This window comes from Pelobates fuscus, chromosome 13 (genome assembly GCF_036172605.1).
Source record: "Pelobates fuscus isolate aPelFus1 chromosome 13, aPelFus1.pri, whole genome shotgun sequence".
NCBI classification, from domain to species: Eukaryota; Metazoa; Chordata; class Amphibia; order Anura; family Pelobatidae; genus Pelobates; species Pelobates fuscus.
In genome coordinates this window covers 50673140-50817318 of record NC_086329.1, presented here as the reverse complement: position 1 = coordinate 50817318, position 144179 = coordinate 50673140, and the positions used below count along the sequence as shown (strand labels likewise).

The 144179-nt window shown below is 41.0% G+C and overlaps 2 protein-coding genes across 4 annotated transcripts; both read right to left on the bottom strand.

Annotated features, from left to right (window-relative positions):
* Positions 1–83495: 83495 nt before the first annotated feature.
* Positions 83496–99653, bottom strand: PAPOLA (poly(A) polymerase alpha). Of its 3 annotated transcripts, none has more exons than XM_063440003.1 (22): positions 99447–99653; positions 95307–95471; positions 94862–94928; positions 94515–94596; positions 93967–94076; positions 93478–93531; positions 92938–93049; positions 92481–92570; positions 92233–92371; positions 91824–91896; positions 91498–91618; positions 91017–91101; positions 90877–90930; positions 90570–90689; positions 89657–89766; positions 89411–89532; positions 89086–89225; positions 88593–88690; positions 88070–88287; positions 87761–87826; positions 87074–87133; positions 83496–85577 (listed from the first exon to the last, which is right to left on the bottom strand). In XM_063440003.1, the coding sequence occupies exons 1-22, from the start codon at positions 99452–99454 to the stop codon at positions 85482–85484; spliced, it is 2190 nt and encodes a 729-aa protein (XP_063296073.1). In that variant the 5' UTR covers positions 99455–99653; the 3' UTR covers positions 83496–85481. The 3 variants fall into 3 exon arrangements, with proteins under 3 accessions (XP_063296073.1, XP_063296071.1, XP_063296072.1); XM_063440001.1 differs by lacking the exon at positions 99447–99653 and adding an exon at positions 97194–97667; XM_063440002.1 differs by lacking the exon at positions 99447–99653 and adding an exon at positions 97194–97667 and having other exon boundaries at positions 88593–88687.
* A 9639-nt stretch (positions 99654–109292) lies between these two features.
* Positions 109293–143377, bottom strand: AK7 (adenylate kinase 7). Its single transcript, XM_063440191.1, has 18 exons — positions 143235–143377; positions 138528–138713; positions 137374–137482; positions 136763–136857; positions 132615–132725; positions 131121–131204; positions 130546–130634; positions 127649–127739; positions 127376–127453; positions 122373–122522; positions 121490–121618; positions 121195–121306; positions 119865–119993; positions 119700–119768; positions 117553–117750; positions 116293–116513; positions 112894–113052; positions 109293–109505 (listed from the first exon to the last, which is right to left on the bottom strand). The coding sequence occupies exons 1-18, from the start codon at positions 143319–143321 to the stop codon at positions 109467–109469; spliced, it is 2136 nt and encodes a 711-aa protein (XP_063296261.1). The 5' UTR covers positions 143322–143377; the 3' UTR covers positions 109293–109466.
* Positions 143378–144179: the final 802 nt, after the last annotated feature.

Genomic DNA, 144179 nt, shown 5'->3' with positions numbered 1-144179 from the left:
TTTCTACTAATTGCTTTATTATTCTATTAACATTATTATTAAAAAAAAAATGTGATAGCTCTGTTAAGTAAATCAGCATATCATGGAATTATAGCCTCATTTAGAAAATCTGCAAATTGTTCTCCATTAAGACAAGAAACGCTTCACTGTTCCTTTTGAGACAGAGTCTAACTTAAAGCTAAAATTGAATTAAAGATTTGTGGATTCTGGGACACGGTGTAAGCTGTTCTTTTAGCCCTGACCCACGCTTAAAAAGTGTGTGTTTGTTCGGGCCTCCTGTGTCCTCCTTTCTGATTACCAAACCTTGTTCTATGATATATTTTCTGGACGCAGTACTTGTCCTTGTCCTTCCCCGTTCAACTTTTACGTCTCTTTTCAAAGCTGCAAAGATAAGTTACACACAGATCCAAGACCAATTCCAAATTTGTTTTCAACACGTGTAATAAGTCTCCTTAAAACTCTTCTGGAAGCAATATAAAACACAGGTATTATGTATATTACCAATGTTCTCTCTCAGCACATTATTTATTAATAGTTGAATAATAAGACATATTTAAAACTTTAATTTGAAATTAGTACCTGCTGTTCCTAAGCTAGCTAAAGTTTATTTAGTGGTGGATCACTTCCAAAAACGGTCTTAGTGAATATCATGAATTAGAAATGTTTTAATTTTCAACCCCAACTCCCACCAATCTCTAAAGGTACGTCTAGAATTGATTTAAATGAATACAGCATACTCCAATAGGAATGTCCTAGATAGAGGAAAATGCAAACATATTGGCCTTCACCGCCATGTGCTATAGCAGAATTTTGTAGGAATTCTGTGCTTTCAACGCCGTTTTAAAAAGGTTTACAGAGTTTGTTCTTTGCCTTTGCTGTGCAGCGTAGTCACAGTGGTAGAAGAGGAGGTTCCAAGTACAGCAAAAATTGAAGGAGCTCTCACTTTCAGCTTCATCCACTAACATCTGAATTGCAGCAAATGGAAATCGAATTGCAACACCTAGTGCAAACTAACTGATTTGTAAAAATTCTCCAACTCCACCATAGACACTACAATTCATAGTTTACAGAATAACCCTTTTAGTCTGCTCCAGCAGTCCACATGCTTTGAAAGTGAATGTGGACTACGGGTATGACGTCACGTTGTGTGCTAGATTTGTGCACTCAGATTCAGTCGAATGGCATTTCAGACAATCGGCTTTTCGTCCAAATTCAGATTGGATCTGTATCGTTTGTATGTGTATGTATATGTGTGTGAGTATGTGTGTCTGTCTGTCTGTTTGTCTGTCTGTATTGTGATGTAATTCCAGTAAAATACAAGTTTAGCAGGCTAAGATTGCCACAAGGCATATGTATGTATATGTGTTTGTAGTATCAGTTAGTTAATAACACGTAGCTAAGATACTGTCATCACTGTACTGACCAGGTGCAGGAATGTAAGAACTGGAATTACGCGTCCCTCTCCTTTGTATCAGATGAGCCACGTGGTTAGACCGGATGGATGAGTTTAGACTCTATTCATTAAATAGGTTAAGGGTATGTGTGGGTGTAGTTAATTGTGGGAGGAGCTACAGTGCTATATAAGGAATGTACTCTATGTATTCAGTACTCAGACTTTGCTGTATTTTGGTGACGCTAGTCCCTCTGAGTCCCGATCGGTGATCCAATAAAGAATCTCTTCCTTCCTGAAGAAACCTGTGTCCATCTCTCTGTGCTTGGCTTCCGTCAGTTTCTCCGGTATCATTTGGTGCATTGGCCGGGAAGCTCATCGTTCAACGGTAGCTGAGAGGCAGAGGCGTGAGACGGTCTATCTTTGCCCACGTTCTCTACGGCTGCACCCCTGAACTTCTGCGTGGACCTCCCTTCGTCTCGGCGCCACTGGTCTGTTGTCCAGGAGATCATCGGCCTCTACGTAAGAAGTGCTGGGGTGTCCCCGTCGATGAGTGTGAACTCAGGTTCAGGAACGAGGAGGTAAGATAACTGCTGTTTTAGACGGCAGGACCCGCTAGGGGTATACCGATTGTGCGGTAGGCCCAAAGGGGTTTTTGAATCTGTATCTGCCCCCTCTGTCGGAGGGAAGGAGCGAAGGCGCACCGCTCGATCGAACGCTCTTTAGTCAGACCGTTTGATTTGGTTAGTCAGGCGGGGTCCTGGTGTAAGATAGCCCTAGCCGGACACCGGTGTCTTGTCTAGACTAGCGTTCTAGGGTGTATATTACGTTCGCTAGGTCGGAGGGACCGGGAGACTAAGCGGCGCCTGTGTAAATTCGGTTCGCTAGTTCTCATCCTATCTGGGCTAAGTGGGAAGGCGTGTAAATTTGGAACCCACTAGACTTTTGATAGTACGACTAAGAGGCGCCTGTGTAAATTCGGTTCTCTAGCTCGTTGTATAGTGCGACTAAGAGGCGTCTGTGTAAATTCGGTTCTCTAGCTCGCTATATATGTGGTGATTGGGCAGTGTGGCTAACCAAAACGGGTGTATATAGTTTTAGGTAGTCCATTCAAGGTACTGGCCAATAGTTTAGTTGGGAATTGTAAATGTGTTAACGATTGTTTAGTAAAGTGTATATCTTGTTAGATAGCGCGAGCTCAGCCGTCTAGCGAGAGTGTTAATAGTGTGTTGCTGTATTATAGTGCACGGTACCATAACCCTGTATATTTACTGACATTGTATAATAAGTACTAATCATTGTCGTCCATTGCATGTTTTAACACCATAACCACTAATAATTGTATTGTGACCTTAACTTGTGCTTTGACCTATGCTAACCGTACTGTAACCGCTATTTGTAAAAGACGATGTTACTGGGTGTGTTATAGACGGGTAATTCGTATATAGAGAATTATAGCGTGGGTGACTGTGTAGTTACGCCAAAGGGCATAATATTGATTATATAGTGACTGGTGTAGCAGCTGTGTGTGTACGGGAATTCCCTGAGTGTTTATTGTTATGGTGTACGTTTCACTTGATAACCGTACCACGTGGTGCTGTTGCCAGAGGAAACGGGTGTGACTGTTGAATAGTACGCGTGTATAGTAATCGTTGTCGACGACGTTCCACTGTTAAATATGGGTGCGTCGCAGTCAACGATTCCGGATCCCTTAGGATGTATGGTTAAGAATTTTAAAAAGGGATTCAAAGTTTGTGATTTTGGGGTTAAGATGTCCCCTGTACGTTTGGTCACTTTGTGCACTAGGGAGTGGCCTACTTTGGTTGCGGCATGGCCGCCACGTGGCAGTTTGGATCCAACTCTGGTACAGCGCTTACACGTGGCTGTATCAGGTAGGCCTGAACTTTACGGCCAGTTTCCTTATATTGATTGTTGGAGACAGGCCGTAAATGACTCGCCAAAATGGCTCCGGACATGCCACGAGGAACAGTGTCGCCTCATGGTAGCTAGGACTTGTTCGTCCACTAGGGCTGGTGTTAGGCCCATTTTGGACACGCCCCCTGAGTCCGAGATCCCTTTGCCGCCCCCTTACTTTCCGTTAAGAAGAAGTGACGCAAACGCAGGAAGTCCTGTAACCCTTCCCTCACTACCCCCATCCACTTCCGCTTCCTCCTCCAGTGCAGGATCCACCCCCCCTCGTACTAAATCCCCCCTTCCGGAACCAGATAGACCAACCTCCATTAAAAATGAATATCCTGATTTGGCGCCACTTCAGACTTCCGGTCAAGCTTCATCTAGCTCGGCCCGAAGTGTTCTATTCACTACCTTTTCCCAAAACCAACCTCCCACATCCCCATACCCTATCTCTCCCCGACCGGAACCCATGACTGACGCTTCCCTACGTAGCCCCATCCAAACCCGACAGTTGACTGGTGCCCAACAATTAAAGCACTATCAGATGCCTCTTCGCTTAAATCCCGGGTCAGCTTATATCGATGCCGCAGGTCAAATGGCACACGCTGACCCTGTCTTCGTATATGTCCCTTTCACCACTACCGACCTTTTAAACTGGAAGACCCATAATTCCTCGTATACTGAGAAACCACAAGCCATGACTGATCTGTTCACCTCAATAGTACAGACGCATAATCCGACATGGGCTGATTGCCAGCAGTTACTAATGACTTTATTTAACAATGAGGAAAGGACAAGAATAAATCAAGCAGCCATTAAAGCATTAGAAGATAGAGCCCGTGCTTTGAATCAAGCTAATCCAGCAGCATGGGCCGCAACACATTATCCCAACACTGATCCCGATTGGAACGTAAATGGTGCTGATATGGTTCAACTCAGAGCCTATAGAGACGCTATAATTGCTGGCATGAAAGCCGGAGGAAAGAAAGCCATTAACATGTCGAAGACAGTTGAGGTGATCCAGAAAAGCGATGAAGCGCCCAGTGTCTTTTATGACCGATTATTGGAGGCGTACCGCTTGTACACCCCCTTTAATCCGGAAGACGCAGACAATTCCCGAATGGTTAACTCCGCCTTTGTCAGCCAAGCTTACGGAGATATTAAGCGCAAGCTACAAAAGTTAGAAGGGTTTGCAGGTATGTCAATCTCCCAACTAATGGAGGTAGCTAATAAGGTCTATATGAATAGGGAAACAGAAAGCAAGAAAGAGGAGGAGCGCAAGATGCGTAAAAAGGCTGATATGCTAGCGGTAGCGATCGCAGGCGTAGATAAACGGGGCCCAGATAGAGGCAATAATAGATGGAGTAGGGAGCCTTTGAGTAGGGATCAGTGCGCGTATTGCAAGGAAGAAGGGCATTGGAGGAACGAATGTCCGCAAAGAGAGCAGTACGAGAGGGTCCTACCCAGGGCAGGCTACGGAAACTTTAGAGGCAGAGCGAGAGGTAGAGGAGGCCCCGGAGGGAGTAATGGTTATAGAGGGAGTAATGGGAACAGAGGAAGTGTTAGGGAAGACAGATATATTCCAGCAGCGCAAAGGTCCCGCGATAGAGAAGGTAGGGACTTCGTAGGATTGGCTGACACGGTCATGGAGGACTATTGATACCGACCGGGCTCCATCCCCCTTGGTCGAGCGGAGCCTATGGTCGATGTATCAATAGGGGGGAAAAGGAGTGCGTTCATGATCGACACTGGTGCTGAACATTCAGTGGTGACTAATCTAGTTGCTCCTCCATCTGGAAGGACTATTACTGTGATAGGAGCAACTGGAAGAAGTGCTGAAAAACCGGTTCTTAAAAGTCGACTCTGTACATTGGGAGGCCACGTAGTAAAACACCAATTCCTTTATATGCCTGAATGTCCAGTCCAATTGCTGGGACGTGATATGCTATCCAAATTACAAGCGCAGATTACGTTCCTACCAGATGGAACAACATCTTTAAAGTTTAATGGACCTTCAGGTATTATGACTTTATCCGTACCAAAGGAAGAAGAGTGGCGACTTTATACAGTGTTGACTAGCCAAAACCCTAGGAGTGATGAGACATTGTTTAACATACCAGGAGTTTGGGCAGAGAACAACCCACCAGGACTGGCCCGCAATATTCCACCAATAAAAATTGAACTTAAACATGGGGTTTATCCAGTGAGCCTAAGACAATATCACATTCCGCAGAAGGCTAAGAAGAACATCCAATCCTATCTGGATAAGTTCATACGGTATGGTATCCTAAAATTCTGTACTTCCCCCTGGAACACCCCATTGCTGCCTGTTCAAAAGCCCGGCACAGATGAGTATCGACCTGTGCAGGACTTAAGAGCAGTCAATGATGCGGTTGTTAGTATACATCCAGTTGTACCCAATCCATATAACCTGCTTGCTTTAATTCCGGGCGGGGCTACTTACTTCACAGTTTTAGACCTCAAAGATGCCTTCTTTTGCCTCCGAATTGCCGCAGAAAGTCAATGTATTTTTGCTTTCCAATGGGAGAACGCTGTAACGGGCTCAAAACGCCAAATGACTTGGACAAGACTGCCCCAAGGGTTTAAAAATTCACCTACCCTATTTGGTTCAGCCCTAAGTCAAGATCTATTGGATTTCGAGTCCATCCCAGGAGAGTGTGTATTGTTACAATATGTAGATGACTTGTTGATAGCAGCAGTTACAAAAGAAATCTGTCAGCAAGCAACGCACGATCTACTACACATTCTCTGGAAGGCAGGATACAAGGTGTCTAGAAAGAAGGCTCAGTTGTGTTTGCCAACTGTCAAGTATCTGGGGTTCCATATCTCTGAAGGTCAAAGAATTATGGGGCCAGAGAGAAAAGAGGCTGTCTGCCAAATACCAATACCCAAGAATAGAAGACAAGTGCGAGAATTCTTGGGGGCAGCAGGCTTCTGTAGGATATGGATTCCCAGCTATGCGATACTAGCAAAACCTCTGTACGCAGCTATCAAAGGTACAGAGCACGACCCCTTCTTATGGACCCAAGAACAGCAAACGGCATTTGAAGATGTGAAGAAGGCTTTGATGAGTGCCCCAGCATTAGGTCTACCTGATCACACACGACCATTCTACCTGTATGTACACGAGCAAAGAAGAATGGCTGTGGGAGTATTGACACAGTACTTGGGATCATGGCAAAGACCTGTTGCCTACATGTCTAAGCAACTGGATGCAGTGGCCAGCGGACTTCCACCTTGTCTAAGAGCTGTAGCTGCAGCCGCCCTGCTAGTAGCTGAAGCCGATAAACTCACTCTGGGTCAAGAACTTTATGTACGAGTCCCACATGCAGTACAGACGTTGTTGGATTACAAAGGAAATCATTGGTTTAGTAATAGCCGTATGACCAAGTATCAAGCAATGTTGTGTGAAAACCCAAGAGTGCATTTAGAGACTGTAAACACCTTAAATCCAGCTACCCTTTTGCCACAACCTACTGAAAGTCAACATGATTGTTTGGAAGTAATGGATGAAGTATTCTCAAGTAGACCAGATCTTCGTGATTTTCCCATCCAGAACCCCGATGTTCAATATTACACCGACGGCAGTAGTTATGTGAAAGAAGGGATCCGCTATGCAGGATATGCAGTGACAACAATAGACAAGGTGATAGAAGCTCGGCCACTGGCGAAAGGAACATCAGCACAAAAGGCAGAATTAATAGCACTAACACGAGCGTTACAATTGGCTGAAGGTTTAAGAGTAAATATCTATACGGACTCTAAGTATGCGTTTTTAACCACTCATGCCCACGGAGCTTTGTATAAAGAAAGAGGACTACTGAATTCAGAGGGCAAAGAAATCAAGTACGCAGCTGAAATCCTACAACTATTGGAAGCAGTGTGGGAGCCGAAAGAAGTCGGTATCATACATTGTCGAGCGCATCTGAGAGGAGATGGTGATGTAACCAAAGGAAATCGGATGGCAGATAGTGCAGCTAAGCGTGCTGCTGAATCAGGAAGACAGGAGTATGTAGGGCATATAGCTGCTCTTATACCAACTCCACTGTCCCAATGGACTCCAGTTTATACAGCTCAAGAAGAGGAGTGGTTAAAGACTGAACCGGGAAAGTATCTGGAGAACAAGTGGTATCAGCTAGAAGATGGAAGAATAGTTATACCAGCATCACTAGCAGTAGAAATTGTCCAAAACTATCATAACGGGACACATTCTGGGAGAGACAGTACTGAAGAATCTCTTAGAAAACATTTCTACATACCAAGATTGTCCAACTTGACTCAGGCCATTGTACGCAGATGTGTAACGTGTGCTAAGAATAATGCAAGACAAGGACCAGTAAAGCCACCAGGAGTTCAGTTTATGGGGGGACTCCCCATGTCCGATCTACAAATAGACTTTACAGTGATGCCTAAATCGGGTGGACATCGTTACCTGCTGGTAATTGTGTGCACCTATTCAGGCTGGGTAGAAGCATGTCCTACTCGTACAGAGAAAGCAGGAGAAGTTGTGAGATTCCTGCTACGAGAAATAATACCCCGATATGGACTACCCTGTTCTATAGGATCGGACAATGGTCCAGCTTTTGTTCACCAGTGCCTACAACAACTGACTCATATGCTTGGTATAAAGTGGAGGCTTCATACTGCATATAGACCCCAGAGTTCTGGTAAGGTAGAGAGAACGAATAGAACTATAAAGAACCAGTTGGCTAAAATGTGTCAGGAAACCCAACTTAAGTGGAACGTTCTCTTACCTATAGCCTTATTGCGAATCCGCAGTACCCCTACCAGAAGGATGGGCCTCTCTCCTTTTGAAATCATGTATGGGCGACCACCTCCCGTACTTGGTAACTTAAGGGGGGACTTGAGTCAGTTGGGAGAAGGAATTACCCGGCAGCAGGTTGTAGAGTTGGGTAAGACTATGGAGGAGGTACAGAAATGGGTACAAGATAGATTACCTGTGAATATTTATCCCCCTGTTCATAGTTATCATCCAGGAGATCAAGTGTGGATTAAAGAGTGGAATAATGTACCGTTAGGGCCCAAGTGGAGAGGTCCTTATGTTGTTCTTTTGTCTACCCCTACAGCAATAAAAGTAGCAGAAGTGACTCCGTGGATACATCACTCCAGGGTTAAACCAGCAGCAGTCGATTCTTGGCAAGTTACAGCAGATCCAGAGAATCCCTGCAAGATCCGGTTAAAACGCACTACTCAGTCGGAGTAACGAGGAATTATTGTGGATTACAAATTTTATTGTTACAGGTGTGAGTGAGAAGGCCATAATAAAGCCTGTCCGCTTACCATCACATAGTGTATAAGCCAGGAAAGTCTCGAAGGGACACCTGTGAAGATGAGCAGAACTCCATTCCCTGCAGCCCTCACATCCTGGAAGCTGAGGTTCCATCGCACGGACGAAGACTGAGGATGACGGCGAAAGATGTGCTTTTGATAGTGTTTATTTATATGTGTTTTTATATTCAGGAAGGTAGAGGTACCGACACTCCTAGCTGTGAGGTATGCATTAAGACTACGAGAACAGGTAACCATATTTCCCAAACCCTAATTTGGCATTCACAATACGAATGTAAAGGAGATGTATCGAGATGTAGATACTTAAATATAGATTATAGTGTGTGCCATTTAAGAGTAGGAGAACCTAAGTGCTTCAGTCCGGAGTATCAGCCTCGTACAATTTGGTTGACTCTCAGGAATGGAGATCCTCAGGGGACCCTAATTAATAAAACGGTGTTAGAATCCGTACATTCTTCGGGTGTTCTGCTATTTGATGCGTGTAAAGCGATATCGAGTGGTAGAAAGCCGTGGAATGTATGTGGGGATCTTAGATGGGAGAGGACGTATGGGTCTAACGATAAATATATTTGTCCCAGTAGCAAAAATAAATATGTGAGTCCTAGATGCCCAAATAAAGACTATAACTTTTGTCCATATTGGTCTTGTGTGGGGTGGGCAACTTGGGGACAGACAGTAGACAAAGACATGATAGTGACTAAGTTGCCGACTAGCCCTTATTGTAAGTCTATGGAATGCAACCCAGTCCATATACTCATTAATAACCCCGACAAGTTCTTAGATAAGTATGGAAATTTATTTGGGTTTCAAATATACGGGACGGGTTTAGATCCTGGGACATTATTGTTTATAGGAATAGAGACTGATACGGTATCCTCCCAGACTCATCAAGTATACCATTCCTTTTACGAAGAGATGAGTATAGATAATAAGATCCCCCATAATGCTAAAAACCTGTTCATCGATTTAGCTGAAAGTATTGCCGGTAGTCTTAATGTTACCAACTGCTATGTGTGTGGAGGTACTAACATGGGAGACCAATGGCCTTGGGAAGCAAAGGAGGTAATGTCCGGTTCTGAGGCAGTTGACCAATTAATATCTACACAAGCCGATTATCATATGAGTGTTAGAGGTAAATCTGAGTGGAGATTAAAGACCTCCATCATAGGTTATGTTTGCATAGCAAGGAAAGGAATAATGTATAATACTTCTGTAGGAGAATTAACTTGTCTAGGGCAAAAAGCTTATGATGATGATACAAAGAATACAACTTGGTGGTCGGCTTCAAATGTCTCAGAACCATCTAACCCGTTTGCTAGATATGCCAATTTAAAGGATGTGTGGTTTGATCTATCCATCACATCTACTTGGAGAGCCCCAGCAAATTTGTACTGGATCTGTGGTAAGAAAGCCTATTCGGAGCTGCCACAGGACTGGGAAGGGGCATGTGTGTTAGGTATGCTCAAACCATCCTTCTTCTTGTTACCGATTGAAACAGGTGAGACTTTAGGTGTTAAAGTGTATGATGTGAATCATAGGAAGAAAAGGGGACCCATAGAGATAGGCGCCTGGGAAGATGATGAATGGCCTCCCCAGCGTATTATAGATTACTATGGGCCAGCCACGTGGGCTGAGGATGGTACCTTTGGTTATAGAACCCCTATTTATATGCTCAACCGTATTATAAGGTTACAGGCGGTGGTTGAGATTATCACTAATGAAACATCACAAGCGCTCAATCTTCTAGCGAAGCATAACACCAGGATGAGGACAGCAGTCTACCAAAATAGATTAGCCTTGGATTACCTTTTGGCAGTAGAGGGAGGTGTATGTGGGAAGTTTAACCTAAGTAATTGCTGTCTTCAAATAGATGACGAAGGGCAAGCAATAGCTGAGCTTACTAGCCATATGGTTAAACTAGCGCATGTGCCTACTCAGGTATGGAAAGGGTACAATCCAAGTAGTTGGTTTGGTAGCTGGTATGAGTGGTTTGGAGGGCTTAAGGCAGTGGTAGGTGGAGTCCTACTGATTTTACTGTTGTGTCTACTCCTACCGTGTCTTATACCCTTAGTAGTTAGGTCTGTGCAAAGCCTAATAGGAAGTATAGCAGAGAGGAAGGCTGCTGCACAGATAATGGCGATATATAAGTATAAGGCTCTAGATCAGGGAGAACCAATGCAAGAAGATGAATGTTGAAGATTCACATCATAAGATAAGTCTGGTCTGGTTCATGGTAACCTGAGGTATATGCAAACCAAGGTTAAGTGATGCCTCAAGTAATTGTGAAATATCAGAGGCATCAAAGGGGGGAATGTGATGTAATTCCAGTAAAATACAAGTTTAGCAGGCTAAGATTGCCACAAGGCATATGTATGTATATGTGTTTGTAGTATCAGTTAGTTAATAACACGTAGCTAAGATACTGTCATCACTGTACTGACCAGGTGCAGGAATGTAAGAACTGGAATTACGCGTCCCTCTCCTTTGTATCAGATGAGCCACGTGGTTAGACCGGATGGATGAGTTTAGACTCTATTCATTAAATAGGTTAAGGGTATGTGTGGGTGTAGTTAATTGTGGGAGGAGCTACAGTGCTATATAAGGAATGTACTCTATGTATTCAGTACTCAGACTTTGCTGTATTTTGGTGACGCTAGTCCCTCTGAGTCCCGATCGGTGATCCAATAAAGAATCTCTTCCTTCCTGAAGAAACCTGTGTCCATCTCTCTGTGCTTGGCTTCCGTCAGTTTCTCCGGTATCAGTATGTGTGTTTGTATGCATGTTTCTCTGTATGTGTATATGTATGTGTGCCTGTATGAATGTTTCTCTGTATGTATGTGTGTGTGTCTGTCTGTGTGTATGTGTGTCTGTATGAATGTTTCTCTGTACGTGTGTATGTATGTATGTGTGTCTGTATGAATGTTTCTCTGTATGTGTGTCTGTATGTAAATGTATGTGTGTGTCTGTATGTATGTGTGTGTCTCTGTATATGTGCGTGTGTGTTTGTCTGCATGTGTATCTGTTTGTCTGCATGTGTGGGGGGGAACGTATGGGAGGGGGAGGGTAGACGTATGGAGGGGTGGCAGGGGGGAAGACATTTGGGGGGGGCACCAGGGCAATTTTTGCACCATGGCCCCATGGTTTCTAGTTACGCCTCTGATCTTGACATATTCACTATGATTGTAATAACCCCATTTAGAAATATATTTATAATTTATCAGATATGTAAATTATACAGTTAATTACTAATCTTGGAATAAAGCCAACTTGACAAACACCTCATTGGAGGTTGAAACGTTGCTGTGTTTCTCAAATAAATCTGCTTAATATACAAACCTTGAGTGCCTGGACCATCCTGTTTTTACAAAAAGCGACTTGTTTGCTGACACACAGTGATCAAGGATTAAGGATGTTATACTAATGCAGGGGTGCCCAAAAGGTAGAACCCCAGATATTTTAAAACTACTGCTTTCTGATACTTTGTCATTCCAAAGACATGCAAAGCCTCATGGGAGTTGTAGTCTTAAAACATCTAGGGACCTACCTTGGGCAAACCTGTGTCTAATGTAACAACAACCTCTACCAGCTCCCAACTATTCCCGACTCACCTAGAAGGATCGGATTTCCTCCTCCAGAAATCCAAAATGCTGTCTCCATTGCCAGCATATTAGCATCACTATGTCACTCTGTTTCTATACTTTATAGAGACACACTTACCACAGAAATAATCCCAACACCTACTGCACATGTGCTGTAGTTGCTGTGCCACAGAGCTCAAGAGCAAACTAGGTTCTGCTGCTTTATTGTGTCACTCAATTGTCAGCATAGAGGTTTATTGACAGGTGGGAAAAGTATCAATTTTTTTTTCTTAAAATCTATTCATTTGCTAAGTTTTCTGCTAGCACAATGTAAAGATGATTTTAATGCTTTCATTAGTGCAGTATCCATGACATCTTTCATTAATTTTCCAATAGGCAAATTAGAAAAAAAAAATCACATAAATTAGAGATTTTGCATTGCTGCAAATTGTATTTTTTTTTTCTTTGTAAGATAGGAATTCACAAAATATTGCAATTTGTTTGGCGTTTAATCTCCCTACTAATTATTCTCCCAACCTTATTTCTTATGCAAGGTGACAGAAAAAGACCCCTTACTTATAGAGATTGGACTAATTACGAGAAACCATCATTAGACAATGTCCATCAGCTTTCTATATTGCAGTATGAAAATGTATGCATATATTAAGAGGTCTTAAACAATAGCCCATCTGGTGGCCGTCACAAAGCAGATTTTTCAATAGGTGGAAAATAGGCACGTTAATAAAGTCACTATCATTTTTGTCTGCTCCTTTATGTTGCATAACTCTTCTAGTAATTTCTTGATCAAACTGGTATAAGATAGGGGCTCTAAAGATAAAACAACTGTGACCTTGGACCAAGTACAAAGAGGTCTGATCTGTCTGCATCCCCCACAACCTCTCTTTTTTCTCCTAGTCGTCTGGTTAGGTAGTCGGTCCTTGACCCACCTGTGTTAAGCAGTAATACCCTACCTAGAGAGTTTAAAGAACCAAACAATTCATATTAAATGAACCACATGGCTCCCCAATGGATCCCTATGTCTAATCTCATTCTTAGTTTGTAACATGACTGCTGTCTAGATGACTGTACCACCCACCCGGTGCCCCCCTTTCCCAATGACACACAGAGACCGTATAAAGTTGGGTAAGGGCATCGGCCACAGCTTTATTAATTTTCCATGCCAGCAACATAAATACTGTCGGCTGTTGGGGTGATTGCCCAACAGACAGGTCTATCCCCACAAACCATGAGTCCATGAGCAGCCTGCCTCCGCCATCAGCTCCCAACAGGCTGCGACTCCCCAAGCCTCCTCGGCAACTCCATCACTTCTGCCTGCGCTGGCCAGGACTCCCGCATGCTGTGACAAAACAAGAAAAGACAACCAACAACAAGCACCAGAAACAAAACCCACATTCCTTCAATAACCAAATGTCCTAAGGGCGGGAGGGCGGGAAAGTCAGGATCCCTGCACTTCCAAGAGCTGACTGGTAAGTCCCCTCCCCTCACTGTCCTTATAACTGTCTTCCATCTTAGCAACTATGTATCCATATATCCCCCTCCCATCTGCTCTTCCTTTAAGACTCCTTATCCTAGCCGCAGTCATGTCCCCCCTTCCTTGTCAGTCCAGGGAGGTGTCTTGACTGCTGTCTAGATGACTGTACCACCCACCCGGTGCCCCCCTTTCCCAATGACACACAGAGACCGTATAAAGTTGGGTAAGGGCATCGGCCACAGCTTTATTAATTTTCCATGCCAGCAACATAAATACTGTCGGCTGTTGGGGTGATTGCCCAACAGACAGGTCTATCCCCACAAACCATGAGTCCATGAGCAGCCTGCCTCCGCCATCAGCTCCCAACAGGCTGCGACTCCCCAAGCCTCCTCGGCAACTCCATCACTTCTGCCTGCGCTGGCCAGGACTCCCGCCACCGCGATGACGACTTCCCCTCACGCCTCCTGCCGTCATCGCGCCCCCCGCCGACAGCGCAGCCTCAATCCCACTCTGCAAACCCGTGTTCAGGATGTCCAAACCTATCTCGTTTAAGTGGACCCCATCCCTCCTCATTAAGTTCTGGTTCTCCCCTTCCAGCTCCACGTGTCGAACGACCACCCCACCTAGCCGCCGGACAAATTTCCCCACTGCAATGTTCAGCTTGCGCCGGCTCTTCTCCAAACCGCGCGAGTGTGGCAGCGCGCGCCAGCACGGCCTGGAAACCACCTCCGACCAAACCAAGGTCATGTCCGGAAACAGCGCCATGCACCTCGCCAAGTCGTGCCGAATCGCGTGGAGAAGGTCCACAGTCCTGGAAACCCCCAAGTCGTTCCCGCCCGCATGGACCACCACCACCACCGGCCCTGACACAAACTTACGGAGCTCCACGAACTCAGGATATACTTGCTGCCATCGGAGGCCCCTAATGCCCTTCCACCTGACTCGGGCCACGTCCACTGAGAACCCCAAATTTCGTCCATAGGCCCGGTCTTCAGCTCGCCTAGCTGCCCAGTACACGTAGGAATGCCCTAGTATCCACACGTACCGGGGCCGCCCACCTACAACGAGAAGAGGGTTACAGCATATGAGGTCGGACATAAGACTTAAAACGCCCCGACTCCCATCTTCCAATGCGTTTAATGCCCGCAGCCGAGTAACCCAAAACACTTGCCTGGGTAGCCGCCCCAATCCGAAAGGAATGGGCCGAAAACCCTTGACTTTCCATACCACCCGCGGCCAATGCTCTCTTCAGCATTGCCGAGAACTGATAGCGTGTTAGGGGAGACCCATCCGCGTGAGCCAACAAAGGGCCTCCCCGCTCCGGGCGCACCTCCAGAAAATCGTGAAAAGCCCCGACAGGACAGACGACATCCCTCGTGGCCCCTAAACGAACCCAGGCACCCCGGGCCGCCTGGTCCGTCTTAGAGCGCCGCACAAAAATGTCAACGGAGGAAGTAGACCACCGCACATCCGACAATGCCAAAGGCGAGGCCTTCCCCTTGCTCGGGGCTACCAACTCGCCGATGCGAAAGGCTCCAAAAAAGCAGACCGAGAAGGCTACGCGAAACAACTTCGATACATAATCCGAGCCACAGACCCGCGGCAAGACTAAAAGAATCCGCCGCAACATTTCCACCGAAATCGGACGACGACGATCCGGGCGACGCCGCAGTCGCCACCCCTTCACCACCCTCTGGATCCCAAATTCCTTAGTAACATCCCGCCAGCCCATAAATCGAAACAAGAAAGACAGGGCAGCCAGCGCCTTCTCCGCTACTGCGCAAGACCTACCTCTCCTGACCAAGTCATCCAGCAACACAAGAGTCGCCTCCGTACGTCCCATTTCCGTGGATACATCCCCGTCCCGTGCTGCCGACAGCCACTGTTTCCACACTGCCCGGTATGCCTTCCAGGAAGCCTCCGCCAAGGAGTCCGATACCAAGCCCATCAGGCCTCGAAATCGAGCTTCCATAAGGAGTCCGGACACTGCAGACCGGTCCGCCGCGCCTCCGGCGCTGCCTCGCGAAACCGTTCCCACTGCAAGCGAGACAATGCATCAGCCACCACATTTTGCACACCCGGGACATGTTGCGCCCGCACCCAAACATTAAACTGAAGACTAAGGAGCACGAGGTGACGGAGAAGAGCCAACACTGGAGGGGACGAGGAGGACGATCGGGCAATCACATGGACCACACTCATGTTGTCCGTGTGAAAGACCACCGTGTGATTTCTCAGCTCCTCACCCCACAGTTCCAGGGCGACCACTATCGGAAACAGTTCCAAAAAGGTCAAATTCCTTCGAAATGGGGAAGACTGCCATTCCTCCGGCCACTCTCCCGCGCACCACTGACCCCGAAAATACGCTCCAAAACCAACTGACCCCGAGGCATCGGTAAACAGATCCAAGGCAGCATTGGTGGTGGCCTCCCTCAACCAGCAAGAGTGCCCGTTGTAACGTCTGAGGAAGGAGCTCCACACTGCCAGATCCGCCCGAAGGCGCCTCGTGATCCGAATGTAATGGAAAGGTTCCTTCACCCCCACCGTGGACAAGGACAATCTACGACAAAATGCCCGACCCATCGGTAACACCCGACATGCAAAAACCAAGTGCCCCAACAGGCCCTGCATCTGACGCAACTGAACCTTCTTGGAACCTTTGACTAAGTCCACCAACCGCAGCAACCCCTCCAACTTCTCTTCCGGAAGCCGGAAAACCATTCTCTCGGTATCGATTTCGATACCCAAGAATGAAAGGACCAACACCGGGCCAACCGTTTTTTGTTCGGACACAGGAACCCCGAACTCAGCCGCCACCCGCCGGAATGCCTGAAGCAACGCTGTACAATCCTGGGAACCCGACGGACCAACAAACAAAAAATCATCCAGGTAATGTGTCAACGAACACAAACCCGCAACTCTGGACGTGACCCACTCCAAAAAAGAAGAAAACAGTTCGAAATGATAACAAGAGATAGCGCAGCCCATGGGCATACACATATCATAATAGAAGCAACCGTTAGCGAAACACCCCAACAAGTGAAAGCAATCCGGATGAACCGGCAACAAACGAAAGGCCGATTCAATGTCCGATTTTGCTAATAACGCCCCACGACCGGCCCGCCGCAGGAGGAGCAATGCCGAGTCGAAGGACGCATAACGTACCCTGCACGCATCCCTGTCAATGTCATCATTGACCGACGACCCCGAAGGGTACGAGAGATGGTGAATCAATCGAAAAACTCCCGGATCCTTTTTGGGTACCAGACCCAGCGGAGACACCCTCAGGTTGTGGAATGGGGGGGAATCAAAGGGGCCGGCCATGCGGCCCCGTTGAATCTCCGCCTCCAACTTTTCTTGTAACAAAACCTCTTTTCCCCGCGTGGACCGAAGATTGTCCGCGAACTGGCCCTCGTCCGACAGCACAAAGGGAATCCAGAAACCCGTTGTGAAACCGTCGAACAAGAGGCTAGCAACGTCCCTCTTAGGATACTGGACGAGCCATGGACGCATCTTTTCCACGCTCACTGGAGTCCTCTCTGCGAGGAACGTCGTCCTTACCAGAGCCCTTGGAGGCAGATGGTCTGCCCTTCTTGAAACAACGGAGAGCCGGGTGGGCTCCCCCACAGTGGGCACACTCGTGCCGGAATCTGCAGGAGCTAAACCACTTACAGTGGCTCTCGTTGAAGAGCCAACAGACTCCCTTCCTCTGACCTGCCGACGTACCCGTGGGGACGCCGGCCGCCCCCGAAAAGGGAGAGGGTCTACACGGGGTCATAAGTAGCAGCCACAGGCTGCCGTCCTGCACCCCAAAACCCATACCCGGACACGCCGCCATCTTCTGGCGGAATTGCTGGTCGTATTTGAACCAGCATTGCCCTCCATAAACCTTGTAGGCGCCCCAAATTAAGTCCAAATAACCAAATAAAGAGGGGGCCCTCTCAGGGAAACGGCGCACTAGTACGCTGGCAAAGATATTAAATCCTTGCAGCCAATTACCGAACGTACGCGGGATAGCCTTACCCTTTTCTCCCTCCAATTGTTCGCCACGTCGCGGTCTGTCCACGGACTCCTTGTCTGGCGGAACGAGAGAAAGGAGATCCACATACTCACCACGAATAATCTTCTCTTGCACCTCCGCTGGCACATGTAAACCTAGGGGAGCCAGTTCACACCCTGGGAGAAAGGAAACCACCCCAACCCCATGACCCCTCAAACTATCCGCCCTACCGGGACCCTGAGCCCCTAGACCAGTACCCCTGGCTTGCCCCTCCACTAACATCCTCAGCAGGCGCAACACCTCGCTATCCTGACCTGAACTCCCTGCAGCACCCCAGGCGCCTGCGCATGCTGACTCACCAAATGAGGGGAGGCGCAGGGGCCGTCCTCCTTCACCTTCTCGCTCCTCCTCAGACTCCTCCTCCTCACCGGACTCCCCCTGGAGCCTCCCAGCTCCCAGAGGGGCTGCAGCCGACACGGCCTCCCGACCGCCGGCATCCTGGCAGTACTGCAATCTTGGGGCTGCCGCCTGATCCGCGGCACCCCATGAACCGGCCGGTCCTGGGGACTCCCATCTCCTTGGGGCTGCTGTCCGGCTCACAGCACCCCTATTGCCGCCTTCTTCCGCCGGCGCTTGTGGTCTCCGGGCGCCCGGCGTCCTATTTCCGGCGCGGGCACCCACTTCCGGGTTTTGCCCGTCGCCGGCTGCTGTCGTCATATCCGGCGCGCCGGCCGTGCGCGACCGGCGTCGTGACGTCACTTCCGGCCGCGCCGGAAGAGAAGGTGGAGGGCTCCTGGATCTTCCCGCCGAATCGCCATCTTGGAAATGGCTGCCGGACGCAGCCGCAGCTCTCACCTGGGACCGGATCGCTCGGGGGGACGACACCAGGCTCGGCTCCACATTCCCAGCCACTCCAGCTCGCCGGCTTCTTCGGCCTTCACGACCTCCTCTCACCGGGCTGGGAGACAGTCGCGACGGCGGCCTTGAACGCCTGGCCCGCCGCCCACCTTCCACAGGTCGAGCCTCTTCACCGGGGACGCCATCCATGCCGGCCAACACCTCTGCTAACGAGCCTGCACCATGTGCAGCCCGATAAGCCTGCAACAGGGCCACCAACGATTCCTGGGAAACGTCCATCACTCTCAAAATTCAGGAACAGGTAAGTATAAAACTTTTTAATCTGAAAATCTGAAAGTCAGGATCCCTGCACTTCCAAGAGCTGACTGGTAAGTCCCCTCCCCTCACTGTCCTTATAACTGTCTTCCATCTTAGCAACTATGTATCCATATATCCCCCTCCCATCTGCTCTTCCTTTAAGACTCCTTATCCTAGCCGCAGTCATGTCCCCCCTTCCTTGTCAGTCCAGGGAGGTGTCTTGACCATGTGTTTAAGGCAGGATTAGCAGGCCTTTTCCCTCAATCTCTTGTTAGCGGCTACAGCTGTGTGGTGTGGGAAGTGACTTGACACATGTCGTATCCCTGTTTGCCACACAGCTCTCCCATTATTATTATTATTATTATTATTATTATTATTATTTACATAACGCCAGCAAATTCCATAGCGCTGTACAATGGGTGGACTAACAGACACGTAATTGTAACCAGACAAATGGACGCACAGGAACAGAGAGGTTGAGGAAGTGCTTACATACTAGAGGAAGTGGGATATAGTGACACAAAGGGTAAAAGTAGGGGTAATAAAATAGAAATGTATTCACTGAGAACTTTAGTTATTTTTGACAGTTGCAGGAGAGGAGTCATGGGGGGGTGGGGGAATAAAAATCTGCTAACAGTTTAAATTATTAAATTAAATTAAAACTGGGTGAAAGTCTAACAAAGAAGTGAAGGGAGTTCCACAGAAAAGGTGCAGCCCAGGAGAAGTCTTGGAGGCGAGAACTTCAGTGTTAAGACTGGGTAGAGGGAAAAGCTCTGTTAGTCGTGCATTAAATGCTTACCCACACTACACAACAATAGAGGCAGGACATGAGGATCACAATAGCCACAAAAATAATTATATTAGATCAAAATTCATTTTATACATATTTTATATATTTATAAACAGAAAAAAGTAGGAGGAAGGATAGGTTTGATGTGGAAAATTACTAAAAACAGAGGAATGCAGAGAAAACAGTTGTGGTGCATACTACACTTAAACTACATGCACACACACATGACACAATTAAACATCCCATACAAACACACTGCCACTATACATTAATACACCCCAACACGGACCAGACATTAGCCTGCAGAAAATAGGCTAACCCACCGTAGTTAGTAAGATATCACCTGTTCTGAGAGTTTTATGGGCTTAAATTATACCTGCATAGAGGTTAAAAAAAACTCAGAAATAAAACATACACTACACAAGGAACACACTCTTGGGGGAAGTAAGAACTACAACAGGGCAGGGAGTATTCAGAGCAAAGAGCTTATTTTAGGCTGGAAAGACAAAAAGCAGGTCATTCTCCCTTGCACGTCCAAAAGTGGAAGAGTAGATGATTTATTGGACCTATCGCCTGTAAACTGACGAATGGAACGTTGCATTTATAACATGCAATATGACATGGTTATGTCATCTAGTGGGCAAATGCTGATGGAATGACACACAATGTCAATCCGAATAGTAACATTGGTCAGTAAGGTAGGCATAACGTAATAGATGGCAAATTAACAGGGGAGGCAGTAAAACGAAGTTATGAGCAAAGGAAAGAGGCAGCAAAGAAAAGGTATTTGAGGGGGCTTGTGGGCTTTTTGCAAGAGCAGCACTTTATACTTGGATCCATGCAACACAAAGTCTTTGAATAGCCCTGAATCCACAGGACTTTTTACACATGTGACACATTGCAAGACCTCTTTCAGGGCCAGGCTACTTGTGTGATTAACAGAGGAGTTTTCTGCTATTTCCTTATCCTTTTATGCTATTTCCTTAGCCTTTTCTGCTATTTCCTTAGCTTTCGTGAAGGGTGAGACTCAGACTGCACGTGCTAGTAATACCATATGTTCAGTAGGTGCACTAGGGTTCCGGGACTACGCAGGTTAAAATCTCGAACTATGATTGTAATTAATTTACTACAAGGAAGCTTGATTAACTTCCTTTCTTTGGAAGATTAGTCTGGTTATTGATGCCCGTTAATATTCTTTAGAAGATATAGGGATCCATAGGGACAAAGAATTGTTTGAATGTGGAAACCTTAGCTGGAATGACTTTGTGAATGCAGAGGAGCTTGCCTTTATTCTATGTCTTCCTTTGGGAAGAGTGACAGTAGTGAGTCATTGATGGAGACAAGTGGAGGATATATTGGAGAAGTCCTTTACAGTATTTGTATGATTTTGCTGGAGCAATGCTATGAGATGGTGATTAAATACTTTATCACAATGGTCCCATTGTATAATATGGAAGCTGTCAGAATCAATTTATGCTGGAGAAACTGGTGGATAGTATTATTCAATATGTGGTGAGATTGCCTAAGGATATAAAATGTGTTGAAAAGATTGTCTATTTTCAAAACTGTACTAAATTAAGCTGTGGACTTGTCTCCTTGGACATTTCTGCCTTTAAAACTGTTGGATGCATTTTCATATCCATTAAAACAAGCTGATATCTAACTTATTGATTCATGGAATTCCAGTTACATTACCCTACTGACAATGGGTATAGAAGGGGCACTTCGCAGGGTTGGCTGATGTGAAATTTGCTTACATCCCTATGTTGGTTTTGGATGGTGACTAGAGGATTGATCAGTTCATTAGATTACATATATAAATTTGCTGGAGATGAGCATAATATTTTACATTTTAAAGTAGGACATACTTTGAATTTCATTTAGACACAGCTTTCTGATTCATTTCCATTTGAAGTCCTTCAAACTCGGAGCATAACCATCAGCAAGGAACCTTATGATTCTTACTAATACTGGTTGTTTAAAAACAAGGTGCCGAGCTTGTGGAAGAAAAATAGTAAAGAGGTACAGAAGACAGTAAGGCATGGTGTTGTATCTTTACTAGCACACAGGATGTGGAGCATAAAGTGTGAGAAAGATCTCCTCTGAATTGGCCACCTTCTTCTGACCAAGTCTATTGGTCCCTCATAGACCTAGTCCTAACCTAAACCAAGAAAAAAAAATGTTTTCAATTTGTATTTTATTGGATTTTGTGCACACAAAATACAGCTGTATCACCATATGAGAGTAAGTGTAGCGGTACTTACCCTTTCCAGGGTCCGGCCAGGGTCCTCTGTTCAAGCCAAGCGGTCCTGCTGCTGCACGAGCCGCGCGCAGCTCATCCGCTGTCTGTGACAGGAAGGCGGGCAGTGACCGCGAGAAGCAGTCACGTGTCCCGCCTGACTCTAAGAGCGCGCCGCGGGTATCGGGCGCGCTCTTAAAGGGACAGTGGGAGCTTAAATTGGCAAAGGCCTCCCATTGGTCCCTGTCATGCCACACTCCCCATACACTTACCTTTTGGGGGCGTGGATATGACAGGGGCCAATCAAAATAGATGTTTAGGTATATATACTCACCTTTTTCCCTTAGTTCCTTGCCCTATCATGGTTTCTGTTTCAGTTCCCTTTAGCGCTTGTTGTGTTCAGTTGTGTTCCTTCGTACTTGACCTTGGCTTTGTTTCTGACTACGTTATCTCTTTATCCTTATCTGTTCTGTTTGCCGGCTTGCTGTTTACTGTGTACCAGACCGCGGCTAGTCTTAGTTTACGCTGTCTCTTTGTGCCCTTGACCTCGGATCACTCCTGACTCTGTACTCCTCTCTTATACGTCGAGTCCGGCCATTCTAAGGTCCGGTAGACGTATCTCCCCTCTGTGTTGTCTTCTGTTGAGTTGAATCCTGCGTGTTGGGGTATATTTTCGTTACAGTAAGAGAATGATAAAAACACTAAATCAATGAAGTCATATATGAGGCAGAACATGCATTATGACAACTTTCAGCACAGTAAAGGCTATGCCTTATTGGAGAGACCTGTGGTGTCAGGCGACATAGGCTAGTGTAATCTGCTCCTGAGTATGATTATATCTCTCTACTAGGTATCTTTAAGTGGTAAGTAGAATGTAAATTGAAACTGAGGAACATAAACTAATCACAAACACAAGAAAAAGAAAAGAAGTAAAACACAAATTATGTCATCTAGGCAAGAGTTACTTTGTTCATCCCAGCTGGAGTGAGCTATGTGTCACTAAACAAGCTTCATGTTTTCCTGTGGTATTACTGATAGAAATGGGGTAGTCAGCACTATTACCCTATTTCCTCAAGGTGTAGTCAGAGTCAGCGCTTTGCTCCTTCCTTGGTCTTATTTTGGGTCTGTGTCTAGCAAATGTAGGCGCTGGAGAAAGTTCACCTGGTCCACAGTGGATGGTAAGGTAAGTGCCTCACTTCCCTGCTGAACCACTAGTGATCCATCCACCCCCCACCTATACCTAATTTCTGCCTCTCACAGCCGTTTTGTGACTTGTGCTAGTTTCCCTTTTTGCTGTTAGCACAGCGAACAGGATGTCCCCATATATTGATATGGTACATCCCTCAAAGTGGACATTACCAAGCTCTCTAGAGCGGGACATTATGGCGGACCTAGCCGTAATTTCTTTTGTCACTGCTATGATGTCTCTCGGTGCTTCAGCTGGTGCAGATGCGGCGGATCCGTAATGCAGAGGTTACGATCTCAGGGTCTGCACCTCTCTTGGCTCCCATGTGGGTCATTAGTCGCTGGAGGAAGGGCAGTATTGCAACTTCCGCGATTCGTTCCGGCACCCCTCTGAGGCTGATGTTCTTCCATCATTGCCGTGATTCCAGCACCGTCATCATCCTGGTAAGTTTCTGGACCTGTTGGGCGAGGTCCTGCATCTGGTCTTGAATGGTCTGCAGCCTTTGTTCCCTGGCCTCGTTTCTGGACTCCACTTCTGTAAGTCTTTGGCACAGGGTCCCCAGCTCTGTCTGCATTTCTAGCAGGTCTGCTTTCCACACCTGTCTTTACAGCAGGAGGGTTTTTATGTCTCGTCTTGTCGCTGGCGCCGTGTCTTCATCTGAATCAGACTCACTGCAGGTGCCTCTTGCTGGGGCAATCTCTGGAGTTTGCTCTTCGTCTCTAGATGCTTCTGAGGCCTCGTCTTCACTCAGCTCCGCAGGCGCCATCTTAGGAGCAACCAGAGGCATAGGCCTGTCAAATCAAAGCCTGATGTCTTTCAAGGCACTTTTGAGGTCTTCGGGATGCGGATTTATTTTGTTCTTTCGCCCTATAGTGTCAGCTGGGTGGGGGTAGTGATGTGTGGTGCCTGTTAGAGCTGTTTTAGGTGTAATAGTCTGCTGTTATTTGTGGTCTTTGACAGAGCTCTGCTCAAGCATGTCTTTCTTGCTGCTCAGTCAGCCATGCCCCCAAACCAAGATATCCTTAATAAAATCTCACCCCTTATTTCCCCTCAGGCTTTGAAATACACTCTCAATTGACCACTCTTTTCACTGCCCATAGCGTTCATCTCTCTCCCAGTATCACATTCTCTTGTCCCCTCCAGAATGTCTCTTCCATACTGTAATTATTCTATTAACATGACCTACTCCCTACCACCATCCACAGCTCTGGTTGTCCTGTCATAGATCAGTACAATAAATCACAGAAAATATCCAGCTTCTATGCACCAATAAGAAGCCTGTGGTGTGGAAATGAAATGAAAAGCGAAGGGATAGCAATGACCAAGGAAGTCAAAGATTGGTGTGGGGGGAAATCTTGTATTTTCTTTATATAATCGGAAAGCAATAAACTAAATTTTGCTTAGGTTGAGAAGCCAGATATCTAAGGAAAAGGAATCTCTTGTCCCTGAAGACTTGATTAATCTACACTCGTTTGGAATCTCCTCAGGAAGGACATCTGTCCATGTGTGAATACGTAAGGAAGTGCCAAGATAATCACCCACAATCAAGATGGAAGACAGTTCTTTGAAATATATATCTACATAGAGCTGGTTGTCAAGTGCCTGCCAAGAGTGACACCTAAACTATTAACATCAAAATCGTCTTCATTAACAAATTCACACATGTGTATAGAGCTAAATCCTTGATTAACAGTGATTTCTTTAAAAACATTTGAAGTAAGCTATAACAGACCTATAACACATGCGTTGGTGGGTGTCATTGCGCTATACTATTACAGTATATGGTGGGTGCCATTACACTATCCCTGTCGTTCTCAACCTTTTTGACAGGGAATCCAATTCTGTATATAATTACATTTGGCTGTCAATCCATTCTTCGGTTGTAAAATAATATTATTAACAGTAAAATAAATTTTGCTGAACACCTTAACCCCTTAAGGACCAAACTTCTGGAATAAAAGGGAATCATGACATGTCACACATGTCATGTGTCCTTAAGGGGTTAAAGGGAAAACAATCAATTATCTGGAAATAACAGTGCTGAATAAAACATATGATGCCTGATTTTCTTTAAAATTTATATTAAAGATTTTACAATTGCCCTCACAATCTAACTCATTCCTGGCACAGCCAGGGCACAAATTGCATTGAAGGAGGCAAGTGCAAAGGGCTAGCTGACAGGACCAAGGGCAGAGCTTCTAACAATGATTGACAGGGAGCCAGGATAGAACTACATACAGCCATCTGCATTTTCATATTTAGTTTTCTTTTTCAGATCTCTAAAAAACATATTTGTTAAAAATTAGGATAGGGAATAAATAAATATAGTATGAAAAAACCACCGAAGGAACAATTCCCCTTTAATAAGACTTGTCCCAGTGTCAGAGGCTGTCTTCATTGGGCTGGAGTATGATGAATGTGATGCACCCTTTTCTAACCATCGGGAAACCCACTGAAATGGACCCAATCTTAGGATTCCAACTTGGTGGTAGGAACCACTGTTTTATATATTAGATGCCACGTTTATGTTCCATAGCATGCAGATCTGTGTCACAATTTACATTTATTATCTCCTAATAATTTTTCAGTGATGTGTAAAAGCTTCTCTATTTCTAATCCTTTCTTATCCTGACCCAACCATTACCAGAGCTCAAATCATGTCCTAAAAAATATTCCTCTCAACTACAAGTCTCTGATCTAGTCACCACTAAGCAGCAATGAGCCCTTTAATGTGACCGTAAAAAAAAAAGGTTTTGCGTGGTGATATCAGCAATCTTGCAAGTAATTATGCAAATGAGTAGATTACATATTCATAGGCATTAAAATTATTGTTAGCGATATAATTTTCCATGCAAATGAGCACTTTCAAGCTCATTATAAATTTACATATGTACAGAATTAATTTATCTCCTGGTGGGAGTGGTGTAAGCCTCATCTCAGACTACATCAGAATTTTCAAAAAAATTGGCTAATAATATTTTTATATAGATGGGTATATGTATATGTTCTGTGTATGTTTATGAATGTGAGTGTGTGTGTGTGTGGTTGTGTTTGTATATGTTATTGTTATTATTTTATTGTTGATAAAGTTTATACAGTAACTGCCTTCATTTTTAATATGTCATTTGACTACTATATAAGTCCATGTTTTACCATATAGGTGGCTTAATACAGAATTAAAGGAAACAATAGTTTTTTTGAGACTATAGATTCCCTTCTATTGATGTGATCACTGTCCTTTGCTATTTAATAGTTCTATCAAATAAAGATAACTTACCTCTTTTCCAGCACAGAGAATCCTCCGCTGTAGCTCCCAGCTCCAACATACCTGCTGACGTCACCCCTGGTCGCATCCAATCTAGTACTTATCATAGCGTACCTATCAGCATCATTTGATTTAAGAACCAATGATCATGGAGGAGGTAGCACCTCTAGTGGCTTTTAGGAAGACACCAGTAGAGGCATACTTAACCCATTAATCTAAACATTGCAGTTTTTACAAACTGTTTTACCTCTGCACCTGGACCACTTAATTGTGATGAGGTGTTCTAGGTGACATTAGTGGTCCTTTAATGGATTTCTACTTTATTTAAAGTTATTCTTAGGGTTGTGGTGCAACGGAGTTGAGTCAGGTGAAAAAAAGTTAACATAAATTATTATTAGTGGTCAACATTTCATTTACTACAACTAAAATCCAGCAAGCAATCAATGCAAGTGATTTGACCTGTTGAGGAAAAAACTAACACCCTTTAATATCCTTGTCAGACATTTGGAAGGTGCATCAAGTCAATGAAAATTCATTAGAAAGGGTAAGTCACCATGCTTCAAAAGGATTTTGATTACCTTAAACTTTTTTTTTAATTCAGATATTTGATCTGGAGTCATTTTCAAACAATCTGAATAAATAAGAACTATGTATAAATGGCTGTCATGACCTTCAGAATGTTATAGTGGGTGTCCTATTGAAAATAGATAAGAAAGGTAAATATAGTGCAACTCTACAGGAAGAAGACTGTAAAGTGTGTTAGATGAGGGAGGGACTGCAAAACCTTTAGCAAGTTCTTCATTTTCACATGATGCAGAAAGAATCGGTGCTGGAACGGTTTTACCTGCTATACATCATTAACAAGAACTTTTCAAAAATTAAAAAAAGGAAGCACAAATTAATAAAATAGCAATGCGCCTGACATGTGCTTAGAGTGACTTGGTCATTTGATATTATTGTTACATACGGTAAGTCAGTTTAAGATTATATTGCTAATAGATTGTTTACTAGTATAACAGATACAGAAACTTTATTAAGCTAAGAGAATATAATTCCACCAGCCAATAAGAATATAGAATTTTTTTTGTAGCTCTGATTAGCTCCCAGGATTCCACTCTGGGTGATAATGTTTGAATTGCTAATTGATGCAATATTTCCAGCATGTGCAGGGAAAAGTCCAAGTAAACCCAAGTTAGATATATTTCCAGGCCTCTGAAATTGGTTGGGACAGTCCTGTTAAGAGCATTTTAGCCACACACTGTCAGGATTACTGAATGTATCCAGCACATAGAATTGTGTAACACTGAGGACTGATAGGTAACGTATACCGGACCTTAGAATGGCCGGACTAACGTACCAAAGAATAGTCAGGAATAGCCAAGGTCAAGGGAAACCGAAAGAGACACAACGATAAGGAAAAGCCAGGAGTCAGGGATGCCAGAAAACAGGGAAGTCAAAAACAATGCCAAAGTCGAATTACCAGAATCAATAACGCACTCTCGGACAACCACAAGGGAAACCACGACAGGGCACTGAGCAGGATGAGAACTGGGCCTAAATACCCCTCCTCTAGATCTGATAGGCTGTAACCGGCCTTTGACCCCAAAGGCAGTTACCAGGTTCCCATTTGCATAATTGCTGCTCAGCATTAACCCTTCTGTGGATTTGGTTGCTGCTCGGCACAACTTTTCCTGTGTGGACAGTAAATGCCATTAACCACATTTTTATAAGCAGATGAATACGTGACACACACTCGCTGCATGGTCCATCCTTTAGTTCCCTGGCCAGCATGACTTGCGTGTAATAACTCCATACTAGCATGCCAATTCTTTGTATGGGCTCTCCCCCACCCACCCGTTTTCTTGGTAAGTTCTTCTCCTTTGGCCAGCATATACACTGATCAGTCACAACATTAAAACCACTAACAGGTGAAGTGAATAACATTAATTATATTGTTACAATAACAACTGTCAAGTGGTGGGATATGTTAGGCAGCAAGTGAACAGTCAGTTCTTGAATGTCATGTGTTGGAAGCGGGAAAACTGGTCAAGCGAAAAGATTTCAGTGACTTTGACATGGGCCAAATAGTGATGGCTAGATGACTGCGTCAGAGCATCTCGAATACGGCAAGTCTTGTTGTATTTTCTTGGTATGTAGTGGTTAATACATACTAAATTGAGGCAAGGAAGGACAACTGGTTAACCGGTGTCATGGTCATTGGCGCCCAAAGATCTTTGATACACCTGCAGAGGTGAAGACTAGCCCATCTGGTTCAATTACACAGAATAGCTACTGTAGCTGAACAACATAATGCTGGCTATAATAGAAAGGTTTAAGAACACACAGTGCATTACAGTTTGCTGTGTATTGGGCTGCATAGCCACAAACCTGTTATAGTGTCCATGCTAACCCCTGTCCACCTCCAAAAGTGCCTTTAATTGGGATGTGAGCATCAAAACTGAACCATGGAGCAATGGAAGAAGATTGCCTGGTCTGATAAATCTCATCTTCTTATAGATCAGGTGGATGGCGGGGTGCGTGTTCATCGTTTACCCGGGGAAGAGATAGCAGCAGTATGCTCTATGGGAAGAAGACAGACCAGCAGAAGCAGTGTTATGCTACGGGCAATGTTCTGCTGGGAAACATTGGGTCCTGGCATTAATGCAGGTGTCACTTTGGCACGTACCTCCTACCTAGAGATTGCTGCAGACCACATACATCCCTTCATGGAAATGGTGTTCCCTGAATGCAGTGTCCTCTTTCAGCAGGATAACGCACCCTGCCAAACTTTAAAAAAAAATGTTCAAGAATGGATTGAGGATCATAACAAACCGTTCAAGGTGTTCCCCAGATCTTAACCTGATTGAGCATCTATGGGATATGCTGGAACAACAAATCCAATCCATGGATGCTCCATATCGCAACTTGCACGACTTAAAGGGTCTGCTGCTCAAGTCTTGGTACCAGATTTCACATGACATGATCAGAGGTCTTGTAGGTCCAAGCCTCAGTGCATCACAGCTGTTTTGGCAGCATGAGAGGGATCTACACAACATTAGGCAAGTGATTTTAATGTTGCTGCTGGTCAAAACATATACATAATCTTTGTATTTTGCAGTACACTAATAGGCCAATTTTTGTGCCCTTTTGTTTTGTCCAAAATATTTTTTCTGAAACGATGAAATTAGCAAAATTCATCCTAAGTAAAATGCCACATGGATGAAACCTAAATCCCCTGAAACAAATGTTTTTGTTTCAGACAAATTGATTCAGATTACATTTTTCCACAATACACAAGTCTAATACTTATAAAGTGTTCCATATAGATAGCATGAAAACTAAGAACTCCCTTTTTTAATAGTTAATTGGCTAGTCGGTTAATAGGAGTGGGTATATATATATCGGCCATCTTAGATAGTGGCCATTTTAATTAGTCTACACTTACCTTTAGTTGTCCCTCCCTCCCTTTGTACTACTTGCAGTGTTTCTCGATTGGTCACAGCGGTGGGATTAGAGTTAATAATGTGCAGGGTTAGGTTGAGTGGGAAAATACTTACGCGGGTTACAGTTTTTTGGTAGGTAAGAGCTCGTTGGTGGCTTCGAACCTGAGGGTGTACGGGTGTCACAATATACCTATTCAGTTTGTTATATTGGTATTCGTGCCACTTGGCTGGTGTGTTATGTGTTATATATTTATTATTATTGTTAATAACTTTTGGTGGGTGAGGGGCATTTAAGTAATGTGTGTTAGGTGTTGGCAATGACCTTATGTGTTAATAAAGTTGTTGACAAATATTTTCCAACATTAAATTGTAGTCTGCGCTTTAATGGGGATTGGGTGTTAAGGTTAAGCGGAATATGCCGAAAACCGCGACAATGCGCATGTAATGTTTTTTATTATTATTCTTTATTCCGCAGTTAAACTAGAAGGTGATGAGGGCCTTGCTCAACTGAGCATAAGCAAAACTACTCCTGCCTGCAAAAAAAGGGACAGAGTAGAAGACCTGACAGAGAGACTAGTACTGATCTGTTATTTCTCTGGAGGGTCGGAGTTTGGGGAAGCCTGCTCTAGGACTTTGACAAGGAGCCAGTCGAAGGTTCTAGCAAAAACATTTTGTCCATTTTTGTTAGCCAGTCCATTCTTGCATGATCTCAATTACTGAAGCACCATTTGCTTATACAATGTTTTTTCATTTATGTTAATTTTTGGTTCTCCTAATTAAATCTCATATCAATCATTCTGAAGAACACAATGAGATTAAGCTACAATTATTTGTTTTCTTCCCACTTCATGTTTTCCATGTGCCTATGACCCTTTAAAGACGTCTGCATGCTTACATAAGTACATAAACTCTTGGCAAAGTTCTGTTTTTAATGCCTAAATGAACTCCCGAACACAGATGTCCCATTTGTGTTTCATTAGTATACAATTTTCTCTGAGGATTTAGTCCTATGCACTTTGCAATAATTACCTGGCTCAAAATCATTCCCTTACCAGCTGGTCGGGGACCTCTTCTGTCCTGACCAGGAACCTCTCGGCTGTCAGTCCTTTCCAGTCAACTGGACAGCTCAATCAGTAGGAAATATGAAATATGCTTGTTGTAGGAGCCTGCGGAAAAATTTCCATGATATCACTAAAGCGTGACTTAACCCCTTGGTGCCGCCGGCCTGTTTACCTCTGCTTCTAATATTGGAAAAAAACGTATGCGAAAACGGTTTAATCCTACAGGATTGATGGTGTTGACACAGTATCTTTCCAAAAAAACGATATTATGTTTATTCATGTGTAAATATAGAACAGCTTATTGACTAAACTGTGAATTGTTGTGAATTAAAAACTAGCTGCAAAATTCAGACTAAATGTTTTTCTACATCATATTTTGACCTGTGATGCAATTCAGTATTCAATTCTACCACAATTTGCTGTTAAGCTAAAAAAAATTAAAGGCAGACTTATTCACTAAAGCATGAATTTCCATAAATTGACAGTGAATTTTAATTTTATAAAAAAAAATTAAATCTTTTATATTTTAGGATAAATTAGTTGAACAGAAAAAATTCAGCAACTCAAATATGTTTCCAACGCTGATCTTTGACCTAAAGTTTGCAATTTTCCATCAATTAACCACAGTTGAATGGGAGACTATTTTAGGGCCCAAATTCCACTGTCCCCCTTTTCTTGGAGTTCCATGTTATTGATGTCTCAGAATGCATGAGTTTTAGTGTAATAACACTTGTAGGAACACTTTAAAGGAACACTAAATGATCATAAATACAGATGTGTATTCTTGACCCTATAGTGTTAAACTTAGTTTTTAAGTGGTTACCCCCCCCCCCCCCCCCTTTTATCCCACTTAAAAGGGTGTTTTACTCACCTTTATTCTAGCAGCATTTGTCCCTGCTTATGTCTCCTTGGCAGAGATCATCAGAATTGATTATCTTAGCCAATCAAAATGCTGAGAAAGGAAAGCATAGGAAAACATTCGATTGGCTATGATCTCAGCCAAGGAGGCAGGGCGGGGGGCAAATGCTGCTCGGCCAATCATCATCTCTTCATAAAGATGCATTGAACCAATGCATCTCTATGGCTAAAGTTTAGTGTCTCCATGCAGAGCATGAGGACACTGAGCGTCAGTGCTGCCTCTTGTGCAGCACAGACCCAGGATTCCCTTCTAGTGGCCATCTGAGTGACTGCCACTTGTCATGTCCCTAAGCAGAAATGAAAACACTGCCTTTTCTCTGAAAAGTCAGTGTTTACATGAAAATGCCTGCAGAGACATACTATACCTAACAGAACAACACAACTACATTAAGCTGTAGTTGTTCTGGTGACTATAGTGTCCGTTAAAGTTGCGTTTAGCACTCTTTGTAAAATGTGTTTAGCACTCTTTGTAAAAACATATAGTGAGCTTTCTCTAAATTATATATTCAGTAACAGAAATGCTTATCAGCTGGTTTATGACATGTCCTAAAATGTTGTGTTATAGCCCAGCCTCATGGCCACATTTCTCACATATACTAAAATTAAAGTGTCTGTCTTTGTCCTTTTGAAATGTTGGGAGGGCTGGTATACTTTGCAAATGGTGTAGGAAGACTTCAGTTATCACGATTAGTAGCAGCACATCTATAGGTGACCTTACCTTGCAGATTCCTAGTTTTAGAATACATGAAGGAACATTGCAGTTGCCAAACAGCTGTCAATCAATATAATAAGATAACTTACCTTGCCAGCAATGTATTTTCACAGATGTTCAACTTCTGTTGAAAAAAAATCAGTTTAAACTTCAACTCCTTCTTCAACCTCTTCCATAAGGATATAGACTGTAAGAGTCACACATTCTTAACAATTTGTACCGTGTTTCACCAACATGAGAAGGTTGAGAGCATTGTATGTGACATCACATGTCGACTTTTCACATTCATTTCAAAAAGAGGCTAGAGATTGGCTATAAGATCATTAAAAGCCAGCTTAATGGTGATAAAGTCGTATATTTCTATTTCACGACGATGGGTAATTCATGACAAATGTTGTCCAGTAGTATATAGCAACCATGTGCTGTAGAAGGGAAATCAATACATCAAGGCAGTTCCTTTGAGATCCCATCTTTATTAAGGAATTGATTTTCTGCCTGCAGCATGTGAATGCTACATAGCACAGCACGTTTTATGTATTACCTATCAGCATGAAATGATATGTATCTAGGTACAATTCTAAATATGGTTCTATAATTGTAGTTGAGGTAGCAATATGATTCTGGTGAATCCCCTAGGGGAAAAAACGTAGAAATCATGCCAGTTCACCAAAACATCAAAGTCTTCTGCATAGAAGCATCTGGTTCAGTTAGAAAAGATGGATATGCATTTAAAATATAGCTACCGAAACGGTACATTTTAAATGATGATTAACAGAACACATTCATGAGAACAAGCCAACATTATGCCACCATTAACACGGTTAATTTAGGGTTGGAGGGGAAGTTAGAAAAAGGTTGCTGTTATGGGGGAGATAATAGTGGCTTCATTGTTAGAGATTGCTAGCGTTAGGCTTAAATATTAGCCTTTAAGGGGTGGTTAGACTTCGATTTAGTTCTTGGGCATTTAAGGTGACTTTAAGTGACTGTAACTCTCATTAGTCTCAGACAAAGCCTGACCTGGTGGGAGTGATAAGAAAGACACCTCCCTGGACTGACAAGGAAGGGGGGACATGACTGCGGCTAGGCTAAGGAGTCTTGAAGGAGTAGGAGAAGGGAGGGGTATAGATGGATACATAGTTTCAAGATGGAAGGACAGTTATAAGGACAGTTAGGGGAGGGGACTTACCAGTCAGCTCTTGGAAGTGCAGGGATCCTGACTTTCATCTGTTCTTAGTTGCTGACCCCCTTTTAAAAAAAAAACAAAAAAAAAAAAACACTATTATTCTTCAGAATTTTCATCTTACCTGCTTTCTGATTTTCTGAGGGTGATGGAAGTTTCCCAGGAATCGTTGGTGGCCCTGTTGCAGGCTTACCGGGCTGCACATGGTGCAGGCTCGTTGGCAGCGGTGTTGGCCGGCATGGATACTGTCCCGGGTGAAGAGGCACGGCCAGTGGATGAAGGGCGGCGGGCCAGGCGTTCAAGGCCGCCATTGCGACTGTTTCCCAGCCCGGTGAGAGGAGGGCGTGAAGGTAGAAGACGCCGGCGATCTGAAGTGGCTGGGGATGTGGGGCCGAGCCTTGTGTCGTCCCCCAGAGCGGTCGGTCCCAGGTGCGTCTGGCAGCCATTTCCAAGATGGCGGAACGGCGGGAAGATCCAGGAGCCCTCCACCTTCTCTTCCGGCGCGGCCGGAAGTGACGTCACGACGCCGGTCGTGCACGCCCCGCGCGCCGGTGATGACATCAACAGCCAGCGACGGGCAAAACCCGGAAGTGGGTGCCCGCGCCGGAAATAGGATGCCGGGCGCCAGGAACTCAATAGCGCCGGCAGAAGACAGCGGCAATAGGGGTGCTGTGAGTCGGAAAGCAGCCCCAAGGAGGTGGGAGTCCCAGGACTGGCCAGTTCACGGGGTGCCGCGGATCAGGCGGCAGCCCCAAGGTTTCAGTGCTGCCAGGATGCCGGCGGTCGGGAGGCCATGTCGGCTGCAGCCCCCCTGGGAGCTGGGAGGCTCCAGGGGGATTCCGGAGAGGAGGAGGAGTCCGAGGAGGAGAGAGAAGGGGATGGAGGACGGCCCCTGTGCCTCCCCTCGTTTGGTGAGTTGGCATGCACTGGCGCCTGGGATTCTGCAGGGGGTTCAGGACAGGATAGTGAGGTGTTGCGCCTGCTGAGGCTTTTAGTGGAGGATCAAGCCTGGGGCAATGGTCTAGGGGTTCAGGGTCCAGGTAGTGCTGATAGTTTGCGGGGTCAAGGGATAGGGGTTGGTTCCTTTCTCCCAGGGTGTGAACTGGCCCTGCTAGGTTTACATGTGCCATCTGAGGTGCAGGAGAAGATTATTCGTGGTGAGTATGTGGATCTCCTTTCCCTCGTTCCACCGGACAAGGAGTCCGTGGACAGACCGCGACGTGGTGAACACTTGGATGGCGAGAAGGGTAAGGCTATCCCGCATACGTTCGGTAATTGGCTGCAAGGATTTAATATCTTTGCTAGCGTGCTAGTGCGTCGCTTCCCAGAGAGGGCCCCCTCGCTATTTGGCTATTTAGACTTAATTTGGGGCGCCTACAAGGTTTATGGGGGGCAATGCTGGTTCAAATACGACCAGCAATTCCGTCAGAAGATGGCGGCGTGTCCGGGTATGGGTTTTCGGGTGCAGGACGGCAGCCTGTGGCTGCTACTGATGACCCTGTGTCGACCCTCTCCCTTTCAGGGGGCTGCCGGCGTCCCTTCGGGTATGTCGGCAGGTCAGAGGAAGGGAGTCTGTTGGCTCTTCAACGAGAGCCACTGTAAGTGGTTTGGTTCCTGCAGATTCTGGCACGAGTGTGCCCACTGCGGGGGAGCCCACCCGGCTCTCCGTTGTTTCAAGAAGGGTAGACCGTCTGCCGCCAAGGGCTCTGGTAGGGACGACGTTCCTCGCGGCGAGGACTCCGGTGAGCGTGGAAAAGATGCGTCCGTGGCTAGGCAAGTATCCTAAGCGGGACGTTGCAAGCCTTTTGTTCGACGGTTTCACAACGGGTTTCTGGATTCCTTTTGTGCTGTCGGACGAGGGCCGGTTTGCTGGTAATCTTCGGTCCACGCGGGGAAAAGAGGGTTTATTACAAGAAAAGTTGGAGGCGGAGATTCACCGGGGCCGCATGGCCGGCCCCTTTGATTCCCCCCCATTCCACAACCTGAGGGTGTCTCCGTTGGGTCTGGTACCCAAAAAGGATCCGGGAGCATTTTGGTTAATTCACCACCTCTCGTACCCTTCGGGGGCGTCGGTCAACGATGACATCGACAGGGATGTGTGCAGGGTGCGTTATGCGTCCTTCGACTCGGCATTGCTCCTCCTTCGGCGGGCCGGTCGTGGGGCGTTATTAGCTAAATTGGACATTGAGTCAGCCTTTCGTTTGTTGCCGGTTCATCCGGATTGTTTTCACTTGTTCGGGTGTTTTGCGAACGGTTTCTTCTATTATGATATGTGCATGCCCATGGGCTGCGCTATCTCTTGTTCTTATTTCAAACAGTTTTCTTCCTTTTTGGAGTGGGTCACGTTCCTTGACCCATTACCTGGAAGGATTTTTTGTTTGTCGGTCCGTCGGGTTCCCAGGATTGTATTGCTTTGCTACAGGCCTTCCGGCGGGTGGCATCGGAGTTCGGAGTTCCTGTTTCCGAACAAAAAACGGTCGGCCCGGTGTTGGTCCTTTCGTTCCTGGGTATTGAAATTGATACAGAGAGCATGGTTTTCCGGCTCCCTGAGGAGAAGTTGGAGGGGTTGCTTTGGCTGGTGGACTTGGTCAAGGGTTCCAAGAAGGTGCAGTTGCGGCAAATGCAGGGCCTTTTGGGGCACTTGGTTTTTGCATGCCGGGTTTTACCGATGGGTCGGGCATTTTGTCGCAGATTGTCCTTGTCCACGGTGGGGGTGAGGGAACCCTTCCATTACATCCGGATCACGAGGCGCCTCCGGGCGGATCTGGCAGTGTGGAGCTCCTTTCTGCGACGTTACAATGGGCACTCTTGCTGGTTGAGGGAGGCCACCTCCAATGCTGCGTTGGATCTCTTTACCGATGCCTCGGGGTCCGTGGGTTTTGGAGCGTATTTTCGGGTCAGTGGTGCGCAGGGGAGTGGCCGGAGGAATGGCGGTCTTCCCCATTTCAACGGAATTTGACCTTTTTGGAACTGTTTCCGATAGTGGTCGCGCTGGAACTGTGGGGTGAGGATCTGCAAAATCACACGGTGGTCTTTCACACGGACAACATGAGTGTGGTTCATGTGATTGCCCGATCGTCCTCCTCGTCCCCACCAGTTTTGGCTCTTCTCTGTCGCCTCGTGCTCCTTAGTCTTCAGTTTAATGTTTGGGTGCGGGCGCAACATGTCCCGGGTGTGCAGAATGTGGTGGCTGATGCATTGTCTCGCTTGCAGTGGGAGCGGTTTCGCGAGGCAGCGCCGGAGGTGCGGCGGACCAGTCTGCGGTGTCCAGACTCCATATGGAAGCTCGATTTCGAGGCCTGATGGGCTTGGTATCGGACTCCTTGGCGGAGTCTTCCTGGAAGGCATATCGGGCAGTGTGGAGACAGTGGCTGTCGTCAGCACGGGACGGGGATGTATCCACGGAAGCGGGACGTTTGGAGGCGACTCTTGTGATGTCGGAGGACTTGGTCAGGAGAGGTAGGTGTTGTGCAGCAGCAGAGAATGCGCTGGCTGCTCTGTCCTTCTTGTTCCGGTTTATGGGCTGGCAGGATGTCACTAAGGACTTCGGGATTCAGAGGGTGGTAAAGGGGTGGCGGCTGCGGCGCCGCCCGGATCGTCGTCGCCCTATTTTGGCGGATATGTTGCGGCGGATTATTTTAGTGTTGCCGACGGTCTGTGGTTCGGAGTATGGTTCTAAGTTGTTTCGGGTGGCCTTCTCGATCTGCTTTTTCTGAGCTTTTCGCATCGGCGAGTTGGTAGCTCCGAGCAAGGGGAAGATTTCGCCGTTGGCATTGGCGGATGTGCGGTGGACTAATTCCACCGTTGACATTTGTGTGCGACGATCTAAGACGGACCAGGCGGCCCGGGGTGCCTGGGTTCGTTTAGGGGCCACGAGGGATGAAGTCTGTCCGGTTGGGGCCTTTCACGAGTTTCTGAAGGTGCGCCCGGAGCGGGGAGGCCCTTTGTTAGCTCACTCGGATGGGTCGCCCCTAACGCGGTATCAGTTCTCGGCGATGCTGAAAAAAGCATTGGCCGCGGGAGGGATGGATGGTCGAGGGTTTTCGTCCCATTCCTTTCGGATTGGGGCGGCCACTCAGGCAAGTGTATTGGGCTACTCGGCTGCGGGCATTCAACGCATTGGAAGATGGCAGTCGGGGCGTTTTAGGTCTTATGTCCGACCTCATATGCTGTAACCCTCTTCTCGTTGTAGGTGGACGGCCCCGGTACGTGTGGATTATAGGGCATTCCTATGTGTACTGGGCAGCTAGGCGAGCTGAAGACCGGGCCTACGGACGGAATTTGGGGTTCTCAGTGGACTTGGCCCGAGTCCGGTGGAAGGGCATTAGGGGCCTTCGGTGGCAGCAGCTATACCCGTAATTCGTGGCGCTGCGTCAGTTTGTGTCAGGGCCGGTGGTGGCGGTGGTCCATGCGGGAGGAAACGACTTAGGGGTATCCAGGACAGTGGACCTTCTCCACGCGATTTGGCACGACTTGGCGAGGTGCATGGCGCTGTTCCCAGACATGACCTTGGTTTGGTCGGAGGTGGTTTCCAGGCCGTGCTGGCGCGCGCTGCCGCACTCTCGCGGTTTGGAGAAGAGCCGGCGCAAGCTTAATATTGCAGTAGGGAAATTTGTACGGCGGCTGGGCGGGGTGGTCGTCCGAACCAGAGAACCAGAACTTGATGAGGAAGGATGGGGTCTACTTAAATGCCATAGGGTTGGACATCCTTAACACGGGTTTGCAGAGTGGGATTGAGGCTGCGCTGTCGGCGGGGGGCGCGATGATGGCAGGAGGCGTGAAGGGAAGTCGTCATCGCGGTGGCGGGATTCCTGGCCAGCGCAGGCAGAAGTGATGAAGTTTCCGAGAAGGCTTGGGGAGTCGCAGCCTGTTGGGAGCTGATGGCGGAGGCAGGCTGCTCTGGACTCATGGTTTGTGGGGATAGACCTGTCTGTTGGGCAATCACCCCAACAGCTGACAGTATGATTATGTTGCTGGCATGGAAATAATAAATAAAGCTGTGGCCGTTGCCCTTACCCAACTTTATACGGTCTCTTGTGTCTCATTGGGAAAGGGGGGCAGCGGGTGGGTTTGTACAGTTCATCTAGACAGCAGTCATTAAAGTTCACAGCATCTGGAAGGCAGAACCCCTAGATTATAAGTCTCCCTCAAACCCAAACCTTAATCCTCAACAACTCTCCGTGAAATCTAAACCCTTCTAATCTTCTAAGTAACTCAAAAACTACTTGATAGGGAACAACGCTGAGCCCGGTGTCATTACAGCAGTTTACCCTGCGCTTGTGAAATGATACCTTTTATTATAAGCTGTGCCTTTTTTATGCAGACATTTCAAAGTTGACATTTTTAAATTGAGTCATAGAAAACATTCAGCTAGACTATATGAAAAGAGACTCAATGATAAGGGACACCACAACTTTTTTAAATGGTTGTTATCAGACATGCCTATTAAAAAATATTATTTCAATTATAATGAGGAAGAGACAGTGACTAAAACACAGAAAGCTACAGAGTAAGAGAGAGAGAGATTGCGAGAGAGAAAGAGAGAGAGAGAGGCAGTGTTAGGAAAGGCAAGAAACAGGTAGGCCAAGAGATAGACAGAGAAAGACAAAGGGAGAGAGACACACAGACAGAGACCACGAGAGACCGAGAGGGAGTCAGAAAGAGATAGTGAGAGACTGAGCAAATAGTAGACAGTGAGAGACTAAGAAAGACTGACAAGTTGTAAGAAACTAACTTAGAGCCTGGCCATTAGAGAGTAGGAGAAAATGAAAAGTTCAGGGAGACCGACTGAAAGAGAGCAACAGAAAGGACAAAGAGAGAGAGAAGTCTACTGCATACATTGAAAAAGCATTTTTTTGTGTGTGATTTCTAAATGTAATTATCAAGTTTTACAGTTCTTTGGAATAATTTCAATTTACATTCCCAGCATTCTGAAATGATCTTGCCTTTGTGTTACCTTTTAATGATAAAAACACAGTTTATTTACTTAAAGAAGCCGTCCGTGTCTCTAGGTGGGGGGTTAATTGTCACATTGCGACTTTTGAAATATACACGTAAAAAATACTGTCATATTCTGAACCCATGAGGTTTAATCACTGAAACAAATTATATTTAGATAACTTCGCAACAGGATCCAGCCTATAGACCTGTAAAGATAGGGCAGATCTCCTGCTAATCGTACATAATATGTACGTGGTTATCACACAGGCCATTTGCCTAATGATCGCCACACTGCTTTGTGATACAGGTGTTGTAGTTAATAAGATAGAAAGAAGTTTTGAGTACAGGGATAATAATTGTGTCTTTAACCTCTCAAAACTTATCTTACAGCTCTCAGATCACCGTATCAAACAAACCAAATGTCTAAATGTCGGGAAACATACTCTTGGCTATCTTTTATATGTATATTTAACTTTACTTTTACATTGAAACATTCAGTGGAAAACGGAGTTCAGTGGCATGTCTGAGAGTTTTCTACACGTTGTCATAAAGAAAAGTATGGATTTTTCCTTTCATATATCTCAAAATCACCCCGATTTCCTCAAGGCCATCTCTTGATGTACAACACATAAGGCCCCAGGGAGAGTGCTGCATGATTGGCTATATGCTACATGTGGGAGTGGGAGTTGTGAGGAAGTGGGTGGTGACAGATCAGACTGACCTCAGTGCCACTTAGGAGCCGGGCCAGCAACAAGTTTCTCTGCCTCCTCCTGTTGCTGGGCTTGCTGGATTGTCGGCCTGTGGGTGTCCTGGATCCTGGATGTCTGCCCTCAGGGCTGGTAATGGTGCTGCTGCTGCAAATGGTGTCCTCCTCCTTCCCCAGCAGCCTGGAGGTGAGGTTCCCCTCCCCAGCAGTCTGGCTCTCCCTGGGCACCCTCCCTGTGTCTCCCTCCCTGTGTCACCCTCCATGTGCACCCTCCCTGTGGCTCCCTCACTGTGTCACCCTCCATGTGCACCCTCCCTGTGTCACCCTTCATGGCACCCTCCCTGTGTCACCCTTCATGGCACCCTCCCTGTGTCACCCTTCATTGCTCCCTCCCTGTGTCACCCTCCATGTGCACCCTCCCTGTGTCACCCTCCATGTGCTCCCTCCCTGCGTCACCCTTCATGGCACCCTCCCTGTGTCACCCTTCATGGCACCCTCACTGTGTCACCCTCCCTGTGTCACCCTTCATGGCACCCTCCCTGTGTCTCCCTCCATGGGCACCCACCATCCGGCTCGGCTGAGCCCCAGCTCTCCTCCTCGGCCTGGTACAGGATCTGCAGCCCGGGGCCGAGGCTTCAACTGGGCCGCGCGCCTGGACCACGTGGCGCGCGGCCTGCTCTGCGCCCGGTCCTTCCGCCGCCCCTGCTGTCCGGGCAGCGGCAGCTGATGTGGACCGTGCCCCCCCCTGGAGGTAGTGGGGGGGGTGGAAGCTCGGCAATCGACCCAGGCGGCGTGTGGGATGCCGCCCGGTGTCCTCCCCTCTCGGCCGGCAGTGGTGAGTAGGGCCCCTGCGGGGCACGCGGGGTGGCTCTCGGCCGCTGCCGCTGGGTGTGGAGGGGTCCTGGATCCCCCTCAGGGGCTATACTTGTGTGTGCTCCCTGCCCCTCCATTCCCCTCCCCTCTATTATTGTGTCCCTTTTTTCATTGTTATTCCCACCCCACCCTATTATTGTGTCCCCCCCTCTATTATTGTGCTTCTCCTCTTTCTTTATTATCCTCCCCCCTTTTTTCTTTTGTTCCCTCTTTCTTTATTGTCCCCCCTCCTCCTTGCTGACCTACTTTGCCACCCCCCTCTCCTTACCTGTTTCGGCAGCCTCCTGTCCTGGGGTGTTAGTTTTTACTCTCTCCACTGCTGCTTCAGGCTTTGGGTGCAGTTGCCGGATCCGTCCAGCAGGTGACGTCTGAAGCTCCAGTTGCCATGGGATCTGCGCTGCAGGTGATGGACTCCTTTTTTCATGCTGCTGTCTCTTCTATGGTGCCGCCAGCAGTTCCTGGGGTGCCGTCAGGTGAGTCATGTTTTCCTGCGCTGGCTGGGGCACCTGTGCTAGGCGGGTTAATATTAGGTTTATTTAAAAATAAAAAATAATAATTTTCTAAAACCTAAACACAAAAAAAACAACAAAAGAACAAGAGTAACGGTCAACCGCGCTCAGTGTAGTACCCTCCTGGTGCGACGGTGCATCCACCGGTGGGTGGGGGGCAGTACGCTTGGTTCTCAGCGCGGCAATTGGAGGGGGTTGGTCCTCTTCCTCATTGGGGGCTGTGCCCCCCTCTACCCTGCGCACTCGCGCAAGATATTCCCCTTTGGTCCTTGGGGGGGATGCTCTTCCCTTGGGGCACAAGGGGGGGTAGGACTCGGGAGGCGATGATGTAAACTTCCGTTATGGGAAATTCCTAAGACGTTGGGAATTGGGTTTGGGGTGCGCTATTTTGGAGAGCGTGGTTGCGGAAAGGGCTGCGCGAAGTGGCGCAGTTTTGTTACCAGGACACCGCTTGGAATACATGTCATACTTGTGGTGGCCTGGGTTGGTGGCGCTATGAAAAACATTTCGTCAGCGTCTCGCGGTTTTGCCCTCTGTAGCGTGGGATTCTGGCTCTCCATCGTAACCCACCCGGCGGCACGTAAGGGGGTTTGTTCTCCTTTCCTGGGGTGGCGGCTCCGCCCCAGCGGCCTCGCAGCAACGGCCAGGTTGTCGCAGGGAGTTGAACGTCAGCCGATGTAAGTGGGATGGGTCGTGCTGTTTTAAGCTCAAATGCTCCCATCGTGGTGGGGGCTCACTCTGCCTCCTGCTGTTTCAAAGGGGGAAAAGGGGACATGGGGGTGCAGGGCGGCGACGCCAGTGCTCGTAAGCGCAATGCACCCATGGCTCGACCGCTACTGGAAACGGCAGGGCATGGGGCTCCTGCTGGAGGGGGTCACCCGAGGCTTCGGGGCGGTGCGGACCTTGAAGAAAAGGTTAAAAGAACTTCGTATGTATAGCTTGGTGAAAGTCGAGATAGGGGAGATGTGTTAGACAATTTACATACTTACAGGGAATCAATACAGGAGGGAGGAGACTATGTTTAAAAGCAGTAAAATTTCCGCAATAAGAATACATAGTCTTAAATTAGAGGGGCGAAGGTTTCACAATCATACCCGGATGTATTACGTTAACGGAAGGGTAGGGGATGCATGGACTAGCCTTCCAGCTGAAGTGGTAGAGGTCAACACAGTAAAGGAGTCTAAGTGGGTGTGGGATATGCGTAAGGCTGTCCTACCTATAAGATAAGGCCATGGACTAATGTCAGTGGTTAGAAAATTGGGTTGACTGGATGGGCCGAATGGTCCTTATCTGCCGTCACATTCTATGTTATGTTTCTAAGTCTGTGCTCGACTTCCCGCAGATGGTGTTGGATAACTTTGGGGTGGTTTGCGGGGTCAGTTGTGGCCCCGTCACTCCCCAAGTTGCAGGTCCCCCTTGGGCCTGGTGCCCAAGTAGGAGGCAGGGAATTTTCATCTGCTTCATAGTTCGCCCTGCCCTCAAGGGGTAACGGTGAAAGATGTCAGGCGTCCTTCGTTGCTGTGGTACGCATGGTCAGGGCAGTGGGCCCTGGGGCTTTGCTAACGAAGGCCGACGTCGGAGCCGCGTTTCACTTGTTGCCAGTTCATATGGATTGTCATCAACTCCTGGGTGGTGGGTTTGTGGTCAGTATTATGTGGATCTGTGCTTCCTGATGTGTTGTTCATGTCCTGCTTTTACGTTGAGTGTGTCAGCGCTTTCCTGGAGTGGGTGGTGTGGCATGAGGCAAGGATTGGCTCGTTGCTGCATTACCTTTATGGCTTTGTGTGTGGGCCTTCGCTGACTTGTCGACTCTTGCTCGACTCGGCGGAGCTTTAGGGTGACGCCCAGTGACGTGTCTTAGCTCCTTAGGTATCAAAATTGACTCTGTGACCATGGAGTGCTGGCTGCCGCGAGATAAGGTTGAGATAGTGTGGCGATGGCCAGGGGTCTGAGGAGGATGCAGCTGTGCAAGCTGCAGTCCCTGTTCGGGAGGTTGACCTTCCACTGCCGGATCAGGCCCATGGGGCAATTGTCCCCCAGGGGCCTGGTGGCCGCTACTACCGGGACCGCGGCATTTTACCTGGCTCTGGAGGTCTGGGTTTCCTTCCTGACTGAGTATATTGGAAGGTCATCTTGGCAGGCGCCGAAGGTGTCCAGTTCGGACTTTCCCCTCTATACGGACGGGGCGATTCTGGGATCGCGCTGGTGTGCTGACATGGTCGGCGGCATGGTCTGCCTCCGGCTTGACCAGGAATCTTGCCTTCCTGGAGCTTTCCCATTGTGGTGGCATTGGATTTGTGGAGTCGGGAGCTACAGGACCATCGGTGTATTTGCGGGTTCGTCTGCTTGTTACAAGGTCTGTTGTGACTGTTGGAGCGTTGGGTTTCGGTGGATATGTCACCCTCCGGGGTGTCCTTGCGCGTGTCCAGTTTAGTTTTCTGGCTAAGTCCCAGGGTTGGGTGGCTGTCACCACGGAGTTTCTGGTGTGGATCCAAAGAGGCCAGTTTTGGGGGCCCTATGGGCACAGTTGTGCCAGGTGCTCCCAGAGGTATGCCTCGTCGTTTCTTCATTTCTTTGGGGCCATGAGGATTGGGGTATTGGTGGGTCCAAACTGGTAAGCCGGTAGGGGAGGATTCTGTTTGCGGATGTCCGGGATGGTCAGGACCTGGTGTCCTTCAAGACTCGTCCATACAAGACCGACATCCTTTGCAAGGGCAGGTGGGTCCCGCTGGCAGAGGTCCCAGGATTGGACGCTTGTCTGGTCTGGGCGATCAGGGAGTCCGCGGTACGGCCATACCTGGCTGGCCGGATCATGGTATACAAGGAGGGGAACTTCCTCCCTTTTTCAATTTGTTGGGCGGTCATTCTTTCCGCATTGGCGCTGCGACAAAGGCCTATCGGCTGGGTATGCTGAATCGGGATGTGCGGAGGATAGGAAGGTGGGACTTTAGGAGATTTGTTCTGGTGTGCGGGACGCTGGTTTGCTCCGTTGATTGTTTTTTCCTTCTCGGGGCGGATGATTGAGCACTCGACGGTGGAGGTTCGGTGGTTCAGCGCTGGGGGGACATGAAGTGGGTCTGGCTCCTCCTGGAAGTGGTCAGGTTCTCTCGCTTGCAGGGGGGTGTCATTGGTTCTGGTCATTCCCCCTGGGGGGTACTGACCTGGGGACGGTGCCGCTCGGAGACTTGGTGGACATGGGGAAGCGGGACTTGTCCCAGATCCTTATGTCATTTCCAGGTTTTTTTTGCATGTTTTTTTGTGTGGTTGGAGGTTGTGGCGAGGAACTATTGGCGGCAAGCACACATCTGGAGTGCATTGGAGCGCTGCCGCGAAGGGTTTAACCATTGGGTTTTGCGGTTTGTTTTGGGGGATGCCCATTTCATCAGGTTTTGAGAAGGAGGCGGCAGATTTGTTGCGGCCGGATGGGGTTCATTTGACTGAAGTCGGGCTCGACTATTTTAATCTGGCCATTCGAGAGACGGTGGAACAGGCCATGGTTGGTTTGTTTGGGGTCCCCCGCTGATTTTAGGCTTAAAACAGCGGGGTTGTGGCGGGGGTGTGTCCTTGCCAAATAAGGGATGGTTTGGTAGATTAGATGAAAAAGGGGGATAATGGCCGGGTCTCATCCTCCCCCTGTCTCTTATGGTGAACCTGGAGGAGGAACCAGGTTGGACGTGTCCCCACTGGGTTGTAAGTCGACCAGTGGGGAGCATTATGGTTGGGCCCCACCGAGTTGGTGGGGAGCCCTGAAAAGGAAGATGTTTTTTATTATGCCGAGGGGGGGAGGTGAGAGCCTTGCGGAAGTTAGATTGGCAAGGACGGTTTCTTTGGTTAGTGTATGACTATATGCAAATTGTTTGTTAATTTATGATATTTATTATTTCGTTATATGTTAAAGGAGTTATACAGTATTTGGTTGTGTTAATAAATGCTGTGGCCTGTTTTCTCCAAGAAGTTGTCTGTCGTTATTTGAAGGGGTAAGTTATGTTTTTATGGGGGATGAAGGGAATGCTATGCAATGCCCACTACGTACAAACAGGTGCACGGATTAATTTCACAAGTACCCATTAGAATCCACATAATTGTTTCAGTTGGAGGGGATGACACTATTAAATGTAAACAAAATGAGACCTGACAAACACAGAGCACCAAGTCTCACTGGTGATTGCAAGTGGGCCTCAATGCCTGTATAATTTATTGAGTGTAATAAACTGAACCAATAATGGAAAATGTAAATTATCTAAAATTGCTCCTATAGGCACTGAATACACCATATATCACAAAGATGCATGTTGTATATTCAATGTAAAATTTAAAGATTTACGTGATACTCTTCATGTAACTCACACCTCCAGGCTGTCCTCCTCTCCGAATGCAGTCTTCTTTAAATTGCCCTCCTTGAGACGTATCTGTAAGCAAGGCAAATCTCCTCAGTAATGCCAGCACGCTGGCTTAGTAGCAGCGGTTGTGACGTCACTCAGTTCCTATACTCCCTAGCCAATGCTAGAAACGCTGGCAAGAGAGTTTTCATAACAACCACAGCATATTTGCTGTGGTTGCTATGGGTGAAGAGCAGAAGGACCTCCTGTGGGAGGTCTGTTCTGCTGTCCCTTGTCAGTCAGTGCCTCAGCATGCCAAGGCATTAACTGACATTTATATATTTGCTAGCAAACTCCTAACACAATGTATAGATAGAATCTGATGCCCAATCTAATGAGCATAAGTTATTTGGGGAATGACAGGTCCCCTTTTAAGCTTTGTCTCACATTCAAGGTGTGGAGAGTGGGCTGCAATGCAAATACATGTAGATAAATGCAAAGTTATGGACTTTGGGGTAAAGAGTGCACAAGCAACTTATACCCTAACTGGTAGTGAATTAGGGATAACAACACATGATAAGAATTTGGGAATAGTTATAGACAACAAACCAGGCAATGTCAATCAGCCAGTAAGGTTTTGTCATGTATAAATAGGGGCATAAATTCTTGGGATGAGATTATAATTTTGCCTCTTTATAAATCGATGATGAAACCATACCTTGCATATGCTGTGCAATTTTTGGCACCTGTTCTAAAGATGGACATTATGGCACTAGAAAAAGTGAAGAGGTGAGTTACAAATTAATTAGGGAATTGAAGATTTTTATCTTATGAACAAAGGTAAACTAATTTAAATCTATTTAGTTTGGAAAAATGGTGCCTCATTGGGGATATGATAGCATTCTAGAAATATATATATATATATATATATATATATATATATATATATATATATATATATATATATATATATATATATATATATATATATACAATTGTCAGGAGATTCATTTGTAAACAGAACTATACATAGGACACAGGGTCATGCATTTAGACTGGAAGAAAGGAAATGTAGGCTCAGGGAAAGGGAAAACATTTTTACAGTAAGAAGAATAAGGATGTGGAATTCTCTACCTGAAGAAGTGGTTTTATCAGAGTCTGTACAGATGTTTAAACATCATATGGATGAATATTTGCAAAACTATAATATTCAGGGATATCATTTTTTTAATAGGTGGGGTAAAAGCTTTACCATTCTGGGGCCAAGAAGGATCAAGAATGTATTTTTTTACCTAGTTTGTTGAAAAATTGGAAAGTGCTTCAAACTTTAAGCTTCAAAGCAATGGATTCATGGATTATATGTGGGGGAGGCTGGTTAGGGTGGCAACGGGCAATTGCTTCCTTCATGAGCCTCTAGGGCAGGAGTAGGTACGCTCCAGATGTTGTGACTTCATCTCCTCTAATGCTTTGCATGTATTACAGCTGTAAGAGTATTATGTGAGGTGTAGCTCACAAAAGCAGGAGTGCTCAAGGTTGCCAACCTAGCCCTAATATATTGGGCTGTAGGCTGCAACCTCACAGCACCAAATTTCACCCGATTGAAAGCAGAAGATGGGATGTCTATATGGGGAGTACTGCAGGAGTAAGGCAGTAGGAAGCCCAACTCTGTGCAGGTTTGTGCTTTAGGTTTGTGGTCCATGATCTCCGTGCACTCCAGGCCTGGACTGACCGGGTGAAGTATTTGACAGAACACTGCAGAATCTGGAGCTGACCGGATTGCCAAACTATGATGACCATGCATGATGTGCATGTGCTTGCAAGTAGTTGCTGTATGAGAATATAATCATCTCATACATCTTTGATGGCAATGAAGTTGTGGGAAACTGAAACTGAGTCTCTTATATAGATAGACATATATAAAAATATACAGATCTCTGTGAATGCTCCCTCAAACTGTGAAGGTCAAACCGATGCAAGCTGCATGAATATATGATATTACACCTGTCAACTCCAGTAGCTCCTATCTCTCTTTTTATATATATTCCAGACACAATGTGAATAGAACAATCCACTCAGGGTCCTTCTGTAAAATAAATTCTTAGTGCCATTCCTGGATTCAGAGAAAGATTAAGAGCTAAAAGGGGATCGAGACAGGTTGCCTGTTTGGGGCCCCTCTTTCCTTCTTTGTATAGTTTAATGGGGCCAAGTACATGTTGGAGCCCCTGCCTAACCCATGGACCCTAGGCACCTACATAGGGCTGCCTTATGGGTAATGCATCTTTATATGGGTGTATGATTGAGTGATGGGTCTGATGTGTTAAGGATTTAGATTTTTTAGGATTTAGATTGTGTTATCAGAGGAACATATTACATTTTGATATTAACCAATAAATCATAAAAAAACATGACTACATTATTGAATCCTTGCACCTTACAAGGAGAAGCTATTTAAAAATATGGAGAATAAATCTGATACAGACATTCCAGAAATGATTATGTCAAAGTAGAATAGAAAAGAAGCATGGACCAGGTTATCTGTAAAATAAATTCTTAGTGCCATTCCAGGACCATATTTTCCAAACCATCACAAAGTCATTCTGTATGATATTATGGCCTTTGCTCTATGTCATTTTTTTAAATATATAAATTGGAACCAGGGGAGCCCCTTGTTATCTAACCAGCTGGCAGAAAATTATGGTTAATGAAGTATGCATCAATATCTACTTTGGCATTTATACAATTTTGGGCAATCAAGTCCAATCCTCATTTAGACTATCACACCTTTAGCCAGTTGTTTGTACAGAGAGAGATATAGAATTCATGTCCTTGAACATTCACTGTCATTCATGTTACGGATCTCCTAGCATGTGAAAGGTTAATTTTCATATCAAAATTGCAAAAAAACTTTAATTTTGCAGAGCAGCAATCTGAGAAAAAAAATCAGCATTGGAAAAATGATAGTTATGCGGCAATAGACATTCATACTCATGGGATCAATTATAAAAACACTCACTCAGCAATTTCTATTCAAATGAACACCTGAACAAGAAGTCTCAATGGTTTGAAAAGCGTGTGGATATTACTGGATAAATGTTAGCCCAATAAAAGAGATCATCGCCTGTTATTTGTGTGCATTTAACATGACACTAAAATGATCTTTGTAGATTGCAGCTTCACTCATTTTTTTTACTTCTTTAATCTTAAATTCCTTCAACATTTCGGGAATTGAGCAAAATAGAAAATAAAAAAAATAGCAAGATAAAAGTATAGTTTCACAGATTAAAGATTGATTTGGAACTCCTGAATATAACAAACGCCTGTATCACTTATGTTTATGAATATTCATCAATGTACTTGGAGACTCTGTCATAAACCTCATGATAGGAATCTACAACGGAGAGTTTAAAAACAGAATTTGCATTTGCCTGTGGGTCATCTTATGCAGGACATTCTAATTCAGATTGGACTTTGCTATAATCTGTTTGGGATGTTCGCATTGAGAGAATTGCGACGTCAAAGCTCATATCATTTGGGAAAATAATCCGATTTTAAAAAACAAAACAGGTATATCCTTTGAGCTCACGGAAGTGTGTTTGTTACTTATCAATAGAGAAACCTCTGATAAGAATGTAGAATTTACTTTTATTTATTTTTCATGTTCATATGCCAAGCACATTTGTTTACATTAGAATGGCCACTTAGATGGTACAGGGCATAGCTCTGTGTATACAAGGAGGCATCTACCGAGTCTTGAATATGTAATCGAGATATTTTTAGCACAATTAACAACACAACCCAGTTTACCATTGCTGTTTTTTGTTTAGCCTAGAATTTCATTTAAACAGCTTCCATAAAGAACATATGGCTTTATTGTAGTAAAATATCAGGCCAAAACAACAAAATGTAAAAAACTAAATCTCAAAACAGGCACATTTTACATAAACTTTGCAACTCAGGCATCAACTTGCCACAGTTTACCGGTTTATGGATTTCTTTAATTTTTTTTCCGCTGGCATAGGTCTCTTTTTAACATTGGAGCTAGTTGTTTGTATTACCCTTTCTCTTTCCACTTCCAAATAGGTACCATTAAAATGTTATGCAGTGTCTGAAGTAATTGGAAATCATTAAAGGGACACCATAGTCACCTGAACAACTTTAGCTTAATGAAGCAGTTTTGGTGTATAGAACATGCCCCTGCAGTCTCACTGCTCAATGCTCTGCCATTTAGGAGTTAAATCCCTTTGTTTATGAACCCTAGTCACACCTCCCTGCATGTGACTTGCACAGCCTTCCATAAACACTTCCTGTAAAGATATCCCTATTTAGGCTTTCTTTATTGCAAGTTATGTTTAATTAAAGGGACACTATAGTCACCTGAACAACTTTAGCTTAATGAAGCAGTTTTGGTGTATAGAACATGCCCCTGCAGCCTCACTGCTCAATCCTCTGACATCTAGGAGTTAAATCCCTTTGTTTATGAACCCTAGTCACACCTCCCTGCATGTGACTTGCACAGCCTTCTATAAACACTTCCTGTAAAGAGAGCCCTATTTAGGCTTTCTTTATTGCAAGTTCTGTTTAATTAAGATTTTCTTATCCCCTGCTATGTTAATAGCTTGCTAGACCCTGCAAGAGCCTCCGGTATGTGATTAAAGTTCAATTTAGAGATTGAGATACAATTATTTAAGGTAAATTACATCTGTTTGAAAGTGAAACCAGTTTTTTTTCATGCAGACTCTGTCAATCATAGCCAGGGGAGGGGTGGCTAGGGCTGCATAAACAGAAACAAAGTGATTTAACTCCTAAATGACAGGGAATTGAGCCGTGAAATTGCAGGGGAATGATCTATACACTAAAACTGCTTTATTTAGCTAAAGTAATTTAGGTGACTATAGTGTTCCTTTAATAGTGAAAGCGTTTCTGCCATTTTAGGTTGTATGTTATTTAGTACGAATAGAAAGCATTTTTACTCCAGAGACTTGATATCTAGTATAAAAAGAAAGCATTTTATGCCCAGAGAAATCTTTTACTTCATGACCATTACTCCTAGCTATAGTTCTTACAAGATGGAATTCCAATGGTTGGTTATTGTTATCTTACACCTAGATATATGCATGTGTATAGGCCATTTGAAGTTCCCAGTAGCTAAAAATTCAAATGGAACAAACACAGGACTGTGCCATCTGGTTATAATATTTATCAGCTGTCAATATGCCTTAATAAAACATATACTTTATTTTTAATGTTTTTCTTCTCTTCATCTTAAGAACAGCAAATTTCTTGTAGATTATTTGTTATTTAACAAATACATTTCTCTATAATTTTATCTTCCTACTCACCACCAGTGAAATCTGGCAGCTACAGGAACCATAAGAAGTAGACTGCTCCTACGTGCCCGTTTATATGGATGTATTTTCTTCTTCGCTTTGCTTATTTTTCTTTTTTTTTTTTCTTCGCATTTCAGAAATCGATTTCTGCACATATTATTCAAAGGATGTTTAAGTTTTACTAGTGATGCCCAACATGCCACGTGCGTAACTTTAAAAGATTGTTTCAATTAGGATATTCCTGCATGAATATTGGTGTGTCAATCAATGAACCATATGACCCCTACTTTTCACTTCAATTACTCAAACACGTGTTCTAAAAAAAAACGTACAGTTCTAATAAGCAGCTGGATTCTAGCATAAGACACGATTTCCTATTCTGTTTATAATGTTTATACATCCATTTCCCACCATGGTTGTCCAGGGGAGTTAAAAGAACACTGTATGGTTAGGAATACAAACCTGTATTCCTAACGCTATTGTGTCCCTGTCCTGAGCTCTATATAGATGTCTCCACTCTTGCCAAAAATATATATAATTTACTCTCCCTTTTCTACCTACAAGACTCCCTCTATGCTGTTTGCCTTCCGTGATGTCATGGAGGAGGCATGGTTTCCTTCCTGATTGTCCAATCCAGGCACATAAACTTCCCCATAGGAAAGCATGCCTCACTGACTTCCTATGGGGTCTTCTGCGTCACGTCAGTTTTAATTAGTCAGTGCAGTGGAAGAGCTTGTGACTGTGATACTGACAAAGGTAGGGACAGAGGTTCACTAGAGGTGCACTTAATCCTGCAACGTAAACACTGCAGTTTCAACAACAAAAAATTGCAATGTTTTACAGGGTTTTGCAGGGTTAAAAGGACAAGGACACTGCACTCAGACCAGTTCCTTGAGATGAAGTGGTCTGGGTGACTATAATGTCCCTTTAAGGCAACATTTGTCCAAGAATGCTCACGTCCATTTTTTTTTGATTTGCGGAATTTTTTCCATGATGGAAGATGAAGATAGCTGCTAGCATAATATAATTTTCCTTTGCACGAACGGACATATCATCATGTATAACAATGCCCCACCACTTCATAAAATAAGTATAGAAACACAAATATAATCAATGCTACATTATTAAAATAAATAATATGGTATAAAGGGGTGAGGAGCATTTTTTAGTCATGTCTCAGAGGATAGGAGAAGCAAGCACCTGCCTTACCTCCTTAAAGGGACACTGTAGACAACGTAACTACTTGATGTCATTGACGTGGCTGAGGTCCCCTGGAATTATCCTTCCATTTATTTTTATTTTTTGAATGTTTCAATGCTAAATGAGAGATCCCAGCAGCAAATCCCCTGTACACTGCTTGTGTTAAAGAGGAAGCATTAGCTTGCGCAGCAATTGGCTATTTGCTAAATGATTTGCTGAGAGAGTCAGCTGTCCAATTCCAGCCTATCGTAGCGTCCATTGCTGGTACGAATTGGTATAGCAGAAGGAAGGGTTTAATCTCTGAATGGTTTAACACTGAGCAGACGGACAATTAGAGGGGAATCCAGGCACCTATTCAATGAGACTAAATGGTTATAGAACCTACAGCGTCCCTTTAAAAAGGTGTCCTGGGTGTCCCTTTAATATTTAAATAAGGTGTCCTGGGTGTTACATAAAGAATGAACTAGGGGAATGAGCTAACTACTCTTCATTGGCTTCCTGCTCCCACCAAGGATGAAGTAGGTGACAGCCCAATCTCAGTTAGTAATTTTATACAAGTACCTGCAGTGCGTTCCTATTTGTTGAAAGGGTAACGCTCAGTAATTGGATTTTAAATGGTCAACAAGGTTTTTTTAAGCTGTTAAGTACTTTATGCTCTTGCAGTCTGTTTTCAAAGTTAAATTCTTTTAGAATCTCAGGAAAAAATATCAAGCAGAATGAATTAAGCTTCAGCATCGAATGAGAACCTGCCAGAGTTCCTACAAAGAAAACAGATACCAGGATAGGAGAAATAGAGACAGGGGGATTTAGGACCCAAAGCGACATTGTCCTCCCTACCGAGGAACACTTCTTCTGATGAAATATTATGCATGATATATAACAATGCTCATTAAAATAGGTTTTCAAACTGGCAAGACATTTTATTTTCCATATGATGAGATGTAAGCAGGCTATACAGCATTCACAAGCTGTGTCAATGAATATTTTATATATTTGTGTTTGTTTTTTACAAATACAAAATACTTGGGTCCTCAGAATTATTTAGCATTGTGTATAGTCTCAAGAATAGTAGTTGTGAAAATTATTGATTTAGAACAATATCGGATATCCTGGTTTTATATACCCCCCCCCCCCCCCTTCTCCCCCCTCCCCCTCGCTCCGCAATATATATTCGAAAGATCTTAAGACAAGGGGAGGGGATTGTGAAATGAAATTAATATTTCAGGATAAACCATTCAGGATTCAGAAGATTGTTTTTTTATTGATTTGATCTGCAATTATATTTTCCAACAATATCGGATATCCTGGTTTTATATATATTTTTTGTATATCAGAATGCATTGGTTGCCTCTAGCAGAGTATGTGTTAAAAAATACCAAATTTGGGACTTAATTAAAAAAAAAAAAAAAAGCTCCTGTATAAATATTCAGAGTCGCTAGAAAGTCTGATTTTTCTTTTCCATATATGTATGCTAAAGCTGTTGGCTGCTTATTCATAATGATATCCAAACTAATTGCAAATAACTGTAAATAATCCCTTATGCTTAACATCTGATGGTTCAAATCAGCATTTTCTTCTGTACACCTGCTTGGCCTCCACTGTTTGACTGCATGTGATTGGAAAGGTCTTTTATGGGGAAAAAAATCAGCAAAATTGTAAAACTAGACATTTTTACTTCATGTGAGATTTAAAGAGGAACCGTCACTTCTCTGAAATTTACACCATTAAATAAAACATTGAAAATCGCCTATACTTTTTGTAAACCATTTTTTCGTAGGATTCTCTATTTTCTTTTACATTTATCTTAAGAGTTTAGCGAATGACTTCATAATCCAGTTCAGAAGAGGCAAAGCCAGGGCAAACACTGCAAAGGAAGAGGAGAAATCAAAACGTTGTTTCATTTCTCCTCTTCTCTGTATGTTTTCTTTATGTTGACTGCCAGCTTCAAAGGACAGAGCTTATAAAATGGCTGACAGGGAGCTAAGATGGAAGGTGTGGATGTCTACATTTTGTTTTATTTTACACACCTCACACATGCATATTTGTTAAATATAGGTAAATATAGGTAAACATAACATTAAAAAGTTTAGTAAGGGACAATCTCCCTTTAAGAAAGTTGTCACCAGATTTACAGATCCGTGTTATTTAAGTGTACCTGTCACAATGTTGGTAAAAGAATTCTTAAATTAAATAAAAAGAAATAGCTATTATATTATTTATTTGTTTTACACTCATTTTCCTACGAATAACCTTATCAGGGGTTTTGGAAGGTTCATCCAGTCTCTCTGGTGTGTAATCGCTCCCATCAATGGCTAAAATGATGTGCATCTTAATGTGCGTGCAATAAAAGGCTATTTAAAATAAGCATGAATGCACATGTGTAGAAAGCGCCTGGTGATGTCAAAAGTCTGTGTGTTCTTCCATAAAGGTCTGTTCTGTGTTCTTGTAGACGTGTGTGACAAAGCGTGCGTTGGTGACAAAAGACTGGTAGGTGTCACAGGGAGCAAATTGCTGCTCAGAAAAATAATAGTTACAATGATTTTCAAACTTTGCATAAACTCCAAGTTTGCACTGTCCAAACAAGGTTGTGATTAGCAAGCAAGGATTTTCCAATGATTTTTTATGTGGCTACCCATTGGGCTGACTTTAACCCATAAATATCTTCAAAGAAGGGCTTTATGCGCAGATCAGGGGGGCTTCTGGAAGTTGTAATTCAATTATCAGCTTTTTACTTATGAAAACTTATATACGCACTACAGCTAACAGAAATGTTTCCTGTGTTACTGGAAACACACTGCTAATTAGGAGGGACGGGGTGAGTTGTGAACTCACATGCATAAGTAATGTAAATAACAAGAAGGAAGTTCTAGAATGTAGAAAATGGGCAAAGGATGCAGGACTAAGATGCAGAATGCCACGAAATATTTATTTATATATATTAATGCAAACATTGTGCAAAATTAAGCATGGAAAAAGCTAATAAATTAGAATACTAAATCAAAAGCTATAAATGCATAAATGTTGTAGTGGTGTCTCGAGTATCCCTTTAAGTTTTCTTTTGTCAGCCTAAAAATACACAGGTGAGAGGCCTGCTGTTCGTGTATCTAACTTCCTAAAACTCTTTTCCTGGTCTGTGCATTTCTATGCTTTCTGTAAAATTTGGGATGACCTTGGTTGTATTGGTGCTACTTTTTTGTCCTTTGCTGAATTTTAGAGAGGAAATAATCTTTCTCAAATTATTTTTTTTTTAAAAATACACAATGAAACCATTTCACACCACATCAACAACTCTAAGCAATATATGTTCTATATACACAATAATGACTAACACAGAATAAGGTAGATTTATCAATGGATTCTGTTCTAAAAAGTTGTCCAATCTACAAGTAGGGTAACCAATGTGGAAACCTGTGGAGCTTGTCCTCTTTTACATCGTTGCATCATTTTAAAAAAAAGAAGACTTTGATCTCTCCCAATGTCTAGGATTTTGTAATTTGCAATGACCAAAAAACTCCATGCATATCTTATTTCTACGAGCCTATTCTAGTGTCCTTGTAGTGGCAACCATAGAACAATGTTGTACTGTTTGATGACATCTCCAATTTGTATTTTATATTTGTTGTGTGTGGAACCTTATTTTGGACATAGGAGTACATGTTCCTCGCTTAGGATTTAGACCTAATCCACCACAGATCCACAAAGCAAAGAACAGCAATGACCCAACTCTTCAGCACTATGTAAGCAGTAGTGGCAAATATTAGCCACATAGCTGCTTCAAAATGTCAGATTACCCTATTAAAGATGGGGAACAGAATATTGGTTTAGTAGACTGATCACAGAGTTTAAATAGAGCGCAATGTTTACATAATGAGGGGTCCAGATAATATCAAAGCATTATGGACTTTATGAGATAATTAAGAGACTGACAGGGAAGTTGGTATGGACTGGTCTGTAAGGACCCCCCTAGAATAAAATGGCATTGACCTGCTGGTAAAGCATTGGTACAGAAAGGGAAAGGGACATGTACATATATAATCAACAAGAGACACAAAATAACCCAACAAATGGTAAATTACCTAAAAGATGCCCCAAAAAGAGAGAGACGTAGTACAAAATAATCCATGCCATTTATAAAAATAGAAAATTATTAAAACTATAAAACTATACCTTCCAGCTAAGTGTACGATCTGGAGCAAGGGACACAGAGGCTACTTAAAGGCCCCAACAAACAAATGTCTAAGGAGTATACTTTCCTCTACGTCCCTCTGCAAGCCACACAGTCTCCCGTTAGTTTATGGTAACAGGTGTCGTATGGGAGCAAGGTCAGGATCACCTATACAAAAGTGAGAAAAGCTTCGGTTATAGATCATCTACTACATTCTAGGCCTGGGATAGGCAGTCTTCAATAGTCCATATGTTGTAGACTCTATCTACCCTGATGCTTTACCAGCATTATGGCTGCAAGAGTAATATGGGAGATGTTGTTCACAACATCTAGAGTGCCAAAGGCTTCCAACCCCGTATCTAGGCAATGAAACTAATTTCTTTAAATAAGAAACATAGAAACATAGAATGTGACGACAGATAAGATCCATTCGGCCCATCTAGTCTGCCCAATATTTCAAAATACTTTAAATTAGTCCTTGGCCTTATCTTAAGTCTAGGATAACCTTATGCCTTTCCCACGGTTATCCTAGACTTATGCCTTTCCCTAGGCTTCTGCTTCTCAAACACCCGACACTGCAACATTAGGTACAATTCAAACCAAAGGTAAGGTGCCATAAACATTCACCTAACTATGAGAAATTATGGGAAAACTCTTACTCACTATGCAGTTGAGAGCATTTCTTTCTGTGTCATCCTGAAATCCATGAAGATCTACAATACATCTTCTCATACTACAAAAGATTACACATTTGGTCATCAAAGCCAAGGAAAGCCCTATGTAATTTAATATATGACATTTGGAAAGATTATACATGGTGACTATATAGCTTCATCAAAATATCAAATTAAAAACTGAAAGAAACTGAAATTGAAGACAAATATCCTAAACAGTAGTATATATTAAAAAGTATTAAATTTAAGCCATCCCCTCCACAAGCCACCTTGTAGAATTGTCACATACTGATAAATGTAAAATACTACAATCCATTGCATTCCGTATTGTTACTCTCTCACTGGACCTTCAAATTGGACAGAATATTGCTCCTTTTATACAAATCTGCATATTATCTCCATGGGAAGGATACCATGTTCCCTTTGATCAGTAGATTCTTATTCACGTAATAATATTCACCTATAGAAACAATTTTTTCAACTCATATATGATGGTTAAAAAAAAACTGGGACCAATTATCTTTCTGTTGCCAGCTCTAAAATTCTTTATTTTAGAGCTAACAGTGACACCTGCAGTTTACCAGAATTAGTGCCCGAAGAATGATACTTCAAATATCTTCATATGAGCAAAAAAAAAAAAAAAAAGATAGAGAGAGAGAGAGAGAAATAAAGACTTTCAGGAAAGACGTTATGTTTTTCTGCAGTGAAATATATTAACCATTGTCGCACATAAAGATTTTGAGATTTTACTTACGGTACTCATTGAGTCTGACATCAAAAATCTTGATTACTTTTTATCTAGAAAACAGGCCTAGAAATGCACCTTAATTTGTTCACCCTGATGCTTAACATAAGTATCCCCCAGAACTGATATGCAACCAAGACTATTGGATACATCTTTATTAGTTACCTCATATATCTGACCGTGTGATTCTGATCAGCAGTGAAATTTGCATAATACAGTTTTTAACGATTTTATTAATGGTATTTATTTACTAAAAAGTTAGTTTATTGAGTGAGTTTATTTACTTAACAGTGAATTGTGGTGAAATGATGATAGATTTGTTAACTGTAGGCCAAAATAGCCGAATTGGAAGCATTCTCGCGGTCTCGTCTGTATTTCTACCTACAGGTTTACATTATCACGAATGATTGAGGAAAAAAAACATATGTCGTATTACACGTGGAACGAGATTCTAGTGGTACCTGGACATTGACTCTTTAAATTCCATCTGGAGCCATATACTACAGGAGCCAGTGTAACTAGTGAGAGCATGTGAATAAAAGCAGATATTGCTTTCAATTCTACGCTATGCATTCGGCGTGCAATGCTTTTTGTTCAAAATCTTTTTTTTTTTTTTCTCATGAGCTCGCTGATATGTTCAGTTTGTTTGGGAGAGATTGTATTTCTTTCTTTTTCATTTCTCTGTAAGTACACTAAACCTACAGGAAAATGTAATAATCAAAATGTAAATCTTCCTAGCGGGCTCAGCAAGAAATGAGCAGGCATTTTTCACTGAAGCAAACAGCTTGTGTTTCTTATATAGTAATTTCAAAGCAATTTAAATCGACGCAGCTCCACTTTCCTAGTATTTAAAAGAATACTAATGATATTTCATTTCTTATTTAAATATCTTTATTTAAAAGCAGGAATCACTGAAATTACTTTTATCTATTTTTGTAATTTTAATATATTTTTTATTTTCTATTTTCTGGCATGCCGTTTATATACTTAATAAGTAACGTTTTAATATAAAATGAGTCACACTATTAGGAACGACGAGTGAGTATTGGCTTCTAGTTTTTACATCGTAATAAGAGACCATTTGTAAAATAACATCAAACCTAGCGAAATAATGTACTTCCTTACCATCATATCAGTTAGATCTTTTTTTTCGTGCTGTAAAAGAATTGCCATGTGGCACTTTTTTTGTATTAAGGAGCAATACTCTTAATTTTCGTAATTTTAGAAGCATATTGCACAATTAAGAAGAAAAATGTTTTTAATTATATTTTTTAATTTAGATATCTTTCTCAGAAATTATCATAATTAAAGTAATTTTGCAATAATACTTTATCAGTACGAAGTATTAAAATATATATAGTGTATGTCCCGAATTTGGAAAACAATGGTTTAGCCTATTTGTTTTTCTACTGCTGACACAATATTTATTTCGGATAACAAACATTGTTTTGTTTCAGGTACAGAAACCACGGCCCGTCAAGGCATTCGGTAATCATTATAAAGGTATGATGCCATTAAGGTAATGTGCAAATTTTTGTTTTGTGGATTATTGGGCTTTTTGGTTTATTATCCATTTTTATTTAGCAAATTATTTCCATTACTGATTTAAAAGAAAAATAGATGCACTGATCTTTCTGCTTTTTGTGTGTTTGCCTTCTTAACTAGAATTCACTTGTACAGTCAGTGTTTTTGGAGGGTTTTTTTCTGAAAAAATAAATAAAATAAAAAAATAAACATAACTGAATTTAATTTATCAAATAAAACAAGGAATTTTTATTTTTTATTTTTTTGTTGATTGTTTAAGTTCTTACAGATGCGGTACCCATTTTTATGGACATGGTTATTGACTCACCTTTAGCTTTTTACGAAGCTTTAGAGAGGTAAAATTGATTTTTCAAACCTTAACCTCTGGCTCTTAAGTGTGTGGGGTTTCTTTTCCTCCCAGCTCTTAGATGTGATCTCTGCAGTATGCAAATGCATTTATGTTGAGCATGTCTGAATGAACAAAAAGATTCCTTTGTAAGTTCCTTCAATATTCTCTTGAATCCCAGCTCAGTGGCAGATGTGCTATGCTTAATGGCGCATATACAAGACACATTCCCTAATCCCTAAATGAACTTCTCTCTAAATATATACAAGATAAGCTTTATAGACTCAATTTCGCCACCAGGCTATTAAGTCTACCAGAACTGAATAGTTAAAAAGAAAACAAAAATCATTGAGAAGCACCTGTTCACAGAATTTGAAGCAAATAAAATAAACAAAAACCTGCGCTCATAGAGATAGCTATTTAGTGTTGGTCATGAGGGTGAAATGCACAAAAATCACTAAGCCGCACGTGTCTTTATAAAAACTATTTATAACATTATGATTATAGCAAAAAACGCTATAAATTCCTTCTAGTTCATCCCAGTTATTTATTTAACCTGTTTAAAAGCTCAATGGTATGCATTATTCAGAATATGTATGTCCTATTTTGCCTTTTCTGTTGTCACCAACCAAGAGTTCTACAGAAAGTCAACTTTCTACAACCCTTCCTGCTCCCAATTAGTTATAATAGGATCACTAGGTTTTTCACCTTCCTGTTTTAAATAATTTCCCATAGTGCTATTACTCATCTTAAAGGCTAAAACTATAGATTTTTTTGCAAAATCCTTTTTTTAAATTGAAATGGGTCCTAAGACAACCCTCCTATTCTTTAAAACATCTTCTTCGATAAAGACTGTAAACTTAATTACTTAGTGGAATATTCAGTTAAACCTGTGAATTGAGGACTGACAAGACAATGGCTAATTTTAGGCCAAACTTTTCGAACAGGAAATATTCTCAAACTTGTCTACATTTCCAATATGGATATTTTTAACTTAAAAATTACAATTTCCTTCTAAGTTGTCCTCCGTTCCTGATCCCCCATCAGATAAAGGGGACAAGTGTGTGCACTTCAGGAAAAATGAAGAAAAACAAAAGAGAACAGAATTTAGATGTTCCAATGTTTCTCTTCCATGAGGGCATCCCAGACAGACCTAGAGAGTGAGGGAGAGACCTAAGTGGTCACCATTAATTGATATATCACTAGGTAAATGAGGAATTGACATAGCTAACAGTTTGGTTTATCTGTTTCGAAGAAATTAGTTATTTTTCAATGCAAATGAAATGTAAATGTGTGATGCGTTCTGTGAGTATTCTCTAGTGCCATCTAACATGTAACAGCTCCCATATGGACCTCCTGGTATCCTATCCCATTTATAGAAAAACACAGAAAGAAACAGCAAAGGCAGCTTGTGTAACGAGAGAGAAATAAAATCCTGTAAAATACACACTGTTCATAAATTCACTGCATGAAAAATAAATTATTAAGCCAGTATTGATATTTAGTGAGAAAAAAGAAGGTTATAAAATACAAGAAAAATACTTAATCAGTTTTAGAGGACAATTGTTTCCTGGACCCCTGAGGTTCAGTGCACTTAAAAGGACACTATTGCCCTAATGCTGTAGAACAATTACAGCTTAATTTAGTTCTTCTAATGTCGATAGTCAGTTTTTTTGCTTGAAAGAGAAAAACACAGTGTTTACATTACAGCCTAGAAACGCCTCAAGAGGCCTCTCCTGAGATGGCCACTAGAGGTTCTTCCTTGGTTAGTGCCGCAGAGTGTGCAGCACTGACTTTCAGCGTCTCCACGCTCTGCATTGATGCAATGCATCTCTATGAGGAGATGCTGATTGGCCAGGATGGCATTTGGACCGCCCCACCTCATTGGCTGAGATCATCAGAATTGACGATCTCAGCCAATCCAATGCAGCCAAGAAGGCGGAACAGTGGTGGAACCAACCTTGGCTGACCTGTGCCATGCTGGAATAAAGGTGAGTTCTTACTATATTTAAGGGGGGCTAAATAATGTTATTAACACTATAGGGTCTGGAATACACGCTTGTGTTCCTGACTCTATAGTGTTCTTTTAATGAAAATAAATACAAGGTGGCACTGCCCTGTCTCTTTCTGCTAATGACTGTTTGCAGGAGCTATACACAGGAGCAGCTAAGAAAAATGGGTAAAATTTACTAAGCAACCAAAGATGGAGTAAAAACTCAGAAGGTCTTCTATTAGGAGTTTTCACTAATGTGAAAATCCAAAGTGAATTTTAAGTTTTAAGCCAAATAGATGAATTGGAAGCACAGCTTACTTTTACCCCAATTTGGGTATTTTGGCCTTAAATTTGAAGTTCACATTTGAATTCTCATTTTAATTAGTAACTCTGCAAGTTTACTCATGAATCATAAACTACACAGAATAACTGGAGGATGATTTTAATATTCAACTCTCCATCAAGGTTTAATGCTAAACTAGGCATTCTGGAGAAGTGAATTGCAAATTTTAGGTCAAAATAGCCAAATTTTCCATCTTAACATTTTACCCGCTCAGCTATTGTGGTCTAAAATCTGCTCCTTTTTCATTCCCTTATTATTGAGGGTGTTTGCGCCTCCTCTTCTTCATTGTGTTTGTTGTTTTGTCCTTTGTCTATAAAACGCGATCATTGAATATTCTTTCCATTAGTTAACAGTAGACAATGGTCTGGATGTGTTTTTTCGTAAAGCTGGATTTATAGGACTGTTGTACATAACACAGACTTCATTAGTAATAGCTCATTGATCCAGAGAGAAATCAGCCATCTTCAACCAAGATTAACCTTAATTAGTATATTGCAACTATTGTAGATGGTCCCAAAAGCAATATGATTTAACTTAGTAAAACTGAGGCCATAATCATCACTCCACCATTTAAGGTTTCCGTATTGTCCAAACCCTCACTGTTGCCGACGTTCTAACTTCTTTAACTAAGCATGCACAGCCCTTTGCATCAGATTTGACTTTATTATATTAAAAACTTCATCCACTTCTATCACATCAACTTCAAATATTTTGTACCAATCTATCCATTTCCCCCTCAATGTACTACACAAAACCAAATTTAATTGATCAGGTATTTTCAATGACTTTATGTACTGATCCCTGTACAATCCTCAATGGCATTTAAAAGATATGTGTCATGTGTACACCAACTTATGCTCTAATAAAACGTCATACATTTTCACCCATACATTGTGCAAGCTACATTGCAAGCTACATTGGTAGAAAATGTACAGATCTTAAAAGGAATACAAGAGTAGTCTGTCCCTTTACTTGCTTATCAATTCTTGTCTTATAGACTACATCGTCTTATAGACTACATCTCAATTGTATTATACTGTATTGCATCATCGTTTTTTTCTTTTTTTGAGGTTCACTACGCTTCCTCCAAAGTTTATGTATGTATAATATTTAGGCGCAGTATACGCTATATCTTGTTTTTATCGATAGCATAGCATGTATGCTAAGGATTGAGTGGCAGGCAAGAGTGGGAGAACCCTCATTCAGGCAGCTCCTTTTTTGTCCTTCACAGCAACTACAGCATATATTCTGTAGTTGCTGATGATTACTCAGGCAAGCACATCTTGTGTTTTGCCCCCAAAAATCTAGAAAAAATAGTTACAGTTATTACTCCATTCAAACATTGATAGACTGGCAATAAAGTCAATTTGTTGGCATCATAAGGTAGGTTTGCTGGTGGGCAGTAAGTATTTACCTAATGCGTTCTAATTTAATTAAAACTAAAATGTATCTTTATGACAAAATATATTTATGTTTACGGATATGTTAGCTTTTTAAGCGTACCTGTTACGAAAGATTCAATTTAAGATTTTTACATGGTCTTACAAACCACTTTAAAACTCTCCGCCTCTTATGCAGCCTTTATAACTAATTATACCCCTACATGGCCAGGCTGTTTCCCTACATGGCCAGGCTGTTCTTAGACAGATGCTTAAACTTTGACTTACAAGACTTGTTACAGTCTGACCAGCATACCTGGAACTAGCTTCCATGTAACGTCTGTCTCTTTCATCTAACTCAAGGGTATTCTGTCCCACAAACATTAGTATCTGCAGTCTACTAAGACATGCATCCTATGTATGCCTATAGCACTAGTCTTCTCTTTACCACTTATCTTTCTTAACTATCTTTCAGACTAAGGTTTGTAATATCATATTTTCATTAACATGACAGTTGTTTTATAGTCAGACTTTGTCACCTTCTAAAGGGTTCGCATATTTTGCAAATGGTGACATCACCGCCTGGGGTGTGGTGGCCCAGGGCTGCCATCTTCTTTATTCAGCTTTACCCACATAGGAGCCCACTTCAGCGCATGCACAAGAGTACAACTCTAATGTCTGTGGACAAGACCGTGATGAGTGAGATAATGCCTTATTTCCACAGCCATCACTAGTGATGGCTATGAGAAGTGACGAAATGGTAACTCCGCTTTTTGTCAAGTTTTATCAAGGTAGGATTTTACCTTAAGATTTGTTCCTACTTTGTATTATGTTATCTTGTGACTGAGTTGGAATTTCAATGACAGTCCAATGCAGTCTTTATGAGGATTTCTTAAAGAATTCCAACAGTCACCATACTCTACTTAGTCATTTTCTAAATCCTCATGACTGCGTCTCACTTTGTAGAGCACCAGTATTCTTCTTACTCTTTAGGACCTCGATGTCAAAGATGGAGCTCATTTGAAGTTCTCTTCTTAACTCTTCAACAACTGTTCTCTTTGTATCTCCTTCTCTGGCATCTCTTTTTACTCACTACATCTTTCTCCATGATCTTATCCATACTGTCTTTCTTGGAAACTTATCACTTTCTGTGTGACTACAGCACACTCATTTTGAGGCCTAAAATTAACTCATGGTTTTTCCAGTTCAACTACTTCAGCCTATAATTGTAGATTATGCTAGCTTTAGTGTACCTATAATCTTAATTTTATTAATGACAGGAGGCGAGTATTTGCTTAAGTCTCTCTTTACTAGAACTCCACAGCAGCACAGAAAAACAACCAATCAGAAAAAAATTAGGTACTATAAAACTCCCCTCCCCATGCATCATTTCCTCTTTCAAGCTGCGACAAAACAGAATAAAAGGCAGAGAACATCATGGGGAAGAAACAAAGTCCCAGATACGATGAATATAACGATGTCCACCATCCAAGTGTAACCGTCGAACTAGATCGTGTAGATGGACTGTAAACTGAAACGAGAGAAAAACAGAACCGAACAGGTTGATATCCAATGAAATGTACTCTGAATAAACATGTAGGTACCCAATGTAGCAATCAATTTAACCTAATATGTAAATATCCCAACCCTATTTATGGAAAAAAACACAGACATAAGGAACAAGCGACAGGTAGCGGAGACAACAAACAGAGTTGCATACTTACCTGATAATCTAAACTATAACATTAAACAAGGGAGGGACAAGAATGGGTGGGAAATACTCGCCTCCTGTCATTAATAAAATTAAGATTATAGGTACACTAAAGCTAGCATAATCTACAATTTTATAACATGACAGGAGGCTTCGTATTTGCTGTTTCAAAGCTCAGTTCACCAATCCAACGCTGTTTGTGTCGCTGGTATTTATTCCAGGAAGTATAAGAGTAATCCTAATTGGACATTCCAAATACGATAAAGGACAGCCGACGGGTCCAAGAAGATGCCAACCGACGAAGTATCTCAAATACGGAAAAAGGCACCCTCCGTCGGTAAACCCATTGTACGTGGTGTAGCAACCTGTTTCCTAGAAGTCGGTCCATGAGCTGGCAAGCTGACCTATTAGCCACATTCCTGTAGTTGTATAACTTCAAAATCCGATCTATGACTTAGGGTCGCGAGAAGAAAACTGACACCAGGTCTCAACTCATGACCCGTAAGGCGGCTCCACCGATCGTGCCAGGGCCATTCGGCGATGCGGCCTTGCAGGGAGATCTCCAATCTCAAGGAATGCACCGAAGACCACCACCAAATTGCAATAGAAACCGAGGAGGATCTTTCGTACCTTCCTGTCCTACCCGGTGGGATGTCTCATCCGAGCATAAATTCATAACGCGCACAATGAGAGTGTGTCCAAACCAGCCGTATACTAAGTGATTCCAATAGTCCAAACGGACTGCGTAAACTTCGGACGCCGTAGAGAAAAAGGCTCCAAAAGACGTCCGTTCAGGGTTCCGAACTGAACTTGAGTGGAGGAACGGTGGTCGACTATTCTGGGAATAGGGAATCCCAGAAATCTTCAAAGGAATGGGAAGTGCAAACAAGAACGCAGATTTCCATCCTGAAATGCCCTCGTCGAAGAGTGAAAGATGTCTGTGTAGGAGTCGGGGTATACCAGGTACCACCATAAGGTCTCGTAGGTCTCCTCGACGATAGTTGAAAAGCAGGGTAGCGCGAATCCAACAAAATGGCTCCCGTGAGGAATAACTAGAGTATAGACGGCGGGTCCTCCATCTCCGAACCCTGATCACCAGGTATGCGTTTCGAGGAGACGGGGCAGTCCTGCCATCTTATCCCAAGATCTGAGGACCGGGGAGCTCAAGACAAAACGGGGGTTTCCGGTCCTACCATGTGAACCATACGTACGGCTTTTTACCTTCAGAGCGGGTAATAGGCCCTCCTTAATCCTGTTACCCGAGCAAGGTAGAGCCCGTTTGCTCCATGAAGGTCCCCGTATCTCCTGCCACCTAAATATGTGAGAAACTGTCTGAGCAGTTGTTCACAATGGTCTGGATATCCAAAAACAGAAAGCAATCCTCTGTTTTTTATGGTGCAGAATATACCCAAATCTGCACTCACATAAAACCTGAGTTCCATCCGATAGCCGTACCATCTCCAGGAATGTGTATAAATAAGTGGGAGTCACCCCTCGTTATACCACTGTGAGAATATCCCTCCATCACAGGAGATAGACTAGAGGGATCCAGTCTACCTATGGATATCTTGCATGACCAGGCAGTCCACTATCTCGAAATCAGTAGCACGGACGTCAGAACTACTCGAATGCAGGAGGGACGCCCCTCCATGTAGTCATCGATGTCTTGCACAGGTACAAGTCTGTGTGATGAACAAATGGATGGCACCGTAGAGCGTTGAGTGTATGAGAGAGCCGCGCTCTCTACTAATGTGATCAAATATCGTGCTAACGTCCGGCTGATAGCCTGAGCGGGCCGCACCCGTAAATAACCAAACAGTAGAGTCTGCATCCGTGACCGTTCCTCTCTATGAGAATGCTTCCTCCAAACATGACCCCTGTATCCAGCTCAGTCTCTGGCTGAGGTTGAGGGAGGGCTGCGCCCACTAATAACAAATCAGTGTCCGGTAACGTATCTGAGAGGGGTTCGCTCTCTGTTCCAGAAGATAAAATATTCTCGGATCGAAGTGATGGAGGGTCGCACCCTCCTGTGATCCAAGCTAGAGTCCCTAGAGACTCAGGGTGACCAACTATAGGGTACACCAAATACGAGTATCAGCATAAGGCTGAGGGTAATCTACGGGAAAACGATGGAAAACTAACAACTGACCGTCCGGATCCCGTGCGCGCGCGCGGGGTCCAGGCGGATAGTCGGTAGTCTGAGGAAAGCTGGAGACGTTCTCCGCAATCCACGAGCACCCGGGAGGTCGGAGGAGGTCAAGTCAGGCCTCTCGACGACCCGAGCGAAAGGAAAAGGAAGTCACGAAAACGAAAAAGACAACAATAACGTAGTACGAGTAAAAACGCAAATTCTATCTCAGCTAGAAGGCAAAAAGCAGGCCGGAAGGCAAGACAAGTAAGCCCCACTGAACAGGGCCAGGAGCTAACCTTACGCAGGAATAACTACCGATAGCCATACGGATACCGGGAGGCAGATACGGAGTTAGTAGATAAAGACAAGGAGAAACACCGCGTTCTCCTGTAGGTGTCTGAGTACCGGTCCTTGCCTGTGTAAAATTCTCCTTGGAGATGTGCCGTTGCCGGTCTGGCGCAAACTGCGGATGTGTGTCCGGGGTCTTTATAGGAAAAACTTGCCCTTCAGGTCTGAGGTTTAGGGCCTTCACCCTACCTACCATATCCAGATGGCCGTATATTGGCGTCCTCTTGGATAGTATGGCAATGGTGCTTGTCCGGACACCTGCCCATTCCATGTCACTGGTGGGCACTGGCTTCTCCTCAGTGATATACCCCCAGGCCTGCGGCCAAAAAGGGGTTCGGCACCAACAGAGCAGGCCCAGCAGGCCAAACTAATGGACACAGAATAGTTGGTCAAGCAAATAGGCACCGACATAGTAGGCCATTCAAATAGGCACCGACATAGGAGGCCAATAAAAAGGGGGCACCGGCATAGCTGGCCGTTCTTATGGGCACAGACATCCTATGGGCACAGACATAGCAGGCCGTTCTTATGGGCACAGACGTAGCAGGCCGTTCTTATGGGCACAGACATAGCAGGCCGTTCTTATGGGCACAGACATAGCAGGCCGTTCTTATGGGCACAGACATAGCAGGCCATTCTTATGGGCACAGACATAGCAGGCCGTTCTTATGGGCACAGACATAGCAGGCCAATCTTATGGGCACAGACATAGCAGGCCAATCTTATGGGCACAGACATAGCAGGCCAATCTTATGGGCACAGACATAGCAGGCCAATCAATGGGGCACAGACATAGCAGGCCAATCAATGGGTTGTGTATTGCCATAATGTTATTAATAACATGTATTTATATATAGCGCCTTCCAATTCCGCAGCGCTTACAGTGGGCATCGAATGAGAAATGAGGACCTCTGAGATCGGTAGAGGTCCCCAAAATGGTAGATCCACAGGGCATCTTGTGACCTAGGAGCCTTAGCCAATCAACCCTTTTTGACAGCGTAATGCTGCATGAGTAACTTGAAACCGGGACCGGCAGTCCCTAAACGCCCAGCAGGTAAATAGTGGTATTCCATCAGTATTGGGTATAAGGGGAAGTTGTACCAGTGACTATCACGTCCATGAATGTAAGACACACTAGCGATACTGCCCTTGAACTGCGAATAGGCATATGTTCACACAGATCTGTTTGAAATTCCTCGGCATTCTATAGACACCATCATCATACCGTTTGAAGGGTATTGTAACCATGGACTCATCCCGGAGTAGGGGATAGACCATAACCCTCAATGAGCACCCCCAATGACCCGATAAGATTGCACAGAATCAGCGCAGACTGGTCTCTCATATCAGTCTGAGTCAGGGCCAGGTCTGTTAGCTTATATATACGCCATGGACAGATAATGTATCTCAGGGTAGTCCCATCTGAGGCCTCAAAGCAGGACCAGAAAAAATATCTACTGAGGGGGATATGAAGCCTGGAGTAACTGACACAGCATACACCCTGTGCAGAGCCTGTATAACCGAGTTCATATAAACCTGTAACTCACAGAAATCTGTGATATACCCTGACCGAGAACGCACAGTAGACAGCAATATGCACTGCCCGCAAAACTCTCAGTAAAACACATTGCCGTTAATTCTCACAGTAGTCTGTGATGTACATGTCAGGAGAACTAAATCTTGAAGCACACAGGCAGGAAAAACTAAATCTGTGACATACCCTGTCAGTAGAGCACACCGCAAAAGTGTAAACCTAAACTGTGATACACACTGTCAGAAAAAAACAACAGCAGTCTGTGGAATACACTGTCGGCAGAGAAAGCACAGAATCTGCGATATATCCTTGTCAGCAGGATTCACAACAATAGGAATATAAAGTCAATAAAACCCACAGCAGTCTATATGAAGTCTGCTATCTAAAAGGTAAAAGGGATGAGCTATACATGTAAGAACACACAATGCATATAAAAAAATGTGGACTATAGAAAACATAAATATTGAAACACAAGTCCTAATGTGGAATGGCACAGAAAACGTTTCCCATAATAACTAAAAATGCCCCGTGAGGATGCAGACTCTGCCAGATAGGGGGAGACTAATTAAGCTGATCAAATCAGCATTGACACGTGGCAGAAGTTGCATGGTAGTAAAATTTACTAGAGCAACCAGTATGCTACTGTGCCAACTATAGTCCTGAAATAAAAACAATATACACATTAGGGAAAGTGAAGACAAACCTGGTAGTACTCCGCCGGCCAGCAGGGCGACAAAACCGAGAACCGATCACCGTGGGACGGAGGAGGGGCCGCGGGAAGGCGCACTCTCCTCCACCCGGTCGGCTGCCCGCGGCTCCGAGAGGGGGCTTCGTGCGGCGGCGGCCACGTGGCGCGCGGGGCGGCCACGTGGGGGAGCGGAGCGGTCGCCGGTAGATACAAAGGGTTTCGGGGAAATCAGGAGACAGCCAGAGGCTAGTCTCCTGATAACCCCGACACAGTACATACAGCCCGCAGATAGGAAAGGCGGGAGAAAAGGAGTGGGGTAGCGAGGGGAGGGGGAGGAAAGAGATAGGAAGGAATCCCCAAGGAAAAAACCCCTCGAACCCCAACAGAAAAGGAAAAGGTTTCCCCAAAGAGACAGGGGGAGCAAACAATCTGAAGGAAAGGGATCTCAAATAAAATCAAAATATCTATATACTATACAACCTACATAAGCAGGAAGAAGTAAACATATATAGCATAAATATACAGAAGGAGATAAATGATGTCAAAGATTTAAAAACAGTATAACAAAAACGTAAATACACTAAGATAGCAAATATAAATCACAATAAATCAAAATAAAACCCAAAGCCACCAACTAGAAGCAGGAGGCAGTGGTACTCTGACCTGTACTGATGCGGAGCAGCAAAGAAAGAGGAAATGATGCATGGGGAGGGGAGTTTTATAGTACCTAATTTTTTTCTGATTGGTTGTTTTTCTGTGCTGCTGTGGAGTTCTAGTAAAGAGAGACTTAAGCAAATACGAAGCCTCCTGTCATGTTATAAAATTTGCAATTTCCTTCAATACTCCACAATTCCTTATGTAGAAGAATAAAACTCTCAGTGTATACCAGGGATGCCCAAAGGGTGGAATTCGGTTATTGCAGAAGTACAGTTTTTATTTAAGCTCTAGCAGTGATTATGGATGTGAGGGCATCATGAAAGTGATCTTTCTGCGATAACTAGGGTTATACCTTCTGTGCACCTATAGTACATACGTACGGTTGATATCATCTTGCCACTGTGATAGAATTTACTTTGATTCCAAGGTTCAAGCTTATAGGTGTCATATTAGATATCCTATATTAAAATTGGCTAACTTAGACACAGGAAATGCTTAATGCTTGAAACAACAGTTAAGACCATATATGTCTAGTTCCAGGAGCAGATGGCCCCCACCTGAGCTGTCTCTTCTAAATCAGTCTTTTCTTTCTCAGAACTTATCTTACATGACGTTTATCCCTATGTCTAATCTGTACTCCACCAACATTTTACCAGAGCCTACAAGGTTAAATATGTATAGTGCAAAATGACAGCAGCCAGTAGAAGAAAGAAGCAGTCACCTTGCCAAGTCCAATATAATACAGATGCCTGGTTTTAGCCAATAGCTTATTTTCTTCATAGGGGCATTATACCCACATACACAAAATGTTGATATTCCTCCGGCCCTTAGACAACATACAGTTTTTCAAAATGTCAGAATAATCTATATAAATATCCATAAGTGTATTACACAATTATATACACATGTTTATTAGTACAATATTTCACATGTACTTTGAAAAATTTAGCTCACATGCTCAAACATTCATTTTAGTATATCAGTTGTATTTTGGCAGACTTAAAATGAATTAGTATACAGATCAAAGGCTCACGTTTGGTACTGCTAGGTGTCAACCTGATTAATTGTTCTGCTTATCTCCTGGTGCTAAGTAAAGAATATATTAAATACTTTATATCTCACTATAGGAATGTAGTAGACCTATCAGATTATCAACACAAATTTCTTTATGGACACCAAAATAAGTAATTGTTTTATTCTATTATGACTTGAAGGGGAAAATATACTACCAATCTTTTAATGAGTTCACAAGGTATGAGTATCTAATAGAATGACCCCCCCCCCCCCAAAAAAAAAAAAACTACAATTCCCATTGTGCTTTGAAAGCTTTAAAGGTAGTTCACCAGCAGCAGTTTGAAGACTTTTTGTAATGCATGTATACAGGGACGTATCTTACACGAGGCAAACGTGCTCGAGGGAGCTGAGCAGAGAGATTAAAGCTCCCTCACCGCCTACTCAGCCTGTCCAACCCCTGCCTGCCCGACCAGCAGCCCCACTGGACCACAGGTAAGCAATCCACTCCAGCTCTCATAGGGAGGCTGGGTGGATTTAAAATAAAATAATCAGTGTGTCAAATCAGTGAGTGTGTGTGTATGTCATTGTTTGTCAGTGTATATGAGAGTGTGTGTCTGTCAATGAGTGTATGCAAGGGTAATACCCAAGCTAACAGAAAATTAGGGTGGGAATAAGAAAAAAAAACAAAAAAGACACTATACAGACACGAATGCTGCAAAGTAATTTAATATTAGCGGGATAAGGACAGCGTGGACAGAACACTCTTCCCAAAGGAGGTGGAAGAAGGTGCTATGTCCAGTTTGTAGTGTTTTATAAACGTCATCAGGGAAGACCAGGTGGCTGCTCTGCAAATATCATCAGATTGAACCTCTGTCCAGTAAGCCCATGAAGTAGACAACGCTCTGGTAGAATGTGCTCTTATTTTAACTGGATGAGACTGACACTTGGAGACATAAGCTTTGCAGATTATAAATGAAATCCAAAGTTTTAACGTAGATATAGAAGCTGCGTCAGCTCTTCTAGCTCTCGAAGGTAGAACAAAGATTTGGTCAGTTTTCCAGTAAGACTCTGAACGAAGTAAGTATTGAGACAAACAGTTCTTAACATACAAACGTTGGCACCTAACTTCTTCATCAGAAGTTGGGTTAGGATAAAACAATGAAAGGACCACTTTTAGAGAAAGATGAAATTGAGAAAGCACTTTTGGAAGAAACTCAGGTTTTAGTTTCAGACACACCCTATCCTGATAGACTTGTAGACAGGAGGCCATGGTAGAAAAGGCTTTAATCTCTGAAATTCTTCTTGCAGAACTAATTGCCATCAAAAACAGGGTCTTGTAAGTTAGAAGGGTAGTATCCAAATTTTCCAGAGGAACTAACAGATAATCGGTCAGGTAGTTCATAACAAGAGGAAGGCCCCAAAGAGGGGTACCGAATCTGGTAGGAGGTCTCAACCTGAAGGCTGCCTTGAAGAATCTCGAGATCAAAGGATCCCAAGCCCATGAGACATTGCATCTAAAGGTTAAGGCCTTTGTCCAGGCCTTCTTGAAGGAAATCCAGGATCTGAGTATTGCGAGGTTGCAAGAAGTCAATGCTCTTGGCCGATGCCCAATCTCTGAATGTATCCCAGATTCTATGGTAGCACGAGGAAGTAGAACTCTTCCTAGACTGTAAAAGGGTATTAACCACCTCTTTAGAGAGGCCTAAATGCCACAGTCTTTCGTTTTCAAGACCCATACCCCCAGCTTGAGGTGTTCTGGATGAGGATGGGAGATTGGAATCTGGCTCAGCAGATCCTTTATTATTGGAAGAAGCAATGACCATTCCGACTCATCTTAATTAGGAGGGGAAACCATGGCCTCCTTGGCCAAAACGGGATAATGGCAATTACTTTTTTGCCTTCTGTCCAAACATTTTGCAGAAATCTGGGTATCATGGGTAGGGAAGGGAACGCATACCCCAGATCGAATGACCAAGGAAGAGAGAGAGCATCCTGGCACATCGCCCGATTGTCAGGACTGAGAGAGTAGGACTGACAGTTCTGAGAGGTCGCCATCAGGTCGATCTTGGTTATGCCCCACCGATGGGCAATCCATGAAAAAACTGCTGGATGGAGCATCCATTCTCCTGGAAGACATTCTGTTCTGCTTAGGAAATCCGCAGTAACATTCTCAGAAACTGGAAGATAGATTGCCTTTAGACCTTGAAGACTGTTCATGGCCACTTCTATCAAGGGAGCCAATTCATTTAAGAGCAACTTGCTCTTTATGCCTCCTTGATTGTTCAGATAGGAAGCAACTGCTCGGTTGTCTGTTTTGATCAAGACCCAAAATTCTTTGATCCTTGGAAGATATTCCAAGATGGTACTGTATATGGCCCATAGTTCTTTTTGAGTGCAGGAGACTTTCTTCGCTGGTCCACTTTCCTTGTTTCCATGTTGAATTGAAGTGGACCCCCCATCCAAACGAACTTGCATCTGTCGTAATAATGTTCCACGAAGGTTCCTCCAATGGCAATCCCTTCGCCCAATTCTCTCTGCCCTTTCACCAGTTCAATCTTTTTCTTACCTGTATTTTCCCGATTTTGTTTTTTATTCTCAGAGCCCTTTCTGAGGAAATGCATACATGGGCTGAGATTGTATCTATCACCGCTCCAAGGAAGACGATATTCTGAGAAGGAGTCAGGGAGCTTTTCTCTATGTTTAGGAGCCAGCCGTGATCCTTAAGAATGTTCATCGTCACTACAGTGTGATGAGCCACTATCTGATGTGACGGGCCGATGATGAGGATATCGTCCAGATAATGGAAAATTTATATTTCTCTTTCCATTATAAAGGCTATTAAAAAAACAAGAACCTTTCAGAACATTCTTGGTGCCAGGCTGAGACCAAACGGAAGGCCTCGGAATTGAAAATGTTTCCCTAGAGTCCAGAATCTGAGAAACTTTACATGATCTTTGTTTATATGGATTTGGTAGTAGGCGTCCCTCAGATCTATTGAAGACATCCAATCCCATTTTTTGATGATTTTCATAATGGTTTGTAAGAATTCCATTTTGAATGTCCTTACGTCGAACATAGAATTAACTTTTTTCAAATTCAGAATTAGACACCACTTCCATTGTGGGTTTTTTTGGAGCCAAAAACACTGTGGAGTAAGTGCCCTTCAATCTCTCTGCCTTTGAAACTTCTCTATTATCCCTTGTTCCCGCAGTGTAGAGATGCAATCTATCATAGCCTTTCGTTTTGTGCACATTGATACCCTTGATTTCCTGAATAAAGTGGTTCTTGGGTAAGAGTAGAACTCTTTTCTGTAACTCTCTTTTATGATGGAATTGACCCAGTTGTCTGAGATATTTGTGGCCCAAACAGGGTAGAAGAACCATAATTTTCTACCTACAATCTTTGAATGAGCCTGAAGACCTTCAGAAGTTCTTCCCAGTCGTTCTAGAGCCTTGCTCTCTGGAAGCTTTATACGCCGATGACTGGGGGAAGCCTCTCCAAGAAGAAAATCTGGAATATTCTCTCCCTGGCTTACAGCTTCTGCTATCCCAAAAGGACCGATCCTATAAACATTTATTTCTCCAGGATGAGAAAAAGGGCTTCCTTCTCTCTTGCGGCAAAAAGGCTTTCTTGCCATCTGCAGCCTGTTGTATGGCTTTGTCCAATATTTCAGAAAACAATAAATCCCCCTGGAATGGAAGGCCACACAGGGATGCCTTGGATGCATAGTCAGAACCCCACAAATGAAGCCATAAGGCCCTTCTAGAGGCCACAGAAAAGGCCAAACCTTTTGCAATCGTACGAGTGATGTCTAAAGAGACTTCTGAGCAGAACTCTGTAGCCAGGCTGAAGTCCTTGAGACTTTCCAGGAGATGTTCTCTGTGGACTCCACAGTCAATATTCTCCTCTAGATTTGCAATCCATACTCGAAAGGCCCTTGAGAGAGTGGTTAAGGCTACTGCAGGATATAGAGCGCAGCCTAGGGCCAAGTACGATTTTATGAGGTCCCCAGCCATCCTTTTTTCCATTGGTTCTATGAGATAAGCCATGCAGTCAATGGGGAGAGTAGTTTTCTTAGCCATATGAATTATAGCAGCCTCAATTTTAGGAATCAAATTCCAAACTTTGCTGTCATTGACAGAGTAAGGATAAATCCTTGCAAACTTATTCTTTAAGGTGGATTTTCTTTTAGGTTTGTTCCCTTCTTGACAAATGGTTTCCTTGATTGTACCGGAAAAGTAGGTCTATTTGGTGTGAGATCCTCAAAATACTTGTCTGCTTCTCTCAACTTTGATTTTTCTTCTGTGATCCTAAATGTATCCCTTATTAGGGTAATTAGCCTATCAATAGACCTAAAGTCCAAAGACCTGGAGGTATATTCAACTTCCTCCTCACGGTCATCTGATACCTCCCATATGTCAGGGTCTTCATCAGAGCATGAAGACAGGTTCTGCTTTGTGTCTTTTATGAGGACCACTTTTATGCATGGTAGACTTAAAGCCCTCAGCAATAGATTGAGAAATCCAATGTTTAAGGTCATCCTGTTGGGAACTTCTATTGGAAGCATCCGCTATTTCCGATAAGCACTATCTGCAAAGGTTCTTTCCCTGAGGTGCAGAGGACAAACAATTCAAGCATCTATTGGTTTTATCCCTTGCTTTTCTTGGAGGAGAATCCAATGTTTTGCTGGGGCTGAAATAAAAGCACTATTTTTTCAACACCCCCAATAAGAAAAAACAATTGGCTCACCTATGTCTTCTAGAGGGGGATCTTGCCGAGGCAGAGGGAGAATCCATACTAAAATGAAAGATCAATTGAGTATGTCAAAAGACTAAAAGCCATAGTCTATCACAGGCATAGGCAACAATTCGGCACTCCAGATGTTTTGGACTACACCTCCCATAAAGCTTTGCCAGCATTATGGGGGATGTAGTTCACAACATCTGGAGTGCCGAAGGTTGCCTATCCCTAGTCTATCAAATGCATAAGCAAACATTGAATGGCAACGAAAAACTGCAAAGAATAATAAAAGCATACCCTCAGACAAGTAAACAAAATCCAAGCAGCCAAATGCTTCCAAATAAGGTGATTGAAGGAGTGTACCCAAGACACCATCAGATGCTCTAGCAGGCACACAGTGAACCAGAGCCCACGCTGAATTTAAATAGAGCTGGGGAAACGCTGGTTTTGCACATGCGAAGGACGCTAGAACGCATGAAATGCGTTCCAAGCCGTTCGCGCATCACTTCCAGTCACGCGGCGATATCCGCAAACATAATTTCCGCCCGTTGGAATGCATACCGCGTTCCAGCGTTTGAACCTGCGTTTGAAAAGGAACAAAGACCCCAGTGTCATAAACCAACCCCCTCTCAGGGGAAGACAACACAAACCCACTACTCAGAAAACCTAAAAGAGGAACAACAGAGTCCCCAGAGGGTTCCCTCCAAGGGAGGACCCCCTATGCAAGTATGCATCCGAAAGAGCTGCCTTATAAGGGGGATTTTTGGCCCCATTGAATAGGGGTAATGTACAAGGGGAATTTTTAAGGAGGTCCAACCCCACATTTACCTTGCAGGCATCTCTCCCTCAGAACACCATATTCCCACATAGCAGTTCAGTACTTATACTCAACCTAACCCAGTTAATGCTGCTCTTGCAGGCTGTTTACTGGTTTCATCAAATGAAGAGAGGCTGAACTTAATTTGGAAAGAACCCACGACAAACACAGGAAGGTGGCAAAAAAAGAAAACGTTTTTAAAGTCCTGTAGAACCAGCTAAGTACAGGAAAAAAAAACTGTGGTGTAAGGGGAGGAGGGAATCTTTATACCTATTGGTCTAACTAATTATTCTAATTATTCCTGTCCTGCGACAACTAAGGGAAGAGCTACCCAAAAGTGATGCTGCTATGATTGGCTAGGAAATATAATTAACATGTGCACACTCTTAAATGCTTTATAAAGAGACAGTAACTTCAGAAAACTTTTCTGTCATCATAAAATTTCATATCTTTATTAAGATAAGAAATCTTTAAATCAATCAATCTATAACTGATTAAGATAATATGAATGATTAAATATTTGACTCTTTTACCAGATACACATTATGTATAAAACTATCAACAGAAACCCTATAAATCTGCTTCTCTGTGTCGTAACATATCGAAACATTAATATTTAGACATCTATACAACTTGATCCTCTCTAATTGATTAAATGTTACTTTAAGGATTTGTTCTAAAACTTCCATACGCATACGTGCAATATCCATACATCTCCAGACAGCACATGGCCAAAATCAGTTGGAAAGAATAGACCAGCCAGCAGCGACATATGGAGTGAAGCTAGCGGATGCTGCGAGAGTTGTGCCATTCCTTGATTGTGGCTGAATAAAATTATCAGCCAGACCTGTGGCTGGAACACTAAACGCCTCCATCCATCTGGGAATCTCGTTTCTATTCCAACCCTGTCATCCCAAGATATTTAAATGGACTTATTGCACACCTCAGTGGCAACGAAAGATATGCTCTCCTTATCCCTCTACGACCCCCCACCCCCTAAAAATTCTGCACCACCAACTGTATTGTAAGTGTTGGCATGCAAGAAAATACTCTGTATCATAAATTTTGGAGACTGAAGTTGTTGATCTCAAGTTGTCCAGAACGTTCAAAGAACAGGGCTGAGAATTATTATTCATGAATCCAGAAGCTCGGTATTAATAGAGATACTGAATACTTGTCGTTCCTCATGCTCCTTCTAACAGTCTTGGCACAGTGTCCAGGCACTGTCGGCGCTCAGCTGGGGGCGGCGTTCTTGGCTGTTAAAGCGGGGCATGCCCTCTGTCACTCATGGAGTGCAGCCCTCTGCAACTGTCTCTTTTCAACAACTTTATCATCAATCTCATTATTAACAGCTTCACTGCAGATAGAAAATGCAAACAAGGACCACAGCTCGTGCCAGGTTTTTGGAACGCACAAGACTCTATACACATGTGAAACTTTGTAAGTTAATAGTGTTGTGCCAGAAAAAAATATAAAGATTGAGCTTTTTTTTTTTTTTTTTGCAGATTTATTAGAATATCCATTATTTTGCCAGGGGCCATCATTTAAGAATAATCCAAAACTCCAGGTGATTCTGAAAATCAATTTTAAAACTTGTTCTCAAAGAAAGTTCTAAAACTCCCTCCTGATACACTTCACAACCAAACTCATTTTAGAATATCATATTAGTCAGGCATACATGATCTAATATACCATTCAACTTTAATAATGCAAGATCTTAATGCGCAAAAAAGAATCGTATTTTATATGTTTTAAGTGCCCTAGGACTACTGTATGTTATTGCCAGAGACCTTCGTGCAATATTGAGATAATTGGCTTCAATGAACTAGAACAAATCTGTGCATCAGAGAAACAATTTTCTTAAACAATTGTTTTTAACTATTCCCTAAATTCCTCTGAATTAGAATCTGTTCTCGAAATCTATTGTAACAGAAAATGAAAGGATCACTAGCTATCGCCAAGAGCCATGCAAAAGCAGTTTTTTTAAGACAAGTCCTGCATTAAATGATGTGTTTGTATGTGTGCATACGTATGTGTATATTATTTGCAATATATTTAGACAGACAGAGATAGACGGACGGACAACAAATAGATAAACAGAGACAGACAGGCACATACCCCTTTTTAAATGTGATACACTAGTTTCTTTTTTATTTAATGGTAAAATGACGAAATGGATACCCTTTAAAATTGTTCCAAGATTTCACTATAATTCAGTAAACATGTTCACACCTCCAATTAAACTATTATTAATTGGATTAATAAAATGTTCATTCTTGAGCTTTTAGCTCTTTAACCCCTTAAGGACACGACATGTGTGACATGTCATGATTCCCTTTTATTCCAGAAGTTTGGTCCTTTAGGGGTTAAATCCCTTTAGAGCTGATTTGTATGGGCTGTGTGAGGTTTGTTAATCATTTATTTATACAATTTTAGCTTAATGAAGCAGTTTTAGTGCATAAATCATGCCCCTACAATCTTACTACCCAATTCTGTCATTTAGGGATTAAATCACTTTGTTTATGAAGGCCTAGGCACACCTCACTGCATGTGACTTGCATAGCCTTCCTAACACTTCCTGTAAAGAGTCATCTAATGTTTACACTTCCTTTATTGCAAATTCTGATTAATTTAGAATTTCCAATATCCTACTCTGTTAATTGCTTACTAGACCCTGCAGGAGCTTCCTGTATGTAATTAAATTCCAGTTTACAGAGCAGGAGATAAAAACTTTTACACTAAGTTGACATCTGATTGAATGTGAAAGCATTTTGTTTTCATGCAGGCTGTGTGAGTCACAGCCAGGGGAGGTGTAGCTATACTGCATAAACAGAAATTAGAGTGAATTAACTCCTAAACAGCATAAAATTGAGCAGTGAAACTTCAGAGACATGATCTATACATAGAACTGCTTCATTAAGCTAAAGCTGTTTTGGTGTCCCTTTAATAAAAACCAACACTCATGTATGCATACTCCCAGACACACACATAGATCCAAACTTTGCGTCATCCTGCTCATAGCATTGATTGACTTAGAGAAGCACCAATTCAGTGACGGATAGCTGTATCTGTATCACAAAATATTTTATTAAAATACATTTCTACTGGTTAACATATATCAACTCGTTTCAGCATTCTACATCAGCTCTGTGAAATAACACTATATTAAAGAGAATACCTTCATTCACTCAAGGGCACCAATTAAGACCCTATGAAAAGGAACTATAGTATGTTTGAAAGATGACAAATCTGGATGTAAAAATTTCCATACAGAACGGACAACCGCAATGAAGCAATTTTCTTTTGAACTCAAGCATTTCATTTGAAGTCTCACAACAAGGAAGAAAGCTTACATCAGACATAAAGGAAAAGTTGGGAGCAATGTAGGCTAACTCCGTGCGTGTGAAAACAAAGTCTAACCTTGTGCATCTTTAAAACTATTTTGCTCCGAGCCAGCATATTGGCAAAGTGCCATTGTCAAGCTGAAAATAATGGATGCAGGCTTTCAGGATTTATGTCCGTTCCAAACTTCTAGGCAACCTACAGGCGATATATGGTATGAAAACCCAGGATCTGTTTCATAGCTTCAAAACAGTGGCAGACCAAAGTAGCAGCTGCTTGAGTGACATTTACATCACAGAATTTAGAATGTAAACAAATATTTTCCTCTTGCTGTAAGGGCAAAGGAACATTTCCTCCATCAAAAAAAAAAGCCCACGTTTTACAAAATCGGTTCACTGGAGGTGTAATCATTGCACACTTGTTTGGTTTAATGTACTGTTTATCTGGATACCAAGTGTAGCATTTATAAAACTCAAAAGTTCCAGGTTTTCAGGGTTAAAGGAAACCTTTCATGCCCCAACCTACTGAAACGTTTTTGAAAGGGCATGCAATTTGCTAGCAAATATATATATATTGGGAGAAATACCTATTTAAAATAGGTCTCTCTCTCACATATTTGTCAAATTTTAGGCTAAAATAGATGCGTTGGAAAAATAGCTAGAAAAAAAATTCTAATTTGGCAAATTAGGCCTATATTTAATTTTTTTTTGCAATTCTAACATTTCCACTTAAGCTATTCAACCATGAAAGAACCAGAAACCATGTTTTATTTCAATTAATGTTATATGGCTAGTGTTTATTTTAACATTTGCACTAATATTTGTTTTTATGTTGGGTGAACATGTGGTTACTTTAAAGAACAGTCACTTGTGTGTGGTTTCTTTTTTTATATTACTCACTTGTCTTTTTTTTTTTTTTTTTTTATGACATAAGGTGTAAAAAATAAAGTTAATACAACCAAATCTGTATTCCTAACAATATACTGCCACTGTCTATAGTTCTATATAGGTCCCCGTAAAAATAAAAGAATTGACTTAAATTTTTTACTTCTCCGCCCCCTGCAACATCACGGAGGAGGCACAGCATTCGCTACAATGGTCCATTTCAAAGCTCCTCAAAAAGCAAACGCCACACATATAAACTCCTCCGGAGGAAAGCATTGTATTCACGTGTCACGTGACAGATTTACTCGTAAAGTGCTGCAAAAAGCCACCCTAAGTAGCAATTTCTCAAAACTAGAAATATTGCTTGATTTCTCCTTTTCTCTGAGCTAGCAGGAAGCTAAAATGTTAGCACCCAGTTTTGTTTCTGTTTATGAAGCCCTAGTCACACCTCCCCTTGCTGTGACACACACAGCCGCCATGAAAAAATTGTTTAATGTTCAATCAGATCTTACAGCACCAGGGCCAGCCTTAGGGGTGTGCGAGCTGTGCGGCCGCACAGGGCGCCATGGCACCAAGGACGCCGGGTGGCCGACACAGCTCGCACTCAGTCACTCACAGGCCGGCATGAGTCATGTGTCTGCAGTGCAGAGCAAGTCAGGAGCAAGTGCAGAGAGAGGAGGAGCATGCTCCACCTTCACAGTCATTCGCGGAAGGATCCGCACAGTGAGTGTGAGGGAGGAGGTCAGTGCTTTGAAATCAAAGTCGGCGGACACTGTCAGGAGGGTCCAGGGAACAGCAAGCTTTAACGTGAGTCTGCTTATTCTTGTTGTTTACTGTTGCTTTTTATTTTTGGTGTAGAGGATGGGTTTTGTAGAAGAGGGGCCATGCGTTTCTGGTGAAGTGGCATGGGAAAGGATTTTGTTGAAGGGGGCATGGGTTTTGTTGTAGAGTGAGGGGTTTAGTATAGGAGGGTCATGGGTCTAGTATAAGGGGTGCAGGGGTTTATGTAGAATGAGTGCAGAGCTTTTGTAGAGGGTGGCAGTGGTTTTGGTGGAGGGGGAAGGTTTATAGTGAAGGGCGGGCATTTTTTTTGTTAAAGGAGTAGAAACTTTGTAGAAGGGAGGGCAGGGGTTTAGTCAAAAAGGGAGCAAGGGTTTTTGTAGAAAGGGGGTTAGGTTTTTGTAGAAAGGGGGGCAGGGTTTTTGTGGAAGGGTTTTGTAGTAGGCGCAACAGGGTTATTGTAGAAGGGGCAGGGGTTTTACTGACATGGGGTGCGCCACGAAATGGGCTCACACAGGGCGCCTGATCACCTAAGGCCGACCCTGTACAGCAGTCTGTTAAATTATCTCTTGCTTAAATGTAATAGCATACATAAAACTGTTGCAGACTTTCGCAGGCAATTAACAGGAGATAAAAAAAAATTCTAAATTAAACTGTTATAGTTTTAAATATTAGACCTCTTTTTCAGTTAGTGTGTAGGGAGGCTCTGTGAGTCTCAGCTAGGTCTGCATTACCAAAAGTGATTTAAGACTTCTAAATGGCAGAGAATTGAGCAGAGAGACAGTATGGGCATGATTTATACACCAAAAGTACTTTGTTAAAGGGATATTAAAAGGCACCCAGACCACTTCATCTCAATGAACATTCATTTAACCTTCGATATGAAAACTCTTCCCAATCAATTTTACAAGTTAGCAACAGTGTGGATAAAACTGCCATTTCCAGGCACACCAGCATCACCACTGATCAGTATAACCATTCTGGTCACGGGAGGTATATGAAATGTGAAGATGCAGTTCTTATAACGCCACAAACACACATTTTTTAATAAAAGAACAGGTGAACATAAAACATGCCAATTTTCACTCTATGGAGTAATATTAACACAATTAGACAATTTCAACAGAAATGAATCACACCATGAGATTGTTCAGTTTATTGTTTATTTTCAATGGAGAAATACATCTCTTTACAAAATAGCTTTTGAAAAATACAAGGAATACAGGTACTATAAAACAAAGGAAAACTCCAGTCATGAGACGATAACGTACATCATGCATAAGCAACAGTCTGATCTTCAGGTTAGGGGGAACTAGAGTTAACACTTGAGTGCCACAGATGTGCCCAACTTACACCCAGCACTCGAAGGGTTAAAATTAAAAATCACTAACAGGGTCAGAGGGGGAAAAAAATTAAATCCAAGTTATCCATCTCTCAAAAAAAACAGTAATTACTATAAACAAATGGAACAAAGACATTGCGGTGTAAACATAAGTCTAGACAAACTTTGTGCCTGGCAATATTGCGCTAAAAATCAAAGAAAACAACTGGACAATAACTTGTGTGGTTGTTTGTGTATACCTGCATACGGGAGTGTGATGCTATGAGGGGAGACTAAGGATATAGAAGCAAAGGTGATTATCTATGAACTATTTGCTCAGGCTAGGGAGAGAAAAAAAAACACCCAAACATTTCCCAATAAGTCTTAATAAATAACTGTTAGACTAGGAAAGAGTTAAGAGAAGTATTAAGTGCTTTTCGCACATCATGAAAGAAATCGCTTAGCTGTAGAAATTAAGCAAATATCTCTACTTGCTTTCTGGTTATCCCAATGCAAATGGTAAAATAAATCTCTTTTGCAAGCCAATGTTTGTATGAAGCAATGCAAACAGATGGTGGCTGTAGTAATGTGACATTAGGTAAAAGTAAAAGGGGCTGATGTGATAAAACAAAGTGAGCACTTTAAAATAAACAAATTTAAAATAAATCTTTATATAAATTGCCAATCCCACATGTTGCAATAAGAGACTAAATATCTGCCACCTCTTAAATGTAGTTGATGAAAAAAAACATTTTCATTTAACCTTACGTGTGCACAGTTTCCCTGTTGGGTTATAAGAACACAATTTAAAACAGTTCTTTCACTACTAATCTAAAGTTCTACCTATAAAGATTGACTAGAAGTATTGTCTTTAACTTGAAATAAATATCACATGACCCATGGTTGCAAATATAGAAGAGTGTGTGACTGTTAGTTATGAGGCTTGTGACAAAGGCACATTGTATACCAGATCATTCTTAACTAATTTGTCTAATAATATCACAAAGCAATTTTGCGGAAAGAGCTTCCTAACAAAAAACAAATATTGATATTTAAGGTTTATGTGTGAAAGCCCAAAATGAAATTGAGGAGAGCAGCTAATGGTGATTTAAACAACACTGCCACTGATCTTTAGAACCCATCGACACCTTGAAAATTAACCATTACTGAACATACACTCACAGTGGGAAGAGGAGCGGAAAAATAAAAAATAAAATAAAGAACAAAATTAACGTTTTATGATTTTGTATTGATCAAGCTGTTCAGACGAAATTTCTCAGATTCTACTTCCATTTTGCCACCATACATCAAAACTCAACATCTAGTTTTGTGATCCAATATAATATGCCAACATCTCCAGGGGCTGCATGAGGCTACAATAAACTAAAATAAAAAAAAAAAAGTCTAAAATCTTTTTTTACAGTTAAAAAAAATAAAATAAAAAAAAAAAAAACATAAAAGTGCATTAGCTAAAGATTTTAGGCCAGGTGTATTGAACGTTTTGCAAAAAAAAAAAAAAAATAAGTACATCAACCATCATTTCGGTCAGAATGCTTAGTACAGATATATATATTTATATATATACACAGTTCATTTCCATCTCATGACTTTAAATGAATAAGTCCAGTAGATGAACTTTGTAGAAACATGTTTGTCGTATTAACTCAGACGTGCCATAAAGATACTGACACACCAGTAAAAGAAACCCTTAACTTATTCGGTCAATGCTGCATCCTTTGGCATTCAGCCATTGCAGGAGACAACAGTGGAACTGTTAGTTAATGTCTATGGACCCTGAGGAGGAAGTGTGCGTGGCTTTATCGGTTCAATCTCAGCTTAATTGAATTCTTGATAACCGGGATAGGATTTGCAGGGAGGGCAGGGATGTCAGAGAGGTCTGTACTAGTTGATCGCTGAAAGACAAAAAAAAAAAAAGTTACTAAATGAATCAAAATAAAGTGCTCTCTAGGAAACAGACTCCTTGAATGATGTCAGAGACTAATCAAACACGAGAAAAGATCAATAACTAAACAGAAACTTATTGTGAGCTTGCAAAAGATGTTCAGAAGTTAAACCCAATCTTTATATTAAATTCTATAACTGAGTAGAAGGAAGCCCGATGAGCCACCTGCATGTGAAGCACAGTCCCCTTTTAAGTGATTGTTTTAATTACAATGTGTAGCTTGCCCTGTTGGCACTCAATGGGTTATGTTAACATACTGTCACAAGGATGGATGCTGTAAGAAAACAAGCCTCTGCCATCCTATGTATGCTAATCCTGACTATTCAAACCATCTGCTCCATTAACCAACCAATGTTGTTCCTGTTGGATTCAATTAAACACAGCCAACTGACAAAGACAAAATACTGCTCGTGGACAGTAGGGAACATTATTAGATATGCACAAAAAATGACCAATGTAGGCTAAACGATCATTTAGCTTTATTAATTAGAATTTGCAGAGGGGTGATGGCGCTTTGAAATTTAAAATGCCCTGCAGAGGTCTGTTGCAATACCTGTTACAAAAATATTTTATATATATATAAATGCAAAAATAGCGGTGGTATTTTCCAGTAAATGTGGCTGATACATGTTTTGAAGGGGAAGAAAGAAAGAGGACTCCTATTTACGTGTGCAGAGTAAACCTACAAATGCTTCTATATTCTGCAACGCTCATGAAGGCAGGAAAAAAAGATTAAGTGCACCACAAAGCTGTAAGCAAAGTAGGTCCGACAATTTTTGTACTTTAAAAAATTACAAATAATTAACTGTTTATGTACATTAATTCACTCCATTTTTCGTTGTTTTAGAATAGATTAAATACCAATGCCCAGTTAACAAGCCTGATTGCATTCCCTTGTTGTAATGCATGAAACAGTGGATAATACATGACTGCCATCTAGTGGGAAAACGTACATTAACTAATGTGCAATTCCGAATGTTCTCATTTTTTATAGAAATTGAAGAAAGTAGCACCTGCACAGTTTTATTGTATGGCAATCCAAAATACAAAAGTCTAGCGAAAATGACAAGAAGCGGATATCTAAAATGGCATTAACAGTGGTACTGATTCACAGGGAATACTTAATCGTTTCATTAAACAATTGTTTATGGTGCTATGGTTCTTTAAGTAGCAAGGACGCTAACCCACCTATGCTTGCTTCTCTTCACAAGAACAACATAAATCTTACTAATATTGCAAAGTATTTTGCTTCAGAGTATGATGAGAATTTAATAAAAAATAAAAACCCTCTACAAGAGTAAGTGGAACGTCTCAAAAGGACACAAAAGAAAATCGTTACATACTGTAAAATAGTCCAGGTGCACACCAAAGGGGAAGGGAGACTACTAAAAATCTTAAGTTAAAAACACTCATGCTTGTAGACATAAGATAAGACTGTAATCATACCTGAGAAGAAGGTAGTACACCAGGGATAGGAGATGTAGATTTCGTCTCAACTTCTACATCCTGCAAAGCAGAAATACCAACAGTTAAAATACACGTATTACTGGGGTACATGATATACACTATTTGTATACGAGGAGCTATGTGAAATTAAATCTGGCGAGGATACAGAGTTCAAAATAGCCATGTTGGAAATCCACCATTCATCTAGGGATTTCTTTAATGCCTAAACTCTACTGTCCATTCAGTACAACTCTGTTTAGCCAGTAACCCCAAGTCTTTCATAGGATTCTAATTATATAAAAAATGCAGTCCGACTGCTTCGTGGATGAAATCACAAAAATAATAGTGTTCTAGAGATGTCAACATACACCAATAAGATATTTCTTTTTTTGTTTGGATGGCTTGATATATAAATTTGAACAATATGTTTAGCCTGACAAAACCAGGAAGGGGTCTTGTATAATTTTTTTAAAACAATTTCCATGGTAATAAATGGAATGTTCCAACTGAAATCTACTAGTTTCTCATAATGTACACACAGCAGAGGGTCACTGAAGTGAACACAATTTATATAGCTAACCCATAATTTAAGAAGTAACTTTAAAGATGTTCGCCATGGGTAGAGTCAACTAGTGTTAAACATTGAACAACAAGATTAGCCTATTTTGAATCAAAAAGTCACCACACCTTTACTCCTTCGGTTTCAGATTTGTTTGCTTCATCCATCTCCATGGCAGAGCTATCATTTTCATCCTGCATAAAAACACATGTACAGTTAGCAGATATGTAAAATCACAAATTAGTTTAAGCGGCTCCATATAAAATTCCTTGACATAAATCTTTTAGTGATGTAAAAGACTACTTATCATCAAGACTATAGTAAGTGTATCTGTAAATTGACACCCCAAAAATCTCCCCCTGGTGTTGTATCATCCTGGAAATGTATCAGAATTATAAAGATTTAGTACAGTTTTTGAATTCGAACTATTAAAGTACCTCTTCAGTTTTTATCTTCTTAGGGCTGTCCTCTTTAATGGGGGATGATTTCCGTTTTACACCAGCAACAGGACTCTGCATCTTTGGGGAGACACGTCCAGCCAGTTTTGGGGATTGGTTCACCGAACGATTGGTAGAATTAACACGAGGCATCACATTCTTTGGTGTTGAAGAATTTGGGTGTATGGCAGGTTCAGGAAAATTGTCATTTATACCACCTAAAAAGAAAATACCAACCATTAAATAATTAAGTTAATCAGAATGCCCCTAGACAGGTTTTACCTCAATAATATGCAGAAACAAATCTTATCTGGTACAATGGCATTCTCCAGCCTTGCTGCATGTTAGCCACAAATTTTCACAATATCTTGCTAGATGTGGATAATAGCTTCAAGGCTGGAAGCCATTGTTGTACAAGCTATATGAATTACACAAATTAAGTATGAGTGTGAACAAACCAACACACACTAACTGCCGTTGGCGATCTCAATCACGAACAGTTTAAAAGCAGAAACAGGCTTACCTCCTGAATTCTCTGAGGAACTGTTTTGTGGCACAAGGATTTCTGCAACTGGTGTGCTGGTCCCTGAAGAGGTCATAGGTGCTGCTGGGCTGTTTCTGCTGAAGGAATGAAGTAAGCAACACTTAGTAGATTGAATAAAACATTACTAGCTTGTCAAGGAGAGAAATGCACTTGAATTCCCACTACTAAAAAGCCATGTATCATCAAAAGCCCTGCTTCCCCTCTCTTTGGGCCATCAGTTTATCACAGTCCCCAATGGGGAAGAACCCGCAACCCAAGAAATCTATGTAACTGAGCTTGTCAGTATGTTTAATGATTGCCATATTCTGCTAGAGCAGCTGACACTGTACTGATGAGGTTTTTAACCTCAAAAAATAAATCTTGTGCTACAGTTGATTTGGCACCCAAAAATCAGTAAACAGCCTTTACGCTTTGTTATATCCACCGCACACCAATAAATGAGGATTTACTTAGTACTTAAAAAGTATCTTACCCTTGAGATAAATTAGATGAATTCAATGGACTGGTCTTGCTTGTGTTGGTGGGAGAAGGCACGGACATGCTATTGTCACTGTCCAGTGATAAATCAAGGCTATCGCCCATAGAAACCAGCTTCACGTTTTCTGTGGAGTGCTTAAATGAAAGAAAAAAGAAAAACAAATTTAAAAAAACAAACATACACACTATAGAAAATGACAAAAACAAAGTAATATGCTAAATAGCCTCCCACCCATCGAAACTATAGATTATATTTATGCATTTTAAAGTATATAAAACATTTTTTTAATTTTAAGCATAGACACTACGAGGAATGTTACCTTCTTTTTGCGTGGAAGCACGTGGTTAGGAAGAAGCTGGTGGAGTTGCTTTCTTTTGACATGCATTGCAGCGATTTTCATATCCACTTCAAACATCTTGCTGTTTATTGCCTGTCTATAAACTGAGGATTCACAAAAGGGAGGGATGGGAAAAAAAGTACTTTACACAAGTGTTCTCTGTATTGGGCCAACATAAAAAAAACATTATCTAAATCAGTTTCCCAGGCAATAACCAAAACTACTTACCGGTGTCAGTGAAAGCCTGAATGTCATAAGTGAGATCAACACTCAAGTTTTCAGAGTTTTCCATCTTTTTAAACACTAGTCCAATGACCCACATTGTTCGAAATTCTTCCCTGCACAAAAAAAGATTTGCAAAAGGTTAGACAACTGGCATGAAAAGAGAACAACAAATATCTGATATTACATCCTAAATGTGATGCTACTTGGACAGATTGAGAAGTCTTGCCCTCTACATGCTAATTTGCATTAGTTTTACTTACAATACAACCGGACTTCTACAGAATGATTTGTTAAATAAGTGAAAGCTAATCTGGGTAACTAATCTTTATCTGTGGTTAGTGGCCTGTGGGCAACAGGAGATGAGTATTTCACACGTGGAATAAAGGTATAGGTAATCTAGAATCTATAGATATAGATTTAGAACATTAAATAACTTGTACATAAAGGAGAACAAAAAGTAATCTTAAATGCCGAGTATATTAACAATTATATTTTAGTTATGTTTCACTACCTCCTTGGGGACTAGTCTGCATGTGACCACTGTTTATTTAAGAGTTCTAACAGACCTCTTCATTGGACAGCATAAATTTGGGGCTCATGAAGTCATTGTTAAATGATTGCATTTGACAAAAGTGTGATGGTCTTTTAACTAAGTGCCTCATTAAACAGGATTTATTTATCACAGTAATTTGCAATGTCTACAATAAGGTGTACAATCCCAAAAGGGAGCAGCATTAGTCAGTGGATAATGTTCTAAACTTTGTAAAGTGGAAAACTGTAGGTCATCAGAAATCACAAGACAAGAGGCTATGCTTTAATGAATCAATAATGGAATAGAGCAACGACAATTAAGCTAAGGGGGGGGGGGGGGGGGGTTTTTAACCAGACAGCAATAAAGGTGGGAAAGGTTCCTTACTTCTCTGGGTTTTCACCCGGTGCTGGGAAGGACTGAGGGTTAACGTGAGCCAGTGTTATAAACTCATTCTTTTCCAAACTTCCAACGAGAATACGAATTTTGGATTCCACTAAACCAACCCTGCAAAAAAATTCAAATAATTAGTAAATACATACAAACAAGAAGCAAGAAATATGGTACAGATACATTTGAATCAGATTTAGCTTTGAGTACCTATCTATATCATTATCTATCTCAATGGCCATGTCGAAGCCAGAATTGTAAAATGTTTGTTTTAGTTCTTGTTTATATAAATATATATGCTTACCATTCAAGACGCTGTTTTTCTGTCGGAGCACTTGCGAGAAGCAGAATATAATGCCTTTGAAAAGAAAGACAATCAATTGTTATTTCGGATTTTTACATTTGTTCTGCTGCAAAACATTACACAGTTTGTAATATACATACTTGTATTTCTGAAAGAAGTTGGGAGCTTCAAAAAGTTTCGACCAGTCTGCTTTACCCAGCAGGATTTCATCTGTTATGGCCAGACCTGAAAATTAAAAAAAAAAAAAAAAAATTATACAAAAAAATAAAATAAAATGAATTTGAGAGGGGCAATAAAGCAATCCAGTCAATATTAGAAAACTAACATTCCAGAAAAATAGAGCATCTAGCCAACTGCAAGATGGAAACATTACAATCATTGCATTGGCACACTGCAATCTAGAGGTCAAAAGTAATTAATTGCCAATCACTGACATGCATGCACACGTGTAGCAATACAGTAATGCTATTTACAGGCCTGGAAACAGGTATACCTTACACATGATTTACATTTGCTGCAATTTTGCCATCAAATGTGTACCATAACTCACTGTATTTATTAAACTATCTAACAAAAATCATTTGTGGCTGACATGTACTAATATACAATCGGAATATATACCTTGTTTGAACTCCTCGACCATGACCATTCGTGTAGACACAGACACATTGTAGGTAGAGTTCTGCTGAGGGTAGGCTGGCGTAATTATAGGCATCAAGTGGTACCTATCACTGGGATTCACCTGTATTAAGACACACTCGGTTAGATATTACATGCACACAGTCTTCATCAGTAAAAAAAAATATATGGTTATGAGATGATTGTTTCTTGTTCCATATAGATCTTATGCGCATACAGACTGTTAAAAATACACATATACAATTATATAAATTTATAATGAGGTTAATGTGGCCATAGTAAAACTGTTATTGATCAAATTTACTTACCCGTGGGTCCCACACTGGCAAATTGAGATTGCATTCCTCGGGCTGTTTCAGCAGCACAGGGTTGGGCCACTCCCTACAAAGAAAAAAAAACATTGACTTAGACAACAAATTTATAAAAGTATAGGGCTTGTCAATAAAAAAAATGATGCAGTTGTCAGTATAAGAGGAACCTGTGTTTCTCAAAATGTCTTACTAAAAGACATTTTACTACAATGCTAAAAACACAATTAAAACTTTATTCGCTGCTTTTCACTGTAAAATGTTGACAGTGAACATTGAATGGTATTCATAGCTACATTCAAATAATATAAATGAAAATCTTATTCCATTCCTTGCCTGCAGTGTAAATAAAACTTTATGATCGTAGAATGAACTAGGTTTCAAATGATAGATAATCTTTCAAACTCACCATTTGGAAAATACCAAGAAAAACTTATGCACAAGTGTTGAAGCGATTGCATTGGGATATAGCTGACAGGTTCGGGCTACCAACATCGCCCATGACACACCACCAAGAAATCCTAGGATGTTTGAGTATATGTTATGGCCTACACAGGAGCAGAGAGACAATGTTTAATAACAAGTCCAAATCACCAGCCACTGACATTTTCATTAAAAAAATATATATATATTTTTTACTTCGGCTGAAAGACTTACGTTTGGCCCACAGTTTAATTGCTCTCAAAGTTAACCTAAAGTTGTCTATGTTTGGTACTAAATGAAGAATTTCATCTGTCACCCGACAACCTGAAGATGTAAAAAAAAAAAACAACAAAAAAACATTAAAGTAAAATATTTAGCATAATACAAATAAATATATTAATAAAAATGCATATGTCCAATGTCCAGTTGCCCAAATAACCCTCCCCCAGGCATCACACTAGTATGAGAACAAGTTACAAGTGCTTTTAGAGCTTTTTTTTTATCCTCCAGCTACAATTTGTATTAATCTATCAAAAGCCATAGAAAAAGAAGAAAGAAAATATATGTATTATTCTGTGAATAAATTTAACTAGAACAACCAGCCTCCAGAAGAGATTGTGCTAAATGTAGAGTGGAAACACATGCAAAGGAAAAAAAGCTGCCCCTATACATTTAGGAAGGCAATATTTACCATTAAGACTTCGTATGCATCTTATATCCAGGTTTTTGAGTAGACTATCATCACGCAAGTCTAGGTCCTCTGGAATAGTCTGTAGTGCAAGTCTGGCAAAGAGAATATCAATCTGAAACACAGATAAGAAGGCAATCATAAATAACGATTGTTAAAGTCCACTAGAAAAATATTACAATACAGAATCATAATTTGATAACTAATCAATATCATTAGACCAACTAGCCAACGTTAAGTAATTCAGATCGTAATAGCAGTGATAAGAGTACAGTGTGTTGGGGAAAAAATATTTTTTTCTGGAATCAAAAGGAAGTCGGATTTGAACAAAATCATTAAATGTAAAGTGTTTGTGTGAACAGATGTAAAAGATTATGTATCAGTAAAGATTATTTAATACCAATCAAATAATAATCTGTACAGAAGTCACTTTGAATGCTCCTTTAAAGTATAACATGGTAGCACACCATCCCATAAATCAGTCTGGTTATCTTATTTCAAGTAAAATTCTGAACAATTATACAAAGGAAAAAAATAGATTACCTCAATTCCATCAAAGCACAGCTTGATCACAGGTACGAAAGCATCCTCTACAGCCTGGGGGGGAAAAAGTGAGATGTATAAGAAACATTACCAACACTTTTGGATATTTTCTTGGAAATTCAACCCAATTCTTAAAAAAAGCTCACAAAATTAAGTACATTGAAACACATAGATGAACGAAGCACTACTTATAGCACTTCTCATAAATAGTAGCACATAAAACCAGTTATGGATTTCCCTGGATGTTAACATTATAATTCTGGTTAGCAAACACTAGGTTTAAGCCAACTGAATTTACCATATAAAAGAAATGGATACAAGTAATTGAACGGGTTGCATTAAGAAATGGGGCTTTATATGATCAAAAAGGAGCATTTACCGGTAAGTAGAGAATTCTGTTAATAGATGTCAAAAGCTTAATGTGTTAGATCCATAAAGGCAAAGACATGCATTCTACTTAAGATACATAAGGAAAAGTGACAAACATACCCGCAAGTCTTTCACTTCTTCCTGTTGTTTCAGTTTCTCGTAAAACGATGAAAAAAAGTCGCTTCGATCTACGTGCCTTGGCGCAACACACAGAGCATCAATATCAGCACCTAAACAGAAAATAGAAAGACTTTAGATTTAATAATGCCAATGTAGAAAGAGCAAAGGAACCCATTCCCAAATTCATGCACAAGTTAAAAAAAGTTGTTTCCTTTTTACTGCACTGTTTGAATTTTAAAGAACATGGGGGCTGTGGTTATTAGTCATCTGTAATTTTACTGTTCACAGGTGGGAATTTTAATTTAATATGATTGTATTATAAAAATAAATAAATTTTAATGCAGCACTGATTTTTAAATGGACCCAAATTTGTTACAGTAATACAATGAACACTGCCTACACTGACAGAAAAACAAAGCACACTCTAGCATCTCTGGTCACAACAATACTATATTGGGAAAAGATTGAGACTAAGGTATCAGAAACTAACAAATGTATAAGCTGAACTTTTCCAGTAGATACAGATGTTCCAGTAGAACATATCTTACCTTTTGTATGAACACCGAGTCGGTAAGATCCAAAAGTAAAAATCTTTCCTCCAACATTCTCAATGACAGACTGGGGCAGATTCTAGAGATGAAAACCGATAACATTAGTATGTGAGTGAACAAGATATTAATCGTCCAAGTGTAATGAAAAACGTTAGATGACACATAATCACAATGATTCGAAGTGTTCTATTTTCTTAACACTTTCTGCTAGTACTAGAAAAGATAATATTTTGGTGATGTAGCTGAGCTTTGACTATGACAACTGTCATGGAGGTTACATGAGCCAACAGTTTTTATAATAACATTGAATTGTACCAGTTGTAGAGAGAACGTTTTTAACTTACCTTCAATTCACTTGTTTCTCGTATCCATTCTTTCACCAAGTTGTTTAGTTTTCCCAAAATTAAAATTCTGTGAACAACAAAAGAAAACTAGTTAACATTGATCCAAATACAAAGGTACATTTTTATTTTACAGCTTGTATGGATACCTAAGGAGGCTTGCATTTGCTTGCACAGTTGATTACATCATGTTTTGGCACCTGTTTTAAATAGTTTTTAAATAACGATGCCTCAGAAGAGAGAAATATACACATACAAATATATTTGGGGCCAACACAAACCATTGTCTGGAAATCTATTCACAAACATAGAATTGGAAAGTACTTTAAATTGTGTGTTTTGCTTTCTTTTGGATCAACAGCAAAAACAGGTGTCAGAAAAGCTGAACTTGATGTATGCAATGTCTTTTTTCAGCCTATGTATCCCCAAGTACTGAAACCATACTAACCTACGCTGCAACTCTTCCTCCTCTTCAAAGACACCAAAAGGCTTCAATGTTTCAATGAGTTTCTGTGTGAGCGTACAGTCAGTTTCCTTGGGTGACGCCAAACTAATTGGTGAGGTAATGCCAAAATTCTTCTGAGGTGGCTGGGATCCTTGAGTTACAATTGGACTAAAGAGAAAGGAGAAGAAGAAAAAAATGTTTATACCAAAACTACACAAAAGCAAGCATGTACAATCATGGAAACTGGAAATTCCTGTGCAAGTAGTTTTTAATGCCCATTAGATATATCAAACTATCATACATATTGGCATTTTGTGTTTGTTATGATAATGGTACCAAAAGTAAAATGTAATACCACTGACTTGGCTGTACAGTTTTCAAGTACCTCAATAGTGGAGTTATTGCTAAACTTAGCACTGCATATGTTTATGAACTACACTTCTCAAGATTATGAGCTTATTTATAGCAAAGGACTTCTAGTTCACAATCAAATGCAGTGTTATAATAAGTCTTTCAATTTACCCTTCATACACCCCCAAAATGTTTAAAAGGGAAAATATACTTTTTATGATTGAAGGACATTTTAGTGAAGCTGAAAACAACAGCATGTATTAAATATATAGATGCATATTCCACCAATGTGGATGCATCCTATAAACTATAAAATGTGTTTTAGATAACATTACAATAGATTACATTTTGGTGCTGCATTTTAAATCCATTAAGTTAGAAATTTGAATGAGAACAAACTGAATTCAATGCTGTAAAGTGTAAACAATAGAAATTTTAATTTACTAAGCACTCTCTATAGGGATGCATTGTATGTTAATGAGTGTCTTTGATATGCATTTAAGAGTCCCTAATGAATTAGATTATTTTGCAGATTTTAGCATATGACTAGTTATCAGCACATACACAAAAATAACTGTTAAAGTGATCAACTGCCAATTTTCTTAATTTGAAAAATTAATTTATATCCACAGGAAACATGTGAATGTAGGAAAAATTTGTGTAATTTTAGCACATATTAAGAGATTTACAGGGTTATTGACTGGTCAAAATAACTGAACTGGAAACAATCTCAAAGTCAACAATGCTTCATGTTTGCTACTTTGGCCTTAAATATATAAAAAAATACATATAAAAAGGTGTGGATATCACTGTGCAAAACTCAGCAATTGAAAGCACAAATAATGCATGCCACATAAATGGCTAATGGGAAATCTCTGTAGATTCACATATTTACCACAAAGTAAAAAAAAGTACGGTACATATTTAGAAACATGATACACAAATGTATTGCTGATGCCAAGATAATCACAATAAAGGGCCTAAGCCCTAAGAGATACTTTTTAGCATAGCCTACAACAGAGATCCACTTTGGAACATGTTCAGCATTAAATTTAGACATATTTACAGCACTAAATATGAAATATCTTGCTGTAAAATGTTAAAAAGCTGCATTTAAAGTAAATTTTCATTTTTCTCTATGATAAATATTTAATCCATAAGTGGTGCTAAATCTGATAAACAGGTCAAGTTTATCAATATAAAAGTAGTATTCAGCACAATCATCAGATTGAGATATTTTAGATTTTTATCAAGTTCCTTGCAAAAGGGAGCATGTACTAAATGAAAATCTTGGGTAATATAATAAGTGTAGAAAACTCATCTGATACAAAAAGAAAGCCATATCATAGCACTTTATGATATAATTCCTACCTACACCTTGCTATTACCAGCAATATTACAACACATCATGACTTTACCAACCCTGCAACAAAAAGTGCATACTGAAGGGCAGCTATTTTAAAGCAGCTCTGAAGTATGCATTTTAAAAAAAATAAGTAATCATAAAAAAAAAAGTTGACATCCAGTCATTCCACTTACTTTCCACCACCATTGTCCTGAGACTGGCGGCTTGTGGCTGAACTCCATCTTCTTGAAGCTCTAGAATTAAACTTATTGCTCTTGCGGTACATCCTTAGAAAAAGTTATACAATCCAAAACTCTTGAAAGAGACAAGTTTCCAGATGTGTGCCAACTGGAACCTCTGAATAATGTTAAAGTGCTCTCCTATGTGCCTTTAAATACAGGTAAAATAGGAGGAGTCACAGTATAGGTGACAGTGGCTCCACCCATTTTACAATATGCATATTCAATGGGAGGCACCAGATAATCTTACCTGTGATTCGACAATCCAAAACAATGCCTTCCAATAGACACAAAGTAGGAGGGGAAAAAGGGAGGAGTTGAAGAAGCTATTGTTCCTGACTGTAAACTCAATTAAGGCAGGAGGAGCTAATAATGCAAATGGTGAAGACATGAGGTTAGCCCAAACGATGTAATGTTTTTAAAATAAAATAAAAATAGGTAGGCTTATTGTGCCCCATGTATTTAAGTCATGTCTGCACATATACAAATGCAAGTGGGTAACTCCATATAACTGAATACAGCTTGAAAAACTAAAAATGGTGTGTGGGGGTTTCTATCTATTGCAATAAAGATCATTTAAAAAAAAAAAATGAAGTCCTACTATTGCAATACAGAGGATGTGTTAGCTGTTGCATGTACCCTTCACATGTTAATACCCACACCGATGATATGCTGGTACCCCTGGTACCCCTCACTTATTAACATCAACTCATGTGATCTTTCAGGGGCCCCTGGTACATCATTCCTGTTAATACCAATACAGAAGATGTGTTATGGTCCCCATGTACCTTAATTCTGTTTGCACAGTACAGATGATGTGTTAGGGTCCCCTGGTAGCCAATTCGTATTAATACCAGAACATATGATGTGTTACTGGCCCCTGGTAGCCCATTTCTGTTTATACAAATACAGATTATGTGTTAGGGGCCCCTGGCACTTCATTCCTGTTTGTACCAATATAGATGATGTGTTACAGTCCCTAGTACCCCATTCCTGTTTATGCCAATAGAGATGATGCGTTACGAACCCCTGGTAGCCCTTTACTGTTTATACCAATAAACAGTCTCACTTCAACTCACTTCACTGACAAGATCTCAGTGTAGCCCAATTATGATAATACCATACAGATGATGTGTTAGGGGCCCCTGGTAGCCCATTCCTGTTTATACCAATACAGATCATGTTTTAGGGGCCCCTGGCACTTCATTCCTGTTTATACCAATACAGATGATGTGTTAGGGACCCCTGGCACTTCATTCCTGTTTATACCAATACAGAGTGTGTTTTAGGGGCCCCTGGTACTCCATTCACGATAATACCAATACAGATGATGTTAGGAGCCCCTAGCACTTCATTTTTGTTTATACCAATATATATGATGTTAGGGGCCCCTGGTATCCCATTCCTGATCATACCAATACAGATGATGTGTCAGGGGCCCTGGTAGCCCATTCCTGATAATACAAATAAAGATGCTTTAGGAGTCCTGGTAGCCCATTCCTGATCATACCAAAACAGATGTGTTAGGGTTACTGGTAGCCCATTCCTGATAATACAAATAGAGATGTGTTTTGGGCCCTGGTACCCCATTCCTATTAATACCAATGCAGATGATGTGTTAAGGGCCTAGGTACCCCATTCCTATTAATTCCAATGCAGATGACGTGCTAGGGGCCCTGGTACCCCATTCCTATTAATACCAATGCAGATGATATGTTAGAGGCCCAGGTACCCCATTCCTATTAATTCCAATGCAGATGATGTGTTAGGGGCCCAGGTACCCCATTCCTATTAATACTAATGCAGATGATGTGTTAGAGGCCCGGGTACCCCACTCCTATTAATTCCAATGCAGATGATGTGTTTTGGGCCCAGGTACCCCACTCCTATTAATTCCAATGCAGATGATGTGTTTTGGGCCCAGGTACCCCACTCCTGTTTGAACAATACACAAGACCTGCCCTCCCTAACCATCAGGATGGCTATCAGGAAGCCAGTGACAATACCTGATCACGTGATCCCCGAGTTGCACCATAACACACCGAGCCTGTGGGGCCCAGAGAAAGAAGGGATTCCCAGGGCTGATCGCTGGGTCAGTGCCTCCCCCCACCCCCATGGTTGCCGTGCGCTGACCGGCTGTCCCGTTACACACACACACACCGTTCACCGTTTAGGCCCCGCACTGGCCCGCAGGGCGGCCATACTCACAGCGGCATTGTGTCCGTCAAGGGCGGCAGCGGCCCGAGGGACTGGAGGCGCACGGCCGCCCCCTCCCGATCTCTCCTCGGACAGCACGCACGGTGTAAGCCGCCCCGGCCGGCCGGAACCTGGTTTCCTAAGCGCTTCCCGTCAGTCCGAACATGGCGCCCGTCGCTGCCAGAGCAACCGCTGGAGCCCGCCCGCGCGCGCAACGCAACGTCCCTGCGTCACCGGGGAGGCGGCGGGATTGGGGGGGGGGGTCGCGCGCCGCGCTGAGCATCCCGGGAAATGGAGTCTGCGCTGGCTCAGAGTGTATTGCAGCGTTCCACCAGAAGAGGGATATTATTTACTATAGTGAATTTTAAGTTGTTTTTTTTTTTAATGTTAAAATATTACCAAACTGGAAAATAAAAATCTCAGTTTGACTACTGTGACCTTACATTTGAAATTCACTTTTAAATTCACTGTTTAGTAAATAACACTGCTGAATGTTACATCGCACACGGCGGCACTTTTCATGTGCTGCTCATCATAGACCTGCAGAAAGCACTGGTTGCAACCCTACCTGTAACATGCACCTGTTATAAGCATCTCACATTTAGTTAGTGAGCAGGCAATCAAACCTGCAACATACACGTGTTATTATTATTTTTTTATAAAACGCCAACAAATTCCATAGCTCAGTACAATGGGTGTACTAACAAGAAACAAGTATTTGTAACCAGACGAGTTAAACGCACAGAAACTGGAGGGTATGGGGGCTCAGCTCAATAAGCTTACATGCTATCGAGAGTGAGGTTTAGTGAAGTGAGAATATTTTTCGCTGAGGGCTTAGTGTTTTTTTTTTGTTTGTTTGTTTTTCTTTTTTTTAGTGTTCTAAGCATCTTAAATTTAGTCAGTGAACCGACAATCTTACCTCAAACATAATGTGAGTGATAAACCACTCTCTTAGGCCTAATCGCAAGTAAGGACCTCTCTTGTATGTCAGTAGTAGGCGTATTTTTATTATTTGCCATAATGCCTACAGGTAACAAACTGGCACACAACCTACCCAGAAAGCCTCCATGCTTTTTGAACCACCAGTGTGCTATCTGTTCATATGTGTTCTACATGTCAGGTTATACACACAAGGGGCACTCTGGTAAACATTGGCTTCCACTGCCAGGACGAGGCCAATCATGAGCCACGTGCATAGCCCTTGCATGGCCACTTATTTCATTCACCCTCACCCTTCTAAATTATCACCCACATACGCTCTCAGCAAATATATCCCACACACCACCAAAATGGTCTGTCATAACACTAAATCTGGATAGTATAATTTGCCCACCATATCTAATTTAGAAATAAAAAGTCTTCAATTCATCTGTTGACATGGATATTTTATCCATGGCTTTGCAATTTAGATTCAGTTTGCTAAAATTCTGAGTTTACTGAGTAACCTTATGTGCCAATTGCTCACACAACATCCATGTAGCACCAGTTATCAATACTGCCCCATATGTCATTTATAGGGCACAAGTTATCCACATTAACCCATATATCATTTATACAACACTATTTATTCACAATGTAAAGCTATTAATTACATATTCAGCTATAATTCTGTTGAAAGATATCACAAGCACGCCAGAACATACAATAAAATGTGTAAAGGCTAAATGTGCTCCTAAATATATATTTTTATTATATTATTATGTTGTTATTATTAGCCATCCAGAAACCATAATTGACCAACACACACAATACTGAACAGCACAGAAACTAAATTAACAGTTTTGTTAATTTGATTTTTACATTTTTTGTTGTTGTTGTGGGTTCCTTATTGTGAGATACTTATCCATTCCATTCTTTATGTAAATGGTCACAAGAATTGTGTTTGCATACAGTACCTTAGTTACCAAAGTAGGCTTAGACTGACTTATTCTTCAGCAAGCAATGTAAAAAAGAGCAGTTGATTGAATTCTAATTTTTAGAATATTAAATAGCCAGAGGTGTTTTAGCACAAAGAAACCAAGAATCAGAAAGTAAAGTGCCAGGAGTTGTATAAGAACAAGAGGAGAAGGAAAAACAATTGGCTAAATTAAATGCAAATGTGAGAACAGTTGTAGAACAAGTCAGCTCTAATTCACTTTCAGAGTGGGAAGTTCTGGAAATTCAAAGTGAATTGCAAATTTAAAGTGGCTCTCTCATTTTCTTTTAAAATAGGCACGTCCCACTTCCCCACTCTTGTCTGCCCATATTTAATAAATGTATTTATTTTTGTAAATTTTTATTCTATGTTGATATTAATCTATGAAAATACACTTAGAATGCATATATATGCATATATGCTGTAGGATAAAAATTCATTCATATATGATTCCAATTGTAATTGATATATTTTTATATATAATTATATTACTTTATTAATTATATATTGGAGGACCTGCCTGACAACCCAGGCAGAAATACCAGATAATTTAATTTGCAAGCCCTACATTTGACCATGTAACTTTCCAAAACCCATAAAACCTGTACATGGGGCATACTGTTGTACTCGTGAGATATCGCTGAACAGAAATATGAGTGTTTTAGAGCAGTAAACATAAAATGACAATGATATCATGAGCGAAAGTGTAGGTTTTGTGTGAAAAATGCAAAAAAACAAATATGGACCCAAACTTTTCCCAGGAATTAGTGGCTAACTGGCTACTGAAAAAGACTGGTCATAACCCATTTTTAATACCCCGGATTGTCTAGTTTTGCCAAAGGTATGCCATGATGCTGTAATTTTAATTCTTTCTCTGACATACGATATCAAAGAATAGGTAGACCCAGCAAACCAATCTGGCCAATTTCAATGTGTAAAAACTGAATTTGGCAAGCCTTATATTTGACCCTATAACTTTCCAAAACTCCATAAAACCTTTACATGGGGGTACTGTAGTACTCGTGAGAAAAACACAAATATGAGTGTTTTCGAGCAGTAAAATGTATAATGACAATGATATCATCAGTGAAAGTGTTGTTTTGTGTGAAACATGGAAAACAAATATGAACACTAACTTTGGCAAGGATTTGTGACTAAGTGGCTACTAAACAAGACTGGACATATCCCATTATAAATATTTTGGGTTGTCTATTTTTGCAAATGGTATGTGATGATGTGGGTAATTTTCATTCGTGGACTGCTATATAGGCCCCACAAATGTGTAAAAAATAAAATGGACAAGCTCTTTATTTGACCCTGTAACTTTCCAAAACACCATGAATTATGTACATGGGGGCATCATTGTACTCCTGGGACATCACAGCATACGAACGTGTATTTTATTGCAGTAAAAACTAACAGTATTATGACATTCACAGTAAAATATGCCATGCATAACTTGTATAAACAACATAGACTGGAGGTGATCCTCAAATTTTAATAGGATATATAATGGTGAAAATGTTGTCCATTGCGCTTTGTAAATGTAGAGAGCTGGAAGTTTTCAGTGAATAGACATTGCCCTACTTGCATATTAATGTGTTTGTATACAATACCTACGTTTTCTATAGGCTTCTCAAAGCGACCTAACGCTCCACAAATAAAATGTAAAAATTTACTGTGGAAATTGAATGAAATCTGAATATTAAAATGGGCAGAGGTGCCTAATGAAACTAGAAAAGAAAGTGCCTGGAGGTTATTAAAAACAGGAGGAGAATGAATAGTTAGTTAAAAATAAATGCAAATTAAAGAATCTAAGTAGAAACTGCAAGGAAAGATGGAAAAAAAAACAGTAGAAAAATGTGTTCTTTAGCACCAATACTATCTCAATAATATTATTTATTTGAACTATGTAATTCAAACACATTTTATTCATCGGGCATGCATAGCTGTGTGCATGGAGTTTGACTGGTGTGTTCATGCACATCTTACTACAGGATCAGTTGTACACACTTGTTCCCCATTAAGGTTAACCTAGCTGTATTATGTGCATAACTGGAATAGCTCGTTATATGTATGAGGATGAAGAATATACTTTATATCTGTCAATGGTGTTAAACTTTAGAGAAAAAATGTTTTCACTTCATTTTTGAAGTTTGTATTGTAAGTATAAACATTAATTTGGGAATTAAAAAAAATTATGAATTTATTTTAATTTGCGTGAAGAATTGAAATGACAAATTCAATGGTTGTGTTTCCAATAAACATTTTATTTTTATTAAGAACAAAACAAAACAAGTAACAATGGTGCACAGGCCTATTTTTGCATTGACATAGTGACAATGTGCTATAATTTAATAAACGTGTGAAGGTAACACTTTCTCAAATGGAATTAGATAACATCATAATGGTGGTCATTGTAGATTGCAGTGATAGCTTGTATTAGAATAGGAAACATTTTACCTACAAATTCAGTTCGAATTAATTTGCAGGCTAATAGTGACCAATTCTGCGGAATCTGAGAGTTCAGTTACAAATTTCCATACTTTACTTCTGTATTTTTATAAACTTTTATGAAACTTTTATAAACCTTTTGACAATTTGTTTTTAGACTTTGTTGCTTTTAAACACTTCTGGGCATATGGTTACCTCATCTCCATATAAATAACATAAACTAGATGGGACCCTCAAATTGTGTACACAGTATGTTAATGTAAAGAGCTAGACGTTTTCAGTGAACAGACATTGCCCTACTTGTATATTAATATATTTGTATACAATACCTTAGTTATCTATAGAATTCTCAAAGTGACCTAGCCCTCTACAAAGAAAATGTAAAAATTCACGGTGGAAGTGGAATTAAATCTAAATATTAAAATAAACTAGAAAACTAGAAAACAAAGTGCATGAAGGTTTATAAAACAAGAGGAGAACAAATAATTAGCTAAAATTTAAATGCAAATGAAAGAGTGTAAGTAGAAACGGTAGGGAATGATTAAAGAAAAAAAAGGTCAGAAAAATGTATGCTTTAACACCAATACTTAGTTATCTCAAAAAGCTGTTATTCTATGCCTGCTGATATACATGTATTGGTTGTCACTTTTGTCAATATGTATTTGAAAACCCTCAATAAAAATATTATATGTAAAAAAAGACTTTGCAGTGTAAATTGTCAGAAATGTAAATTCAATTTCATTACATATTTTGGCCTAAATTTAAAATTCACTCTGAATTTCTAACAATTTGCACTTATTGAATAACCGTGTAATACATATGATGATACTGGGAGAAAAATACATTAAAGCAAATACATATTATAGAAACATAGAATGTGACGGCAGATAAGAACTATTCGGACCATCTAGTCTGCCCAGTTTTCTAAATACTTTCATTAGTCCCTGGCTTTATCTTATAGTTAGGATAGCCTTATGCCTATCCCACGCATGCTTAAACTCCTTTACTGTGTTAACCGCTACCACTTCAGCTGGAAGGCTATTCCATGCATCCACTACCCTCTCAGTAAAGTAATACTTCCGGATATTATTTTTAAACATTTGCCCCTCTAATTTAAGACTCTTGTTGTGGTAGTTTGTGTGTAGACAGGAAGAATCTTATGTGAAAATAAAATATGTACGCAAGGAAAAGGATGACATGGCAACAACACCTTAAAAAACACTAAAAATTACAAGGTACTTCAGCTTATTTTAGAAAAGTGCTGATTTCAGGAAAAATTGCTTCACATATACCCTGGTTGGGACGGGAGATCAACTAGTGATGATCTCTAAGAGACGTAGACCGTCTCTCCTTTGGGATATGTGTAGCTTCTTTTTAAGGCATTATGTGTGGTCCAGTAATATTAAAAAGTTAGACTTCCAATATTAGAAAAAAATATATCTCTAAGATTGAAGTGTGGCTTTCAAGGGTCAACAGCATGGAGAAACAAGGGTTAAAGTGCATAAGAATGAAGGTGGGGAGGCTGTAATCTAGAATGGGGTTACAGCATCACCCCGCACTCATGTGGCAGTTGTTGTTGACTCTTGCAAGCTTAAATTTAATATTTTAGTGCAGTAGTGGTTGTTGAAAATATTTTTTGTCAGAGAACCAGATTATATAAATTGTACTTGATGGCAACTTCCTGGAGCATGATGAATATGATGCACCTGTTTGAGTGATCAGGGACTCACTGAAATACCACGGGGACTCAATTTTGGGTCTGAACTCAGGTTAAAAGTCATACAACATGTAGCAGCTCTCAAAATATTCACCAGCCATTGGCAAGTGGATGTTTAGCCCTGTCAAGTAGAAATGTACCCCTGGTGAACATGCCATGGACCATTCAGGCTGACATTTTCAAAAAACGTTTAGGTCTTTCTAGTAGTGTGAGACATTAAAAAAGTAAAGCACCATTTAACCGTACTTCACCCTTATATTACTTGTACAGCTAAATCAACAACTATAAGGCATCTATACGTTTCTTATTAGGAACCTGTATATTATTTGAACCAAATCATTTTAACACATTTAATTTATTTGGCATCCACTGGTGTGTGAAAGGGGTTTGTCAGGTGCGTTCATGCACATCTTACTACAGGAATCAGATGTACGCAGTGTCCCCTAATTAGATCCCGATCTGTACTTATGTGCATAACTGGAATAGCTTATCTGTATGAAGATGAATAATATAATTTATATCTGTTAATAGTGTTTATCTTTAGAGCAAAAATGTTTTCACTTCACTTTTTTACGTTTGTATTGTACGTTTTAACTTAATAAAAAATTAAGTTATTTTAATTTGCTTGAAGAATTGAAATGACAAATTAAATGGTTGTGTTTTCTATAAACATTTTCTTTTCATTAAGAACAAAACTAAACAAGCAACAATGGTGCACAGGCCTATTTTGGCGTTGACATAGCGACAATGTGATATAATCTAATAAACGCTTGAAGGTAACACTCTCAAATGGGCTTGGATAGCATCATAATGGTGGTCATTGTAGATTTTTGCAGTGATCGCTTGTATCTGAATAAAAAGCGTTTTTACCTACAAATTCAGTCCAAAGGAATTTGCAGGCTAATCGTGACCAATTCTGCAGAATATGTGCATTTAGTTACAAATTTCAATAATTCACTTCTGGATTTTTATAAACTTTTATAGAAATGTTATAAATATTTTGTCAATTTGTGTTTTAGATTTTGTTGCTTTTAGACACTTATGATTATATGGTTACCCGATCTCCATATAATCAACCTAGACTGGAGGTGAACCTTGAATTTTAATATGATAAATAATGAGGACAAACCCATTGAGCTATAATCACCTACACAGTATGTAAATGTATAGAGCTGGACGTTTTTAGTGAATAGACATTGCCCTACTTGCATATTAATTTGTTTGTATACAATACTTTAGTCATCAATAGACTTCTCAAAGTGACCTTACCCTCCACAAAGAAAATGTAAAATGCACTTTGAAAGTGAATTGAAATCTGAATATTAAAATGGATTTAGGTGATTAATGAAGCTAGAAAACAAAGTGCCTGGAGGTTTATGAAAACCAAGCGTAGACTGAAGAACAATGAGTTCTTCGTGATAAATACGTTTAAGTAGAAACTGCAAAATATAGGAGGAGTGGGAAAAGTTCCAAATCAGACATATTTTCAGTTTGCATATTTTGGCAATTCCTGACCATTTTATTGAATTGCAGTAAGTTAAAAACTGAACTGTACTAATTAGACTAAAAAAGACTAGCTCTGACTATATCCGAGTTAGAGAATATTTCCAAATCAGTTGATCTAGTATACATCTATCTGTCTTTTATAATCACTACAATTCACTAGTAAGTAATAGCGCATGGCTTAATTTTGTATGTTTGTATTTGCTTCTGTATGTTACAGTGCTGTCACCCACCCCACGGTGTTCCCTATTAAGGGTTAATCATTGTGTAAGGGTTCGCAGGTGTGTAGTGCACAGGTAACTTTCTTTATGGGGTTTATTATAGGGAAACTATAGTGCAAGGAAAACAAACTTGTATGTATATATATATATACGTCAGAAAAATAATTAAAAAAAATACATTGCAATGCAAATGATCAGAAATATAAAATAAATTTCACATTTATGCCACGGGTTTCCAAAAGGTAGATCCCCAAATGTTGTTGAACTACAACTCCCATGATGCCTTTGGAGGGGCACCAGTACACCTCTGGCACCATAACCACTCCGGTATGCTGTAGACAACAGTAGGCAGACAATGTAAAAATAGAGCAGGGGTGTCCAAAAGGTAGATACCCAGATGTTGTAGAACTACAACTCCCATAGTGCTTTGCATATCTTTAGAATGACAAAGAATCATGGAAGTTGTCGTTCCAAAATGGCTGTGGAAAAAGTCTCAATTTTTCTGACACTTACCAATAATACAAATTACAAACAAACTTCAGATATTGTAGTACAGTAGGGCATGTTAACACTTTGACACATATTACGTAAATAACATTACCTTTGTTACACATTCTTAAATTGTTTAATTAGCTTAATTAATTGTGCGAAACAACTTGGATTTACTCTTCCAGGTTTTTGAAGTGGTCTACATTGCAGTTGGAGAGGCCATGCCACTACACATATAGAACTTGCAAGATTAAAATAGCAAACAAACAAAGCTGCGTGGGTGAATTTTAAAGTTTATTGGCAACTGATGTATTTGATGCACCTGTTTGAATGATTTCGGACTCACTGAAGTAACACAGGGACACAATTTTGGGTCTGGACTCAGGAGTTAAAAAGTCACTATACTACAAGAAACTTGAGTTACCATCATTTCTTTCATAAGGACCACTTATAAATAGGTACAAAATCTAAAATGAAACTAATTCTTATCTATGTCACTGCAGATGTTTGTGAGCCAAATTTCCCATGATGCTATATATAGGTCACAAACATCTGCTGCCAAGGGTAGCCTCAGTGTGATATTGGGATGATTGATATTCAATATACTGCACCCACATGTAACTAATACAAAACCAATTAACCATACTGCACCTTTGCAGCCGCCATGTGTTCCCTATTAAGGGTTAATAAGTATATAGGGTTGTATATAAAAAAAATACCCCTCTGTCTCATTAGAGATATATTTGCCAGAAGCTCAAGGAAGCAAGGTGAAGGGTCAGTGTAGGACCTGCTTAGGGGGGTCTGCCTTGACGTTGGCAGGCTGGCATTCCCTCCAATGGCCATTGGAGTAACTAAATGACCTCCATTTGTCTAAATATACATAGGGATTAAGGAGAGAGCACAGGTAACTTTTTTTTTTTGGTTTTTACTATATATTGGGGCTGATGTGTACTGTGGTCGTTGCTGCCGCCCAGCAGAGATGGGAGTGAGCGCAGGACTTATCTTTTTGTATAGTGCGCAACTAACTTATTTTTGGGTTTAGTAAATAAACCACAGTTAGGGTTACTCACTAAATTGCCTAAAATTGCCATGGAATTGCGAGCATTAGACCAAAATAGACAAACTGGAAAAAAAATCTTGCAATGATCTATCTTTCGAGTTCAGGTATTTTGGTCTAAGATTTGAAATTCCTAGGTGAATTCCTGTCAATTCATGGTTTAGTTAACAATTTGTAAATGCAAGTTTCTTATTTTGAAACAGATTTTATGAATCTCACATCTTATTAAATCTCCTTTATCCTTTTATTTATAGATCAGTTAAGATTATTTGTGAATTATAATGCTATTTAGATATGGGCACAACTTGTTTACTCCTTTCTAATACTCATTAATTTTCTTCATTTACTGCAACAATTACCATGAGGGGGATCTCATGTGATAAAGTGAAAATGTTTTGTTTTGCACATTCATATCCATTTCTTATGTGATATGAACATAAATGCATAAGTATTGTGTGTGTGCATTGAAAAGCACAGGAAATAATCAATACAAATAATGCTCTTCTTTTCCCCACAATTTTTATTTGGAAGAAAATATTTACACTATTTCTGAATGTGATGACAACATGAAATTAGAAATATTAGAAATGATAAATATACAATTTCTTTTGTTTTAACTGAGCAAAATATTAACTATAAATCTGAATTATTTTTTTCAAAAAGGTAAAAAGGTGCTTTATTCCAATTCTGGATTGTTTTTGAAGATATATTCAGCCTGTAAAATAAAACAAAACAATTAAGATGAAATAAGACAATGTGATATTTCAATCAAATAAAGCAAATTAATCGCTAGTGTAATAAAATGTAAAAGAAAAGGTAATTTTGTAAAATTAAAATACATGGCCTGTTACATCAACAGTGCAAGCAACCTGCCAGCTGATACGAATGAATCAAATGCCTTTTATTTTGTGTCTGAACAAATCGATCTGTTTAGGATTTACCTGTGGAGATATTCATTGAATAAGACTCCACAGGTAAGTCCCAGACAGATGGATTTTGTTGGGTGCAGATTAACAGGCATTTGATTTGTTTGTACCAGCTCAAAAACAATCATGCTCAAGTCTACCACCTGGCAATCTTTGATCTTATTCTTATACTTGCTCAAAATTACCTTCACAAGAATGTCACCATCCAGTCTGCTTTAAATGTTAATTACTTGTCTATTGCACCCCTGAAATGAGTGTTTGTTTTTGAGCAACGTGAATGGATTCACCCTTTTTACTCATTTATGCCAACGTGAATGGATTCACCCTTTTTACTCATTTATGCCTGCCACTGTATTAAAAGATACACTCAAATGTAAAATATATATTCTTTTTTTTTAATTGAAGGTCTCCAATTCACCTTATTTCAGTCCCAGGAGAGTCTCCTCGCTAAAGCTATAGTCTGCCTACAGTAATATCATCATTACTGATGACTTGTGTCCAATCAGATGCTTGTCATGCTTGTCACAGAGAAGCATTAGAACACACAATGCATGAGCAGCAACCACAGTCATCAGACAATAATATGATAAAGAGAGGATGCCTCTGAATTACTCTAAGAGAACCACTCATTTCCGTTTTGAACTATGACTTGACAGCCAAAAGGGGATTTATAAAAATGCATATTGCACTCTTTTAGAATAAGCCATAGGGGAAATGCAGTTAACTTTATTGCGTCAGGAGGATTGGAGGGGTTTCTTTAAGGTTAAGGTTAGAAGGTGTGGAGCATTAGGGAAGTTTATGGGATCATAATTGTTAACGTTAACTCAAGAGTGGGGGTGAAATGAAAGCAAGAGATGTGCTATGGGGAAGAATCTGTTTTGTTTCAATTTGTTCATTTTAGAATTTTGGTTTCTCAATATTCCCTACAGGTAATGAATGTCAGTTGTAATGTTACAAAGTACCAATTTAAGGTGTAACTGTTGACAAAGCGCGATAAGACGCAAAATATGTTCACTTTCAGCAGATGTGTGGCAAGTATTTTTCCTCTGCATTTTTAATACACAGATTGTAACTTTTCACTGCTGATCTGCCAATAATGCTACATGCTTTCCATCTGTATAAACATTTTATAAAGAGATGATTTATTTGATATTATTGCCTTTTTATTTTTTCTTATGGTGGGGTGCTATTTCTATAATTTTTTTTTTTTTTAGTTTAGAAAATGAACTGCTAAACTGCAGAAAGATCAAAATTAAGAAAAAGTCCCTTTAATTTTTTTCAGTTGCGTCTTTCGATCTGTTCAGAACCAATTGCACACGTCTAGTAATAACCCAAAGTATTTTGGAAGATCTTTATTTAATATAGACTCAATCCAGTGGCAGGGATTTAAACAGATACTTGCAGTACTTACTGTACAACATTGGATGTTAATTCTTTATAAAAATGTATTCGTAATGAGAAGTGGGTAGATAAACACTGTCTTGCAGTGGGAGGGCTTCGGTTCACAAAAGTAGATCTCGTATAGCATGAGAAAAAGAAAGCATTTTCTTTTTATCAGTTTTACACTTCTAATTTCACATCCTTATCAACTGCAATTTTCTCCAGGGCATAAATTTTAAAACTGTGATACCTACCCTAGAGAAATTCCTTATTATCTCTGCAGCAGCAAACGGACAGGCAATTTTATGGTGCTTTGAATAGCCCTTTACCTTCCCCTGTATGTATACAATTTTGCATTGCATATTACATGTACAGAATATGGAGACATCACAGGGGAATCCATGTCTAATTAAATTATTGAAAGGAAGAAGAAACATTCAAAAGAACACATAAAGTGGGAGAGTAATGTGTCAATCCGCATAATGTTTTTAAAATCCTCAAATTATATTGCAGGAAAATAAGTACCCAAGCACTCTGCGTACTATTATTTTTTCAATTAGTGACCAAAATCTTTAGTGGAAAAAAAGTGCTCTGAAAATATTTCTAATCCTAGCAATAATCTTGCACAGATGTCATGTATATTAAAATACCTGTTGGAAGCCTACATTACTTCATTCAAGAAGCAATATTTGGGCACAAAGGAAGCTTTTTGGCATAATAAAGTACTGAAATTATACTGCTTGTATCTGGAGGCCTTTCCTGGCTCTCCCCTCCACTAGTGTAGCTAATCATCCTGCCCCCTGTGTTAAAGGGACAGTTTAGGATGCTTAACTGTCTAAATGCAGTTGTTTTGGTGCCTGGAGAGCCCCTTTAATGTTGTGGTGCGGTGTGTGAATGCAGTTACAAAGTGCAGCCCCTGGGGATCTATGTCTTTGGTGTTGATGACCTCTCTTTTATCCTTATACCTCGTATAAAATATTGCATTATTTCAACAAAAACACTGTGATTAAATACCGTCTTTCATTAGAACATATTGTTTTATGCAAGTTTAATAAATCTATATCTTGCATTATATAAGATATGCATATGTATTGCATAGAATTTTAAATTGCAGAAGCAACCAATTAATATCTGCTTGTTCATGGGAGGGCTTTCTTTCCATATTCTGAAAGTTCTGACCATATGTTTAGGTCTAACAGTCCTCTGTTTTAGGTGCCTGGTTAATACGATGCTTAATTTCTATTGTAGTAACATTATTGAAGGCAGACTAAAAATGTCACGATTAAACTTCTGTTACTGTATGAAATTTGGTCAGGACCTGCTAGAACTGGTTGCTTCGGTGTATTGAAAAGCTTAGCATTTTGCACTCCTGTTATTGTATGACTAAATCACTGTTTTTAATATTCGATTGGTGTTTTATTTAACTTTAATTGATCTATTGCTTGTTCTGAGTTTGCTGATCCCCTACCAATATACTTTGTATTGGAGACCCCTCTTACCATCTCTACCCCATGGCTCTGGTATATTATAGACTTACAGCCCCAGGCTACGATATAATATTCTGGCATCCCTCTGCATGTATAATTGACAATGCTAAAAATGGAAAAGATAGATCGGTGACAACAGTGATACAGATCCTCTGTTTTCCTACGCTAGATTATCAGGCACAGACATTGTGGAAAGTGCAATGCCAAGATGCTGGGCCCCCATGATTAGAAGCCCAATCTCAACTTTGCCTCGTGCCATTCTTGTAGGTATAGTAGTGACCATCAAATTGCAAATTAAACACTTTCTTACCAGGTAGTCCACAGGGTCATCAGGTCTCACTTTACAGCACTCATTTAATCCCTGAATCAGGGTGGGCATGACGTTTTTCATTAAATAATTTCTTAAAGGTACAGACTGAGCTTCTAGTAATTCTTGTTCTTGGTGTTTAAGTTCCTCATGCTGCTTGTTCTGTAAGAAAAAAATAATAATATGGGCTACAATAGGATATCAAATTTTATATCAAGTTTATCTACTAAATTGTGAATTATCAGGATGGAAACTGAACAGGGGACTATGAATTTTAGGCTGAAAGAGCAGAATTGGAATAAAAAAAAATCTGTTTTGACTCAAAATTTGCGATTCTCTCACCGTTCATTGGGTTTCCTCACTGGAGGGACAAATGGTTATGGTAACCGCAGAAAATAAAAATACGAATTGTTGTATTTCGACCATTTATTTATCTATCTATCAGATTTGCACGGGAATGGTCAATATCCTGGATTTTTTATATTGTGTTTACATATCCCCTATATTTAGCACATTTGTGAAGTGCAAACAATAAAATCATAGAAACAAACACCTCTTCATCCTGCAATTGAGTGCCCCCAATCAGTCACTGGCCTTGTTTTATTATTTTTGAAAAAGCTTTTCAAATGATTTAATATTTCGAAAAATATTTTGATATACTGCTAAAAATGTTTTTACGCATAATAGATTTGACTTTATATTTTAATATTTTGAAAAAAAGTCATTTTAAAAGTTTATACAAAAATATTAGATCATTTAAAAAAGCAAACCCCAAAAATATATATTGAGGCCATTGTTATACACCCTGTCGTTTGCTCTAGGAGTCAGCATAGAGAAAGCATACAGAGGACAGGATCCAGGAGGTTATGAATAATAAAAAAAAAGTTTGACCTCTGAAAAGTGATATAAATGGGTCACAGTGACCAATGAAATGTCCCTGCTGGTTTTCATGGTGATTGCCCCACATTTAGTGCTTTAGACCACCTTTTAGAACAAATATGTATGTTTAATACATAAGCCCAATGTTTCTATTTATCCTCCTCATTTGTAAAAGTGTGGCATGGCTGTGCGTGGTCTGAATTGGGTTGTGATATAATTACTAATATTTTAATATAATGTAAAAGGAAATGGGGCATCACAAAAAAATGGATAACACAAGATAATAGGCAATTTTCAATGTCTTGTTAAATGGTGTAACTGAAGTTGCATTTCTGCTTTAGGGCTGCACTGTACTAAGAGGGCTTACACACAGCACATAGTGAAACATAGCCATCATTGGCTTTAAGGGTGTAATTTGGGAGCCATGTTAGTAAACCTGCATAATTTGGCAGATTGCTCAATGCATACCTCCCAGCTATCCTGGGTTCGACAAGACTGTCCCAAATCATGGTTTCTATCTTCCCATCCCAAGTTAGTTTCCTGGTGTCCAGCATATGGGCACACAAGGAAAATGTTCAAAATCAGCATAGTGTGAGTGTGTCATAAAATGTGCATGCACTATTCAAAATGTTGTCAGGGCATTAAGTGTTGTCCTTGGTCCCCTTCTATTTTCTCTTTATACTGCCTCTCTTGGAAAACTTATTGCCTCTTTTGGATTCAACTACCACCTGTACGCTGATGACACTCAGATATACCTCTCCTCACCGGACCTCTCCCCGGCCGTCCTGCAACGTGTCACTGCTTGCCTCTCTTCCATCTCTGACTGGATGTCGTCACGCTTTCTCAAACTTAACCTCTCTAAAACTGAACTCCTTGTCTTTCCTCCTCCTAATACTGATCCTCCTCTCTCACTCTCCCTTCAAGTCAGTGATATCCACATAAGTCCATCCCTACAAGCGCGCTGTCTTGGCGTCATACTTGACTCTGGTCTCACCTTTGAGTCTCACATCCAGTTTGTTGCCAAGTCCTGTAGGTTCCAACTCAAAAACATAGCCCGCATCCGCCCCTTTCTTACGTAAGATGCTACCAAGGAGCTTGTCCATGCTCTAGTAATTTCCCGCATGGATTACTGTAACCCTCTCCTGATTGGTCTCCCCAAAAGCCGTACTGCCCCGCTACAGTCTGTAATGAATGCTGCAGCTAGACTGATTTTCCTATCCAGTCGGTCCTCTCACACCTCGCCCCTCTGCCAGTCCTTACATTGGCTCCCTGTATCCTATAGGAGTCAATTCAAAGTGCTAACCCATACATTTAAAGCACTGAACAATTCCAGCCCCTCTTATATCTCTTCACTGATCCAGAGGTATGCCCCTCCTCGTACCCTCCGCTCTGCCCGCGACCACCTCCTGACCGCTGCTCGCACCCGTACGGCCAACTCACCCTTGCAGGACCTCTCACGGGCGGCTCCTCTCCTATGGAATAACTTGCCTACTGCCATCAGACTCTCCCCTAGTCTTCAATCATTTAAGAAGGGCCTTAAAACCCATCTCTTCAGGAAAGCGTATGGCCTCCCAGAGTAATCTCTCCCTTACATACCTGTCTCTTGCTCTCCTATGGGATAGTGCTTTGCTCTCTCCTCCAGCTCTGCGTCACTCCTACTTGATATTTCCTATCCTAATGTTTCTAATACCCCACCTCCTATAGACTGTAAGCTCATTTGAGCAGGGTCCTCTTCAACCTATTATTCCTGTAAGTTTTCTTGTAATTGTCTTATTTATTGTTACATCCCCCCTCTCAAAATATTGTAAAGCGCTACGGAATCTGTTGGCGCTATATAAATGGCAATAATAATAATAATAATAAGCCCATGCCCAGAGCACTTCAAAAGCACTCTGAGCATGTGCTACCATGCATGGGCCTGGCAAGTCAGGCTGACATGCCCCATCTTTGGACAACCTAACCTCCTTTTCAGATAGGATTGCCCTATTTTGGCCTCACAGTGATGCACTGGTATAGTCCCCAGAGTATAGTCCACTCCATTCAAATTTGCAACTATGCACCTATAATTACCTTACAAAAAATAGATATAAACAAAAATAATAATATGATCAAATAATTTAACCAGAAAATGTGCATTTATCTTTTATGAATTTCCAAAGTACACCTCTAGGACCTAATGTTCAATATTATTACATTCAATGCCATTCACATACATAGAACCCTTTGAGTGTAGAATACCGAGCGGTAGAGATGGCAAATCATAATTTGACATTTTAATTTAAGGATCTGTCATTATTTATAATCTAAGGATTATCTGTTTGTTACCGATGGTTTCCATCACAGGATTAATGAATGAGTGAAGCAATGGGAGTGGGAGTTATTGCAACCCTATTGCATTCCCTTTGAAGTCTGGGTTCAAAACTGAGTTAGTTCTCCACTTGAGACGCATTTAATTTTTCTTCTATATTAATAAAATAATATCTGAGGTTTGTTTTTTTCATATTAGTAGATGGTTTGTCATACCCATTCCTCCCAGCGTGCCTTCTTCTCCGCCGTCTCCTCAGCTTCTCTTCTTTCCAACTCAGCTTTCTTCTCTGCTTCGTGAGCCAGGGCCTCCTGGGCTGCCTTCAGTTCTAATTCTGCCCTTTCCTCAGCTGTAAGACCATAGTTCCGTGCTTCACCTACAGCTTTAATAATCTGCTTTAGCACGTCTCTGTACTCAGGATCATCATCTTTAGATATATCTAAAAATAATAGAATGTTAAAAATTACATTTTGAATTATCACTAAATTTATCGTCTTCTGTATGGGGCAGTACAAACTGGTGCTAAAATGAAAGGTACTCGCACCAAAATGATCAATTGGGCTTTAATTATTGCATTTATATGCCCCCACTGTCTAATATTAAAAGGAAAAAAAAAAACATCCCTTGGACTTCTGCTTGACTTTCACATATTCTTTTAAGCAGTGTATGCCTTAAAGGGACACTCCACAGCGCAAATACAAAATAAATAAAAATCATTGTTTAGTAGATATACCCCAAATGAAAACTTGAAAGCATTGAATTATGCATTTTTACATTGGAGGTATATCTAAAGACAGCTTGTAAAACCTGACATTCTCTTGTCTGCTGCCTTTGCAAACTCTCCCCTTCTAACCCCGACTTTTCTGTGGCTGTCCAATCAGAGACTTTCCAATTGAGATCAATGATAAATCTTTCCAAGGTAGGTGCTCTGAGCAATTGCTGCCTCTTGAGTTTAGCTCCACTGAGCTAACCAAACCAGGAAGTAACAGGACCGGTTGTCTGCTTAAAAGTCAAGGGGGTGTAAACAGGTTAATATAGAAAAGGATTGAATTTTATTGAAATCTGCACTTTTTGCAAAATGAAAAATATGGCAAACTCTCCAAACACAACGCTTTTCAGCAAGCTAAAGTCTTTAGGGGTCTGTAGTGTCACTTTAATGTAGTTTAGTAAACTTTACCCATTTTACATTTTTATCAAGCGAGCACCAACAGAGTTTATAACACTAGGATACTAATACATTCTAATGACCTACAGTAGATATCACTAGCACACTGATACTACATAACTCCAAATAATGTAACAGTTATATAATTAAATAACTTATAGACTTTAATAGAATCTACTGATATAACGTTTATACCACTAATATATTGTAATAAACTCTAATAACATAAAGTTGTTATCACAAGAGTTCAATCATACTGTACCAGTATAACATCTACATCACTTATGCAGGCCCACAGGGTTATTTACTATACCAATGTGCTGTGGATGGATTTCGGCTTCATCAAAATAGTTGAGAACAGTTTCATCTTCTGTGTTCAAATCACGGAACGTATGCAGAGCTTGAAGGAAACGATCATGAGCATAGTGTGTTCCTGCTACTACGCTTTCTGGAAGATTTATTACTCGATTTTTAAGGAACTCATCAGAGGCATCCAGAGAAATAACATAATCTGTAAATACATGGAAACAGAATATAGACAATGTGTTTTTTTTTCCATTGGAACTCTGTAATACACGTATACAGTAAAATGTATTCCCCATTTGCCATATTTCACCTTTAAGTTAATTAAGTCGAAAATTCGATAGTAAGGACGCTTTCCCTGGTAACTGATATTAAAATGGACCTGCTATTGAAATCTTAACTTAGAAAAATCTTTTCCAGTTGCAGTTTACAATGTAAAGTAGTAAGTGTACATCCTGGATAACAGTGTAAATTGCTGTCCCCTCAAAATAACTCAACACACAGCCATTAATGTCTAAATCGTTGGCAACAAAACTGAGTATACCCTTAAGTGGAAATGTCCAAATTTGGCGCAATTAGCCATTTCCCCTCCCTGGTGTCATGTGACTCGTTAGTGTTACAAGGTCTCAGGTGTGAATGGGGAGCAGGTGTGTTAAATTTGGTGTTATCGCTCTCACACTCCCTCATACTGGTCACTGGAAGTTCAACATGGCACCTCATGGCAAATAATCCGCTGAGGATCTGAAAAAAAGAATTGTTGCTCTACATAAAGATGGCCTGTCTATAAGAAGATTGCCAAGACCCTGAAACTGAGCTGCAGCACGGTGGGCAAGACCATACAATGGTTTTACAGGACAGGTTCCACTCAGAGCAGGATTACTGGAAAGATGTCCTGTGGTCCGATGGTTCACATGGTGTCAAGCGTGTGTGGCGGCAACCAGGTAAGGAGTACAAAGACAAGTGTGTCTTGCCTACAGTCAAGCATGGAGCATGGTCTGGGCCTGCATGAGTGCTGCCGGTACTGGGGAGCTACAGTTCATTGAGGGAACCATGAATGCCAACATGTACTGTGACATACAGAAGCAGAGTATGATCCCGTCCCTTCGGAGACTGGGCCGCAGGGCAGTATTCCAACATGATAATGACCCCAAACACACATCCAAGATGACCACTGACTTGCTAAAGAAGCTGAAGGTAAAGGTGATGGACTGGCCAAGCATGTCTCCAGACCTAAACCACATTGAGCATCTGTGAGGCATCTTCAAATGGAAGGTGGGGGAGAGCAACCTAACATCCACCAGCGCCGTGATGTCGTCATGAATGAGTGGAAGAGGACTCCAGTGGCAACCTGTGAAGCTCTGGTAAACTCCATGCCCATGAGGGTTAAGGCAGTGCTGGAAAATAATGGTGGCCACACAAAATATTGACACTTTGGGCCCAATTTGGACATTTCCACTTAAGGGTGTATTCACATTTGTTGCCAATGGTTTAGACATTAATGGGTGTGTGTTGAGTTATTTTGAGGGGAAAGCAAATGTACACCGTTATACATGCTGTACACTTACTACTTTACATCATAGCAGAGTGTCATTTCTTCACTGTTGACACATGAAAAGATAATATAAAATATTTACAAAAATGTGAGGACTGTACTCACTTTTGTGAGATACTGTATATGCTAGATATTTGGCTACCATAATGTGTAGATGACATCTGAGGAGAATTTAATTTCTGTCAAATGGAAAGTAGCATGACAGGTATACATTAAATTCTAGGAACCTTAAAGATCAAACAATATAATGTGCAGACAAGTTTTGGGTGGAATGAAGCTTGGTGGCACATTCCTCAAATCATCTTTGGAATTTGAGTTTGATGTTGCTCATCGATGGGTAATGTTTGACACTCGGCCATTGCTTCATATCATAATGATCAAGGCTCAAAGAAGACTCCCGTCTATCAAGTTGTAAGTAATGCATGCGCACACACATACACCCATGTTGCAGTTGTTGATTATACAATTCTACCAAAACCCTGGAGAGTTCTCCGTAGCTTTAGAATTGAGGAACAAATTAAATTTGGACAACTAAATAGGGGGTAAAAAAATTAAGAACATACAATTTGGACAAACTGAATCCCATTTGTAAATCTAGAACAAACCTGGAGTGATGGTTTTATCGAAGTATGGAATTTTTCCCCTGCTTTTTTCCTCTTCTCCCCCTTCTTCCGCTGGAAGACACAAGTAAGAGAAATTAAATTTGACACTGGAACATGATTCTATTATTGCACGGTTCATAAACTTCTCTGTACAGTGAAAATACGTACAGCTGAAAAGCTCCTTTGCTTGTTCGTAAGTTTTGGGATAACCATCAAGTACGTAGCCCTGGTTCTGGCATGGCATCGATTTCAGCTTGTCCCTGACAAACTTGATCACGTAGCTATCATCAAGACGCCCTATTCATAAGAATCACAGCAACATTTATCATGTGACATTTGACATTTATATGTCTGAGATTATTAACTGTAAGCAAGCAGGATTTCCCTTCAGGCTTTTTGCTGTAAACACTGTCTTTTTAGAGAAAATTGAGTGTTTACATTACAGCCTAGTGATAACTCCACTGGCCACTCCTCAGATGGCTGCTAGAGGTGCTTCCTGGGCAGTGCTGCACAGTGGGCAGCACTGCCCCTGGAAGCACAGTAAGCAGCACTGCCATTTAGTGTCTCCATCCTCTGCATGCAGACACTGAACTTTCCTCATAGAGATGCATTGATTCAATTTGTCTCTATGAGGAGATGCTGATTGGCAAGGGCTGTGTTCAAATTGTCCTAGCTCTGAGCCTGATCTGCCACCTTGACAGTCTCAGGCAATCCTATGTGGAAGCATTGTGATTGGCTCAGACCACCACTTCTGATAACGTCAGCAGACAGGGCTGTGCCAGCAGCTGCAGACTTGAAATACAAGCAAGATATTACTATATTTAGGGAGGCAAGCGGGAGCCAGGGGGCTAGATAGTGGTTTTAACACTACAGGGTCAGGAATACATGTTTGTGTTCCTGACCCTATAGTGTTCCTTTACGTCAAGCTCACTGTTACCTTAAAAGTTTACTAGCCAACACTGAAGGAGAGATACAGCTGTAAGTGTATCTTATTGCACTATTATCTTTTCCTACTCTGTTTTGTTTTGAGGTCGTCATATACCAACACAATATTGGACCTCTTTAAGTTTATGTATATATACTATTTTGCTATATACACTTTAAATTTTTGGCGCGGTTTACCACATCTTTTTTTCTTTCACGTTTTGTATTTTAGCAAGGGTTGGGAATACTTGCTTGTTCACTGCTGCCTTCTACCCTGTTATTTTAGTGAGCGGCTATTCTGTGTTGTTTTGTGTATAACGGTATTGTAGTGCCACTATAATGACAGTCGCCATTTTAAAGTCAATATATTAATATTGTCAACTTTAAATTTAATTAAAATATACTGTTAAATATGAGAAAAAATAAAAATAAACTAGAAAAATAAGACTCTAAATTCATGCAATGGGTATGCCAGGTTTAAACAAGCTATAAATGTGTTTGTTTTGTCTGAAATATTGCTGCTCACTGCACCCTATTAAAAAAAAAAATTTGCTTAATTAGTTGAATTGAATACCTCCATTTTGCTCCATGTTCTCTTTGACTCCATCTAATATTTCTTGCCAGTTTTCAGAGCTCTCCTCACCCTCTTCTTCTTCTTCCTCTTCTGGGGCCTTTGAAAGTCTTTCCTAAATATGCAGAGTCAGAGAGACTTTGTTTATCAATAAAACGTGTTTGGTTTTTTTAGAAACATAAATGTAAATTAAAAAATACTGCCAATAAGTCATGTGGTTGCTGCCATGGCAGATGAAGAGTTAATGTACAAAGCAAATAATAATCATATATGTGCATTATATTTCTCCAGAACTCACCAGTTTTTCAATGGCTTCTGTAATTACGTCTTTTATTTTGATGTGATGCAGTTTGTAATGTTTGCACAATAATTTGGAGACCGTTGTTTTCCCGACTGCTGGTGGACCAAGAACACAAATTCTGACAGGCTGAAAATGGATGGGAAATATGGTATTCTGACATATTTGTATGTGTATGCTTTTCATTATATAACGTATTTGAAATAATTGTAAATACAGGGAAAACACATGACGATGTACAAAAAAGTATCAACGCACTGTTTATATCTAGTGAAGTAGAAAATGGAGGGATAATTCCATGATCAGGTCTGCACAGTCTACAGACCTTGATTTATATATATATAGAAACTTAGAAATGTGTTTTAGGTACTTCTAAGTACATTTATTATTAAGTAATTTCATACACTTGGCTTGCACACTGTATACACAATTTGCCTAAAGAGCCATTAAGCGCCAGTCACTTCCTCCAGGAAGCTGCTGCACCTAGTTTCTGAGTGCACCATCGTGCTTAGCTCAATACAGATAACTTATGGCTTTCACAGAGGAAGAGATTGGTGCCTGGCAGACCCCAGTTAAGTTATTAAACCATTTGCTATTTCGATATTATCATTGGGGGGCACCAGGCTACTCAAGGTACCATAAGCACCTACAGCATGCAATGTAACTGGTGGTTTGACCAAATGGCAGGCCTGTTCCAAGACATTGTAGATGACTTTCTAACTTACCGAAAAGCAGTTCTACAACACAGACTGATTGCTAAATATATTTATTATAATTCAAAGACGCAGAATGTTTTTATTGCTGTAAAGTTCTGAAATAAATTCACAAAATAGGCATATCCCTCCTAAATACGGACACTTGTGAGATATAAAGGCAGAATTACCAGAAGGCCTCGAGTACTCTTAAACTCTTGGATCACCAATGCAATGTTCTCCAACAATCCTGTCTGAGCCACCCAGGTAATATTAAAATTCTCCTTCAGAAAAACCGCTTCCATCCTCAAATTCACCAACAAGTGGTCGATTTCTAATTGCTGAAAATCAAAGACATGTACATTAAAATGGTAAAACCAAACTGGAGTCCTCTGGCACCATGACATCATTCAGTGGTATGTTTTCAACAGCTTAACAATGAATGAGGATCCCCAGCAGCCCACAGCCCAACCTCTCCTGCTGGAACCATGGCCAAGACAGAGATTACACTCTGCCTTAGCCATACCAATCTATACCAGTAATGGTTGTCTGTAATAGGCTGAATGATCAGCTGACGCTCCCAGGATATCACAGGTGCCCATCATTGCTCAGCTTAATGCAGGAGTATTATAACGGTAATAAAATGCACAGCACAGTGCATAAATATGTGTGTATGTATATATATATATATATATATATATATATATATATCTACAGGGAGTGCAGAATTATTAGGCAAGTTGTATTTTTGAGGATTAATTTTATTATTGAACAACAACCATGTTCTCAATGAACCCAAAAAACTCATTAATATCAAAGCTGAATATTTTTGGAAGTAGTTTTTAGTTTGTTTTTAGTTATAGCTATTTTAGGGGGATATCTGTGTGTGCAGGTGACTATTACTGTGCATAATTATTAGGCAACTTAACAAAAAACAAATATATACCCATTTCAATTATTTATTTTTACCAGTGAAACCAATATAACATCTCAACATTCACAAATATACATTTCTGACATTCAAAAACAAAACAAAAACAAATCAGTGACCAATATAGCCACCTTTCTTTGCAAGGACACTCAAAAGCCTGCCATCCATGGATTCTGTCAGTGTTTTGATCTGTTCACCATCAACATTGCGTGCAGCAGCAACCACAGCCTCCCAGACACTGTTCAGAGAGGTGTACTGTTTTCCCTCCTTGTAAATCTCACATTTGATGATGGACCACAGGTTCTCAATGGGGTTCAGATCAGGTGAACAAGGAGGCCGTGTCATTAGATTTTCTTCTTTTATACCGTTTCTTGCCAGCCACGCTGTGGAGTACTTGGACGCGTGTGATGGAGCATTGTCCTGCATGAAAATCATGTTTTTCTTGAAGGATGCAGACTTCTTCCTGTACCACTGCTTGAAGAAGGTGTCTTCCAGAAACTGGGAGTTGACTCCATCCTCAACCCGAAAAGGCCCCACAAGCTCATCTTTGATGATACCAGCCCAAACCAGTACTCCACCTCCACCTTGCTGGCGTCTGAGTCGGACTGGAGCTCTCTGCCCTTTACCAATCCATCCATCAAGCCCATCAAGACTCACTCTCATTTCATCAGTCCATAAAACCTTAGAAAAATCAGTCTTGAGATATTTCTTGTCCCAGTCTTGACGTTTCAGCTTGTGTGTCTTGTTCAGTGGTGGTCGTCTTTCAGCCTTTCATACCTTGGCCAAGTCTCTGAGTATTGCACACCTTGTGCTTTCGGCACTCCAGTGATGTTGCAGCTCTGAAATATGGCCAAACTGGTGGCAAGTGGCATCTTGGCAGCTGCACGCTTGACTTTTCTCAGTTCATGGGCAGTTATTTTGCGCCTTGGTTTCTCCACACGCTTCTTGCGACCCTGTTGACTATTTTGAATGAAACGCTTGATTGTTCGATGATCACGCTTCAGAAGCTTTGCAATTTTAAGAGTGCTGCATCCCTCTGCAAGATATCTCACTATTTTTGACTTTTCTGAGCCTGTCAAGTCCTTCTTTTGACCCATTTTGCCAAAGGAAAGGAAGTTGCCTAATAATTATGCACACCTGATATAGGGTGTTGATGTCATTAGACCACACCCCTTCTCATTACAGAGATGCACATCACCTAATATGCTTAATTGGTAGTAGACTTTCGAGCCTATACAGCTTGGAGTAAGACAACATGCATAAAGAGGATGATGTGGTCAAAATACTAATTTGCCTAATAATTCTGCACGCAGTGTATATCTCAACATTAAATCAGTAGCAACAAAAGCAATACGTTTGTTTGCTCTTGTCTGCTTATCTAATATAGCAGCAATTACTTTTTTTATTGGACTATATTTATCACCCTGGGCACTGACATACACTGTATAATTTTTAGCCCAAATTCTGAAATGTTAGTTTATAAAACCATGGTGGATGAGGTCACAGCCTGCATTGAAACCGTAAAGTATGATGTGACCGACACTACGCAGTGTTGGACCCCTAATCTCAGGGCATTAATGTCCTCACCTGCCTTAGTGGGAATTACTTTCCATTAAACATCTGCTAATTGCAGCTGCCTCCATTAATTTAGTCCCTTTTCGGTTACTTGATGTATTGATAGAGGAGATAGCAAATCAGAGAAAGTATGATTCCATTTCCACAGCTCCTCTCCCGGGATGTCACTAAATTGAGAGTGCTAAATTAATGGAGGCAGCAGTAAACAGCAGCTGCTGCCTGGGAGTGTAACTGTAACTGCTACCAACCATGCAATATAAAAAAATGCATTAAGCCAAAGCATGTAATAGGGGAAAAATAATACCATCTTTCTTTTTATTACGTTTACCTTTGATGGTAGTATTTTTCCATAATACAAGCTTCTTTGTTATGTATCATAGAATATACACACATCTATCTACCTATCTATTCATCTATCGAGCTTGCTATCTATCTATCTGTCTGTCTATCTACCTATCAATCTTCCTATCTATCGTGGGGCGGAGCCAGCACCCGACCAAGTCGGACGCACACTGCTCGAGCTCCGGTTCAGATTGACGAGAGGAGTGATCCCCTGCCAGTTACACCCGACATAAACATCGGGTTCTACTTCCTACCCCTTCTGATACAGATTGGGAAGAAAACAAAAAAGTACCGGGTGGATCCAGACCCGGGGTGTCGGACATTACTGCGCCAGCATGGTAGGCCAGAGAAGGCCAAAATGGCATCAGCACAGGTCTAAAATACTACCTCCTCGGATGAAGATAGCTTACCTGAAACCCTATCTACATTCCCACAGAAGCCTGCTCCAGCACCAGGCCAATCTGACCCTGGGGACGCTGCCCCATCCACTAAGGCAGACATTAAAGCCCTGTCACAGAAAATTAGGGCTATGCTCCGAGCTAAGATGGCCATGTTGAGGGAAGAGATGACTGCTTTGTCACTGCTAAAGCTGATCTGAAAGCTACAAGGGTGTCACAAACGGCTACGGATGCAGCCCTTAACACCCTACAGGAAAGGAATACTGACCTAAACAACCACATGGCCATACTGGAAGATAGAGCCAGAGCAAGAAATGTGCGCATGAGGGGGGTCCCCGAGACAGTCACCAATGAAGAATTGCCCCACTTTATCAGGCGCCTTCTATCTACCCAGCTAACTCCAAAACAAGTGAAAATAAATAGTTAATTTAAGGGAACACTATAGTCACCTAAATTACTTTAACTAAATAAAGCAGTTTTAGTGTATAGATCATTCCCTTGCAATTTAACTGCTCAATTCACTGTCATTTAGGAGTTAAATCACTTTGTTTCTGTTTATGCAGCCCTAGCCACACCTCCCCTGGCTATGATTGACAGAGCCTGCATGAAAAAAAAACTGGCTTCACTTTCAAACAGATGTAATTTACCTTAAATAATTGTATCTCAATCTCTAAATTAAACTTTAATCACATACAGGAGGCTCTTGCAGGGTCTAGCAAGCTATTAACATAGCAGGGGATAAGAAAATCTTAATTAAACAGAACTTGCAATAAAGAAAGCCTAAATAGGGCTCTCTTTACAGGAAGTGTTTATGGAAGGCTGTGCAAGTCACATGCAGGGAGGTGTGACTAAGGTTTATAAACAAAGGGATTTAACTCCTAAATGGCAGAGGATTGAGCAGTGAGGCTGCAGGGGCATGTTCTATACACCAAAACTGCTTCATTAAGCTAAAGTTGTTCAGGTGACTATAGTGTCCCTTTAAACTATTGTCTCCGCTTGCCTAAACCCCCTAAAGCACCGCCGGAGGATACTAGGGATATCCCCCTGAAGTTTGTTCAGGACTCTGACAGGGGTGTTTTAATGAGGGCTACCAGAGGCACCACTTCCACGACCTTTGAAGGCTGTCAACTTACCTTTTACAGGGACATATCCCACCAAACCACAGTGTGGCGACAGTCATTCGACAGGTCATTCAGCTACTTTGTGACCATAAAATAACCTACAAGTGGGGCTCCATAAGGCTACTAGTGGAGAAAGGTGTCAAAACCTACCACGTTACCAACCTCTCAGAGACATCCTCCCTGCTCTGCGACCTGGGGATTCCCTCCAGGCCCTCCCCAGCAGGGCACCGCACTCTGTGGTCTGTAGACCAGATTACTCCATTTGTACCTGCATCAGTGGTGTCGACATCAAGAGACCTACCACCCTGAGCAGCACACCGACACACTGCCGGTGTACCCCCATATTAGTGCATGCAGCTCAAAAGTTATTTTATTCCGTTGTACTTTTATGTTTTCTTTATTTACCTGGCTCCGTAAGCTCAAGATAAGCCTATAATAACCAGATGTTCCCTCCCCTACCCCCCCCCCCCCCCCACAACCACACCTATCACCAGTAGATCTCGCAGATCGAACATGACATGTTGCACTAGCGAATTACTCTTTTTGTTATATGCGTTTAAGGTTGAGGCAGTTTACCTCAGTATGTGCCTTTCATTGTAGTTTAAAAAAAAATGGTGCTGAACCTGTGATGTAATTGAGTAGCTTATCGATCCATCGATCTATCTATCATTAAAAGTTACTCGCCACTGCAAGTCGGCAGGGTTCATGACACATTCACTTTTTTGAGATATAGAAATAGGTATATATACACACATATATATATATATATATATTTATATATATATGTATGATATTGAGCAACAAACATTTTATTGTACTGTACGTACTTTTAAATCTTTTCGAAGGAATGCAGTTTCTTTGGGAACCTTGTGAACTTTTCCTGGTCCAAGGTGCTCGCTGATACACTGCCAAGTTATAACATAAAATGTTAACAATTAAACAAATAGGCATCAGACAGGCAATGTTTGGCGATATTAAGAGAGACAACTCAGCTTACAAGCCATTTTTATTTTAGCTGGAGATGACCTCTTTACATTGGGACTCTAAACACTGTCTAGAGTTCTCACAGCTTGTAACTAATAAGGAAGATGCCCATTTACCTTAATAATTTCTTCTAGGGTGTGTAATGCATCATCAACCGCTATCAAGTAGTGAGTCCTTGGCCGTTGGTCTGCAATGTTTTGTAACACACTGAAATGAAGAATGGGAAAGGACATCAGATCCAAACCAATCAGATCCAAACCAAAACTTGCAGAGGTCTTTGGTTAAAGGTATGTTCCAGACAGCCACTAGAAGTCCTTACTCTAGAGTGTCCTAAAACTCGGTCACGTGAAGTTGCAGTTCACAGGAAAGCATTGAATTCAATACTTTTCTACGAGATGCATCTTGATGAACATGTAGTACTCTATGTGGGAGATTTGATTGGCCATCGGCAAGAGAGTCAGATGACTTTGCAGGAGGTCGAGAAGCCAGCAGCGCCAAGGAAGTAAAAAACTTTTTTTCAGGTTTTTACTGAGCGGGGACCTAAAGTTGATTCGTAACTGGGACACTCTACAGCTAGGAATAAAGATTTGTATTCGTAATTTCTAGTGCTGTAGTGTCCCTGTGAAATAAGTGAAGACATTTACAGAGAGTGAATGGTATGTATGTTCATCTGTGCGTGCATCAGTGTGTCAGGGTATGTATCTGTGTGTGTTTGTCAGTGTGTGCACCTGTGTGTCAAGATGTGTGCATGTTTCAGTGTTTGTGTGTGTCAGGATGCATGTATCTGTGTGTCAGGGTGTGCGTATGTGTTTGTGTATATGTCGGTGTATCCACGTGTCAAGGTGTATGTATGTGTCAGTGTCTATAGGAATTTATGTGTATGTGTCAGTTTATTAATATGTATCTGTGTGTTAAATGTGTATGTATATCTGTGTAAGTATGCATTTATTTCTGTGCATTCATCCAAGCAATCAAACACCAAACCCCTGCAATCTAACACAAATATTAAATACAAACACACAAATGCATTAAAACTCCAAAATTATATATAACTGCAACCCTTCACTCAAACACCAATACTACACACAAATGAACATCAAATGCAAACACTACATTTGTCCAATCAAATGCAAAAATTACATACAAACACACTCCTGTAATAAAAAGCACCCCATTTAATCAAACACCAACACTATACATTATTATACTGTTGTGCCGTTATATGTCAAAGATGTACAGATATACAGAACTTTGTTTTGACTTGGGGCACCTTGAAATAAATATTGAAATATTACACGCGCCTTGAACCTAAAAAGTTTGGAAACCATTGAGTTAACCCATATAACATGCAAACAGTACTACTATTACTTCTGTAATTCTATTGTGCAATTTTAGATTTTCTGTCATATAATTGTGGAGAATTGGGAAGTGAATGGCACATTTTGGGGCAAAACTCCCCTAATCAGCTATTTTTTCCATTAAGTTTTTGAAGCCTAAATCTACAATTCCCATATCAATTTGCCTTAGTTCCCAGATAAACGAATAAACAAGTTTTTTATTGTTTTTATGCTATTCAATAAGAGTGATATAATCCACTTATTTTCAGACTTTTGGGAGTCTGGGCTGTTGACACTAATAATATTGGTGTATTATATCACAAGATGCTAATTAGATTATATAGATCAATTGAGTTAGTTGCTTAATGGATCAACTTTTAATGTACCATTTGCAATTTGCTTTTCCTTATCCCTTCTTAATTGGTAAAATGAATTGTGATTTTAATTGCCAAAGACGGCTGTTTTCTTGTAATAGTTGAATCTTGTACTTACCCCTACCTTACCCCCCCATTTCTCTTCTGCACCCCCACCCTGTTTGTTGTTTTGAAGACAATGAATATATTCAAATATTAAAAAAGGATCTGTTTTGAACTACTGTCATACTACAAAATGTTAATTATTAATTTGTATATAATTTCAGAGGAAATGCCTGAGCGTCTCGAACCCTAAATCCACGAGGTCAATTAAAGGTGCTCGACTCCAGAGGATGGCTGTGATAAAACTACTACTATTTTTATAATTAATTAGGCTTCATATTGGAAAAGCATCATGAGGGTTGCAGTTCTTCATCAGCTGGAGGTCACTGAAAGTCTAATTTAAGGCCACCTGAGCTACATGTGTTACCTGTTTGTAACAGGAAGTTTTATGTACTACTAGGAGAATAGCACAGAATAGGTCTGTATACAGTGCACAGGGTGACATGTTTGCAGCTGAGAATAGTTATCTGACTAGTTATCACATTTTGAGGACTGCCAAGTCTGTGGCCCCCCATTTGATTTTTTTTTTTATAAACGCTATTGGATTTTGCTTTGTTCAGTAACTTTCCTATGGTCACAATGGTATATTAATCTATACTCTCCCAGTAGTAATGAAAGAGGGTTAAAAAACAGGATACAATGTTAAATTCATAACACAGAAGCAATTAATCTAGCAATTGGGGGAAAGGAAAAACATTGATTATTCATTCTGTTCAAAACAAATATTAAGTATCTAGCTCTTCGGTTAAAAACTAAGGCTATCCTCTTAATATTATTTTTCCATATTTATTAGACCAATGTTTCCCAAATCAGTTGTCAAGACCCACCAACAGTCCAGGTTTTGTCAGTATCTCCACTGGAATAAAATATGGAAATTCATACATCCTGGACTGTTGGTGGGCAATGAGAACTGGTTTGGAAACTACTGTATTAGACTATTTCGTCTGGCAAGTGAAATTTATAAATACATTTTGTAGATAAGAAATGAGAGGAAAATATGGGCCAACTGGTTTGTACTGCAGTTGTACTCCAGACCAAAGTTCACTTACATATATACATATATATATATATATTTTTTTTTTTTTAAAGAGTGTGCTCTTAGCAATAAACAAGTCACTGGGGCAGTGGGGAAATTGCCAACCCTTCCCATATGAAACAATTGGACACACTTTAACACATTTATCAAAATAAAATTATCACCTTGCCAAATCAGTGATGTGAATTAATGGGATATAATTTGATCCATCTCCAAAGATTGCTAATTCAGGAGTTTTTCCAAGCCAAGCTTCCTGAAAAAGATATATATCACTGTTAATTGTGTTTTAATACTTCCTAAAATGTAGTATAGTAAATAGAAGAATATCCTGTCTGACTCACTGATTGAATGTGAAAGTTGTAAAATGTGTGGTATTGTTCATCAGTAGTGGCTGTAAATGACTTTACACATTAAATCAAATATCTTTATGAACCATTTGGAGATAATAAGATATTCTGATGCAAGGATTTTCATGGTGATTGCCCCCTCCCCTTCTAATCCCCTAGTTAGCAATATCATTTTTGCGCAACTTTTGGGAATAGGAATATGAGGGTTTTACTATATTATTAAAGTTTTAAAAAAACACATCATAGTTCCTAAATGAAGCATGATATGGCGATACTGATTTTTAGGACATCTGTCTCCATATTTGTTATCAGTATACACTTTGTCATTTATATACATGCTTCATTTACCATTAACATTTTTGATTATTAAATTTGCTGTGGTCATGACTCACCTTGAAAAATGTATGCAGGATGCCTTCCTCTGCCCCATATGGAATCGCTGAAGCAATTACATAGGTTGAGAATAATCCTTTGTTCTTCAAAAAGCAAATCATTGTTTTAGATTAAATGTAGAAATAAACAAAAAGGAAAATCAAATTATTTCAAATTACATTTTAGTCATCTTGCCAACACTTTGCGGGCATGTAGGGAAGCCAGTGCTGGTTTCAAAGCAAGATGTACCATACAATGCCCATTTATAGAGGTGATATTTGGGCATCATTATATCCCCTCCATGTTATTTTATTTTATGTTTGTCCTCCAAACTATGTATGGATTAAAACCCTGAATTGATGGAGTGTGAGTTTTGGTGTATGATAACTCCTGCATGAAAAGTTGTGAAGGGTTTTGTTTATACTTTGAGTTTAAATGACTTTCCTGCTATTACAGATTGCTTTTTCTTATGGTTTCACTCATCTTTGTCCATTGCACGGTTAAATTGAACAAGGCTAATTGCATGTTTGGCAGCACATTTACTCTTAAAGGCACAATATAGGCACCTAGACCAGTTTAGCTCATTGAAGTGGTCTGGTTGCAGGGACACTGTCCCCCTTAGTCTATGATTATATTGCAGTGCTAAGACTGCCTCTAGTGGCTGTCCACCAGTCAGCGCCTAGAGGTGCTTTCAGGAGTTTAGCAGACACATCCAGCGTAAGTGAACTCCCCATACAAAAGCATTGAAACAGTGCTTTCCTTTGGTGAGAGCCTAATGCGCATGCGTCCAGCGTGACCAGACCCACCATGTTTTCTGGGACACATAACATGCACATATTGATGGGCAGAACATGAAAAGGGTAGCCTGTAGTATGTAGAATTCAGAAGAAGGTGTATTAGATTAAGCAATTAGGCAATTAAGAATCCTGCAATTAGGCAGTGGGCAATAATGTAGAATATACATTATACACACTGCAGGGCAACCTTTTTCATGTGTTTTCATAAATATGAGAAACATTTATGTGTCCCTGTAAACATGGTGGATCTGGTCATCCTGCCCCCGCCTGATGACGTCAGAGGAGGCGGACCACTGACCAGCACCGAGGGTGGTCGGGGCTGAAATCGGGTAAACAAATGAAGGTTTTTAAGTCTTTATTGGCCATGGATGGGGGGGGGGGGAGGGGGTAGGGAGTGTATAAGGTAGGGAGGACCAGAGGGCACTATATTATTAGGAATCCAATACAGAATTCCTTTAAAGGAGATGGAAAACAGGCACCAAACAAAAAACAAACTCATGATGCAACAATTAAGGATTTTAACCCACACAAGGTTGAAGATTTTTTTAAAACATACTCTGTTGGATATTTTAAATAGATTATATAAGTATTGCTATAATTTTCGATTTGGAATTAAATGTATTGATTTATTTTTGCACAGTTAATCATGATCTTTTAAAAAGTTAACAATGGTCTTGTGGAAACTTGTGCCACAATCAATGTAAGCTCTTCACTCACAGATTTTCCAAGCTTAATCACAAGCTTTTCAACGCTGAGGTGATCTTTAAAATTCATGTGACATTTTCTTCTTCGGTAATCATCTTCGGTAAAAGGAAGTTCAGGATCATCCTTAAGAAGGAAAACATAAGCTTGTTTAAAGGGCATAAAAGGATAATGTAAGATAATTTCAACAGATTTCCCAACCAACAATGCTTTAAAATAATTTATATAAATCCATTATGTCACTAAATCCATTATAAAAAATACACATAAGTATTTTAATTCAAGCAGGCCAAAGGAGACAAATCCACTTCACTCCAAACAGCTAATTGTAAATTTTGCAACATTACTAACAAATATATTTATTTCAAATATAGTGTAACAGGGCAAAAATGTTCTATATGAAGTGACATACATTTTGAGATGATATTTGTTAGCATGGGGTGTAATGTACAGTAAGTGGTTAAGGCTGAGAAAATTAAAGGACAGGGTTGGAGAACATCTTAAAAAAGTAGGCAATTTTACAACTTTGTATTGTGGAAGTTGTTATTGCGCCTGCAGTCCAGCCCCCCTTCTCCCATCCTACCGTAAAAACAACAACATTAAACTAATTAGAAGGCCTGGAAGCGCAGCTTCAAGTCAAGTCCGTCTGGGATTGAGAACCGGGAATCTTACTCCCCGGCTCTCATAACATAACATACCTTGAAGTCACGGTAGGCCATAGAGAATCATTAAATACAATGATTTTCTATGGAGGCATCGTAGGCGCATTGCAGCAAGCACTGTGCATATGCCTACATTCCCCAATATGAGGAGCATTACATTGGCCTGTGATCCTGGAGGCATGCTCCCAGGATGACGCAAGCTGAGGAGGAGGTTGCGACCGCGCCAAGGGAGACATTGCGCTGGATAAAAGGTGAGTTATTTGATTTATTTTACTCGGAGGGAGCTAATTGATGAGGGGCATCAGGGCTGTAGTGTTAGGAATACAGATATGTACTCCTAATGTTACAGTGCTTATTTTAACACTATAGAGTGAGATCATAAAAGAACTATAGTAAATAGACTTTATTAAGGAACATGAAATGGATGTATCTTGTTTTAGATTTTTAGGAATTGATAGTCAAGTTGATCCTAAGAGGATGTGGGAGATCTCACACAGAATCCTCTCTAAGAGAGAAATTGTATGAATTATTATTTTGAGGACTAGAATCCCTCTTGGACTGAAAGTATAGTCGAATCCCTCTGTCCCCCAAAAAATATTTCTTCCAAGTTTATTGAGTGTTTAGGGCTATGCAATAGTGATTTTTTTTACTATCCATGTGGTGTACATTTTAATATACTGATTATTTCAATATATTGCATGTTGTTTAATATGGTGATAATTCTGCTCTTTTGTGAATTACAGTTATTTTGTTTCTTTTTAATTTACTGTAGTTTTTATTGATCTTATAGTTGCAAAATGAAGGTATGGTAAAAGAGTCTGAATGCATGATTTTGCAGTGGGGTTCATAAATGGAATATCAGAGTGCATGGTTATTTATATTTCACTTCATTCATTTTTTTAAGTCCGTCCTTTCTCAGTCCAGCCATGCATATTACTTTGCAACTATAAATGTATATGCTCTTCATCTCCGAGGTCTGGTGTAGACCTTATAGCTGGTTTTAGAGTGGCATGGCAGAGAGAGATAAGGGAGTGTTATCTGACCTCTTCTTTTTCTATATAAATTGGAATAAACACACTAGTTTGTCTTGAAAATGTTTCATTACAAAACACTCCCAGGGTTATGCACTAAAGTGAGAATTCAAAGTGAATTTAAAAATTAAGGATGCAGTAAAAGAAATTGGAAAACGCTCTGCTTTTAGTTACTTTGATCTAACATTTTAAATTGTCTTTAAATTCACTGTGAATTCTCACATTAGTGAATAACCCGGATAGGCACCTTGGTTTCCTAATGACTAAGCTGATTTTATGGCTTTAGTTTAGAGAATGGATGACAGCAAATAATTTTGTTATGAATGCTTTTTAAATCTCTAAGGGGTGAATAAACATTTTTTTTTATTGTATTATTTGTTCCTGGCACATGAAATACTTACCTTCACAAATACCCAGGTGAGGATCATTCATACTCAATCTTATATCTCTTGAGGGAATCATACCACTCAAGCGATAATATTTGAGCGGTGCTACTGCTCGGTTAAATGTGTGTAGACCATATTTCCTTTGACATGTTACTGTATGTGTCACAGAGAGCACGATTGTCTGCTTTTTATATTTTTTTTTATATATACATCTGTATGCTGAGAGACTGACCAACAGAGCCACATATCCTTCAATGGGGATTGTACCGCTGTATGATCACTCACAGCTGGTTTAACCCCTTAAGGACCAAGCTTCTGGAATAAAAGGGAATCATGACATGTCACACATGTCATGTGTCCTTAAGGGGTTAAAGTTCTATCAAACGTGAGTGCTATATCACATACCGTATATGTTTGTTGTGTGTCCTGCATCCAGTACTAGATATTATACACTATCACTATTATTTTCTGTTTTATTGCATATATCTTCAACTATTCAAAGTCTGAACAGCCATCAGCAAGCAAACTCTCAAACAGATGTGAACTTCATATTTCGTGCAACCTGTATTCTTTGTTCTGTACTGTTTTTGCTTTCTCTTAAGCGGTTAAGGTAACCCTTACTATCAATTTTTGCTATAAATATATATATATATATATATATATATATAATAAACCAAGAGGGCTGCACTCAACTGAACATGCATACATTATAGGGTGCTGCTGGGGCCAAAATATACAAAATACAGAATCCAGCGCACTCGCTTATTCACTAAACAGTGATTTCAAAGAGGCACCTGTAACAGGGAGGGGTGCAAAACCAAGGAGTTGGCCTGGGACTCCCAAATATATAAAAGCCCTCTTGGTTTCTTTTATATATTTGGGAGTCCCAGGCCAACTCCTTGGTTTTGCACCCCTCCCTGTCACAGGTGCCTCATTCCAGGACCCTATTTAGCCTTGACTTGCAGAGAGTCCCAGTAAGGAAGTATTTCCCAAGTAAGTGGATTAATCTCATAAGAGCAAGCATTAGGCTGCTATTAGGATAGGACCCACAGAATATGGGGTACTTTGACGTAGTTGGCAGGCTCATGCAATGTATGATCATATAATGTAACTAAACCCCCATCATTTTTTGCCTAGGTGAGGTGTTTTTAAATAAAACCATTACAATCTCTTTGAAATCACTGTTTAGTGAATAAGCGAGTGCGCTGGATTCTGTATTTTGTATATATATATTATATATATATATATATATAAATTTCTCTTATATTCCTTGCACACACACTTTCTGTCAAATAAGTGCCTGGTGCATTCAGCCACAGCCAAATTATGTAGTAAAAAATAGTAAACAAAGGCTTGCACTCACGGTCTTCTATAAAAGGTATAATTTCTTTATTCCATTTCCATTAAAAAATTTACGTTTCAGCCCTCGTCCGTGGCTTTCATCAGGATCAACAAAACAACAATGCTGTTGTTGTTTTGTTGATCCTGATGAAAGCCACGGACGAGGGCTGAAACGTAGATTTTTTTAATGGAAATGGAATAAAGAAATTATACCTTTATAGAAGACCGTGAGTGCAAGCCTTTGTTTACTATTTTTTACTATATATATATATATATATATATATATATATATATATATATATATATGTATCTATATATCTTTTAGAGCTTTTGTATTGTTTGTATTTTTTTTATTTTATACTGGAGGGCCCTCAATTTAGGCCGAAACACTTAAAACAAGAAAGAAATTCAAATACAGCTATTTTTACCGTTGAGCTACTTTAGCATAAAATGTAAACGTGGCCCCAACAGTCTGTGTCACAGGGAGTACAGTCAAGCTGCCAATGTATGCTCTCTAATGCTACACATATGTTGCAGTGTCCGAGTTCCATGTGTATGCTCTGCATTTTATCTGAAGAAAGCAAAGATCATATCATCTGACTTCTTCGCAATGGTTAACTTTACAACATTTAATTTGTACATGCTACACATTTACTTTTAATTTAAGATTTGATATTGCCGAAAATGTACTCTGCCAAATTCAGCTGGAATCATCAGTTTAGCACTATATTTACTGTTCATACCGGATCAAGAGATTTGCTTCGAGCCCAGGTCATAATGGTAGAAATTAGTATGAACATTTTGGGGTGCTGAAATTGCTCCAACTCAGTGTGAAGTGCTGAAAGGAGAAAGAAACAACATTTCATTAATGACATATGCTGTTAACTCTCTGAAAATTACAGGATACGCGTAATATTTGGAATCTCAACAATGCTAGGCTGCGTATGGGGTATCTATGATACCACTTTTTACAATAAAGTGCTTTATCTCTTTTACCAGATCATGCAGTTCAAATGTCACTGACTGCAGTGTTTGCTATGGAGCACTTCAACACCACTTTACAAGAAATCAATTTACAGCTAAATCAATAATACCATGGGATAGAAGCATCCACTATTTTCTTCCTGCGTGGACCTGTTTGGGGACTGGAATTCTTCAGTCCCTCATTTGTATGATCATTTATCCATGGATGTATACATTTATATATTGCGGGTGAATGTGTGCATATGACAAAGCTCTGCAGCAATAAAATGCTCAGTCATGTTGCATTTATCTATTTTATGTTAAAATAAAAGTCAGAAAAGAGAAAATCAGAAGTGATACAAAGCAGAGCTTCTTCAAAAATGGCACTCACCAGACACTGCCCATGAAGCCTCATCAATCTGAGAAGCATCCTCGGTAATGTTGTAAATAATTATATCACACTCAAGAAGGTGACTCAATAGCTCATCCCTGCTTGATCTCTGACAAGAAAAATATTAGTGGAAAAATCTATTATGCAATGTTAGTAGGACACCCCCCTTTACCCTGTACATATCATGCGTTGTCATCTGAAAAAAAACAACACTGGTCCAGTACCATACCCAAATTCTATTGTCAATCACACTCATACAGTCCATGCAAATTTACTTCTCAGAGGCACTTATGCAAGCATATGAACTGCTGTCCTACTCCTAACATTTTAAATAAAATAAGACGCAAAATCTATTAAATGTCTGACAATGTTTTGTGTGTTATAATACTATAAAGGTAATACAGAATAGTACTAAAATATATTCAAACACTTCAAGCTGTCATCTTTACCTGGTTTCTCTATTTGTTTGATGACTCTGGGCAGGTGATGATACAGTTACTGGGTTAATGACGGTATGTGGAGGATGGTGGCATATACAGGTATATTGTGAACTGGAGGCACAGGGGAGGGGTGTGGATAGTGGGCAGCTACTAGCGACTAGGCAGCATTAGTCTGTTTAACATACATGCCCCCACTCACTGCATTTCGAGGTATAAAATCTGAAACCTGTCCCTATTTCTAAGGACCGGTAAGTCTAAAACGTGTGAGGTGTTTATTGTGGGCTTTGCCTATTTTTGTTTTATGCCGATTAAACCTCCTGTGTACTTTGAGAGCTTGCTGTGGCGTTTTTAATTTTTTTTTACTAAGGTATAAAACCTCCCTTGCACTAATGTAGGGGTCATTGTAAACCCACAAGCATGTTTTACCCGTTTTCTCACTGACATCATGTGTCAGTTCACTAAGCTGGGAACTGTAACATTTTTACATAAGTAGCTGATTCAGAGTTTTCCAACTCAAATATTTCTCCAGCTGCAGAGGTCTACAATGTGCAACTGCCTTGTCAGTTACCCATTATTCACAGTTCAAAGAATAAATCTCTACATGTCGGATGCTTCTTGGCCATTAAGAAGAATTTCCATACACATTAATTAAAAAAAAGATAATATTTGACAGCTGAGTTTCCTATTACATTTTTCATGTAAATATATTGTTACCGTGTAAGTTTCCATGGCGAAATTCTGTTTTTTTGAATTGGGGTCAGAAAGAGAACCAACGATTTGGAAAAGTCCTTCTTTTGGTTTATTCGATAAGTCTGCATCTTGGACTGATACGTTATCTACTTCCTCTTGCTCCTCACCAGCTTCCTCAAGTGAGGCTCCTACCACACAGCCAGAAAGATACTGAAAGAACAAGTACATAAGCTAAGATTAGAACGGAGGCCAATAAGTTTGCATATTTAAAGCAGCTTTCACAGATTGAATCTTTATAAAATAATTAGATTTGCTGTTTTTAGGTTTTATTTAAATTACAGCACAGTCAAAAGATATCATAAAACATAAAGTAGGGACTTACTTTGTCTTTTGGTAAAGCCGGAGGTTGACAGAACTTGACAAAATGTAGAGGAGCTTCAATCGTCAGGTTCTGTGAAATTCCCTACTGATCACTAGCGACAACTTTGGGGATCAGGCTAATTGTATGGGCTAAGGCAACAGAGATATGAGTCTGAATTGACTGGCACATTGCAGCATTCAGGCTGATATAGAGCAAGCCGCTCGCATACTGCCGTCCGGACGTATCTTGGTGCCTATTGTTTACAAACATTCTGAAATGCCGTATACTACAGATATGCTTTACTGAGAACCTTCAGTTATTTTTCATATTTTAGACAGCATGGTGAGCTGTCCACTGTTGTGCAATTTGGTTTAGAACTTCAAGCAGTGATTTTTTTCTTTCCTTTGCATATACGTTTTTGGATTAATGTGTGTTATACCTTTTTAGACTATACTAGTCTATGGTACTTTTAATTATCTATAGTAAATGTTGAGGTTTTTTTTCGATCAAGGCAAGTTCTTGTTTTTTCTGTATAATTTCAATTTAGGGTTACCAACCTTTTCCCATGCCAGGGACCACAGATTAGGTAGCTCCCCTCCCCTTTTTGAATTTTTAAATTACTATACAAAGATTGCAGAGTGAGCAGGGTTAAATCCCTGCTTCCACCTGGAGACCAAGATATCAATTGGTACCTGGGGCTCCCTCTGTCAGTTAGGGCCAAGGCAACATACAGCTCTTTAAGTCCATTCATAACACTGAGCAATCACACTCAACTGCAGTGTTTCTTGGCTGCAAGCTTGTGAAGTGACACCCCCTTTGGGTTTGAAGTGACCTGGGTAGGGTCTCCCGTCCTGTCCCGTCCTGTTCTGATTGGTGCTGGGCTTTGTCAGCTGTCCACCTTCGATCACAGTGTAATCGTCTAGGAAGCAGGCTCCATTTATAATTACATAGCATGTTATTCTGGAAACAGCCAGTAGATGGCGGTCACCACTTTCTATAGTTTTAACTAGAAAACCCATTGTCTGATATTAGAATTAATATTAGCAGAGGGTTTACTTGGGGTTAATGATGGGGTTAGAATTAGTGCAGCGTTAGTTGTAAAGTTTGTAGGGTTAGTGTTAGAGTAAGGTCAGGGTTAATGGTGTTTAGGGTTAGGGATAGTGTAGGGTTACATTAAAGGGTAAGATTAGGGTAAGTATACCATTCTAGTTAGTGTAAGCATTGGGACAAGGGGTATGGTTGGTATAGTGTTAGTGTGGAGGTTGGTATAGGCATAGCAGTAACTACCAAAAATGTATTTAGATCATAGACATATTAGCTTTAACAATCAGTACATATATATGTTAAAAAAAAAAAAATCCCCATTTTGAAATTTTATTTACACGTAATGTTGTGCTCGGTAATCATAGTCGTGTGCAGCAAATTTCATTAGGGTACTTTTAATTATCTATATTAAATGTTGAGTTTTTTTTTCGATCAAGGCAAGTTCTTGTTTTTTCTGTATAATTTCAATTTAGGGTTACCAACCTTTTCCCATGCCAGGGACCACAGATTAGGTTGCTCCCCTCCGCTTTTTGAATTTTTAAATTACTATACAAAGATTGCAGAGTGAGCAGGGTTAAATCCCTGCTTCCACCTGGAGACCAAGATATCAATTGGTACCTGGGGCTCCCTCTGTCAGTTAGGTCCAAGGCAACATACAGCTCTTTAAGTCCATTCATAACACTGAGCAATCACACTCAACTGCAGTGTTTCTTGGCTGCAAGCTTGTGAAGGGACACCCCCTTTGGGTTTGAAGTGACCTGGGTAGGGTCTCCCGTCCTGTCCCTAAGCAGATTCTGATTGGTGCTGGGCTTTGTCAGCTGTCCACCTTCGATCACAGTGTAATCGTCTAGGAAGCAGGCTCCATTTATAATTACATAGCATGTTATTCTGGAAACAGCCAGTAGATGGCGGTCACCACTTTCTATAGTTTTAACTAGAAAACCCATTGTCTGATATTAGAATTAATATTAGCAGAGGGTTTACTTAGGGTTAATGATGGGGTTAGAATTAGTGCAGCGTTAGTTGTAAAGTTTGTAGGGTTAGTGTTAGAGTAAGGTCAGGGTTAATGGTGTTTAGGGTTAGGGATAGTGTAGGGTTACATTAAAGGGTAAGATTAGGGTAAGTATACCATTCTAGTTAGTGTAAGCATTGGGACAAGGGGTATGGTTGGTATAGTGTTAGTGTGGAGGTTGGTATAGGCATAGCAGTAACTACCAAAAATGTATTTAGATCATAGACATATTAGCTTTAACAATCAGTACATATATATGTTAAAAAAAAAAAAAATCCCCATTTTGAAATTTTATTTACACGTAATGTTGTGCTCGGTAATCATAGTCGTGTGCAGCAAATTTCATTAGGGTGTGCATCTGGGAATATATTTTAGAAGGCTGTGTGTGAGAGGTTACTATGTATTGTGTAGGTGTGGGAAAACTGTGAGTGGAAGTGATAGGAGGATAGGGAGAGAGGGTAGTATGTGTCGGAAGTCATAGGTATATAGGAGAAATGGATGGATGGCTGTGTGTGATAGGAAGAGGGAGGGAGAGATGGTTGGGTATAATAAGATTAAAAAATAGAGAAAGGGATATGTTTGGAGTGGTAGAAGGATGGGAGATAGAGGAGGGAGAGGAGAATGGGGTGAGAGAAAGGGATGGGTGGGAGTTATAGGAGGGATGGATAGAATTGATTAGACGATGGGAAATAGAGAAATAGAGAAAGGGATAAGTGGGAGTGAAAGGAGAATGGGGAGAAAGTGATAGAAAACGAGAAGGAGGGATAAGCGTGATAATTGGAATATGGGGTTTGCCATGCCCTGGGTATAGATAGCCTCTTCCAACCTTGCTAGCCATGCCCTGGGTATAGACTGCCTTTCCTACCCTGCAAGTTATGCCCTAGGTACATATAGTCTTTCCTACCCTAGCTATACGCAGGGTACAGATAGCCTATCCTGCTAGTCGTCCCCTTTCCTAAACTTCTAGCGATTGTGCTCGGTACAGATTGGCTTTTCCTACCTTGCTAGCAATGCCCTGGGTACCAACAGCCTTTCCTACCCTGCTAGCCATGCCCTGAGTACAGAATGCTTCCCTACCCTGCTAGCCATGCCCTGGGTACCAACATCCTTTCCTACCCTGCTAGCCATTTCCTGGGTACTGATAGCCTTTCATACCCTGCTATCCATTTCACTGGGCACAAAAAAAAAAACCTTTCCTACCCTGCTAGCCATGCCCTGAGAACAGAAAGCTTCCCTACCCTGTTAGCCATGCCCTGGGTACTGATAGCCTTTCCTACCCTGCTAGCCATGCCCTGGGTACAGATAGCCTTTCCTACCCTGCTAGCCATGCCCTGAGTACAAACAGCCTTTCCTACCTTGCTAGCCATGCCCTGGGTACTGATAGCCTTTCCTACCCTGCTAGTCATGCCCTGGGTACTGATAGCCTTTCCTACCCTGCTAGCCATGCCCTGGGTACTGATAGCCTTTCCTACCCTGCTAGCCATGCCTTGGGTACTGATAGCCTTTCCTACCCTGCTAGCCATGCCCTGGGTACTGATAGCCTTTCCTACCCTGCTAGCCATGCCCTGGGTACTGATAGCCTTTCCTACCCTGCTAGCCATGCCCTGGGTACTGATAGCCTTTCCTACCCTGCTAGTCATGCCCTGGGTACTGATAGCCTTCCCTACCCTGCTAGTCATGCCCTGGGTACTGATAGCCTTTCCTACCCTGCTAGCCATGCCCTGGGTACTGATAGCCTTTCCTACCCTGCTAGCCATGCCTTGGGTACTGATAGCCTTTCCTACCCTGCTAGCCATGCCCTGGGTACTGATAGCCTTTCCTACCCTGCTAGCCATGCCCTGGGTACAGATAGCCTTTCCTACCCTGCTAGCCATGCCCTGGGTACTGATAGCCTTTCCTACCCTGCTAGCCATGCCTTGGGTACTGATAGCCTTTCCTACCCTGCTAGCCATGCCTTGGGTACTGATAGCCTTTCCTACCGTGCTAGCCATGCCCTGGGTACTGATAGCCTTTCCTACCCTGCTAGCCATGCCCTGGGTACTGATAGCCTTTCCTACCCTGCTAGCCATGCCCTGGGTACAGATAGCCTTTCCTACCGTGTTCGAAATTCCCTGGGTACCCTGTCAGGCAGGTACAAAGATCCCTTTCTTTGCTACCAGCAACCGCCTGTGCCCAGACTATATTGTCAGCCCTTTACACCTGCCAGCCATGCACTGGCTATAATATCTGTTTCATTCTGTAGGCATGTCCCATGCACAGACAGCCCTTCCTTACTATGACAGTCAGTCCCGGGGTGCAAACCGTCTTTTCTCACCTTGCCAATGTTTTTGGCAACGAATGAATCAACGTGATTAATATATATGCGTTTGGGTCTCGGTCCTTTCGCTGTTTCTTCTGCCATGGTGCGGTCTGTCTCCTGGCTCACACAGTTACTGTAGAGACGCTGACTGGTTGCTATGCTGGGTCCTTCCTAGCCGGAGCGCAAACAGGCAGTGCGACGGACACCTCTCACCATGAGTCCTGATGGACAGCTCTGAGACAGGCAGTGCGACGGACACCTCTCACCATGAGTCCTGATGGACAGCTCTGAGACAGGCAGTGCGACGGACACCTCTCACCATGAGTCCTGATGGACAGCTCTGAGACAGGCAGTGCGACGGACACCTCTCATCATGCGTCCTGATGGACAGCTCTGAGACAGGCAGTGCGACGGACACCTCTCACCATGAGTCCTGATGGACAGCTCTGAGACAGGCAGTGCGACGGACACCTCTCACCATGAGTCCTGATGGACAGCTCTGAGACAGGCAGTGCGACGGACACCTCTCACCATGAGTCCTGATGGACAGCTCTGAGACAGGCAGTGCGACGGACACCTCTCACCATGAGTCCTGATGGACAGCTCTGAGACAGGCAGTGCGACGGACACCTCTCACCATTAGTCCTGATGTGACTGGTTAGACTAGTTCTGACTTTAGGGACATATCTTACCTGTTTCTACAACTCCCATCATCTTCAGACACACACTTTTTATTTTTTTAAGAGGCAGATGTCTCCATGAGTCTTAAAGACATATGCTTGTTTATAATTTTATACAGAGACATTTAGTATCACGTCTATATAATCATGTATATATATATATATATATATATATATATATACATACATACATACATACATACATACATACATACATACACACACACAAAAATATAAAGCACCCCTGCCCTCCCCAAGGTAAATAACGTATTTGTTAGTA

Bases quoted from the DNA above. Each gene is read 5' to 3' on its own strand.
- PAPOLA (XM_063440001.1), bottom strand. From the start codon at position 97,285: ATGTACCGCAAGAGCAATAAGTTTAATTCTAGAGCTTCAAGAAGATGG. The intron at 94,929-95,306 runs GTTAGTATGGTT...TGTTGTTCACAG, and splicing joins GAGGAAGAGTTGCAGCGTAG to AATTTTAATTTTGGGAAAAC. The intron at 94,597-94,861 runs GTAAGTTAAAAA...TTTCATCTCTAG, and splicing joins GAGAAACAAGTGAATTGAAG to AATCTGCCCCAGTCTGTCAT.
- AK7 (XM_063440191.1), bottom strand. From the start codon at position 143,321: ATGGCAGAAGAAACAGCGAAAGGACCGAGACCCAAACGCATATATATT. The intron at 130,635-131,120 runs GTGAGTCATGAC...TATCTTTTTCAG, and splicing joins TCCTGCATACATTTTTCAAG to GAAGCTTGGCTTGGAAAAAC. The intron at 116,514-117,552 runs GTATAGTAAATA...TATTATTTTTAG, and splicing joins AATCCATCCACAGCACATTG to ATATATCTAAAGATGATGAT.